We start from the raw sequence: 136996 nt of genomic DNA on the forward strand, positions 1-136996 counted from the left end.
TTTGTCGTCACTGATGATATAATACCTATCTTAAAGACCAATTTGCTGCCTTAATAAAGCAGCCCTCAACAGCCTGCCTTGGTCACTTTGAGCAATAAAGTTTTCTCCAGTTTTATGGGGTTTGAAACCTGAAGCGATAAGACTCAACTCTAGTAGCATTATAAGCTTGACACTGGTAGGACTAGAGATCTCCTTTTCTTCTGCCAGTCTTTTTGTCAATGAAATGAGTTTGACTACTTCTGAATGCAATAGAAGGGATGAAGACATTAATTCTCCTTGACCAGTCAACATTAATTCTACCATAAACACACCATGGAGCCTCTGTCATTGCTCTGAAACATCTGCCCAAAGAAAAGATTGGGTGGGAGGGACCAGTTTCTGGACTGTAATGTTTTATGTTCCTACATATGTGACTATGCTTGTATTGTTACAGTGGTACATGGAGAAGCTAATAAAATAGGAGAACAGAGTTTAGTAGCTGGGGACTCTCAAAAACACTGCAGCTCTTTAGAACTGAGCATCTTGAGTGATTCTTTCCTCCAGGTCCAGTTTTAAATCCATTCTAGGTCAAAAAGGATTGAAATTCTTAGTTGATAATAACAGTTGGCCATGTCATGTGCATGTACTCCATTGGTGCCTCTGTAGCACTTTAATGAACAGTCCTGGCCCAGAGGAATGGCCAAAAAAATTGCTGAACCATGAAGGTCTTCCTCAGGATTCCCATATTCATCAAGAGATTGTACTTCCATCACCAGAAATGAAGTACACTGAAGGCAGACTGGAGGTGTACTGCTGTCTCTGCACCTAAGAATTTGTAAACGAATTGTGTTTTGGCATTCCTTCTCACTTGTGCAAGGTAAAGTGTAGACACAGAGATGGAAATTTAAAGTAACTATACTTTTGTTGGGGGTAAGCTATTGATTTTCACTCCTATGTAAGACAGATACAGCTATTTCAGTTTGCTCACCATCCAGATTGTTAGATGGTATCAGCTGGCCATGTTCCTAAAAGTGCCCCAATGCAACAACTGGCATCAGTCTTGCATGCTGCTTTTCCAGCTATTTTCACTACTCTGTTCAGTGAAAGCACAATAACGAAAGCACAATGTACTGTAATCTTCAGGAGACAGTTGTCAGGGATGCTACTTAGGCGTGACAACTTTTCAATGGCTTTTAACTATGAAATCCAAGTTATTATTGTTGACTTTGTACAAAAACAGAGGAGGTAAGAGCACCATAAAAGAATTCGTTCCTTGGAGAGTATATCTGATTCTCACTTGTAAGCCTTTTAGAGAGTTACGTAGTCGAGGATGTATTCTTGACAAAGACAATGAAGTAATTCCCACTTCTGTGAACCCATGATAAGGATTCAACTCCATAAACTGCAGAATCTTGCTATTTGTATCTCAACTTAACTGATTTAATTATGGTTTACAGTTTCAGTGAATGAAAAGAGAAATATTGGAATAAAATGAAAGATTTTGCATCTTGCTTAATTGTGTATTAAATCTTCATAGACAAAAAAATCTGAAACTCTTTAGGAAGGCTTTAAGACATGTAGAAGTGTGTGGTTTAAAAGAAAGAAATGTATTGGAAATGTATCATCATATGATAGTTTGTGTTGGAAGTGACCCTTAAAGGTCATCTAGTCCAAACCCCTGCTGATAAACAGGGACATCTTCAAATAGATCAGGTTGCTTAGACCCTGTCCAGCCTGATCTTGAATACTTCCAGGGATGGGGCAACTGCTACCTCTCTGGGCAACCTGTTCCAATATTTCACTATCCTCAGGCAAAATATTTCTTCCTTATATCTAGTCTAAACTTAACCTCTTTTAGTTTAAAACCATTAGCCCTTGTCTTATCAGAACAGGCCTTGCTTAAGAGTTTGTCCCCATCTTCCTTATAAGCCCCCTTTATGTACTGAAAAACTGCAAGGTCTATCTGGAGCCTTCTTTAGGCTGAACAACGCCAACTATCTCAGCCTATCTTTGTAGGAGAGGTAAAACAACCCTCTTATCACTTTTGTGGGCCTTTTCTGGTCTCACTCAAACAGATAAGTCCTTTCTGTGCTGAGAACTCCAGAATTCAATGCAGTACTCCAAATGGGGTCTCATGAAAGCATAGCAGAGGGACAGAATCATCTTCCTCGACCTGCTGGCCACTCTTATTTTGATGCAGTCCAGGATACAGTTGGCCTTCTGGCTTATGAGCACACATTGTTGGCTCATGTCCAGCTTTTCTTCCACCAGTATCCTTAAGTCCTTCTTGTCAGGGCTGCTCTCAATCTCTTCATCCTCCAGCCTGTATTGATACTGGAGGTTGTCCTGACCCGGGTGCAAGACCTTGCACTTGACCTTTTTGAATATCATGGGCTCACTTCTCAAGCTTGTCCACGTCCCACTGGATGGCATTCCATCCCTCCAACATGTCAACTGTACTAATCAGCTAGATGTTGTCTGCAAACTTGTTGAGGGTGCACTCAATCCTGTTGTCTATGTCATTGATAAAGATATTAAACAGTTCTCAGTATGGACCCCTGAGGGAAACCACTTCTCACCAATCTCCATTGGGACATTGAGCCACTGACTGCTACATTCTGGGTGTGACCATCCAACCAATTCCTCATCCACTGAACAGTCCACCCGTCAAAACCATATCTCTCCATTTTAGACAGAAGAATGTTGTTGGGGACAATGACAAAGGCTTTACAGAAGTCCAGATAGATTACATCCATTGGTTTTCTTGTGTCCACTGATGTGGTTACCCCATCATACAAAGACACTGGGTTGTTCAGACAGGACTTGCCTTTGGTGAAGCCCCATCCTCCTATCCCATGGGCTTTAGCATAGCTTCTAGAAGGATCCATTCCATGATCTTCCCAGGCACAGAGATGAGGCTGGCAGGTTTGTAGTTCCCAAGGTCATCTTTTAAACCCTTTTTAAAAATGGTTACCATGTTACCCTTCTTCCAGTCACCAGGGACTTCTCCTGACCGCCACGACTTTTCAAATATCATGGAGAGTGGCTTGGCAACCACACTGGCCAATTCTCTTAGGACTCTGAAATGCATTTTGTCAGGTCCCATAGGCTTACATATGTTCATGTTCCTCGGCGGTCATGAACCTGATCTTCCCCTACAGTGGGAGGGGGTTTACCCACCTGTTTCTCTTCTTGTTGTCCGTTGATCCAGGAAGGGTGAGGAGAGTGATTGTCAGTGAAGACCGAGGCAAAAAAATTTATTGAGTACCTCAGCCTTCTCCATTTTCATCCATCAGTTGGGGTATGTTCCCTTTTAACCTTCTTTTTCCGGTTCATGGCTGTAGAAACCCTTCTTGTTGATCTTCACTTCCCTTGCCAAGTTCAGCTCCAGCTGTGTCTTGGCTTTCCTGACCCCAACACTACACAACTGGTCAGCATCCCTATACTCTTCCCAGGTTCTCTGTTGCTTGCACTGCCTGTGTAGTTCCCTCTTGCTCTTCAGTTTGACCAGCAGGTCTCCACTCAGCCACGCTTGTCTCTTCCCTTTCCTCCTTGATTTCCTAAATCTGGGAACTGAGCACTCTTGTGCTTTACGGAAAGCACCCTTAACTATTTGTCAGCTCTGTTCTACTCCTTTGTTCCTGAGGACCATATTCTAGCAAGTCCTGTTGATTGACTCCTTGAAGAGGTGGAAGTTTGCTTTCCTGAAATTTAGTGTCCTGACTATACTCCTCATCTGTCTCATATCCTTCAGGACTTTGAACTCCACCAGTGCGTGATCATTGCAGCCCAGGCTGCCTTTGATCTTGATGTCACTGATAAGCTCACTTGCATTAGTGATCATCAGGTCCAGTATTGCATCCCCTCAGGTAGGGGTGTAATTTCTTTCATCCCATAAAAGTGCTGCTCGTACTCTTGTATCAGGGAGGTAATTTCTGATACCATGATGCTTTGCAAGGTAGGCTCGGTAGTAGAAGATTCTCAAAATCTGGATGTACTAATGTCCTGATGTGCCACAGGCATGGCTTTAAGGAAGCCAAGGAGCAGCAATGGGTGTTAAGCAAGCTGAAAATACACATCTGTAGATATTGGACTAAGCAAAAAAGGTAATAAGAAGACTTTTATTTGTACAAAAATCTTTTGTCTTGTGTTGTTAGAAGGCAATCTTGAAAATGTGAGGTGAGATGTGCAGGAATTGGTGAATGGATAGGATGGATTGGCCAAACATGTGGAGAGGATAGGACAGACTCCATTAACAGTCAAAGGTTCCAGTAAGTCCTTTACTGTCTGTTCACTCCATTGTTTGGTAGCAGCTCTTGACTTTTTAACACCATTCCTCTGCAGGGGATTTCTTGCTCTGTGAAGCAAGTGTCAGTAAATAACAATGGACCTGAATAGTTAATACCCTTGTACTCTGTAATACAGGTGGGATTCTTCTGACCACAAGATGGAGTTAGAGGGGAAGGAAAAGGTCACTCCAATTACTTAGAAGTCCTATATTGCTTGCAGATATTTTATTTCTTCTGAAGATCTTAATTTATTTTTTTTTAACTTGTGTTCCACCAGGCAATAACCAAATAAGCCTTGGTGACTAGTGAACATGTTCAAGCAAACCCAGCACTGGCTTTCATGAATTATTCAGCAGAAAAGTTCAGCAAGAGTCCCAGATCCTGCATTTTTCATGTGTACTTAGTGCCTTTTAAAGGTGGGAATGTGAGAAGTGTTTCCTTTGATTTACTCAAGCTTTTAAGAAACTGTCATATTCTTTACTATGCATTCTCTGTTCTTAATTTCTATCTCTTTTATGCCATTTCACAGCCATTCAATAGTACAATATGCCTACTACCCTTGCTTCTGAAACACTGTCAGCTTTCATGGCAGGACAATAGGTTGAAGAAAAGAGCAAAAGTATAGAGAGTCTGCCAAGGGAAAGGTTGCTTCACTTAACACAGTCAGCAGTCAGCAAGTTCAGAAGGCAAGGGGCAGTTCCACCATTAGCAAGATGTGAAGTGTGCTGGCACAGCCAGAAAGGTTCTCAGTCCCATCAGTGATGAAAGCCACGTGAGGGGATGAGGGTAAGTATGGAGTCTGGAGGATGAGCAGATTTAGTGTCAAAGCAGTAAGAGGTGTAAGCGCTGCAAATCTCATCTCTTTGTGATCTTTATCAGCTGCTGAAGACTACAGCAAGGCTGTGAGGGGTGCTCCATCTTTTGGGAATTGCATGATACAAGAACTGCATGCTTTCAGAGAGAAGCAGAGTTTAATGTGCAGTGCATTCCTGTCTGATCCCATGGTAGAACAGAAATGACTTTGTCTTTCCCTTCTCATCTGAGTGGAATATCTAGTGCTGTACAACGTAATAACTTGAATGATATTCTGATACCGAACATACAAGAGATGGTGTTGAAGATGGATGTGTGTGTTTCTCAGATGAATTAGAAACCATTAGTCGATGTGTGTATGTTTGGGAGGGGTAGATGGGTCCAAATGGGAATAGAAGGTCTGTCAAGAAGCAACTTGTTCAAGAAAGCTCTTGAATAATTAGCTTCTAGGAGTTCATCCCCATCTTTAGTAAAATGATATTTTTTTATTGCCTAACAGGTATGCAGCACCATGAGTACCCTTGAAAACCTTTAATCAGGATGTTCTCAGGCTGCAGAAATCTTTTCAACAGTTCTTTCTACAATAAAGTGGCCCTTCTCTTTCCTTCCTTTCCCGCTTTCCTCAAAAATACTTAGTAGCAGCATGTATAAATCAAAGTTTTTCAAAGAGATGCCTTAATTTAGGCAAAAGTTGTTCCCTCAGTAGGACTTCTTAAAATGAAACATCTTTTGAAAACCAGTTCTATATACTATAGTGGAAGTTCTCATGCCAGCATCTTAAATAAGTGGTGTCTATCCTTTCCTTCCAAGGATGGCCAAAGATCCATGAGGACAAGTACAGTGCCTGCTATGCAGCAGCCTCTGATATTGGGCAGTGGGGGGAGGTGTTTGACCTTTCTGGGCACTTTTGGAAAGTGAGAACAGAATAATACAAGACCAGCTACTTACCAAAGTGCTATGGATTGCATGATCTCCAAAATACCTTGATAAGAGATTTTAAGCTTTCCTATTTCCTCTGTCAGTGGTCAGCCAATTCCAGCTTGAATTTCATGAAACATCTGATTTATAGAAATAAGACAGAAATTTGCTCAGTCAATTGATCCTTCTCAGGAGCACAAAGCTGGACAAGCTATATAGCTGGAATAGCTACAACTTCTATGGAAATCTATGTCAGTTACTAAGCTGACTTGGGCTTCGTAGAGCTACTGGTATTATTCTACCTCCTCTTCTGAATACACTGAGATGTGTGTCAGCCCTTCTCTTTCTCACCTAGTTGGACACCACTGCCTAGGAGGAAATAGGGTGCCCGTGACAGCAGAGAGGGAGAAGTAAAGTAAAAAACCACACAGGGATGTGGCATCTGTGACTGTTTTCCCGGAGGTCTAACTGATAGTGTGAGGGAATAGACACGATATGAATAGATTATTTTTTGTTGTTTGATTTGTTATTGGTTTGGTTTGATTTGATTTGGTTTGGGTTTTTTTTTTGCTTCTTTTAATTTCTACTGACTTGTGTGTGAGGTCCTGCCCATTCTGCAGAACCCAATCTACACATTTCTGAGCAGAAATGAAGGTGAACGAAAGGAAGCCATGACATCATGCATTCACAATAGCACTATTAAATACCAGGCAAACACACAACAGAGAGTGTGCCTTGTAGGCAGAGGTATTCCCTTGAACTGCATCTTCCTGTTACCACGACTATCAGAGCTTTATGATATGGGAATGGAGAAAAAAAACAGACAAAAAGTTGATATTTAAGGGTGCAGTGGAGTGATTTAGATGTTGATAGAGATAGAACTGTTTTTGTGCTTATATGAGGTCTCCAGATTAAATAGAGATGTGACTCAATTCTACCATCTTCCTTGCATGAATAGCATTTGCCTCTTTGTTAATAAGCCAGACATTATATTGTGTGTGTGCTCTGTCTCTCTCTCTTTCTCTCTCTCACTTTTTTCTTTGAAACTAATAATACAACCCCTAGAAGTTCATTAATACTGGCATGTCTCTTTGCTTCACTTTTGTAATGCATGAGAACACAGGCCTTAAATAAAATCTTTGTGAAGCACTTGCTCTTGTCTGAAGATAAAAAGCATGTTCCTGCATTTGCATTACAAAGAAGCCCATATCAGCATCTTCTTTCTCTCGCATCCTTCTTCCTCTGGGCTCCTATCTGATGGAAAAGGCAATTTCCAACTAATCATTCTAAAAGCCTGTCATTTGTGCCTGTAATGAGAGGAAAGAGTTTTTACTGTTGATTTTCGGTGGGCATTAGGCAGTGGGATTTGTTGCCGTCCTGTGGGAGAGTGCAGTATCCAGAAACAGTACTGGGATCTTTGCATTCTCTGTGCTCTGTGTAAGCATTTCTGCTCCACTGGGTAACACTGAATAACCTGGGATTCTTAGGAGATGGAAATGTAACTCAGAATGGGGAGGATTTTACATAGCCTCTTCTTGATACAAAAGCTTGTTTGCAGTCATGCTACTGTAAATCTGGCATCATCCTACTGATGACAGAGGATTTACTTTCTATCACCCAGGAGTAACTGGTCACCTGGGCATGGTTGCTGAGTAGTCTGCTGTAGGTTACCCTGATTGAACAGGAAGGCCAGATAAGTTGACCTTCAGAGATCCCTTCCAACCTCAGTTGTACTGTAAAACGTGTCAGAATTGTCTGGAGCAATTAATCCCCCTTGCAGGAGTCATTTAGTACCATCTCAAATCATATTTGGTAATCAGCCCAGGCTCTAGCTGCCCATTTTTAGAAAAGTGCAGCTTTTGCCTTGATCTTGTGTCAAAACCTTCTCTCTTGTGCCAACACTTGAGTATTCTAATGGTTTCAAAAGCATCTGTAAGACCTCCTAAATATCAGGAAATCATATGTCAGCCTTGTTAGCACAGATGTGCACACACACAAAGTTATAACATCAATATTAGTTTAATTTTGCACTATATCTGTGAGAACCTCTCCTAGGGGATGGTGTTTATAGCCTTGGGAATAACTAAGGCATGCAGAGTAACTGCAGTCCTTCACAAGAGAACTGTCAATGTGAAGAGGGTCTTGACTGGTAGCCTTTCGAACGGAAGACATGCAGAACTCTTTAGGTTTGGGAGAAAGGAGTGAGAAAAGCATACTGCAGCTTACAGTCTTGCTTACCTCTCCAGTACAGCATAACATACACACTGGTACACACACAATGCATTCACCTGATATGTCCTAAGTCTGAGTTACTCCTTAAAACACCGAAGCTACACTCACACTTGTACCTTTGAGGAGACTGCCAAGAGGATCATGTGTACTTTGAGATCTGTGATTTTCAGGATTAGGAAAGATTTTGATCTCCTCAGGGCAGAGGAACACAGTTTAGCTGGGAGCAGGGCTGTCAAGGTCATAGAATTTTCCAGGAAAAGGCAGCACAGTCTGGCTATGTCTGTTTTAGGTCATTCAATTTACCAAAACGGTAGTCCATTAGTTTAGCCCTGCTGGCTGCAGAATCTCTGCAGCACCCAGAGGCTACAGCCGGCAGTAATAAAATTCCCTGAATGCATCTTTCAGGGTGTGCTTGACATGATGCCAGCTCGTCCTTGAAAGGTGCCTATGTGTGGTAATTCATGGCATTGTTCACACTCTTCATATTTAATCATTTCATTATAATTAATATGGTCATTACCACAGTACAAAGGGAAAAGATGATTATTAAAGGTTAATGTCATTGCTGCTCATATGCGTGCCTTGAATTGTTATAATTTTTTTGTAGGTATTTTATTAAACCGATAGGTAACAACACAATTACAATTAATAATGTATGTGCAGCCATATTTATTTGTGCCTCTGTGAGGCCAGAGGCTGCCTACAACAATGAAAGTCAGAGACAGAAAGAGGTATGCTAAATCCACGGTGGATTTGTTTTCCTTTTCATTTTGCCTGCTCATCTGCTTTCTGCTTCTCTCATATTTAGTCTGGCTAGAGGCGAAGCTCCAAAGTCACATGGTCATGATGAAAAACCTGTGATACATTTATGGGTCAAAACATTGCTCAGGTGTAGTGGCAACCCAGCTTAGGGACCAGGAAAATTCCTTTTATGTCTTTTCCCCCTGTTATATCAAGTATAGAGTGAATTTCAGCCAGGATTTCAAAACACTTTATATGAATCCTTCTTCAATCAACAGTAAGCCAAGGGGCTGCTGTATTTTTTCTGCTTGGACAAGATTAACTGTTTCTGAACTGACTCCAAGGGACAATGTCTCAAATAAAGCCTTTCTTCTTTCTCTGTTGTTTCTGGTTGCAGACTGCGCTCCACGCCTGGTGATGCCTGAACCAAGGCTTGCCCTAGAGCAAACCCATTTGATTGGCTGCTAACCCAATCAAATTTTGTGGAGAGTTCCAAAAGATTGGAAATGAGTAAAGATATAAACTTCCTTGAAAAGAGCAGGAAAGAGAGACCTAGAAAACTAGTGGGATGTTTAACTTTTGTTGCCTGGAGAAATACTGGAACATTGATCTATTAGCAAGTCTTTAAGTACTGACAGATGAACAACCAACAATTTTTTGCCATGAACAAGTCATATAAAACTACCTCCTGTGACAGATAACAGGCATTTTAGACAGCAAATAAGTAGATACTGTATATCTTCTGGTTATTGACACTGTCTTCTTCAACAACACTCACAGAACTGAGCCAGAGAATCTTGGCTAAAGAAAACTGCTGCACAAATGGAAGTAATAATTAGTGTGTTACAATTAAACTGAAAAGTTCCTATCTGGCGGGATCCCCCATGTTTTTCTTATATCAGGTATTTCTTATCATTTTCATGAAAGAATTGGATGTTGGAATAGACAATAGCATTACTTGTATTTAATTCCAATCTAGAGAGGGACATGGTGGAAGCACACTGAAAAACAGATTTAGAATTAAAAAAAATGTTGATATTTTGGATTAATGAGAGGAGATAAATAGGATATAACTTAATAAGGACAAGAAAGAAGCAATATGCTTCACTAAAAATTCCTGGCTACACAATAGTGAAATGGCGAACACCTGGCACTGGACTGGAGCAAGAGGAATGGCAAATTCAAAGCAACCCAATGTAGTTTAATGAGGTGAAAATAGCAAATTCAATAACAGTGTATAATCATGAATGTCATGTACAAAGCTATCCTCCCAATGTGCTTGGTTCTAGGCTGCACTACACTGTGTTCATTTTTATCCATGAAGCCTTAGGAGAGAGATATAGCCTGTCTGGGGAAGAACTAGATGGGAGCCAGAGTCATGATCTTAGAGGAAAGGCTCTAGACACTGGATTAGGAACAGAGTATGTCAGTATCTGTCTGGGATTGCACTTGTATTTTGACAGCACTTATATTCTGATCCTAATTTGGAAAGTGGTTTCAAGTAGATGGCTTCTTGATTGCCTGCTGCGTTTTCTATGATTTTAAATGCGTGACAAATTGAATTGTATATATAATATTTCTAGAGTTGGATACCTCTGCATGTGTGTATGCGTGTGTGGGTTTTGTGACCTGTGAAAGTCTTCATGCTACAACACAAAAATCATTGATGACAATTCCATTTATTTTATTATCTCATTTATTTATCTTATATGCATCAGGATAAAACAAACACCTTCAGAAATAAATAATAATAATAAAAACTAAAAGAAAGCAGGAAGAATATGTCTTCCTTTTTGTAATGAGAAAGCTTTTCTCCAGTAAGTTTATGCAAAAAAGAAGAGGAAAGCTTCAGTTTTGACTAACTTATATGTTGTGATAAAAAATAATGTTTTATGCAAAATTACTAAACTTGTATTGCATTGGCAGGTAGAGGATGGCATGAACCTTAACAATAAATGTCTTCGACGGCTGTAGAACGTAATTAAAAAGAAAATTAACAAAAACCCTGCAAGCCAAACTGCAGGAAACAGATTGCTCACAGTTTCCTTGGCAGGAGATTTTAATTTTTTGATTCCGACTGAGAGCACTGAGGAATCATGAAGGACTAGCTACGCTGAGTCCCTTGTTTAGCTGGCTGAGTTGCAGAAAAGGTTAAGAATAGAGACCACGTGACAATTCCGAAATAGTTTTGTTTGAGATTGCCACTCCTGGAGGCATTCCAGGGAGCCCTGTAGCTTTTCATGATCGGCAGAGAGAGGAAAGGAGGAACTCCAGGGTGAACTACAGTGAACAGACACCCTCCCTAAGGTGTTTAATTTAATTAATTGATGTTTGTTGAAATAAAGCCAATTAACCTGGTTTATCTCTTTATCAATCATGCTTCTGCTTCCATTATTCAGCTGGAAAAATGGCATCATGTGTTTTATGGCAGACAGCAGGAACAATTAAAACCAACCTGTGCTGCATTGCCTACAGCAGGTTTTGCAAGGGAAAATGAGAAAAAGATTTTATAGCATAGGACAAATCATTCAGGCTTTTTAACTTTAACTGTTTTCTTCCTCTGAACCCCTTGTCATTCTTTTCCATACAGGTCTGAGGAGGAACTGAGACATCAATCTGTCTTATTTAGGGTCACAGTGAGCTTAATCTAATATGTGGACTCCTTGGTCTCAGACCCTTGTCGTAGATTGTAGGAAACACACTCTGACAGGAGTGACAGGAGCCATCAAAGGATGATGTACTCTGAGATCAGCTGCAGCACTCATCTGCAAAATTCAAAGAACAGATCGATCATGTATATATAAACAAATGCAAGAGTAGTCCACACTACTGATCATGGAACCTAGTGTAAGCTACCCTTCCCTTATACTCCAGCATTTGTAACCTAGAAAACCTCTATCTTTCTTGCGCCTCATCTAAACATTCTGTTGAATGCAGATTCTGGAATAACCTTCGCACTATACAAAAACCCCACTGAGATTATTTAAAGCTAGTTTTACCTTAATATAATATTAGTATTGCTACAGAGGTGTGTCATGTTCCTCTTCATGTGTGCTGGGATTGAAAGGCACCCCGACCTTTTGATTTTGTTTGTGTCTGTGTTTTTTGAGGTTTCAAGGAAGAGTTTTAGAGTCTTCACGTTTTCCAGGGTGCTAATGGCTTAAGAGGAAAGTCAGGGAGTGTTACCTGGAAATGCTGATGGTGGTGGGATGGTTCGGTGCATAGATTTGAAGGAGAGGCGGGAAGAGAGACACACCACATTTTTTCGCCTTTATTTAAAGCAATTGTAACTGTTATTTGACCAAACTTCCTATATTTGTGCATTTAGGATGTATTTTGTTGATTTTGTTATGATTGATCCTGGTAGTAGCTATGTGCTCTGGAAACTTCAGTGTATGAGTGTTACTGTTGATTCCTGATGACTCTGAAATGCTTTCGAAACCAGCACTGTAATACTGCTACCTACAGAGTAACCACTGACTAAATACAGGAACCACTAAATCTTGCTGAAAAAAAATCCTTCTGTTCACAATCTATCACCGAACGTTTGCTTTCTGGTGGTGAATGAAGTCCATGGATATGTATGCCTCTCCAGAATGCTCTTTTTAGCAGACCTTGAACTTCTTAACAATAGGAAACAATAGGAAAGGAAATTTCTTACAGGTAATGTGACCCTTTCATTTTGGGTCACTAAATTCTGGATTTGTCATCTGGTTTGTGTGATATTTTTTTCACTTTGACTGAACACCTTAATCTTTTTGAGAAAAAGGATACTAAGCAAGTAAAAAACTTGCGTGCTGCTACAGTTTTAAATGATTTAAGATTGTTTATGGTTTTTGCTTTCACCACGTCACCATTGTTCAGTGTTTTCGTTCTTATGATAATTTCATGCAAAAAGAGGAAACAGGCAGGATTTTTATGGGTATGATATTTTAAATTTATTTTTACTAGGAATATGTTTATAAGTAGCCAACAACTTGTACTATTTCCATAAAGCATTCATTGCATATTTATTAAAATTGAACATCAATTACTACCTTTTGCAATAAATCACTACTAGCATACCAAATACATAATTGAAATTAAAGATGATCTTCTAGATTTCTGGTGAAAAACTGAGGGCCTTAAAATGTTGCTATAATTTTCTTCAATTTCTCATATTAGTTATAGAAACTTTGTGTTGAAATGACTGTTTCTAAACTTTTGGAGGTTCTTTTTAAAGTTTTTTCTAAAGAAGAATTTTTAAGGGACAAATATTGTGTGTGAATAGCACAAATTCCATGGATGATTAATAACCTTTTACTTAGAGAGCAAATTAAACATACTGACCTCCTTCCTAAGGGAGAATTTCCTTTGTATTTCCTGCTTTCTTTGAATGAAAGGAAGCTTAAAATGAAAAGTCAAGAGTAAATTCCACTGGATAAAGGCATTATGCACATTGTTTACTTTTTGCTATCTGAGCCAAACCCCAGAAGATGTACAACTTATTATTAGTGTCTTCCATGCAGAAGCACAGACCTTGAGACAGAATATCAATAGGTAATGGGTGAACTGGGTTACTGTATGAAATTTCCGTTTAGTTTGCAGAGTGACATAAGAGAAACTATTAGAAAGGAACTACTGTTCTGAAACTAGTATTACATACACAGAACTGTCAGTAAGTAGCCCATGAATGCAATACAGAAGAGGGTATCTCCGATTCATGGCTTCCACTCATGAATCCCAGAGTATGGAGCCAGATACTGCCCAGGAGCACGTTGGACAGTGTCAACTGACTGTACCTATCCACCTGGTAACTTGTGACAGGGTTTTTCAGAGCTAGGGCAATATTTTTCTCTTACTTTTAATGTTGTTGTTTCTACTTGGTTTTCCTCAGTCTTACATCCAGAAACCCAGATATTGATTTTTTGGCAGGTTTTGATGGGACCAGCACAGTCAATCATCTCTCCTGCCCCTTTCCTAAACATTATTCTATGGCTTTTGTCTGTTAAGGAAACCCAAAGGTCAGAATATAACAAAGTAGACAGTGGCCATCTAGATAGCTGGTCAGGATTACCCAGTGAAACACATGCACAAAAGTTTAGCAGCCAATTTGTGTGCAATATCCATGCCCAGGTAAACCCATGCCCTATGTGTGCTCCAGACAGCAGAGAGCACCATCAATGGGAAAAAACTATAGGATCTGGAACAGGTCCTGATGGAAAGTACAAACTGCTGGGGGACAAGGATGGCAATGGCTTGTCACCATATTAACCTCCTGTGCAGGAGAGACTGCCCAGAGGGGGAAACTCACTCATCTGTGGCCCTGTGAAATAGAAAGGATAAAAGATGAGATGGAGCAATAGAAAGGATAAAACAGTGACTGCTGTTGTTTTACTGATACTTTATTCTTTTTAGTCTATAGCCTAAGCACCAAAGCCAAACTGAAACATTATGTTAAACAGTTGTTAATATTGGTAGTGTCTGAATCCCCAAGAAGGCTAGAAAAATACCATGCAAAATCATAAAAGGGAGAATTAGAGATATTTGGAAACTGATATATGGTATAAAACACCCTAAAATATACCACACCCTGTACTACATGATAAGGGTATTGTTAGAAAGACAAATTTCTTGAATGTCTACATTTGTCTCCATATCAGCATCTGTTTCTTTAAGTCTACACAGATCACAAGTGAGGACAAATACACTTTCTGTCCATCTCTGTAATGGTATCTATGACATAGCTATACTTAAGAGCTTTGAGGAGCCTGAGGAGAAGGAGGTTTTGGCCCAAACAAGCTTGTAGTGAGGCTGTGTGGGGTCTACTTCAGATATATAATGTGTCCTCTTAGGAAAGCTATGCAATCTAACACACAAAACTCAATTGTTTCTCAGTAAAATCAGTGAGATCAAGATGCAAATAGGTCTTAGACTCTTTCTTCCTCAGTAGAATTGACTTTTCTTCAAGGACTTTTAGGGAAAGGTCTAGACTGTCTGAGAAATGTGTAGATGCTACCGCATAAGAACTCTGACTGCATTAATGCCATCACCCATGGGCATCTTCACAAAAGGTAACAATTCATGTTCAGAAGGTGTTTTGTTTGTTTTACTTTGTATATGTGTCTAAGAGGAAGGGAAATCATTTTTTGGTGGGCAGGTCTTTCGTGTAAAATCAACAAACTTCAGCAGTAATATGATATATTGAATCTTCCCTTTGTAGGCTGTATCTTAGGGTATGAACCCACCAACGGAACAAGTTGCTGCATGAATCCTTTAGCTCAAATTGTTGAGATCAGTTATTCATGCCTTATTAATAAATCTTGCTGAATATAAGGAGCATTGTATTTCATTCAGTTGTAAGACATAGCTGTGTTTCAGCCACATGAATGTTATCACAACTTTCACAAAATGCACAGAAAGTACCTCAAGTATTTCACTACAAGTTCCTGGGAGAATGTGATGATACATTAGTTTTCAGAAATATAAAAATCAAATGAACATGTACAGTCATCTAGTAAAAGGAACATTTTGTGATTGTCTTGTTTTTTTTTCAAACACTTCACACAGGAAAAAAGATTTATACAGAGCCACAAATCTACTCTGAAGAGATTTTAAATGTAAACTGATTTCACAGATTTCAGAAATTGCAGCAGGAGATTAACAGTGCACAGTACAATGAAGTGATTATATACCTCATAAAAGAGGGAAGTGAACATGGTTGATAGACAGAATGGCAGAATGCGGGAGCTGAAGTATTTGAATAGATTATCTATCCCATCCTCCATCCTGATGTGACTGTGAGATTATCCTTTGTGTGGAGGTGTTTTATCTAAACTCCACTGGGTGATGATGGCGTTTCAACATCCACCTTTAGAAAATCACTGTATTTTTCCACTGGCAAAATATGGAAATTCTCCTCTTATTTCTTTCATTAATATCACCTTCAGAAACCTAATTCTTTTTTTCCTACTGGCAATTATATCTCTATCTCTTACACTTTCTCATGCACACGCTGTTCTTTCTTTCACACCCTGTTCTCCTTCCATTAAATCAAGTATTTCCTATCAAGAATGCTGCTTTGGCTACTTGCTTTTGAATATTGACTTGATAGATTGTGTTTCCATTGAAGTCAGTGTTAAAGTTTCAGCTGACTCTGAAAGAGGAACTGAGACTTCTAAATAAGTTATAATCAGATTGATTTAAAGACCAATTTTCAACAGTGTAGAGCCCCTAGCTGAACCATATTTTCATGAAGAGCACAGTGCTGTACTTTTCTGAGATCTTATATTAATTGTTACATTAGAAACAACTGGATCCTGGGCATTTTGTAAGATACATCCATACCCGAACCACATGAATGAGGTCTGATTTATTCCAAAAGAATATCTGCAAGTTCTTTATAGGAAAGTCTGCCCGCTGACCATATGGATACGTAAATTTGGATTTGTGTTCTGGATGAATCGAAAATGTGACCGAGACAAAATTTTTCAGGAAACATAGCTATTAAAATGTTAACATGTCAGCGTGAATATATTGTCAGAGTGTGAAAAGACACAAATATTTACAGCATTGACAGTGTATATGATATAGAGAATTACCAGAAATTTATTTGACAGTTCAGTTAAGATCTAGGCTTGTTCCTAGTTTCAGAATAGCTTCCTAACTTGACTTTTCTTGCTCTGCCACGTTTCTGTGTTTTGAAGTCCAAAGTAAATTAAAAGAATGTAGCCTTCAAAGAACTACCTGATTATTTTTCCACTCAACATCTCTTTAGTTATCATAAAATAACAACTTTTATGAAATGAGCAGCTTTGAAGTTCTTAAAGTTCTTGAAGGAACAAGTTTCTGCTATGCAGTAGACTATTTCTCATAGAGGTCTATATGAAAACAAATGCTTGAAAACAAATGTAAAGGTTACTTTTAGAATGAATGTTCACAGCTATTAGAACTACTACTGAAGCAATCAAAGAGTGCAACAGGTCAATGAACTCACAGTGAGAATGAGGGAAGATTATCACTGCTTTGTCTTCACATCATCTTCTCAATCATAATTGCATAGCAGCTTCATGCTGTGTTACTAAAAATTTTTGATTTCCATTCTACATGTGAATAACCTTGGATTTTACACCCTGAAGGTAAGTCTGGTAGGCTAACTAGTAGAAAGTCCCAGGAATATAGAAATTCCTGGATTACGAAATCTGGCCTTTGACAAAAATGGTATTTTCTGTGCCTGTGGAAATACTGGTTTAGAGTAATATTGGAAACCTTTATATTTTTGGCTTAGCCAATTTTCATCCATTTTTTTGTGCTTTAATTAAAAAAAGATACCTTATTGTTTTAACAGAAGTGGGTTGTCTCCTTCATGAATACTTACTTCATCTATTTATACCTTTTCTCAGACTCTCAGTCTGTTCTCAGCTTTACTGTTATGTCATTGGATGTCTTCAGGAAAAAAAAAAATGCTGGCCTACTGTAAATCACATTTATTTGTTACTTTGCCTAAATTGTTTTTGACAATGTGGCATGAACTTGTTAAATGCTACGTTTTCTTGAAGGGATATCAGCTAAGATCATGGAAGTGTTAATTTCCTTCTTGAAAGATGAGATTCCCCTGGGTATAATAATAACAGAAATTACTGCAACAGTATTGTGACAGGATGCTGTGGAGATAGGCGGTATGTTGTAAAAAACTAGAAAAATTCATGGACACCAGATCTATAAACAAGATACTGAAAGGGATTGACAGGGTCACATCCTCTATTATCATTAATGTAAGAAACGTGTATATTGGGAAATATAAAGAGAATGGATTAAAGGCAAAACCTAGGCTCTTTTGCTCTCTTAGTTGTCCTCTACGTCCATTATCACAGAGTATTTGGCTGAATGCATCAGAGGACCTGTTCTCAGATTGACTTGCAAAGCTACATGTTAATAAGAACTGTCAATACAGTTACTCCTAAGTCATTGTTAACCCTTGTCTATCATCCATTTTTCACTAAAGAACCAAGATTACACATATATTCCATATTAAAAGAACGAAAAATAGAAATGGATATGTGATGTATTGTCTGTGGGGATATGGATATGTACAATTAACATATGGAAAGTTACAAGTGTAAAGAGAAGCATCCTCCGAATCTTATGTTGAGTACTCTGACCTGGGTGGTTTTTTAGGCTTTTAGGTTTAGGTTTTTTTATTACTTCTCCTCCTACAGGTTTCTTAGTGGCAATTTATCACCATCTCTGAGACCAAGGCGCAGACTTTTTTTTTTCTATCTTGAACTGCAACTTTAGTTACAGATTGGAAATCTGCTTTTAGGAGCTGCCAAAACCTTGATGTTTCTGAAGACAGTGAGTCAGTCATCCCCCTTGGAAGCAATACTCTTATGTAAAACTCTATCCATGTTTTTATTACCCATAGAATTGCCTGTTCCTGCATAATTCAGCAGTATTTGACCGGATGGCCTCCAGCAGCCAAGGCAGCTGTGATGCACCTGTTCAAGCAGTGCTCTGTCGTATGAATCAAAAGATGCTCTGATTTAATTCACATTTTCCTGTTCTATTATTTAATACCATCTTCCCTTTAGCACCATGACATAATTAACCTTTAATCTCCAAAAGTTAAGGAGAAGGATGCTGTTCTCAGCTAAATGCTCAAACTTTCTTTGACCATATATTTTTAATATAGATATATAAAAATAAAATATGACCTGAGTCAAGAAATACTAAAATGAATTTAAATGAATATGAGGAATGAGTTGAGATGTTATGTCTCAATGGGATTGTAGTGGGCAACTGTAGACATTAATATCATCAAAAACATCAGTTCTGGTACCAAGTGAAAGAGTCATGGGTAATGGATTTAAGTAAAGGGGTTACTAAGAAATACTTAATCTAAAATAAAGCAAAATAATTGTGAGCAAAATAAATTAAACATTGATCATGAAAAGACACCAATTAAGATGTACTAATAATACAAAACTTAATTTTCAAGCAATTTATGCACAATTACTCCTGAAGAAATATTTAATTTAATTCTCCTTAATGCCTTAACTCAATCTTCTTTTCTCTTTCATGTTCTGTCTCTCTATTTCTAGTTGTTAGGTAAGAATATGTGAGCTCTTAATTGGCGCAGAGTAAGAATGACAGGTATTAAGGGAATTCATCTATATTTTAGTTCTAAAAGTTAGAAGGGAAATGCTTTACAAGAGGATGACTTGAGGAGTGTGTAGTGTTTTTACAGACTAATTGTTTTAATTAATTGAGTTAATTAGCAGACATTTTCAAAGAGCTTTTAAGACATAGATTGCAATGTAAGCACTGGTTTGATGTTATTGTTATTACTGAATGCTGCTGATGTTTCACTCCAGAATCTGGGCAATACCTTCAGCAGAAGTTCAAGAGAAACCCACAGAAAAAATAAAGTTTCTTACTTCGAGTCCCATTTTTCAAGTAGGACAAATGCAAATGGTCAGCTAGGGGTGCCTGTATGAAATCTGGAGGTGATTCTGTTACAGCTCCATACCTCACCACTGTACATATATTCACAGTATGCACACACACAAAACACATGTATACCATAATTTTATAGGAAACCGGACCCGTAGGTCAGCATAGACACGCAAGCTCAGCACTGATACAAACATAAACAGCCTTGTTGGTCTCATCCTGTTCCCCTGTCTGACTGATCAAGAGAAAGGTACGTGAGTGTGAAATACATATGTGAATATATGTACAATGAATATCCCTGCAACAGCTGGCTTTATGGAGTCCCTGCCCCCCGGATCCCAGGTTCCCCAGTTCCTGGTACCTGGACATATGAACCCTGGAGGTCCACAATCCTGCTTCAGCTGCTGGTGAAGACACATTGCTCGCAGAAACACATATGCATACACAGAGAGGTCATAGAATCATAGAATCACTAGGTTGGAAGGGACCCACTGGGTCATCGAGTCCAACCATTCCTAACACTCCCTAAACCATGTCCCTCAGCACCTCATCCACCCATCTCTTAAACACAGGTCACTGGCAGCTGGCCGGAACCCCCCTCTTCCCTCTTATAGCCATCTCCTCCCACGTTCTCACCCTAAGAGTTGCAAGCATACCTGACTCCCAGGCCACTTCACTGGAAAGCCTGGTGTAACGTTTTCTAGTGCTCACACACCTGCACTCACACACCTGCACTCTCTCCAGCTGCAGGCACTACGCACACATAGGCCTCCGACCCTCAACCCCACTCTGGTTGTTGGCCATGAAGGCTGGCTAAGGTACATCGTGCTAATCAGACACTGTGCATAGTCATAAAAATGTACTGAGCAGCAATCTATGTACGGGCATCCAGACTCTTTTATTCCCTTTTCCTTCTGATCCATCTCTTTCCCCACCTTCAGCATCCCATAAAGAGCCCTGTGCAATCCTGAAATACTCTTTACCTGCATCCCATGTCCCTGAGCAGTGACCCCTTCAGTCTGAAAGGTGCTCCAGAGAGATAGGTACCAAAACTCCTACAGTTTATAAAAAGTATTTTTTTATAAAGTGTGTTGGAGATTGTCTTTAACCATGAGGTTTGTGAATTTTTAAGATGAACCTGAGAACTTTCAACCTAAGCTGAAAGGACTTTCTGAAGGGCATCCAGAGTACTAATCCATATGCAACGTGCCTGAACTCGGCTGGGCATTTCTCATTCTGCATCCAAGCGATTTTTCTTTCATGTTTTTTATGCATCAGTATCAATGCATAAAGAATCTAAATTATGCCCTTGTATTAGAAAACTTTTTCACTTCCAAAGATAGCAGATTGTTCAGATTTCTCAGAAGTATCTACCACATTCTTACACTTCAGCTCAATGGTTGAAGTCTCAGATCATTTATTACCAAAAGCTGTTGTCCTCTGGGAGATTTGTAACCTGTGAGAGAGAAGCTGGGGAATCAGAGGCAGTTTATACTTCGAATGTGTACCTATTGTTTACTTAGTTGTTGCACACAACAAAGAATTCAGATCTTGGAGAATAACAATATATAAGAATTTTATACAGAGAGAATAATTTTATATGTTCCTCTTAGGAAAAAAATCTCTTTTAGTACTACTGTAAAAGTAATTCACAGATAAATTAAATAGTATTTTATGCATATATTTTTACATATATATACATAAATACATATGCACATACGGAGAAGCAGAGAGAGAGGGCTAGAATGATTTTTATTTTTTCCAACAGCAAGAGAATAAGCTTTGATCTGTAACTGTGACTTTCAAAAAAAAAGAAGGAAAAAAAAGGGAAAGGAAGAAAACCCTTCTTCCCCTGTGGGAGGAAGCCTTGTTTGCATATAGCAAAGCAAATCAGAAAGGGCAAAAGAAGCAGCAGACTTTGGGAATCTGCTCTTCCCAGTAGGGGAATTCAAACAGGTAGTGTATGATCTTGTAAACTAAGATTACTTTTTTTTCCTCTGAGGCAGTGTTTTGCACCGTTAATACTTTTATTCCTGTGCATACTCAAGCCTCGCCTATTTACCCTTGGAGCAATAATTATATGAGATGATCCTGTAATTTTAATATTCCATCTGTATTGAAGAAGCTCAATGGAGGTCTTGTAGGGAACTTAATGTTATTCAAAAGAGTTAATCCTGCAGTGCAGCAAATGCCCTACACAGAGAATTTTTAACAGAATTTTTGAAAGTCTAAGTGTCCTAAGCTTTGAAAATCTCCATCCCAATGTCTCTAGTGCTGGGTAGACAACACACATAACACAAACATTGCAGCACATGATTTCCTTGGACAGATATCTGGTGAAGATATCCTCTGTTGACAACTAGAGGTTGGAAATTAAATGGAACAAGAACAGAGACAAAGAAAGACTTTTCAGTCAGTCTCTGGGGATAGGAATAATCTGGACAACTAGTGTTTGCAGTGTAGACATCTGTAGCTGAGCTGGTCATTGTAGTTAATCTCCACTGTCACTTGTGTCCAATGACTGTGAGGAAACTGTAGGGTGACCATCTTTACTGCAGCTGTCTGTATCGCACACGTCAAGTATTACATCATATCCATTCTGTTGTAGTATCAGTCTCTCTTTGTAAAACTCGAATGCTTGATGTTTGGGCAGATATGTGGCATACAGAATCTCAAAATAATAAATAATGAGATAAAACACACAGTACTAAGTAGGGGACATCTAGAGAGTCAAAGAGGGCAATAGACTGAGACTGATTAAAGAAAAGCTTTTTAACGTACAGAATGGAGACCTGCTTGTGTTCCATGTTTAACTTCAGGTTGTGCTGAAGTGTATTTACTTTTGCTTCTTCACTCTCTTTATGTGCAGAGCTTTGTTAAACTTCTTGGCAGCAACAGCCAGGCAAATAGACTGAATAAATAGGCTCCAGAAGTAATTTCTATCTAGATTCACCTAGTTTTGGAAAAACGCTGCCCATAATGATACGGTCTTCAGTCTTGAAGGAGATAAAAAGACAGAAGAAAAAAAGAAAAGCCACAAACCCATGAAAATATTATGGAATTTCTATCAGCTACTCTAAAATACAATCAATATAATCAACAAACTTGACTTCCCAGGCTGATTTGTTCTACGTCTGTTTTAGAAGGAGGAGATGAGGATGAAGTGGTGAAAGGCTAGAAAGGATTCTCTATAAAACAATGCCAGGTGCTTGATTTGAAGATGCATTTTATGAACTGAACATGTGGCAAAACAAACCTTATTATCTCGCAGTGTTTTGGGCTTTGGAATAATTATTTCAGTTTTATCCACATCTCAAAAGTTCACATACTATTTTTTTTCTTTTGACAAGCAGCTCTTTTAAAACATTTTTTTATGTTTTCTTGGTAGTAAGGCATCTGTTTTTCTTCATATTGTAAACAGCCGATGATAAAACATGAGGGGAAGCTTAATTTGAAATATACAGAATTCCTGCAGAAGGGTTTACCTGTTATTATGAAAATACATCCTTATGTTACATACAATGGTCATTTAGGTTATACAGCTTTTGTAGTCATGTTAATCTGAAGTTGCTTGGGGTTCAATTCATTGATGTGTGATTCTGTTTACAAACTGCAAGACAGAAGAGTGAAATTTACTGTTAATTACTAGGTTAAAACAAGTAATATAAATGAAAAGAGAATCTGAAAGGATGCTCTTCAGAGGTCAAAGAGATCACTGAATATTCCTGACATATTCTTTTTAAACTTCTTCCCATTAAAACTACAAATCTCACTTATAACTTGCTTCCTGAGCAAAAGCCTGTACCTATTCTGTCTTATTCTTTCTGTAAGCATAAAAGGAGCTTTAGAGTCTATGGAAATCTTTACAGTGCTGGAAACATACATTCTTAGATATATGGTATAGCTAAAGATTAAGTAATCTGGCTACAGAGATTGATGGAACCAGCAAAGTCCTGGATAAAAATAAAATGGAGGGAATTAAGGAAGTTCTTCAGGGGTAGGGATAGGAACGATGTAGAGCCATGAATAAGTTGAACCATAGCAGGGAAAGCCAGATCAGCTGTCAAGATCTGAGATACTACTGATACTAGAAATGTATATGGATAGTTAATGTTGTATTTATATGAATTGCTGACTTTCACAGTGAAACTACTTCGGAGGAAATTTGCATTACATGGAATTAAAATGAAACCAGCACTGTGTGGAACACCACATCAGTGTGAGCCTCAGTGCGAAACTGAAGGAATAACAGCAAATCATGCTCACAGTTTTAAAAACCTTGATGATAATATTTTCGAAGGAGACATTATTGTAACCACTTTTCACAAAACATTTTTTATAAGAAGATATTGAAAGCAACCTGCTAAAATTAGTTCATGATTAAGCTCAAAATCAAAGAAGGAAGCTCACAAATAATAATGATGTTAATAATTTCACATATTTTTAAAGCACGTATATTTGTTGGAATCAACAATTTTTGCAGGAGGATTGTGGCTTGCTGTTGATAAAGTCCATACAACTAAGGTAATTGTATTTAATTACAAGAAATCACTGGCTCTTTTCCAGTAATATCCTAAAGGCAGGTGAAGTGCATCTCCTTTATATATTCAAGAAATGACTTTTCAGAGGAAACTCGTGCTGCATTTTATAGTTGCTTTTGCACTTGCTCCAAGGAGAAACTAAATAGTTTGCTTATTGCGCACACAACATTTATGCTGTCCACCTGTCTCTGATCACTCAAAGCAGTGGTTTCTGGCTGGATTTAAAACCAGTGTGAAATTCTCCTCATGGGGAGCGTCTGTGTGTAACAGTGTCTCTGTGTGTGGTGTCACTGAGCACTAGTTTCTAGCATGGTCCGATCCCCATTGTGAGTTGGCAGCTTCACCCCTCAGAGTCCAGACTTTCTTTGGGACCTGTCAGAGGCACTAGGGAAGGAAAATTCCCATGGGAATAGGAAAAGAGGTGGAAGTGATGGCAAATGTGAAAGGCAGAATTAGAAAATCAGGCTTCTCTGTTTAACTCTTCTCTTACCTGTGGTAAATAAGCACAAATTACTTAATTTTTCAGTTTCCATGTCTAGAATAATCAATAAAACACTGTCATAGGGAAGGTGCACAGTGAGGCTCCATCTATTATTTTTTCTAAGGGCTGAGATTACACTATTGAGAAGGCAGCCTGTTTTCTCAATTGCCGCTAAGTAGTCACCAGGCAGCTGTGCAGGTGGCTCTTGAGCCCAGAATTTCACAAATTTCAGTATGTCCACAGACACTGGGCAGACCTGCTAACAGTCTTGTGCGGGACCAGTATGGAACACTACTGTTTTTGTCCAGTGCAGGCAATGTGGCAAGGGTCTATGGAAGTAAATGTTCCCTAGCCTTACAGGATCTCAGTGTCTGTGCACAGATGCAGCAGCTTCACACGGAAAGGAAAAGTCCAATGTGGACAATATCTTGACAGTACAAAATCAGCAGCAGTAGCTGCATCACTCACTTTACCAGTAAAATGTGGGGATAACTGCTTTAGTGCCTAATTCCCCATTGGATGGGTATGATCAGGGAAGCTGTCAAAAAACATTTTCTGGAAAACAGTATGGTTGATTTCCTGGACTCCAAGGAATTTGTTTCAACACAGCTGCATTGGGTTTATTTTCTTTTACTTTACTTACTTGGATCCAGATGGAAAAGGACTACTATTGCTGTCTTTAGAAAATATCACTTCTTTGAAATGTCAAGCTTAAAGACAGCATTTTCACAGAGAAACTGCAGAATTCAGGCATACTCAGTACAGGTCCCTGACCAACTCTTTCTTTACTTTTAGACAACAGCAGTTGGGTGAGACAGTCTGAACCACGAATTAGGACAGTGCTAAAGCATGCCTCACAGCCTGAGCTACACAAAAGATTTTCAGTATATTGAATTTCTTAGTTATGAGCAAGGATGGGTTTATCTGGAGTAAAGAGTGCTGAGTGTCTTTGGCACAGAAATGGGGTAGAAAGTCTTTCGGAAATTGCCAAAATCATGATTGTGGACTCTCTTCTCTGCCAGAAAAGCTTTAGCCCTTCTTCCTTTTCAAAACCAGATGTGCACCTCTGTCGCAATCTTTCATGCCACATATGTCTGACATTGGTTTGATTTAGCCTATTTGCCACATCTGGTTTTATTTTTTTATGCCACATCATAGGTTTTATAATCAGCGGTAATAGAGTAATAGGCTCTTGTCTTTAGACAAGGATTTTTAAACTAGAGCCAGAGTGAGGTCTGATTATTACCACCAGGTCAAGTAGTCTGAGCTGATGCCTGAAAGAACTTATGCTTTATGGGAGAGGCTGATGTCATGTAGATCCAATGGCACTGACAGAGAACAACATGAGGTATTATGAAGTGTCTTCTTCAGTCTGAATACACTTTAATACAATCCTGTCCTCCTATGTATTTGATAATCAGAAATTAATTTCACACTTTAATGCTCACTTAGTTCTGAACTTAGTGTCTCTCTCTACAATGAAAAGAAGTAATCAAATAGGAAAAAGGCACTTCTTAACACCCCCTGAGATGGACCTATTTGTCACCTCCTCACACTATGATCTTCTGAGGCAATAAAGGAATAACTCCAGAGACCAATAGTGTGATGATATGAGCTTATGATAAAGCATACGTGCCATAACTACAAAATAACACAGTAATCTGGAATTTGGTATTATCTAAACAACAAGAGAGAATTAATTTAATTTGATTTTGTGTTGTTTACCATACTGCTTCCAAGTACTCCAGCACAAACTATGGCTTTTTCTTTGTTCTTTAGTCTTCTGACTAGGGATATTGAAGATTATAAGACCAGATATTTAACTACTTGTTTGTTTTTGGTTTTGTTTTTTTTTTCCTGGGGGACGAGGTTTCCTTTCAGTGATTTTCATTTTAAATGCCAGTGGCCAAAAGATGTCTTTTTCTAATTCAGTGGAGGAAAAACAACAGAACACAGCTGGCATATGCAAAGGCTTTGGAGCACATAGTGAATAATTCCTGCTACTCTTAAAGTTTGAAGCCCATGCAGCAGGTCAAAATAGGACATTAGACCACACTAAAATTCTTTCTGAAGAAAAGAGTGCCACAGCTGTCTTACAGCAGAAAGCGAAAAAAGGAATATTACATCTGTCATTTTCAAAATCCGTGAGAGCAAGGATGTTTATATTGAATCTAGGAACTACTGGACACATGTGCAACTCTACTTAGTCAGACCTACATCTTTTTTAAATCACCATCCCATATGCAGCAGCTGATGCACGCCAGAAGAGTGTCAATGTGGCTCACTTCTTCCTGGTATATACCCAGCTGAGAGCCAACAAACTGCAACTTAAGCATGTTTTGAGTTGAAGGTTATATGTAGGCTATGAATGTTCAATAAACCCCAAATGATTTGGTTCAGTAATTATATCTCTTTGCTTTTTGAATCTTTCTTTATCCTTTCAAACATCTTGCAGCACAATGTTCTACAGATTTATTTTGAAATATAAGGAATGTTCCTTCTTTTTTTTTTTTATTAACTCACATGTTTTGGGTATTTTATCAGGTGGACCCATTCCTATTGCTATATAAATTATTGAAAAATTATTCCTTAATTCAGCACTCTCATCATTGTTGTGGAGTTACTAGTAGAAACATTTGCAGACATCTGGATTTGTAAGTCTCAAAGATGGCAAAGTATTCTGCTTTAAGTGCCTTCTGTGCATCTTACTGGATCACAGTGGTTGTACATGCTACACAAGTACACAGACCAGACTTAGGCTCAGAAGCACCTCACATTAGGCATTCAGTGAAGATCAGTTGTTCCGAGCAGGGAGGGAGGGAATTCCTGGAGCTGTCATAAACAATCACCTTACAAAAGTGTTGAAAAGCTGGTGATGTACCATCATCTCAAGGGCAGAATTAGAACAGGCACACAACTATCGATAGACAATGGAAATCATGTACAAACAATGATTTTACACCTACAATCTATGGGCAGTTACCTCATTCACATTCCCTATTGTTACAGCCTCAGAAGACGTTTGCAGTCATTTGCCTCAATACCTGGTTTAAAGTCACAAGATATTCCTCAAAACCATTTTAAACCTGGAAATTTACAGGCCCCAAAATAAGCCAGCAGTTCTCCATTTTGGGAATCCAAATGCCAAATGCAGTCTAAGTTGAACAGACCTCACTCAGAACTTGAAGCTATAAGAGGGTATGAAGGATTAATCCAATCTCGAGATGTTTACAAGGGCGTTCTTTTACTTTAGCTCAGTAATTTCAGTGCTAATATTTCTGTCATCATTTGCCATGTGAACTCAAAGCCTCAATTCACTCTGAGTCCCTTGTAATCGTGTAGAAATAAATTAGGAATGGTTCCATTCTGGGGACTCAAGAAGTGTATAACACCTCTTCAGATTGGGCTTTGAGACCTTTGGACAGTATGCCTGGGAATCAGAGCTGTTTGAAATACCACACTCATCTCAGGGAAACTTCTCCCTCTTAGTAGCAAGAAATGATCAAGTGACAGAAATATAGAGCCCTGCTCTTGTGTCAATGGTATTTCAGTATGTTGTAAAGTCCAGTTTTCTGGCTAACTGCAAACAAGGTGCTGGATCCCTGTCCCCTGCATTCTTTCAACTGTAGTGTCTGATACAACCTGTTTCTGTTTTGCAAAAATTAACACAAAAAATTGTTACCATACATTCCAAAGGAGGATTACTCTGATCCAGGCAAAAAGTCGGTGACTGTGAAGAATTTTCAACAAAAATGGATATTTTTTTCCTCCTCCTCTACTGAAAAGTTACTCCCAACACGATCTGTAGGACAAGCTTTCCAGTAAGTACTCTCTATAAGCGTTGCCTCTGCCCTTATTTCTAGATACTCTCTATGTTACCTGCTAGTTCCTACAGGTAACAAAACCCTTATCCTGTTGACTTTTAAATGGCTTTTTCCATTCATGTGCAATGAGGACAGGGCTCAAGGCGCCTGTTTTTGCTGACAGTCCATTATGTGCTTGGAAGCCATTGTATCTGCTCTACAGACCATACAGAGCCATGAAACTATAAGGGAAGGCAAGAATAAGCAGCATAAATTCTGCATATCTTTGCATGCTAGCAGCTAACACCATTCTATGAACAATCATTTCCACAGCAGCATCAGCATATTTCCCAGGGGAGACCTGCAAAATGTGAAAGACTTCCCACTCATCCTGTTATCAATGCCCCAGTATTGATTCTTTCATCAGTGCTTCTCTTCTGAGCTATTTCAGATGCAGCACAAAATTGAATCATACTCTTCAGCTCTATTTCTTCGACAAAAGAACCTGTTTCAGACTGGAGAATTTAGACTTATGGAGGGTGAAAGAAAGTGAAAAGAAGGAGCTCTGCTGTTTGTTAAGGCTCGTGTTTATTTCCATAAATTAAAACAATCTTCTAAACACTCCCTGTATTCCAACTTGGGTCTTGATTTGCTAATGGCATTATTAGGGGCTCAGAGCATCCTAGAAAGAGAACAAACCTATTCCATGAAAGGGATATGATTGAAAACCTCTCTTCAGGAATGGTAAAGGATAGTAAAGTTTGTAACCACTGTTCTGTAAGCTGTGAAAGCAGCTCTTCTCTCTGACTTAGGGGCTGTAAAGCAGACATTATGGTCTTTTAAATTACAGTCAGTTCTGTGAGCATTCATAATGTGTATAGTAGCAAGAATGGAGGAGAGTGAACTGTTTCTCTGCTATTGCAGTGATTCCCTTATGCCTTAAAACATTAGACTGAATTCTGTATAGAGCCTCAGTGTTATAGTTTTTAAGGTATCTCAAGCATTTTAAGACTCACTATTTATGACATAGAGGATTAAGTCTTTATTACTTTTAGAGCATTAAATACATATGCTCACTTCTTCCAGCTCAAAACCTGCCCGTTTTTCAGGCTCCATTTTATTAAGATGGCACAACGCACCAAGTGATCTTGGGTAAGTTTTCAGTAGATCACATGTCCTTTCTTACTACTGTTCTTAGCCAAACCTAATTTTCCATTTCTGAGTACATCACTTATCCTGCTCAAAGAGTTTTAAGCCCTATTCTGAGCTTATGCCTCTCTCTATGGCCCCTTTGGCTCAGACCTGGCAATTAACCAGATCACTGCTGAGGATGCAGAAGCTTGCTAACGTGATCTTCAGCCCTCAGCAGAAATTCCTGGGCCAGGAGAAAGGACGACTTTTCATTTGCTGGAATAACAAACTGTATGTGAAAGTTTTGCAGAGGAGACAGCACTGCAAGTGATTCATGGGGCAATACTAATTGCACTGGCTACTCCCTGATAAGTTACACCCTTGGTGAGTTGTTAGCCCATAAATCACTGTGGGGAGGTCATTTATTGGATGTAATTGGTTAGGCCTTCCTATTTTTGCAGTCTCCAACTTCTTTTTCTTTTTTTTTGGTTTTTTTTTTTCAAATGAATCTTACTAATGGGAATAACCACAGTCTCGTATCTTCTCTCATTCCCTGCTCCAGATTATGCATCTCCTTGTCTCTTGCCCTAGATATTTCCACTTCACATATTCTAATCAAGTGGTAGCTTCTAGTAAGTGAGCGCTTCAGTTACATCTTTCACCCACGGTCTACAAAGCCATTTACAACAATACAGGAGTTTAAGCTCCAAATGCTTTTGCCTTCCTCGTTTTTTTAGGTGAAGAAGATAAGACATACAATTAAGGAACTTGTCCAAACTCAGAATGTTTGCGTTATTTTACACCACAGTCAGTGATGTGCCTGTAACTCGTACAGACTGGACTACCGTACAGCTGCTTTGGATGCTGATTATCACAGGTCTGTACCAGAATAAACTTTATAGTTTTTTAAAGGTCACCCTGTAGTTATTTGCCTACTCATTGTATTTGTTTATGTAGTGCCCAGAGACTAGAGAGGAAAAGCTAAATCGTGGGTGAGATTTCACAGCAGGACCTAAAGGCAAACGCGATACACTTGATGCAGTTTGAGAGCCTCCTCTGATCCAGGAGGTGCTCTTCCTGGGCTCTTTATATAGGCTGAGAACAGAGACCAAGCATACCCACAGACACTGCAAATTCTTCTCCCAGGTTCTTGGTGGCCTGCTTGCTGATGTTAGAGGCCATCATGACCAGACCTGCTCTGCTCTTCTCCTTCAGGTACTATGGGTCTGTGTTCTGGGCAGTGAGGGCAGTGCCTTGCCACCTTTACTGTCCCCCTCACTGAGAAGCCTGCTCTTCGGAGGCATTAGAGGGATGGAACACCTCTCTTATGAAGAAAGGCTGAGGGAGTTGGGGTTGTTCAGCCTGAAGAAGAGAAGGCTCCAGGGAGATTTTATTGTGACCTTTCAATACTTAAGGGAGGCCTGTAAGAAAGATTGGGACAAACTTTTTAGCAGGGTCTGTCACAAGGGAACAAGGGATAGTGGTTTTAAACTAGAAGAGAGTAGATTTAGATATAAGAAAGAATTTTTTTTATATACTGAGTGGTGAGACACTGAAACAGGTTGCCCAGATGGGTGGCAGATTCTCCATCCCTGGAAACATTCAAGGTCAGCTTGGATGGGGCTCTGAGCAACCTGATGTAGTTGAAGATGTCCCTGCACACTCCGGGGGGTAGGGGTGGAGGGGTGTGAACTAGATCATCTTAAAGGGTCCTTTCTAACCCAAACTATTCTATGATTCTCTGACTGATTTTGATTCTCTTGCTGCTCCTTGGCAGATAATGTTATGAGTTGGTTCCAGCCAGTTACTGAATGGATGCACTAGGAGAAACCTCCCTTAGACCACTGGAGATGAAGTAATAGAGATTTTCTAATATGGAAAAAGCCCATGGAGTGGAGACAAGTCATAGGTTATATGGCTACCGATAAGCTATTTTCAGATCATTTCATGTCTTTCTAGTCTTCACTAGCTAAGTTTAAAGAATATCAAATAAATCTTGCAAGATCATGAGCAAAAACTCAGAAGGCACAGTGACACATCATTACAGGAGCTCAGCAGAGATCCTGGGAAGCTGGGAATCCTAAATCTGTAGCTACAGGATTTCACTGAGCCATTGATAAATGGTTTTGTCTGTGTCAAAGCAAGACTGTCTACCTGAAGACCCCTGATTTTCTGTACTTCAAATGATGCACTGTGTAACCACAATGACCTGATTCAAAACTGGCACAGCTCGGGTAATCGTGCAGATACATTTTTCTATTTATGACTATTCCAAATGGAAAAATGAGCAAAACTGTAGCAAGAGTCTGACAATATTTTTTTTGTGTGTTACAAGGACCGAGAGAAGATTTTGTTTTCTTAGTTGTTTTTAAATGGAAGCTTCAATTCTGTAAATAATATAGGACCCCCAAAGCCAACCACTGTGTGGTCTACCACTAACTTTCTGCTAAAATAACTTTGTGTTTGCCAAGAATTTCACCTTTTCTGAGGGAAAAATATAAGCATTGCTTCCCAACACATACTACATGTATGATAAGTTTGCATGTGAAATCTTTTCTATGCTTATGGATGGGTACCATATGGATAGGGTATTTATGTATGTAATAATACATTTGCACAAAAAATGTGTGTGTAGCTAAATGTGTGCAAAGGTTTAACTTAATTAGGATACTTTGAATACCAGTTTATTACTGGTAACCCTTTGTGTCATTATGATAATTCACAAGAGGACAGCACAACTATCACTCTATCTATGTTTCTGCTTTAACATTTAAAAACAACAAATAGAATTTCAAATCTGTTTTTTTTAAAAAAAAACAAGGAAATTAAGCTATTAATTCCATTAATTAAAGGTAATACTTCACTTCATTAGGAAGGCAAAGATACTTAGTATGAGATAAAAATCACTCATAAAAATAAAAGATACATACGTCTAGAGAAAACATTGACATTTAATAACAAAATGAAAAGCAAGGGACAAAAATGAATGTTTAAATATAAACTGAAAGAAAACTAAAAGGAATAGGATAGTTGGCCAAATATGAGCCAGCAGCGTGCCTAAGTAGCCAAGAAGGCCAATGGCATCTTGGACTGTATCAGAAACAGTGTGACCAGCAGTATGAGGGAAGTGATTGTGCGCCTGTACTCAGTGATTGTGAGGCCACACCTTGAATATGGCATTCAGTTTTGGGACTCTCATTATAAGAAAGACATTGAGGTACCGGAGCATGTCCGGAGAAGGGCAACGAAGCTGGTGAAGGGGCTGGAGAACAAGCCTTATGAGGGGCAGCTGACAGAACTGGGGCTGTTTAACCTGGAGAAAAGGAAGCTGAGAGGAGACCTTATCACTGTCTACAAATACCTGAAAGGAGGTTGTATCAAGGCAGGTGTTGGTCTCTCCGCCAAAGTGATAGGATGAGAGGAAATGGCCTCAAGTTAGACACTAGGAAATATTTCTTCACCAAAAGGGTTATCGGGCACTGAAACAGGCTACCCGAGCAGGTGGTTGAATTAACATCCCTGGAGGTATTTAATGAATGTTTAAAAATGAATGTTTAAATATAAACTGAAAGAAAACTAAAAGGAATAGGATAGTTGGCCAAATATGAGCCAGCAGCGTGCCTAAGTAGCCAAGAAGGCCAATGGCATCTTGGACTGTATCAGAAACAGTGTGACCAGCAGTATGAGGGAAGTGATTGTGCGCCTGTACTCAGTGATTGTGAGGCCACACCTTGAATATGGCATTCAGTTTTGGGACTCTCATTATAAGAAAGACATTGAGGTACCGGAGCATGTCCGGAGAAGGGCAACGAAGCTGGTGAAGGGGCTGGAGAACAAGCCTTATGAGGGGCAGCTGACAGAACTGGGGCTGTTTAACCTGGAGAAAAGGAAGCTGAGAGGAGACCTTATCACTGTCTACAAATACCTGAAAGGAGGTTGTATCAAGGCAGGTGTTGGTCTCTCCGCCAAAGTGATAGGATGAGAGGAAATGGCCTCAAGTTAGACACTAGGAAATATTTCTTCACCAAAAGGGTTATCGGGCACTGAAACAGGCTACCCGAGCAGGTGGTTGAATTAACATCCCTGGAGGTATTTAAAAGAATGACAGATGAAGCGCTCAGGGATATGGTTTAGTAGTGGACAGGTATGGTTGGACTTGATGATCTCAGAGGTCTTTTCCAATCAAGCAATTCTATGATTCTATGAAGAATAAGCACTATGAATGACCTCAGAGTTATATCTTTGCTCCTGAAACATTCTCGTGCTACCTTCCCTGCAACATTGTGGGGTTAGAAACAGCTTCGACAAGAATGAGCTCTCTTCTGTTGACTTGCTGCTGTCAAAGAGCTTTAGAAAATTGTCATGAAACATTATTTAGAAAAACCAAACCAAACAAACCCAAGGTAATAATCCAGCTTCTGTACAGACTAGTAATAGACAAAGTGAAAAGACACTATAAAACAGCTTGTCTTGACCACATCTGATGCGAGTCCAAACAAATATTGGCTATACTGGGGGCCAGATCTTAAATGTCAGGACAATATTGCTTTCCCTTTGACTTTTAACCACCAATCTTGATTTGAAACTTCCCCAATTTACAGATGGAGTCCTGAAGCCATCTTGAACCATGGTCTTTCAAACTTATTCCACCACAATGGCAAAGGGCACTCGTAGGCCTCTATGTGTTGAAAACTTTGGGAGCACATAATTAACTGTGCATCTAGGGGATCTTTTAGCTTTGATTTGCAATGGCCTACTGCATCCAATATATCACCGAATTTAAAGTTACCACTGCTGACAGTAAGGGATACTGGGAGCAGGTTTCATAGATGTGCCTGTTTATCTCCTGGTTTGACAATAAAAGCTCCAGATAGAAGGTAGAGAATATCATGTTGACTCTCTGGGAGCTTATATGAATGTAGTTCATGGTGTCAGTATCACTCCTAAACAAATATTCTTGTTTCATAGAAAAAATTTAGTTTCATCATTGAGTGAAATTGTGGAAAGCTCTACAGGGTATAATCTTCTCCTCATGATTAATAAATGTGGGGAAATTATTCAGAGCAACAAGAAGATCCTAATGAAGCCACATTCAAACTGCAGCTCTTTCTTCAGGGAACAGTCAAGAAAGCTCCTATCCTGCTGAATGTCTCTAAGATACCGTCAAGAGTATTTGATAGTAAAATTCACATCAAGGAGTTCAGAATCAAGGAAAATTTCTTTGGGCCACAGAAGAGTTCATCTTATAATGCATTCATGTAACATATATTCTTTTCACCATTTAGCACATGAGGAAAATATAATATGTTGATTTAATAAAATGGACTATGAGAAGAAGTTCCTGTTCATGACAGCTTTATAAATTTTGGAAATAAACACATACATCAATTTCTACCCAAGCGTACACCGCGAATTCTGTTCACTATTGACACACCTTTAATAGCTTACAATGAGTAACACTACATTCTAAATTGCTTTCTAATCTTATTGAAATGGCCTGATACAAACTGCACCCTAATTGCTGAATTAGTGTTCTTTGCTGAACTAATATCCTTGCTAAATGGGCACGTGGCATGGCAGGAGAGGGTTTTTTATCAGGTTATTACAATGAGGGATTATATGGTTTCAATGTAATTGAATTTTAACGAGGACGTCTCTTAAGCAAATACATCTCTATAAATGATGCAACACTGATGCTATGCTGAGAAACTGAAGGTGACAATTCAGTGGAGCCAGCTGGACGTAGAGGAGTCTTAAAGGCTTTAATTAAAAGTAGGGAGAAAAATTTCTTTTTTAGCATTATTATTAGTCCTGTCTCCTTCCCTGCCCTAGCCACGGAGTCTGATGGACCTGAAGGAGATTCCTGCTTTCATTTCCAGTTATCTCAGAACTGTTGGATGGGAATCTCTGCTTTGAAAGTCCATCTTGATTGCCATTCATTCTTGTTTAGGGGTAATTAGTAACAAATGCAACAATGAAAGCCCTTCACATCCAGCAGTCTTGATGTGCTACAGCAGATAATGAGAAACATAGAATACGTTGCATAAGCCTTGTCCTTATGTAATTAGACTTAGTTTTCTGCCAGAAAATGCAGGCTGAATTCTAATGGTGGGTTTCAGGTTCTAAATCTTTCATGGTGGAGCAGTAAGGGTTATTTTTGTGGTTGGTAGTACAAGAAGTCTGACTTTCAGCAAAGACACAATTTCCCACTAAGCACCGAGGCGGTGGGAAATTCCTGTGTCTGTAACACTATGGAAAAGAAAAATATCTGCCTCACAGTACTATCTGATCAAGAATAAAATAAACCTCTCTCAGCTGTGCTGATTATTGAGAAGAGGGAGGAAGACACATGTGATGTTACACAACATCTGTGGTGGGAAGTCAAAAAGACAAGACAAATCCTGACATTTACCCTTCACTCCCAGCAAGGTAAACCCTAAAAGGCTGGGTTTATGATAGCATTAGTTAGCCACTTGATACTTGCAGTAGATAGATAGTAGATAAGACTGATGTGGGACTCATTTCTGACAAGAAGAAACATTTCTGACATATTGTGAAATGTAATTTGATAACGCAAATGCAAAGATAGTTTGGGAAGTTCAAAAACTTGCAAGATGAAAAGTAACTGATGCATTAGGTGAGATGCTAATGTTTGTCAACAGGGATTGCAGCTCTTTCCACTTATGAATACAGAAGCAAACCAAGCAATCCCCCAGAAAAGGAAATGCCTCTTCAGTTATTGTGTTTTAATTGCTGGTAAATGCCAGCTCCAATAATGGCATCTCTGTGTACCTGTGCAATCACAGTGCACTGGAACGAGCTAATGACTGCATAGCAGAAGGCTGGCCTGAAGCCATTGCAGGTGTACACCTTAATGAGGATCTCATGTGGAGAGAGGTGCACTGAACAAAAGACTTCTGAGACTGCTGAAGCTGTTGGAGTGGAGACCGTGGCCCTTTTAACCCAAAGGAGGATGCACACATATTAAGGGTGTTTGCTTGGCAACTGCCTACCTCACTTGTACACAGACATAAAACTGGCTGTAATGCCATGATATGCTCAGTTGCAGAAATATGTCTGTTAATGTAATGAACATATTAGACACTGCTCATTGCCTCCTTGAAAAGCAATCCAGGCCCAGCTCTCACTGAACCACAGTGAATTCAACATCAGAGTGCTGATATGGAAGAAAATGTGCTGATAGTAGCTGGTTTTATGTTTACATTTTCTATTACTAGACTAAATGCTTGCTGAGAAGAAAGGATTACCCCTGTCCTGCCTTGTCCTTAACCTTAAGGTTCTGGAGACTCCTTAAAGAATAGCTGTGGAGCACAATGATTAGAGAACTCATGGGGAAGAAATAGGAATATGCCCAGAATTGTTCCAGTGATCTGACTGTCTCAGGGTGACTTCAAACATGAAGATGTTTTGAGATATTTCAAACCCCATATCATTAAATTAAAGATGATCCCATATCCCATGGCAGAACCACTTACTGGCAAAGACACAAGGAAGTCTGCATACTTTCTGTGCTTGTGGTGGGTCATGCATCCTGGGGAAAGTCCTTGCACCTCTTACTGTCCCTCTTTTCTTCCTGTGCTACAGTTCAGGCATAGGCTGAGGTTCAAGCTCTCTGCCTATGTGACCAAGATGCACATGACACTATGATCAGGGTTAGAATTCTGTTCTTTCAGAGTGCTTTTTCACATGCCTCTTTCTAAAAATGAAAGGTGTTTCTATATCTTCCCAGTCAATTTGTCATTCTGGTAATATGAGAGGTGGTAAAATCTCTCAAGGTTCTTATGAGCCTTCTAAGGCTCCATCTTCACTTCTTGTTTTGCTTCATATAGTCTTTCTTGGTCCACTCCCCAGCTGTGTTAATCCTCATCTGCTCCTAATATTTGATATAGTGTGTGTTGCATGCTTTAGCAAAGTTTTTTCCAGGTTTCTGGGAGGATCAGTACCTTTCTTTCTTAAACCTCCTTATAGAATTAGACATGTGGAACAAAGGCAAACATGGTATGTGTGATCTGACTTGAAACCGATTCTGTTTAGGTTTCCTGTCTCTGGTGACTGCTGACCCCTAAAAATGAACACTGAACAAATGCATAAGCAAGCGGCAAAAAAAGAACTCAGCACAAGGTGCTGAGTTTTTCCCTGGAACAGTGTTTCAAATCCAGACAATGTTTTCAAAAAGCGACATCGTTAACATCTGAGGGATTTTTGGTGGAGTGAATTGAAATTACATTTTCCAGTGTCTATATGGTATCATCTGTAAGGACCCTACTATATGGCAATATTTGAGCCTGAGACCTGCACTGTGAATCACTGCTACCAAGCATTGTTTCAGCACAATATCCTTTCTTTTCACCAACTGTAGAGTGTTAGTTTCTAGTGACATAGTGACTAAATCTGGCACCAAAAATTTCATCAGAGAAGCAAAAGTTTGAATATACATGGAGACTGAAGTAACCTCTTAACTCTGAGAGCTCTTTCCAAGAGGAGGAATTAGACACGCTGATTCAAAGCTCTGTTGGAAAAGTTTGTACTTCACTTAATTTGTTGGTATATTGAACTGACACTCTGAAAATAGAGATGCAAAAACCAGTTAATAAAAACACAACAATGTCCTGTAGAGCCATTAAGCCTATAAACTCATTCCACAAAGCATACACATCTCTCACCTTCCTTGCTGTTCTGCAGAAATGCAATTGCATCAAACATTGTCTGTATTCTGTAGCTGTGGAAATGAGCTTCGTTCTCTTTTGACAATGTGATTACACACACATTTACTCTGGGTGTGATTTTGGAGTCCTGTTCCAGTTCAGTTGACTTGGTTAAACTGCTGTACTGCAGGGAGAGAGTGGAGTGAGCAGCTGAACTGTACAGCTCTGTATAGCCTTGTTTTTTTCTCAGTGAACTCAGTCTGTGGGACTCTACCCTTGTAGGCAGAGAGGAGTGCTAATCAATAGCAGAATCTTCACTGCACTTGACAGCATAAGCTGCACTTTGACCTCTTCTTGCCTGTCTAAATAAGGGAAGACAAATTCACTAGCTGATAATTCATTTTAATCTGTTGTATACGTCTGGGGCATATACGTACTAGTGAAGAAATAAAGATGGCAAAAATCTTTACTCACTGTTTCAGCCTCTTCAGGTAGGTCTAATCCTACTGGTATTTCACACTTAACACCTTGCAACTGACCTAGTCTAGTTTGAGGATTTTTTGGTTTGTTTTGTTTGTTTTAGTTTCATTTTATAATCTTTACTTCAACTTGTGCTTATCAGAAGATGAACCTAAACCTTCAGTGCTGCAGTCAGCCTTCACTTGAGATGTTGACTTAACAAGGAAAGTATACAACATAAGATTTTTAAGGTGCCTTTTGCACAAGGTTACAGCATTTATGGTATGAAAAACACCTATCACATCTGAAAGACCCTGATTTCAGATTATTTTTAAAAAAAAGGAACGTGAGAGCCTGAGGTTTTAGAATGGAATGATGTTTATTTCAAGTTTTTCTAAAAGGCTTGGTTGGGTTCAGGGTGATATTAAGTTTCAGCTCAAGGTCAGAACTGAAAAGCTTTGGTTAGTTCCAAATATTGCATTTATAATAGATAACTTCAGCTGGGCTCTAGTATGCTTAACACAAATCTGTCTGCATTTTAGTTAGCTAGTGAAGTACTGCTGAGACAAGTGCTGCAAATATCTAGTTATAGGCAGACTGGGACTAATATTTGTGAAGATCACCAGAGAGTGTGCATTTAAATAGGCTTTACATGCCTGACTCTCTCAGCCTGTCTGTGTATGGGAGATGTTCTAGACCTTTGATCATCTTCATGACTCTCCTCTGGACTCACTCCAACAGTTCCATGTCTTTCCTGTGTTGAGGACTCCAGAACTGAACATAGCACTCCAGGAGAGGTCTCACAAGAGCAGAGCAGAGGGGCAGAATCACCTCCCTTGACCTCCTGGTTGCACTTCTTTTGATACAGTCCAGGATACAGTCGGCTTTCTGGGCTGCAAGTGCATAGTGTTAGGTCATGTTTAGCTTCTCATCCATCAGCGACCCCACGGACTTCTTTTCAGGGCTGCTCTCACTACTCAGCTCAGCCTGCAATTGTGCTTGGAACTGCCCTAACCTAGGAGCAAGAGCTTGCACTTGGCCCTGTTGAACTTTAGGGGGTTAGCACAGGCCCACTTCTCAAGCTTGTCAGGGTCCCTCTGGATGACATCCCTTCCCTCCAGCATGTCAATCGTGCCACATAATTTGGTGTCATCGGCAAACTTGCTTTTATTCAAGATTATCTAAATGGGATTTGTTTTAGGACCTATGCTTGATACTAAAAGGCTTACTATTCTCTCCAGTTAGTATAGAATATCTGGTTGTATTCTTCAGACAGTATCCCAGTTCTTTACAGTTATAAGCTCCACAATGTGTTGTAAAATGAGCATATTCCATGCTGTATTCCATCTTCGCCCAGAAACTTCTGTTGTTGACTCAGTAAGGTTTGAAACGGAGGACTTCACTGTTATTGATAACTTCCTTCTCCTTATTACACAGGTATGCTTTTCCTGCAACATCATCAGTTTGGGGCGGAAGGAGAGAAGTGGTGCTGGCATAATCCATTGTCTGGGCTCAGAATGGATCCTGATCCTTTCCAAGGAAAGCCGATAGTATCTTTGCTCCGTAAGGGCCTCTTGTCATTAGGCTGAGTTGTCTGCATGGAAAGGAAAGAAAGGGAAGATGGTCTTTGTCTTAAATCATAGTCAGGAGCACAGTGAGCAGTTAAAGATAGCATATGATTTTAATATCCCCCGCAAGTAAGTCCTTGCAAGTTGAAAAACAGAATGAGTCTGTGTGATACAGAAACAGCAGAAGACTGCAGAAACAGTCTTTTGCTCAGCCCAGCTTGACTAGTGGGCAAAACACAAAGCCAGGTCTATTTACAGAATTGTTTCTTTGTTATTTCACTCTTCTCAATATTTACACACACTGAAAGCCCCTGGGACTGCGCAGTGATAGGGTTGGTAGGGGATAATCTTTCCTCTATGGCCCTTCACATCTGTGAAGGAGGTGCTGAGTTTTTCCTTTTTCTTTCCAGGAGCAGGGGAAGAGGACAAGTGAGATGTGGAATTGGTTTTGTTACTGAAGGATAATCTATTCTTTGCCTCCCTCTAGACCTGCTAGTTCTCAATCCATCCTGAGTCCAGAGATGATAACAGAGAGGTTTCACATGCAAATATGTCAATTTATTTCAACAATATCAAACCACTGAGGGCTGAAAGAGAAGCCACTGTAACACAGACAATTAACATTGTTCCAAAACAACTCTGCCCCTCAAATTCAGAAGAGGAAGTCTTATCAGAGACCATTCAACTCTCCAATTGTTGGACTTGTGTTCCCCATCTTCTTTATGCATCTCATTGTTCTTAAATCTTCCTTTGCAGCAAAATCACTGACATGCTTGCCATAGGGAGATGTGGTATAAAAAGGCATGCAGACTCCAGAAACAAATGCTTTACTTTGAAGCGTGTTCTTTGTGAACCAAATGTAACCCTTTTCTCCACTCATATATAAACAGAAACAAATGAATGTATTAAAATGTTCTATCTAATAGATAATAATAATAAAATGTTTGGATCCTTTCCTAAAAATAATTTCTTTCCCTAATCGGCTTGCAAATATAAGTTAGGAAACTAAAGGACCTGTTTTATACAACTCAGTTTGACACCCTCAGGCAAGTTGAGATGAAATGATAATTTTTTATGATGCAGTGAAAACAGTGCCTCTCACTCAATTCTGGAAGCAGATTGGTATGTGTGTGTTACACCCAAGCTAGATATTTCTGCCTGCTGGTGTGAAAGTGTTTCTAGGTCTAAGATGGCTTGAATCAAATGTGTGGGGAGGATTTGGGCTCAGCACTTCCATGTCAGTGGTTAGCAGGGCTAGATCAGGCCTATATACATCCCATCCTCCTAACTCACCTGAAGATGAACTGCTCATGAAGGGGTAGGAATGGGAGAGGCTCAAAAAAAGAGCTCCTGGGGACCATCCTTTATACAATACTGCAACGCAAGCCCTAAAGCAACCAGTACTTTATACTCTCAGAAGGATTTTTATTTGTGTTTTTCAAGAAGCTTAGTGCATGTGGGAAAAAATGCTCACCTATTATAAACTTCAGTTACTCTCCCATTATAAACTCTACAGTTAAGGAAGACACAAAGAAGGATATGGCCTTTACCGTGGCACTGAAGCAAACCCAGGCAGTAGTAAGTAAAGTACAATGGCAACCTTCTGTAGGTTATCTCTTTAGGGTCTGACATCAATATCTGTGTGTATTCATTCTGTCTGTGCCTTGAACATGTCTTTGTGGATGTACCTTGATGAAGTCTGCAGCCACCCTCTGGGAGGTTTGGTTAACGTGCAACAATAAATACATAAGTGGACCCAGGTGGATTTCAGCTGTGGCCTTTTCTTAATGCATTTTAAAGCAAATATAAAGCTTTCAAAGCCTGGAGTTAAGCACTCTGGGACTTCTTTCTCAGCAACTGCCATATGTAAGCATTTAAACTTCTCAGTCAAATTGGAGATTGTCTCTGGGGTGTGAGTGATAGAGAACTGTAGAAAGGGGGGAAAACACTATATGCTGACTTTCTTTCCTCCTAGTCATCCCTACCAGAGTCCAAGTAGCTATAGAAACCAGAAAGCTGCCTAGTTATGTCAGATCTTGGCAAGATGGAGTATGGCTCATGATTTTTAAAAAGGCATCTAGTAAACAGGAATGAATACTAACAGTGGGCAAACTCTCACCTTTATTCCAGAAATAACCTTACTGTCATTAGTAAATGTCCTATTTCCTCCTGCCTGTAGAATTTTTTCTAGGAGAGGGAAAATAGTTGAGTGACCAGTCTTAACAGTTTCCAATCATCCAGAATGGTTGTGTTTTCCTTTATTACAAATATTTATTTACATGTTTCCAGATATTAAAAGTTTTGTGTTGAATGTCCTCTTTCTATGCAGATCACAGAGTACCTATTATCCATATACAAAAAATCTCCAGCCTGATAAGTAGTTGGTAGATATTCCTCATATAAGTAAATCCTGTTTCTGAAAAATCTAAAACCTGTTTAACTCAGAAACTTTTTCAAATCCAAACTTTCATGTCATTTCCCTTTTCTTGGCCTGGGGTCTGCAAAATGTCGTAAGATTCTCTATATATTTGTAAAGGAAATAGTAGCTGTTTGCTTATGTTACATTAAGACTCAAGCAAACTTAACTGAGTGCTTGACAGCTTCCTTTACTTCTGGAGGATATCTTCTGTCATAGTTAGTGTTGATTGTGGAATTTCTACAAACTCATTATTCTAAATTAAAAAATGGGGTTGTTTAAAAAAATAAATAAAAAAAAGAATAATCAGTGCCAGTTAATTAACAGGAAATGGAGAAGCATGTGCTTCCTGCCACAATTAATTAGTCTGCTGCCTATTTCCTAGCTCACATAACCCTGTATTCTAATTATATGGAGATATTTTCTGCCATGAAGCATTAGCATCCAACCACTAAGGTACATATGCAGTTCTACTGATTTAATTTGCTGGATCAGGCGTCAGAAACAAAGATGGTAAAGATCTATTAAATTATCCTGTCCCATAGTCCTGGCTTGAATTGTTTTTCTTTCCTTTCAGAATTCTGTCTGGCACCTGCTCTTAACTTATTAAGGAAGGAGAAAGAGAACATTTCACTGTTTCTGAGGGGAGAAGCATATCTTAATTCGTGGGCCACAACCTTGTGATTTGCAATTCATGGGCAGTTGAGCAGCACTGAAAACACTTCAATAATGCTACAACAAAGAAAATAAAATATCCTAGATAGAATTTAGGAGAGGCGAAACTTTCCAAGTGTGAGAGATGAACCGTGGTAGTATTTTAGCCAGACACATTGCAAAATAAAAAAATATTTCTATTCTTTTTGAGCTAAACATATGATATTAGGAAAAAAAACCTTTATTTCTGGTTCATACCTGAGAAAGGTGACAAACATAGCTATGGAGAATATTCTAGAGACTGATATTGTTTTTGGTTTGTTAGGTTGGTGTCCTTTTCACTTGCACAATTTGCTTCTTATTGTGCAAAGAGATTAGGAGATGAGGCAAACCTTGAGTCCCAAGGCATTAGCTGGTCAAGTGTGCCCTGAGGAACCACTGGACAGAAAAACTTCCTGGATCTCCTTTTGGAGAGGTGAGGCTCCCAGCTTTCAGTCTCACTTCAAAGCAATCTGTATTCTGCTGTCTTTTTCTCTCTTTACCTCCCTTCTTGATCTGCAATCAGTTTACACTGAGTACTTCTACAAGTCAATATGTGAAGCAATCAACTTGCAGGCAGCCAAAATCAGTCAATTTGTCTATTAAAATTATATACCTTAAAGGACTTATGGAGTGACATGCTTTAATTTTTGAAGGTATGGTTACGAAAGTTGTACCAATACCTTTCTCTTAGTGAGAACTTTGTCACCTCTTTGCATATCCTTGTGGAGTTTGGAGGCTGCAGACAGCAGGGCTGAATTCCGTGGATGAGTAGAGACGGGTAAGCACACAGCCTGGTGGGATAAGCAGAGAGCATCAGAAGCCTGGGAGATTTATGAATATCATCCTAATTGTGCATTCATGCCGCAGCATCACCCTTGTGGGTAAGGCTCAGAGGAAGAAGGATGCACAGACTGATTTAAACGAAATGAACTAGTGTACTCATTAGTTACATTTCATTCTGCCCCTGTAGCATATCAGTAGCAGGTTACTGTGAAAGAGCAAAAGTGCATTGTGCACCCAGGCATGACAGCAGGCTATGGATGCTTGGTGCCACTGAACTTCTCAAGGAATCCAGGTCTCCAAGCTTATACCAGTGCAGGATCTCTCAATTTATAAGTTTTACAAGTGAAACAGACAGATACCCTTTCTGTGAGGGCAGAGGGGAAACATCAAGGACAATAGCTTATGAACGTGATTTATACTTCCAGAATGACCCAACTGAGAAACATGTCTGACTGTAAACCACAAAACGTCCTTTTAGCTTCCATTAAAGTTATCTAGCTGTGCAATATATCTTAGACCCATGAGAGGCTTAAGAGTTGATACTCAACATATAACTTCTGTTTGGAAGTACTTACTAGATGTAAGCTGTGTGTTTACTGAAATGGGATATCAGATGTGATAGGAGCATTTTTTCTCATTTTCCAAGAACACTGGCCTCTCTTCAGAACTGCCTATAATGTCATGTTCTCCCTTAGCACACATCTTGCCAGGACTGAAATTTTAATTCTCTAAATAGATATGTCACCATATCACTACATAAAGGATCTTTACTCTTGTCAAGGATTTGAAAATGTTTGATGTGAGTTTTCAGTTTTGTTCAATATAGTTCTTAAAAGGCTGCCTAGTCAGGATGTGAAGATTATGGCCAGAGACATAGAAAACCAAACCCAGGTTTTTGAAAAGCCATAGTTGTTTGATTTTTTTGAGTATGTTTTTTTCCCACTTTCCATGGCATATCACTTATCACACCAAAGCATTTAATCATGTGAAGAATCACAGAATCATAGAATGGTTTGGGCCCTGGAAGACCTGAAAGATCATCTAGTTCCAATACCCTTGCCATGGGCAGGAACATCTTTAACTATATCAGGTTCCTCAGAGCCTCACCCAACCCGGTCTTGAAGACCTCCAGGGATGGGAGGCTTCTGGTTTTTCACTGGAAATAAATTCCAACTCTCTTAGCCTGTCCTCTATGGGAGGTGTTCCGGCCCCCTGATCACCTTCGTGGTTTTCCTCTGGGCTTGCTTTAGCAGATCCATGTCCTTCCTGCACTGAGGACTCCAAAGAAGTTTCATCCAGTTAGGTAAAGCAGTTTTCTTAATGTGGCGTTTAGTTTTGATGCTTCCCTCTGTTTCCCAGTTGTAAAATGAGGATAGTAGAAATCTTTTCTGTGTCTTTCTCAGTGAACTTATAAGTTATACAGGTGAACTAATGGCTATATGTCTTTGCTGCAGAAGGTCACTGAGCTAACAATAGTTGTAGATAGTTGTTATTCATTAAGCTACAAACTAGAGGAAAAACAACAGCAGAGGTTGGGCGCCAGAAGGATAGCATGTTGTCCTGTCCCTCTCTGTTTTCTCTGTTTCTTAAGGAACTGATATCTGGAGGCATGTGCTTAAATGGGGTTTCCTACTTTTCAAAAATAAGTAAGCAAATGAAATGTGGTTTGCTGATCATGGCTGTAGAAGAGGAAAATCTGAAGTTGGAGCTGGTGTGTTAGCTCAAGAAGCTCAAAGCAAAATCCATTTTGATTTATTTTTAAGATCTCAAAGTCCTTTACTCAGTATTATGATTGTAAGGAAGGTGGTGAATAGTTATTAGTCTTAGGGTATTGGGGACTGATCACAATAAAAAGAAAATTAAACCAAATTTAAGGCTGTCAAATCTAAATAAGCTAAATGAAAGTTAGAAAGAATTAAGTTTTGCTTCTTGGTAAAGGTTGGATTATGCTAGCTTTCTCCCCTCCTTTCATTTCACATTTCCGTTAATCCTTACAGCTGAGCCTTGGCTACAGGGCTTAGTAACCATCCTTTAAGCTGACATCATTATTATTTATCAGATAAACAAGCCACAACATGTTTGGGGAAGCAGAGAGGAATTATCTGTGTAAATGTAGGACTCAATAGCAAACTTATTTCTGAAAAAGTGAACACATTTTTCCTACCTGACAAACTGTGGGGTAGGGTGGGACTAGAATAAAAATGCAGCCCCTGTAGGTCTCCTGTTCTCAGCCCTCCATTTGTTACCGAGAGTTTTCTTAGACACTTTCTCATTGATGACACATTTGATCCCTTGAATGTCTGTAATGAGGAACTTCTGGTCATTTATTGGTAGAGTATAATCAGCTACCATCTTAATTCTGACTGTTAAGAGTCTTTACCCCGTACCTGAACTGATCTGTACCTTTCTTTTCTTTTTCTTTTCTATTTTTCTGTCCTGTTAACTTCTGAAACTGAAATAACTTACTTCCTTCATCCACTGCTTTTTTTTAAAGATATTAGACTCTGATCTTATTCCCTGTTGGCTTATTTTTAACTCTTTCACTTGCTCCTTGTATGACTTATGCTCTGTCTTTGGTCTTTATTTCTTTCCAGTCGCAATCTTTTTCCTAACTTTAGAAGAGAATATAAAGGTGTTAAGTTCTGAAGGCTCAGTTGCCTTGTGCCTGTATAGATTGGCATTTTTCACCTCCCTGCTTTTCTGGGTGTTCTTTTTTTTTTGTGCATCTGAGAATATTCTAGGAGAATACAGCCGTTAGCCCTCATCTGCTGTCAGCTATGTCAAGAAAACAAAGTTGAGGAGTGAATGAATATAAAACCACTTGAAGCCTCTGAGGTTGCCTTTAGTTTTATTCTGAAGGTTTTTAAAAGAGGAGAAGTAAAGCAGAAGTCTCAAGGGTAGACCAGAAAGACAGTTTTAAATCAGAAGGAAATACAGACTTAGAGTGATGTGATATTCTGTTAAAGTTCCCAGCAGTGGCTGATGGTTTTCTTGGAGAAAGTTGACTGGATGATGAGAGATTTGACTAAAGCGTTGATATATTGATCTGTTTTGTTCATAATATTTCTGAAGTGCTTAGGGGAATTGCATCTAATATCTTTAGTCCTTCGGTGATGATTCAAGTAAAGTAAAAGTCCTGAAATAAGTAAAATCTACTTAGTGCCACTGTGGGCTAAGAATCAGCCGAATATTTGTGTACAACCACAGTATAATGTTGCCTGTTTTAACAGTGTAATTATCACCTAAATTAGGTCGGTATGAATTAATGGAAGTGAAATAAGTGAAATAAAACATATAGAGGCATCGATCTGTTTAGACAAGAACAGTAGGAGCAGCAATCATTGTTTTGGGGATCACATTACTGGAAAGGAAACCGAGATACTTTATATTCAGAAGAATTGCTTTGGATTTTTGCTAATGTGTCATGCTACTTCATGGTGAAAAGCATGTGCAAGCACTTGTGGAATCGTAAGCAGAGAATTGGTTAGGGATGGTGGTGCTCTTTTGGCATGGATTGGATTTCTGATTTTGGGGTAGCAGAGGTCTAGTATGCAACCTCAGAACACTGACCGAGCTGAACAGTTGGCTCACCTGATTTTAAACAGGTAAGTAAATTTGACGGATACATCAATTTAAGAGGTCATCCGTTCCCATATCTCCCACATTTTCTGTTATTTCTTCCGCAGCTCAACTAATGGGGACTGTCCTCAACTTCTCCCATGCAAACCCATATGAATTCAACAGAACTGTCTAGCTGTGTGGTCTGTAATAACTTCAGTGTGCTTTGGAAGGTTTACAGGCACCGAGTTCAGCTGACAGGGAATGACATTCAGCCATGCTGATATGTGTTTTTACAGCCCTGTATAGACAGCGTGCAAAGACTATATGCTGGGAATGATCCCTCAGATGCTGTACAGGCTGAGCAAGACTTGGGCTCCATATGTAAAAGAGCTACTCAGTGTGGGCCACCAATGTGTCAGGGACTGTTCCCACAGATTACTAATAAGCAGTGTAACTGTATTCTGCCTGGAAAGATCGGATGGATTGTGGAATTCTTGCTGTGGATCCACCCTTACGTGTTATAAACTCAGGCTATTTTCCAGGGAACAATTTCTATTTAGTACAGCATTTAAACAAATGTTTTCCCATGTTCACATGTTAGACTCCTACTACATCCCTGGGCTCAATAATGAGACTCAATTATTAATAATTCCCCACCTGTAACAAAGTTGATTTAGTGAGGGTTGTCTCTCTAACACATGTACATCACAATGGAAATGATGGAAGCAGGACCTCTGGGCATAGTTCTTCTCGGCTTTTGAACTCTTAGAATTGCTTTCAGAATAGAGTATTAGTCTTGAACGTCACCTCTTTTCTAACCCTCTCCTCCTTTTCTTTCTATTTCATCTTGTTTAGTTCTTAAGCTTTGGAATAGGCTGCTAGGACTAACTAGAAACATGTCAACACGTAATTTACCTGCCATGCAGAGCTTTTTCATGTGTACTTGGAAGAATTTCACTAGCCAGGAACAGCCGCTTCCACTGGAACAGTGTAACACTAATCAAATGTTACTCTGTGAAGGGGAAAACAGCAACTGATATAAATAGAGCAACATTAAAGATCAGTGGTGTTAGATCAATTATTTTGATCCACTGGCACTATTTTGCTTGTTGTTCTGCTGAACCCTTCTATTTTTGTAGATTTTAGAGATGGAAACGATTTTTTTAAATCACCCAGGCTATCCTTAGTTGCTAGATTAAGATTATTCCCTGTAATATTCTTAAATCCTGCCCACTCATGTTTGAAGAGATTCAGACTGCCAGAGAACTGAAACACAGCCATATATTTCAGCAATAATTACAGGAATATCTGAGCACAAAATTTTATTCACACGTATGTTTTGTTAGATCTCTGGTGCCTTCATATGAGGAGCCTGTCATAACGGTTAAATAAAGCTGTTCCATCTATGATAGGAATGATCAAGGACTCATTCAATTTGCAGCTTCCCTGCTGACAGTGGAAATGCATGAGTCAGCTGATGACCCGTTCAGCAGTTTTCTATGGAAAGGTTGTTTTCTGCTGGAAACTGCCACTATGTGAGTGAGTTTGTTGCAGTGAAATTTCCTGAACAAATGAATGCTTTACTGGAACTGGCACTAGGGAGACATGAAAGATGAAAAATCAAAAGGAAGAAGGGACAAGGGAGCAGGAGAAGGAAGACAAGAAACAGCACCGCTGTGCATAGATCTTGTTTCAAATTCTGCACTATCTCAAAGATTAGAACTATTTGTGCCTGTTGTTTTGATTCAGCCCTATATCTAAAATTAACTTTGAAGTGGTTTTCAAAGACATAAGATATAAGAAGGTCTTAGTCACTTGAAATAATCTGGAAATAAAGTCACAATGCTTATAATTTTTTTTACCAAACATATGTTTGTAGACATAGCCAAACACATGCATCAGAGACTGGAACAAGGTTCCATACTTCTTCACTAGAACCACTGAGGAGACAGTAGTTTTCAAAATGTCAATAGTGACTTAAATAATATAATTAGAATACACTCTGTTCTAAACGATAAAAAAAGCTACTTAAATACTGTTAATATCTCGTTCACATACACTTGAATTTACATTGAGGACTATGCCATATACCCTTCGTCCGATCAGATGCAATGATTTTTTTAGGATGTAAGATGAAATTGGCAGCATAACAGGTAGTATGATTAGTGGAAGAAAATGGCTTTTTTCTTCAAGGCTTCATACTCTGTCACCAAAGTCTATTACAGCTTCATTTTATAGCTCACTTTCAGCTGCATTTTGCATCCCTCCATCCAGACACAACTAGAACTGCAACTGTATTGTCACTTGTTGGTATCACCATTACAGCAGTGTTAGGAGAAAATCCATCACACTGCTACTATATGTGCAGATATGGTATCTAGCCGTATATCAAAGGACTAAAATGCAGCTCATGCTATTTGAACTTTGCTTAAGGATGTTAACGTGTTTTTAATACTGAGCAACTTGCCTTGTTATTCAGATTCAGTCTCGATAGTTTAATTATACAGTAGCAAATATGTTTAAGGGGGAAAAATATAAAGCCCTTGAATATTTAATTTCTCTACAAGTGTTGTGATTAGAATCATAGAATGGTTTGGGTTGGAAGTGACCTTAAAGATCATCTAATTCTACCCCGCTGCCATGGGCAGGGACATCTCCCACTAGATCAGGCTGCTCAAGGCTGCTGGCCTTGACCACTTCCAGGGATGTGGCATCCACAACTTTCCTGGGCAACTTGTTCCTGTGCCTCACCACTCTCACAGTGAAGAAATTCTTCCTTATATCTAGTCTAAATCTGCCTCTCTCCAGTTTTACCCATTCCCCTGGTACTATCACTACATGTCTTTGTAAAAAGTCCCTCCCCAGCTTTCTTGTACACCTCCTTCAGGTACTGGAAGGTCACTACAAGGTCTCCTTGGAGCCTTCTCTCATCCAGGCTGAAAAAGCTCAATTCTCTTGGCCTGTCGTCATAGCAGAAGTGCTCCAGCCCTCTGATCCTCTTTGTAGCTCTCCTTTGGACCCGTTCCAACAGCTCCATATCCTTTTTATATTGAGGATTCCAGAAACAGGATACAGTACTTCAGTTGGGGTCTCACAATAGCTGAAGAGAGGGGCAGAATCACTTCCCTTGACCTGCTGGCCACGCTTCTTTTGATGCAGCCCAGGATACGGTTGTGGCTGTGAATGCACATTGCCAGCTCATGCCAATCTTCTCATCAATCAACACCAAGTCCTTCTTTGCAGAGCTGCTCTCAATCACATCATCCTCCATCCAGTGTTGAAACCATGGATTGCCCTGAGCCAGGTGTAGGACCTTGTCCTTGGCCTTGATGAACCTCATGAGATTCACAGAGGCTCAATTCTCCAGCTTGTCTCTGGATGACATCCTGTCCTTCCGTTGTGATAACTGACCAGCCAGCTTAGAGTCATCTGCAAACTTGCTGAGGGTGCACTCGATCTCACTCTTTATACCATTGACGAAGATACTAAACAGCACCAGTCCCAATGTGAATGCCTGAGGGATGCTGCTCATAATGGGTCTCCATCTGGACATCGATCCGTTGATTGCTACTCTCTGAATACACCCATCCAACCAAGTCCTTATCCACTGAACGGTCCACCCATCAAATCCACATCTCTTCAATTTATAGAGAAGGATGTTGTGGGGGAACATGTCAAGGGCTTTACAGAAGTACAGATAGATTACATCCATTGCTTTTCCCTTGTCAACTGTTGTGGTCATCCCATCATAGGAAGTCTTTAGGTTGGTCAGAAAAGACTTGCCCTTTGTGAAGCAATGCTGGCTGCCACTAACCACCTACCCATCGTCCATGTGCTTTAGCATAGCTTCTAGGAGGATCTGTTCCATGATCTTCCCAGGCACAGGTGAGGCTGACAGGTTGGTAGTTCCCAGAGTCATCTTTTCTACCCTTTATAGAAATGAGGGCAATGTTACCCTCCTTCCAGTCACCAGAGACTTCTCCTGCCTGCCATGACTTTTCAAATATCTGGAGAGTGGCTTGGCAGCCGTATCAGCCAATTCCCTCAGGACTCTGGGATGCATCTCATCAGGTCCCATAGACTTATATATGTTCAGGTTCCTCAGGTGGTCACGAACATGATCATCCCCTACAGTGGGAGGGACTTTACTCCCCTGGCCCCACCTTGTTTTCTTAGGTTATTTTTCTCTCTTAAGGAACCTCCATTAGTCACATTAAGAAATAATCTTCCAAGGTAGTTACTGGTTCAAGAGGATGGTAATACCACATGGTAGTTTACTGCACAGGGTCAGCAGTTCAAATCCACCCCAGCTTATTGTCTAAGCACATTAAAGAAAATGGAGCTTGTCCTCTCTGCCAGCTAACTCATAAAATATGCATCCATTTCACCATAGCTGCTAATTGTCTCCCTTGGTTGTCAAATTGAGAAGAGAGGCCAAAAGGGGAAGAAGGCTGTAATAAATGAACTACTCCCCCTTGGAAGTAACAATCCCATTAATGTATGTTAATTAGGAATTACGTGTTTGCAGGAAAGTGAAAGCCTGAACAATCGTTGCCTTTACGTAAACAGTCAATATTGGTCTCTTGTTTTATCCGACTAGTTTGCCTATAGGAATACTATGTTAAATAAATCTACATTTTTCTAAGGATAAGAACTATTTAATGAGAATAACAGTAAGTTTGCAGATGACACCAAGTTGTGCAGGAGTGTCGATCTTCTTGAGGAAAGAAAGGCTTTACAGAGGGATCTGGACAGACTAGATTGATGGTCTGAGGCCAGCTCTATGAGGTTCAACAAAGCTAAGTGCTGGGTCTGGCAGCTGGGCCACAACAACCCCGTGCAGCGCTACAAGTCTGGGGATAAATGGCTGGAAAGGTACCTAGTGGAAAAGGACCTGGCGTCATTGGTTAATAGCTGGTTGAATATGAGCCAGCAGTATACACAGGTGTCCAAAGCAGGCAATAACATCCTGGCTTTTATCAGGAATAGTGTGGCTAACAGGACTAGGAAAGGTCCTGTTAGGAATCCTCATCATCCCACCGTATTCAGAGGTAATGAGGCCACACCTTGAATACTGCGTTCAGTTTTGGTCCCCTCATTACAAGAAAGACATTGAGGTGCTAGTGCATGTCCAAAGAAAAGAAATGAAGCTGGTGAAGGGTCTGGAGCACAAGTCTTTGCCCAGGGAGGCGGTCGAGTCGCCTTCCCTGGAGGTGTTTAAGGAACGGGTGGATGAAGTGCTTAGGGACATGGTTTAGGGAGTGTTAGGAATGGTTGGACTCGATGATCCAATGGGTCCTTTCCAACCTTGTGATTCTGTGATTCTGTGATTCTTATGAGGATGAACTGAAGTTGTTCAGGCTGCAGAAAAGGTGCCTGAGGGGAGACCTTATCACTGTCAACAACTACCTGAAAGGAGGTTCCAATCAGGTGGGTGTTGGTCTCTTCTCCCAACTAACAAATGATAGGACAAGAGGAAGTGACCTCAAGATGCACTAAGGGAGGTTTGGAATGGACATTAGGAAAAATTTCTTCACCAAAACGGTTGTCAAGCTTTGGAATTGGCTGCCCAGGGAACTGGTTGAGTCAACATACTTGGAGGTGATGATGCTGTAGATGTGGTGCTTAAGGACATGGTTTAGTGGTGAAGTTGTAGTGCTAGGTTAATGTTTGGAGTTGATAAATTCAAAGGTCTTTTCCAACCTAAACAATTCTATGATTCTATAATGAAAACCAAGGAGCACTCAGCCTTAACCCAACTTCTTTGTTTCAGTACTGATTTATGTATTATAACCCTCACAAACCATCATTTCTTCCAGATTGGCAGTCCTCAGAGAGGTGTTTTAATGGGTTTAAGCTGATGTCAGATCCTATTTGATTTCTCTATCTTTGTCTCATATACTCTTTCTCTTTCTTTGCTGTATCTCTCTGCTCATCTGCCTCTCTGTTCCTTCAATCTGTGAGACTAAGTGAGATGGTTTGAAGCACATGCATCAAATACAAATTCTTGGCCTGCATCACCACTGAGGGTTAAAACCATTGAATACCTACTAAGAAGTCTTTACTGAACATTTTCCTCACAGGGTAGATGGGTTATCCTATTAATATGCCATACAGACTAGGAATTTTTTCCTACAACAGGACCTTTGCATTCATTTCCATAATCAAGTAGATACAGGCACTGGTTTAGAAGGCAGAGACTTTAGTTCCCTATGTAACTCTTAATCTAAGCAAAACTGAGCTGACACTGAGATTTCTCAGCTTTCAGTCACCAGCAGATTTCAATGGCTTGGCACCTGGGTGAACAATGAGAAGAATGAAAAAGGATTGTGGGCACTGGAGGCAGTCCAGGTCCTAGCCTACTGCAGTATGAAACAGCCCAGGTGCAGCCATCTCTTTGGCAGTCACTTTGCAGATAGAAACAGCTTTTCTTTTAAACGATGAAGAAAATCAGGGAAATGGGAGTTGGGGTTCCTAATTTCTTCTGCGAGTTTTGCCATTACCTTGAATAACTTGGGGCAGATCACTTTTGTACCTTTTTTGGTCTGTCTAATTGATGTACATCTATACACATTATACAGAGCTTTCAAATGAGTTTAGTGATAGGCAAGCAAAAAATTAGAGATGTCATATTGCTAAGCAAAAGGAGAACTTTATCAGGTGTAGACTGACTATATGTGCTGTGTCCTGTCCTTGATATCTTGTAGCTGTTACATAGGTTTTCTTTGTCTTAAATGTAAAGAAAGAACAAATAATGTCAGAGATTAGAAAAGCTTCTGTCTGTAGCAAAGAAACATTCTTGGTTATTTCCTCTTCACACATCAGGACTTCACGGGCTACACCCAGATGCAGAGGGACAAGGATGGTTCGACTCAGAGTAGTTTGCATCCTGGTAGTCTGTGAATTTACCTTTATGAGAAAAAATAGGAGAAGGACATGGGGAACTGAGACGAACCAGAACTATATTTAATCAAAGCAAGGAATGAGTTACAGAAATCAAAATTTCATGTAAAACATCTGTAACCTGTTTTGAATTGACATTTTTAAGGATGACTTTCAGAATAAAACTATTACAATAATGTTTGGGGAAACTGGAGGTTTGGAAAGTAGTGAGAATTCAGGCTTTAAGAATGGTGAGGAAAATGTCCAGAATGTACAGTTCTCAGCATGTCCCATTCCTGACCTCCTTTGCAGTGAAGGAAAGGGTCTTCAGTGGGTATATATCCCACCAGTCCCAAAACATCCTGCCCTGAAGTATATTTATTCTTATTAGCTTTATTCTTATTAAAGGAAGTGGTTTCTCCGGTAAAAAAAAAAAAAAGAAAAAAAAAAGAAAAAAAACAAAGAAGAAAAACATAATTCTTTGCAGTTTATCCCAGGGGAAATATCAGGTGCCACTTAGTGTTCCATCTTTATTTAAATAGTTGAGGCAAAATAATCAGCTTCTTAATTTAAATATGAAATGGCAAATCTGTGCTTGCTGAAAGAAGCAGCAAGCTCTGGCACTACTGTTTGAATTCATAATAATGCTTCACCTTATGTTATTTGGCTCTCAGCCACTCATCAGGACCTCCTATGCTGCAATCTGGTGCTATTCTTGCCAGAAAAAGCGGTTTTCTCCACAGACTCTTAGATGTAAATTGAAGAGAGGAACTTAAAAACTCTTTGAATAACATTAGGTTTGAAGAGACATCTCTAATTCTTGCCAGGCATCATCAGCAAGGTGGGTGGAAACACCTCTTTATGATTTTTTTTTTCCAGTTCAAGTTGAGCGAAAGAAAAAGCTGCCCTCAGTCCTCCCTTCCCAACCTAGAAGTGAGCAGCACAGAAAGTGAAACTTAATGAGGCTGCCACACTCTCTGCCAGCTGGCAGAAGACCCAGGAGCAGACTTATGCAATTAGTGAGATTTCTTCTGACTCATCTCCTCGACTCTCCTGTATGCGGCACCTGGTTTTGCATATTAATGCAGCCACACATCTACTCCAGGGTCTTCTGCTGAACTGGGTAGGCTGAGTTGTCCTGATTTATTTACTTGCAGAGAAGTCTCCATGTCTCTGGCAAAAGTCAGTCATTGAAAAGTTAGTTTTTCCTCTGTTGGAACTAGTGGTACTTACTACTACTTGGTGTATTTTCTTTGTGTGTTCAAATGGTTGAGCAGATGTTGAGCCCCAAAGGACTGTGAGCTCCAAAAGGACAGCAGGAAAATCTCCATAACCTTTATGGTCTTGTGGCAAGAGGAAACTTAAGCCCTTGTGATGGAGAGCATGGAGCTGTCTCCAGCTGTCTCCAGGTTCACTGTTAAATGTTAACACCATGGCTGAATAAGTCTATTGTCAACCTAAGACTGTAAATATATAATATGTAAATATCTGAGAAAACAATGATGCAAACCCGCCTAGTCTGTATAATTCACAGCACTAGATGAATCCCTAGTGTGTTGTCAATGATTTAGACCGTTTTAAGAAGTAGGTCCTACTTAATGGTGTTACTTCGAGGTATGCCAGCTGGGGATTTTGCCAGAAGATTGGAGGCAAAGTTTAAAACCAGTAGGATTTGGGTACATTTCCAATCTATACCTGTGAATCAAATCTCTGTGCTGCATAGTTAGTCGGATTACTGTGTGCATACAAAAACTTGGCAGCTACATGCCCTGTTGCAGTTGCTGAAACACTAGAAAATGCACATATCAGAGAAACTCTATCACTCAAAGCCATTCACAGTGTGCTGGTGATGGAGGACTTATAGTTTACAGGTATGATGGCTATGCAAGTTAATAGATTAGCAAATAAAATGATTTCCTGAACATATTGCTGTGAGTTAGGGAGTATGCCTGAAAAGTTCTAGTTTATTTTAATCCAATTTCTCTTCATTAGAATAAACACTTTTTCTACAATTTGCAATGATTGGCACTATACTGTGGGGTTTTTTTTGGATCCTATGTTCTTTGTGTCATTTGCACAAGTGTGTTGCCTGAGGCTAAGTTATCTTGCCTGAAAATGATTTTTAAAGGATGAGAAATAAGGAAGAAATAATGCAAAAAAAGCCTTGAATAGCTGAGTAAGTCAGGGAGAGAAAAACGAAAGGATGCTCAAGAAACTGCTTGCTTATATTTGACAACGTGTCCATTATCCAGGTACTACTCAAACAACAGCAAACAAAGAAAGGACCAGAAGAAAATGTTGTCCACATTCAGCCAAACAAAGACCTATTTACAAGAATGAGGTTTTTTTGCAGGGCACTGCCAAATGGTTTGCTGATTCAAAATGAATTAAGTGATTCCAGTTGTCAGGACTTCTGAATCTCACTTGAAAACTGAAGGACCCATTTAGAGTCCTCCTAGAGAAGAGCCCTCCTTGCCCCGAGTATCTAAATTTTCTTCCAATCCATGTCCAGCCCTTTAGCCATAAAACAAAAGGAACAGATGGGGATGTTATAAACCACATGTGTTCAAGGCTTTAGCTTTTTGAGAAGTGTCTGTTCGTGTATGAGTATGTGAGGTATCTTCCAGGGAGGTCTTGATCCCTTGAAAAGGAGAGAATCTGCCTATAAGCCACATTTTTAATTTAGGTAATATTATCCAGACACTTTGGGAAGTAAGAGGAACAACAACAGTCACAGCAATAGAGCTGCATGGCTATATGAAAAATCACTTTGTGAGCAATTGAACACATCAGGAGAGGGCTGCAAAAAAAAAAAAAAAAAAAAAATCCACTGATTTTTTTTGAAGGTTTTTTTCAAGTTACTATGAGACTGGTCTTGATTCATCCAGAACCAGTTCTGATGGGTTGGGATTTCCTTTGAATTTTTTTTTTTGGTTTTCATTTCCTTTGTTTTTTGGACTGATTGTTGAAGCTTAGTCTCTCTATATTGCTGTGAACAGCTCCATCTGCATAAAATGTGTTGTTATTAAATTATTTATACATCTGTACTAACTGCATACACCGTTCAAGTCCTTCTTTCGTAACTTCCACTTTAAGTAACCTCTAGGCAGCGCCTGCAAAAAACAGCTACCCAACTGGAAGAAATGTATTTGGCTTCATCTCTCATCTCTTATCAAAGCAGTAAGAATTTAAAGGCCATCCTATTACTGTTTTCAAGGTCCAGTAGACATTTAGCAAGAATAAGGATCATTTTTTTTTAAAAAAAAAACAATCTAGTTCTCCACCTGATTGCTCTTTGTGCCTGATTTGTGCACACAGCATAATAACGTTATTAAAGGTAATCAGTACTGCCATCGCTATTCAGGCAAAGAAAGCCTACTGCACTATTGAACAGCTCTTCACAATCGAATCATGTGAAATAATGTAGCTTGTAGAGCATCCCTGTGGTATTAAATACAATGGGGAAAAGCTCAGCCTGAAACTGTGTTAGGAGCTGACAGAATACACAGCTAATAATTATAATGGATGGTACATATAGCCATTGGCAACACTTGCACGAGAAGCCAGTGTCTTGTGTCAGGACCTAGTTTTCCAGTAGCTGGATAATTGGTATTGTATGAGCCTGATATGTGACAATAAAGGTATTGGTTGAAAATACAAGAGTGAGATGAGATAGCGACGTTAAACCTCTTAGGAAAGAAGGAATTAATGTGGAAAACCCATAAGTAATGTAATTGATAATACTTCTCATTTGGTGCTTTCTGTCTACATTGAGAACACTAGAATGCCCAACATTGGCAATGTAGGAAAATAACACTAACAGAATAGGTCAACACATGCCCACATTTGAAGTTTTGCAAGAATATTATTCTTCAAATTGTCCCAGTTTTAATAGCATATTTAATTTCAGAAACAAATCCAGGAAATTGTAGAGAAAAAAAAAAATCTTCTTGTTTCTCTGAAGATTTCAGTTTGTTCTGTATTTTGATCAAAAAAAGCAATTTTATATTTAAGAAATGTTTTGGTAAAAAGGAATTGTAATTGATTATTACCTGTATTGTATATAAACCAGGGGACAGAAAATAGTAAACTAAATGGGAATATGTTGTTTGTCCAAATTCAGTTTTGTCATCTGTCTTGTTCAGCTTGTGATAAAGAGTTTAGCTTTAGCTCTATGATACAGGCTCTGGCAGTTCAGTAAATCTTACATCTAGATAACAATACACAGCCTTTTTTATTTACTGGTATAATCAAAGCAATGAGCACTAAGGGTGGTATTTAGGCCTCTTTAATCTATATATGTTTAATACAGCAAAGACATTGTGGAACTGCCGAATTCGATGGTTCTAAAATTTGTTTTAAACCAAAAAAATTTCACATGATCATAATTGTAAGAAGATGTTTAAATTGGTACAAAATGGGAGAAAGAACATATCGCTAAGACCAGCCTCACTCAGTAAGGTAGTACAGTCGACCATTTACTTTTAGCTTAAGTGTGCTAGTCAAGTAGCCAACAGGGTACGCTTTCTCTGTCATCACAAATGTCAGCTTTAAGCAAAGTTTTCTGAACTTGGGTGTTGCAATCTTCCCTGGTTCTGAAGGGCTGCTATAGCCAAACTCACTCACCCAATCTCCTTTCTTGCTAAGATTTTTCCACACCACTCTTTGCTTTAGGTCCTTCAGTTTAACATGCTGTTAATAAAGGTGGAGATTTCTCCTGTGCCCATTTTCATTTGAACGTATTCAGGTTCTTAATAGGATACATGCTATGCCATACTGTAACAGGGAACTGCTCCTCTGCAAGTCTTACCCCCAAGGCCCACTGAACTCAGTGGGGATATTTCTACTGCATTTGGTGTGCTTAGGATGAACACTAGTGACTGCCAAGTACCTTGAACCTCTAATGAACTGCCGAGTACCTTGAACCTGAGTCAGTAATGAGCCTGACTACATGGCATCCCTGGGAGATGGATATCACTACCTCTGTTACTGATAAGGAAATAGAAGTCTGGAGAGCTTATGTGAATTGCCTGTGATCATAAAATAACCCTGTTGAAATGATGAGGAGCCAATACCTGTCTGCAGTCCTGTCTTATCTTGAAGGCCAGTCTGACCCCTTGGTATCACAATGGCAGCTATTAACTTGTTCCCAGATCTTCACAAAGTGAAATAACAGCACCTATAACTGCTACCCATGTATCTATACATGACTTTGCAATGATCCTGCTGCACCCATACCGCGTGTTCATCAGATCAGTCTAGAGGAGCAGCTGTCTGAGTGCCTGGGGACCTCTCATCCATCTCTGGTCTCCCAGCTGTGGTGGGATTGAGGCAGGACAAGAAGGGTGGCTTAGCTGGGTCAAAATGCAGTGTTTTGGCAGCTGACACGGTGAACTCTGCTGTAGTTACGCTGTAGTGTTAACTGTACACAGCAGAGGGCATTAGCGTTGTTAGTACTGCAGAGTTTATCTATGGTAACTGAGGTTCAACTATACACCCTAGGAGAGCAAATTCATGAATAACACAATAGTTGGTTGATTGTTCCTACATACAGTATCTCTATTGTAAATTGCAAGATCAGATAAAAGTACCTCTCCCCAGGGAGGGACAGGTCTGTGTGAAAGGTTTGCTAATATGAGTTATTGGCTTGACAAAATGTTTGTTTATTGTAGATAAACATGGCCAGACTATGCAGGTGCTTCCAGAACAATCTAGAAACTCTCTTTAAAGTGGCAGGGCACAAATTCAAACTACTTCACGGTCAGTGTGTTTTCTATGTATCAGAAATCCTGCCTCATAAGTCTGGATTCTTTTATATGCCCTCCCTGTACAAGCATTGAAGTCAAGTAAAGAGCAGTTAATGCACTGGTCCCAGCACCTGCAGTGCTAGAATAGCTTAAAAGGAAAAAAAAACCCAACAAGATTAAATGACTGAAAAAGAGTACTCTTCCACTACACTGTTCCTAACAAGCTGCAGTATCCCTGCATGAAGCAAATCAATATGCCCATCATACAGAGAAACAAGCTTAATAGTACTGTTAAAAGAAGGATAAAAGAGTCCTGCATTTCTTACAGTTTGCAATTATTCAATAAGACACTTAATCAGGGAAGTGTCTTTGCAAGCAGAAAGGCTGCACAATATCATTTCAGTCTGTGCCATATTTGCTACTTAGCTGCATCTGACCATTTAGGACACCAAAGTTGGCAGGACTTTCTGAATTTTACTTCAGCCCCTTCACCCACAATAGTTTCTCCTTTGTGCTCAGGTAACCCAACACTGCCAACTAGTCTTGATGGCCACACTGTTTCTGGTACAGGTCAAATGTTATTGGTCTTCTTGGCCACCTGGGCACACTGCTGACTCATACCCACCTGTCTGCCAACCAACACCCCCAGGTCCTTCTCTGCCAGGCAGCTTTCCAGCCACTCTTCCTCAAGCCTGTCACACTGTACAGGATTGTTGTGTCCCAAGTGCAGGACTCTGCACTTGATCTTGTTGAACTCATACTTTTGGAATCGGCCCATTGATCCAGTATGTTCAGATACTTCTGTTGACCCTCCCTACCCTCAGGCATATCACTTCCTCTCAGCTTAGCATCATCCTCGGATTTACTAAGGGTACATTCAATCCCTTCATCCAGATCATTGAGAAAGTTATTGAACAGAACTGGACCCAGTACTGAGCCCTGGGGGACACCACTTGTGACGGGCCTCCAGCTGGATTTAACTCCATTCACCACAATTCTTTGAGCCTGGCCATCCATCCATTTTTTTCCCAGGAGAGGTTATGCCTGTCCAAGCCAATGGCAGCCAGTTTCTCAAGCAAAATATTGTGGGAAATGGTGTCAAAATCTTTACTAAAGTCTAGGTACACTGTTTCCAGAGCCTTTCCCTCATCCATTAAACATGTAACCTTTTAATAGAAGGAGATCGGATTGGTTTGGCAGGATCTGCCTTTTATAAGCCCACGCTGACTGGGCCTGATCACCTGGTTGTCTTGTGTGTGCTGTGTGATAGCTCTCAAGATGGCACCTGCTCCATGACCTTCCCCGGCACCAAGGTTAGACTGACAGGCCTGTAGTTCCCAGATCCTCCCTCCATCCGTTCTTGTAAATGGGTGTAACATTTGCCAACCTCCAGTCAAGTGGAACTTCCCCAGTCAGACAGGACTGCTGGTAGATGATGGAAAGGGGTTTGGCGATCACCTCTGCCAGCTCTCTTAATACCCTTGGGTGGTTCCCAAAAGGCCTCATAGACTTGTGAGTGTCTAATTGGCCCAACAGGTCTCTAAATGTTTCCTCTTGGATTGTTGAAGTTTTGTTCTGTTTCCCCCTCCTTGCCTTCTGGCGCAGGAGGCGGAGTAGCCAGAGAACATCTTACCTTACTATTAAAGTCTGAGGCAAAGAAGACATTAAGCATCTCAGCCGTATCCTCACCATTTGCCACTACTGTTCGCCCTGCATCCAGTAAAGGATAGATTCTCCTTGAGTCTTTCTTTGTTGTTAATATATTTGTAGAAAGATTTTTATTATCTTTCACCAAATTGGCCAATTTAATTCTAGTTGGCCTTCAGCCTTTCTGATTTTTTCTCTGCATGACCTCACTGAATTCATCCTTGTGGTCCTCGTGAGGTGCCTGCCCCTCTTTCGAAAGCTCATATACTTATCTCTTTTTTCCAAGATCAACCCAAAGCTCTCTGCACAGCCAAACTGATTTTCTTCCCTGCTGGCTCATTTTTCAGCACATGGGGGTGGTAGGGCAGGAGAGAAATTCTGGGGAAAGAGGGATGTAGGTACCAAAAATGAATTGGCCTCATGCAGAATGTCTGTGGCGGTACAGATTTTCAAAGTCAGAGTCCAGGAGGTTACTTTCAAGACTACAGTTGTTCCCACTGAATCTGTTTGTGCATCATTCTTTAGGGAGCCACTGTTCCTCTTGGTATGCTGGAAGGGGAGTTTTCCTGAAGAGACCTGATTTCAAATCCTGAATGCTCTTTGGGGAAGCCACTGTTTGGGTCCTTGGTTGTCTGTCATTTCTCTTTCCTCTCATCAACCGTGGTATCATCACCCCCTCTTGTTCCCTCCTCCTGCTTGCCAAAATCCCTGTCATTAACACTTTAGTTTATCAAAGTAGTAAAGCCCAAGGAATTGCTCCTGAGCCCTCAGAAATGGGTTTAAGCTCTCTCTCCACTATTTTGCTTGCTATAGTATGGTTTAGCAACCATTTTGTGTATTTGCCTCCAAAATAAAGGATCTGAAGAAGAGTGGAGGTGGATCTATCCATCAAAGATCAGAAAGAACAAGCTGAAATGTGAACATATTAGGAAACAGGAGTTTTAGAGACAATCACAAGGTAGTATTCTAGGAGACTGAAGTCATGTGCCCGGTGGGAACAATCTGAACTTATTTGTTCAAGTTCAAACTATTCCGTTTGGACATAAACTGTCTCCAATGGCAAGAACACTGACTGATTATCTGGCATAAATCTGCATAATTTGTCAGTATACATAATGTAGTTAATTTACTTCAGGCTAAAACTTTAAAAGTATTCACATTAACACATTTTACAAAGAACAGAAGAAGGGCACTAAGATGATATGTGAATATCTCTTCCATGGCTCCAGGTTCCTGTGCCACTGGGTAGAAACGTGGAGCTGTGGATGTGGGGAAGTATTTAACATACACCCAAGGCATCTACTGCTGATTTGGAGTTCCCAGGCAGAGTTCTGCTACGGCACGCAGCCTTTTAAATTCTGGGTTGCATGTGAGTGCAGACAGGGTTTTAGCAAGAGAATTAACAGAGCTAGAGTGCCTCTGTCTACAGTCCTGCCTTGTGGCTCTCATCTTTTTGTGAGCTACTTCCAAAATTATTAGCAACTCCTCTTACGCTAGTACCATTATAATGCTTGAAAGGCAGTAACACCTGTAGCTTCTACTGTTTTTTAGAACAGTTGGGTTCATTTCCAGTGATGGCTGTGTCTCTTTTGTCTCACTGTGAAAAGGCTTCTGTTAGTACTGCAAATTATGATGCTTGATTATAGATAGAACTATCTTCATGTTACATATTGAAGAGTGAATTCATATTTCCCTCTTCCTGGGGTGAAGATAAGGTGTCGAAAGTCTTGGATTTTTCTAACTTCAGCTGGCTGACCCAAGGTCGAACTAAACAGAGAATCCCCTAAGTATGCTAGCTAATAGCACCTTAGAGGAGGATGAAGGCGAATATGGATGAAGACTTCTTGAAAATCCACTTGTCACTTTTCATAGTATTCATCGTAATGTATTGATACCTTCTGAAGGCTGAGTCTGTGGTCACAGGAAGAGTGAGAACAATGGAAAATATATTTCATGTATACAGTATGAGACTAATATCTTTTGCCTAGCTCTGATTTCGGGACAAGCCCTGTTGGTGAAATGTTGGGCTCATTCAAGATTATCCAGTATTTCAATCAGTTATATGGAAGCTGTGGCTTGCACACACTTTTGATAGTTTCTCAGTTTCTGACAGAATTTTGTGTATACTCATCTCGTGTACCTGAAATGTATTTTAGATTTTGATTTTAAATTGAATCTCTATGCATTCTTACCCATTTATGATTACAAAGTCTTATGAAAGCATGAGTGAGAAAAATGCTGTCTTTAGATTAGCAATAGTCATATCTGTTAGCAAGAACAGAGAATCCCTTGTAATAGTTATGGATTAAGAAGACTAAAATAACTCAGATGTTCATGATAAGAGCAGAGACAAAAACCCCATGTCTGTCTGCCCACAGAAATTTTCCCTTTTCTATCAGGGATAAACCAAGATTTCTCCTGTAGAGTTTTTTGAAGAGAGGAGGAGAATAATAGAAATAAAATAAAAGATGAAGCGGGAAAAGGAGCATGGAAGTAAAGATATGTACGTATATGAATGTATGTATGAATACATATACACACATACCTGTGCACAGTTAACACCGAAGAACCCCTATTTTGTACTTGAAGTTTTGCCTGAGCACAGGGTATTCCAAACTTTTGGTTCTTGCTCTGCTTGATGTTAGTCCTTGGATCTTTTTAATAAAATGGCACAAGTTTATTTTCCAAAAGGTTCAATATTGGACCTAAGTAGTGGGAAGCAAAAACCAAACCCCAAACCTTTTTCTTCCTGAAGTTTACATTTTGACTAAATAATTCCAGGGAGGGAAAAAAACATTGCTGGAAAAAATGTTCAAACATACTGTAGTTCCAACAGCTTTTCTCAGTTCTTCTCTCGAACCTTAGTACATAGTTGATATTCTTCTACAATATGAAGTGATTGGGAATTTTATTTGCAACATCTTTCACATGTATTGTGTTTCTTACTGATTTCTCGTGATCCCAAATATTTCCATAGGTGACACATTGAAACTCAAGACATTTATTAATTCTCATATAGCTGTGATGCTGACAATACACAGTGTCTAAGAAGAGTAAGGTTTCACATTTTCTGTTGCAAAGAATACGCTATACTTTGTAATTCATATTAATTTGGCATTTATTGAAAGAAAATCAGGGCTAAACAAACTATCTAGATCCTCATTTTAAATTGATCAGTAAAGTTATGGCATTAGGATCCGTAATCAACAATTTCGTGTTTACTCCACAGGACCATATTTGACAGAAACAAAGTTCCAACTTCAGTGTGAAGGAAATTGTATTATTATAATGAAGATATGGATAGCCACTATGGCAGAAGTGTCATGTAACCTATTTTTTCTGGTTCAGAAAAGCTAATTTGGCAGTTGAATTAGATTTGTCTTAAACAATAGCCAAGTGGAGCACAAAATCGTAGGGAGAAAGAAAGGCTTGAAAAGCTGCATAGAGCATAGACAGGACCACTGATTATCATACCAGACTAGAATGATGAAGACTGGAAATTGAAGGACTGTGCTGTGATAATCCTCCTCTGCCCTGTAAGGCATATGTTTCTTCCCTCTAGAACCATGGCTATGTTTTCATTTTTGTGTTGTTTTCTTGTTTGTTTGGTTTGCATTATTGTTTTTTGTAGACTATTATCCCACCATGGGTGGTTTTTTGTGGGAGAGCTTAGGAGATATTGACTGCATTCCTGGCATTCTCGGAGCTTTCAGTGTGACATTTAGAATGTGATTTTGTATCTCCAGTTTCTGAACTGAAATTTCTACAACTCATTAGGATGTTAGGAAGACAAAATACATCTAATATAATAGCTTTGAGATACTCAAATATATGTGTAATGATGGCCATGCAAGTGACTACTAGAGAGAAGCAGAAAGATCTCAGCTACCTTGGTTCACCCCTTCCTTGAAATTTAATTCAACTGGCAATTCATCTGACTGAATTTTTGAGTTTCATTACATCATGATGCAATAAGGTAAGAGTGGATCTCTTGCACTTTTTCCTCACGGATGTTCCTGCCTGATAAATCCATCTGCCATTCATGACTGTCTTATCTGTTTCAACAACTGCTAACACAGTCACCTTGTTTCAAGCAGTGCAAAATATAACATTTCTACCTCTTTTTAATGTATTTTTTTTTTGAGAGGGAGGAGAAATTTGCATTTTTATATCCTCTTCTTTCAACCCTTTGATTTGAGATCAAGATTACTTGTTAGGTACAGCCTGGCTTGTACTGTCAAATACCTCTGGTCTAGGATTAAATCCAACAAAGTCACATAATGAGAGGGGGTGGGGGGCAACCTAAAGCCTTAAATAATTTAAACTCATTATTCTACTAATCCTTCCATTCTCCTAGGCTCCCTGGAGCTGTATTAGGAGGTAATTGAAAACAATTTAATACACTGAAAAGACATTTGAGACTAATGTAGTCAGCCCTTGATAACTCTCTCTCTACTTCTTTACTGGCTGTTTAGTAATAAAGAAGAGCTCACTTAGAGGGAAAGAAAAAGAAAAAAAAGCCCCTAACATAGTAAACCAAAATGAAATCACCTAGAGATGATAATGTGTTTTTATTGTAAATAAGTACTATGAAGAAATTCACAGTGTCTTCAATATTGTGAGAATTTGATGATTATTCAGAAAAACACATATAGGGTGGTATCTCTGGTGCTTGATGCAGGGCATTGCACAGGATGCCCCAGGGATCCAGTCTCCAGCTCTGTTGCTTGCATGCATGCAGCCATCTGTGATACCTCTGAGAGTCTATGTCTAATTTGCCTACTGTGGAAAGTGTTGTCTCTACCTCTTTACTTAATGAAGTTTAAATTAATTATTGCTTTTAAACCACTCTGAGATCTTTGGATAAAGTTTCTTTTGAAGTTGAAAGTATTCTTATTGCTCAAAAATCCTATAGTGGGAAAGGTATTTGTCAATTCTGGTAGGTAGTGCTTTGGTACAGGATTGAGCTGTGTATAAAAAGCACTTGCTTGTATTAAGGAAGTATAAAACGTCAGTTTCCCAAGGGGAATTTAGGCAGGAATTATTTTAGCTTTTACTTCCAGTTAATAACATATTTGACACTTGGCAGGCTGGTTTTGGGCATGGGTGGTCTTTAAGCCATCATTGGACATCGTAGTGTATGAGAACTATGATTTTCTGCTTGCAGTCAATTTATGATTCAAAGAGACAGCTTTATCCTACCTATAAATTTATCCCCATGATTGTACTGCCTCTGCCAGTCTACAAACAGTCTGATGCAAGACATTTGAGCTTGTTTTGAAAGCAATGTTTTCAGTCAATAAACCTTTCCTTATTTTTTGTCAAATTTTGAGCCCAGCCACTGGACAGAACAAGGAATCAGAGGTAGATTAGGGAGGTTTTCACTTCTAGATCATACCAGAGAATCAGAGAATGACCTGACTTGGAAGGGACCCACAAAGATCATCGAGTCCAACTCCTATCCCTGCATAGGACAACCCCCAAATTTATACCATGTGTCTGACTGCATTGCCCAAATGTTTCCTGAACAGTCAGGCTTGGCACCACGACTATTTCTCTGTGGAGCCTGTTCCAGTGCTCCACTACCCTCTGTGAGAACCTTTTCCTAATATCCAGCCTAAGCCTCTCTTAGCACATTTTCCTGCCATTTCCTCAGGTCTTGTCATTGGTCAGCAGAGAGAAGACATCAGCACCTGCTTCTCTTCTTTCCGTTGTGAGGAAGCAGTAAACTGCTATGAGGTCCCCTCTCAGTCTCCTGTTCTCCAGGCTGAACAGATCAAGTGACTTCAACCGCTCCTTATATGGCTTCCTCTCTAGACCCTTCACCAACTTTGTGGCCCTCCTTTGGATACTCTCCAGTAGCCTGATCTTCTTTCTGGGCTGCAACAACCAAAACTGTGCAATGATACTCCAGATGGGGCTGCACCATTGTGGAGTAAAGCAGGACCATCACCTCCCTTGACTGGATTTTAAACCTTGCCTTGGAGAGTAGCACTCAAAAAATTGTTGCTGTGAAAAGACAGATAAGTGACTTAAATGAAATGGAATACACTGTCTTTGCCTCAGTCCTGGGACATCACCATGTCTGTGACGTGTAGGCTGTCTTAGCAAACCTGCAAATATAGGAAGATTTTTCCGGCGTAGACCTCCCTTCCATCCCAAATTGATGTGCGAGAGCAGACAAGTGGCCAGCTTGTTCGTCAGACCAGCAAAGAACAGGGAGTAATTTATCTCCTTATACATTTCCTTGTCATGGTCACTAAGACTGATGGATTTAATACCTTGCTATTTAGGGTTGCCTAAGGTAAATCAGCTGAGTTATACACAGTGAGAGGCCTGGAGATTTATTTACATTGGGTCCTCCTTGTGTCTCTTATGATCCGCAGTTGTTAATGTGTTAAAATATTACTACATATTAGAGCAAGAATATTGTGAGCACTCACAGTGGTTGGAAATCTCCTTGAAATTAGATGAAACTCCTAAAGTATGACTTAGATTTTGGTGAAAACATGGGCTTCTTAGGGTGCAGAAATACAGAGGAAAGAGAAGTGAAATTATCTTGTGCAAATAATTCTTGAAACCAGAGTGGCTCCCATTTCAATCTGGAGCTGATCAATTCGCTTCCCCTATATCCCATTGCAGAAGCTTAGAAATATGGAGCAGACGACACACCCTGGCCATCACTGCTTTCCTGCCTTCATCTCCATGCATACTGATTCCCACTTGGTTTACTTCTACTGTACCCACATTGTGCCAGCAAGGGAAGGAAAATGAAAACCTGACAAACTTCGCTCTGCCCTGTCCCTTGCACTGTTGCTTCTCACTGTGAGGAGAGGACAGGTACATACTCACTCTGTGTCAATTAGATGGGTCTATAGGAGAAAGATAAACAAAATTTACATATAATTCGTCAACCATCAGAAAACAGAACGCCATAGTTGATTTTCATTCACTTTCCTCAAAGGTGAATTTCCTTGTATGCTCACAGTCATTAGACAGCTTACCTGAAAATTCTTTGGTGCATTTGGAACTTCATTCATGTAATTTGCCGTTGTAAGAAAGGTTAAACAGTACAGTATTTGCCAGCATCTCACAGCTGCAGCCAGTTCTGCATAACACCTCTGAAGCAATCACAGCAATTTCTTTCACAGAAAAGTATTTAAATGTTATTTATTTTGAAATGTAATTAAGTAGCTCTTAGACAAGAAATATCTTAGTCTCTGCAATTCATTGGCTTTCCGTAAGCTCTCCATCTCCTAATAAAACTATCCACAAAAACAATTAAGGAACTCTCATTTTGTAAGTGAAGACTCTCGCATAATATGACATTTTCATTCTTGTTTCAATTTCAATAGCATTAACAAGTTTATGTCACATGAGGACCTACCCTCTACATTGTAATGCTGATTAAGGCTGATCATATTTCTCTACTGCAATTTCAACAACCGTAAAAATAAAATAATGTAAGATAATAATAATAGTATTGACTTACATACCTTAGAGGAATTTTAAAGGGATTAGTAATGTTTTTCATGTGTTCTAAAATTGATGCTCCAAGAGCTATTAGGAAGCTACCTTCCTGACTGCTTGACGTATTTTTCAGACAGTAGCAGTGCAGCTGCGTTAAGCCATTGAGTAAGCAATCCCATATAAAACATCTAAATAACAGAATTTACCAGAAATACCTTCAAAAGCCCCTCTCCTTTTTGTGGTGCACTGAAAAGTGGATATCTATTTTATGTGTCTAAATATGTCATTCATCAGTCTGGACTTCCAGCTGTAATGTACTGCTGCAGAGCTGAGAGACACCAGCCTTACTGTTGTTATGCACAGAAACAGTACTGCTGAGCCCCTAACAGGTATTTCTCTCCAGAAAATGGTTGGTCTAAGTCAGCTCTTTCTTATATCTGTGTGAATCCGTAGTAGCATTATGAAAATAAAGAAAGATTGCTGCTTTGCATCAGTGTGACTGAGATATGGCCCAGATTCTTAAATAAGCTCTGCTGAGTTTAGATAATAATTCGGATATCTGGGTTCATGGCTAGTGAGGAACTGCTCTGTTATGATAAAGAGGATGGCAGGGATATGAATGTGTTTTACAATTTTTATTCTAGCTGTTCTGAGTTGAAGCAGCATCAGTTTAAGAAACAGTTCATTGTTGAAAAATAGACTATTTAGTAACACTTCCCCCTGACAACTTTTGGCTAAAAATCAAGTAGCTCATATCTGCTCTAGGAATCTATTAACCTCAGTCACTCTAACTTTGACTTGGGCTAGCAGACCAAGGACAGAGACCTGTAATTGCCTAATAACTTTTTCTCAGTGTCTTGTTTCTTCCTCGCACTAAGCTGGCGCCTGACCCCAAGGAAAGAAAAAGCCTATGTATATACACATATATAAAACCTTTTACAGTGAATGTCCATGATTTTTTTTCACCTTTTCATTGATTTTGTTAGATGTACTCCAGAGATGACTGTCAAACTCTTAAAGTGATATATTTCTATCCTGGAGAACTGTGCTATTTGTAGCATTTCTTTCACAGGAGGAAGGTAGCCAGAAGCCTCTGTTTCGCAGGCCTTGTACTTTTAGAGATGTGAGGTATTCTGTAGGGGACTTAGTACAATGTATGTGGTCTCTGATAATGGATGTTTTGGCAAGCTGTGTGAGATGCTTTACTTGTTCGGTTAAAGATTCCTGCTTTAACAATAAACTCTTCTTTTATAGATCTCACACTGGGAGATGCTCATGAAAATAATTTGCAAAATTATGAGGTAGTGCTGGGAGTAGCTGTAACCTTCTGCTCACTTCCATGTCTCATGGGGAACACAGTACGAGTCAAGTCCATATACTACATTACCTTCCAACCAGTTTCTGAATGTGCTTTTGGGACCTGAGTAGTATCTGTGAGAAGCTGAAACCTGCCTGCATTGGAAGTGGCTTTTTTTATTGCCACCTCCATCAGTATAGCTGAGCAGAATGTTCCTTTTGGTTTGTTTAGGAGCTGAAACTAGGAGTATCTTGTTACTTTGGGTTTCTGCTTGTGGAGAATCTTATCTCTTGCCTTCAGGACTGGTCTCTCCGAAACAGAGGTGTTTAACTGCCCAGGCATATTGCAAAACTCTGCAAGGATTTTTGAGACTGATGAGGTCTGAAAATGGTACTTTTGTCTTTTGAAGTATATATGTAACAGGCAGGTTTTGGTTGTTCGGAAGAATGCATCGAAATTCATAAGCAAGTAGGGAAATGAAGACATAATGGGTCAAAAGGTATGTGTGAACAAGTTTATCAGTGAAACTTGAACACATTCCATGTTTTGAATGTTCCTTGAACTTTGCAGATCACAGATGTTCTTTTTTTTCCCAGTAACTTTTTTTAAAACATATGAATTGAATTTGATAGAGGTAGTAATTAAAAGATATCATTTATTTATAGGGTTAAAAGGAATTTTTAGACTAAAATTTAGAAATTTTAGATTATTGGTCTAGTAAACACAACTTTTCTGAAGACTGATTTCTCTCTCCAAAATCTTAAAGAATATTGTTATTTGCTCTTTGGTTGCTGGTAAACTACAATTACAATTTTTTGAGGGCTTTGTAGAATCTACCATTGACATCAATCGGTTTAATCTTTTCCTTTTAATAGAGAGATTGCATGTGCTGCTTAGAATTTCTTTGTGGTGTTAGAAACACAAAAATAAATGTTTACTAGACTTTATTGTGGTAGCATTGTGCAGATTTCAAGTCTAAAGATAAAAAAGGCACATCCCAGTAATATCATTGTATGTGGTAAGAATCATATCATTCAACTTTTTTTTTCTTAGGGAAGTTAAATTAGGAGTAATTAAAGCATAAATGATGAAAAGTAAAATTTAAATTGATGAATATGCTGTCTGTTTTAAAACCTGAACCAAGTATGTTATTGCTATTTTAAATAAAAGCATCATAGGGATAAAATTCTATCCTACTGAAGAGCATGTGGTTTAGTACTTCAAGAAAGCATTGTGCTTTGGCAACAGGAATGTATAAGATGAGCTTTGTTGATAGCTTTTATAGAGTAATGATTTAAATACAGAGCATCCCAGTTAATCCCTCCTGTATGGAGGCTTTATTCCAGATAAAGAGATCTCCTCTACCCCAAGAGTTTTCTATTTTTTATTTATCTTCTGGTTCCAAGCTCATAAGAAGCAAATGATAGCCTCTGATGTAAAGCACCAGTTAACAATTGTAGATTTCATTTACTAATCTCCAGTCAAATGGGACCTCCACAGTTAGCCAGATCTACTGATAAATGATTGAAAGCGCCTTGGTGAGCACTTCCACTAGTTCCTTCAGTAGTCTTGAGTGGATCCCATCTGGAACGATGGATTTCTGTGTGTCTAAGTGGAGTAGAAAGTCTGTAACCCTTCACTCTTGGATCATGGGGGCTCCATTCTGCTCCCTGTCCATGTATTCCAGCTCAGGAGGCTCTGTACCCAGAGAACAACTAATTTTACTATTAAAGACTGAAGCAAGGAAGGCATTAAGTACCTCAATCTTTTCCTTGTCCTTTGTCATTATATTTCTGTTCACATTTAATAAAGGCTGAAGATTGTCTTTGGCTCTTCCTTTGCTGCTGATTTATCTATAGAAACTTTTTTTAAATTGTCTTTAACCTCGGTAGCTAGGTTAAGTTCTAGCTGGCCTTTGACACTTCTAGTTTTCTCTCTGCATAACCTCACAATGTCTTTGTAGTCCTGAGCTGCCTACCCCTTTCTTCCAAAGGTCATAAACTGTCTTTTTTTTCCTGAGTTCCAGTCAGAGCTGTCTGTTCAGCCAGGCTGGCGGTCTGCCCCACAATCTTGCCTTCTGGCACATGGAAACAGTCTGCTCTTGCACACTTAAGACTTCCTCCTTGAAGAATGTTCAGGCTTCTTGGACTCCTTCACCCTTCAGGGATGCCTTCCATGGGACTCTGTGGATCATTCTCCTAAACAGATCAAGGTCCACCCTCAGTAAGTCCAAGGTGGCAGTAAATATCTGGATGAGGAAACTGAGTGCACACTCAGTAAGTTTGCAGGTAACAGCAAATTGTGTGGGAGTGTTGATCTGCTTGGGGGAAGGAAGACATTACAGAAGGATCTGGAGAGGCTCGAACAATGGCCAAGGCATTGTTCAACAAGGTTCAACAAGGCTAAGTGTTGAGTCCTGCACTTGGGCCACAATAACCTTATGGAATGCTACTGGCTTCAGGATGAACGGCTTGAAAGCTCCCTGGCAGAAAAGGGACTGGACCATTGGTTGATAGCTGGCTGAATATGAGCCAGCAGTGTGTCCAGGTTATCAAGAAGGCCAACAGCATCCCGGCTTGTATTAGAAATGGATGACCAGCAGGGGTAGAGAAGTGACTGATGCCCTGTATTCAACGCTGGTGAGGCCACACTTTGAATACAATGTTCAATTTTGGTCTCTTCAATAAAGAAAGACATTAAGATGCTGGAGCACATGTAAAAAAGGGAAATTAATCTGGTGAAGGCTCTAGAGTACAACTCTTATGAGGAGAGGCTGAGGAAACTGGGATTGTTCAATTGGGAGAAGAAAAATCTGAGGGGGGACCTTGTTGTTCTTTAAAATAACCTGAAAAGAGCTTCTAGAAAGGTGAGTGTTGGTCCCTTCTCCCAAGTAACAAGTGATAGGACTAAAGGAAATGGCCAGGTTGTGTCAGGGCAGGTGTAGACTAGATATTAGGCAATATACCTTCCCTGAAAGGTTTGTCAACCATTGGGACAACCTTTCCAGGGAAGTGCTTTCCAGGTATTTGAAAGATGTGTAGATATGGTGCTTAGGGACATGATTTAGTGGCAGTATTAGGTTTACAATTTGACTTGATGATTTTAATGGTCTTTTCCAACCTAAATAATTCTGTAATTCTGTGATTTAAAGCAGAGAAAATCTGAAATGATGATGTTTACAGCTAAGGTTGGCTGCAAAATAAGAACAAAATTCTGCCTTCACAAGTGTCCATCCTCTTTATATTTATCATACAACTGTGTAAATGAATATGATGACAATGTATTCTCCAAGTATATCTGCCTTTCTTGAGATTATATGTCAGATGTTATTGTGTGCAATTAGTGAAATGTCCCATTGAGTTCTCTGGCAGAGCTACTTCTGGCTTTAGTGGCATTCATCTGTCAGTAGAGATCAATAGACCCTGTTTCCGATATCATATTTTAATATTTTTGGATGAAAGCCTGCAGATTAATACATTAAGAGACTTATGATGGACAGTATCCAAGCTCAGAGCTGTGAATGAAGTACCAATGCACGACAAATGTTATCGCAGTAGTATGTGTCCTCTAACTTTGTATTATGTGTTGATTCTGACTTTGAACTGCAAAAGAGTATGTGTATGGGGACCTTGTTTGTGTAGTTCTTTACATGTTTAGCTTCAAAGTACCGTGCACAGACAGATGAAAATGAAGACAACTTTCTTGGGTTTCTTAATACTCTCTCCCTGTATTTAATGTACTGTTAAATCCCACTGTCTATAATGTTGAGATATTTGGTGCAACAGAACTAGTTCAGTGGATTGAAAGAACTGTTTCTAAAGTCCTTGTATTTATATAATATGAAGTTTAGGGGTTACAGGTGAGACTAAAATTAGTCTTGTGCGTGGACTGAACATCCTCACTATGTCAAAAGTTTGGAGCTGTTTGGATTCACTGTCCCTATCGGATTTGGGGCACTTCTGGTATAGGTCTGGAACAGACTTTCTGGTAAAGTTTCTTCTGAAATAATCTAGTTTATTTGCACCAAATAAGCTCTATAAATGCAATCTGTGCATGGTGGATGTGCACACTGAGAAAAGTCACCAAAATTCCCTGAAATATAATACTAATATTAATGTAGATGCAGCCTGTTATTGCTTTGCTTGCCTACGTGGAATTTAAACTGACATTAGGAAATGATAAGTGCACACCAATGTGAGTCTTTTAATTAATTCTCTGTAGATGCGAAAGAGCCAGAGGGATACTTGTGATAATAACTGTTTGTAACAGCTAAGGTGGTTCTGATCTCTACTGATAACACAGAAGGAAATAGCTATATTAGTTTTCACTAGTTCAGTGAGCCATTTAGTCCTCTGTTCAGCTGTGTTCCAAATAAAATAATAATTAAGAAATAAAAGTAAGTTGTTACTACAGGTTTAATTAAAGTTCTGAGCTAATTTCACAGTGCAGCTTTGGGTCTTGATAACAACAGATCTAGAGCCTAATTACTGTCGTACCAGGTGGCCTGCTTTACATCTATTTGCTTCCCTTGAGTCTGACAAGAGCCTGACTTCAAAAGTCAACTGTTTCCAGTAGAAAACAATTTTATTATAGAAAAGGAAAGGACAGAAATTGAGACTTTCTCTATGGGTATATGCTAATCCAGCTCTATGACTTAATCAAGCTCTGAAGCTCCCTTACAGAAATTTGGAATGAAGATGTTAAACATATGACTTCTTATATCAATATCATTTTAAACTCATCTATTCCCAACTTGTACACAAGGTTTATGGTAGAGGATCTGAGCAGATAGCTCAGAAAGAGGTAGTAATTATGAGCAGTATATAAATGAGGACAGTAAGAAGACAGATGATAAGTGGTGTTAAATTCAGTATGGGTTCAAAAATTCCTGCTCATATTTGCTAATCAGGACATAATTCAAATACTCTTGACTGAAAACATAAAATGAAGGATGTCAGAAACACACAAATTAGGTTCAGCATCATCTGTACCACTTTTTTTTTTTCTGGTAGACAAGTAGGACGGATTTGTCTCCTGCTTGAATGTGTGGAAAGGTTTATTAATTCACACTTCCATATGGGGTTGTGGAGTTATTCTGAAAAAGGATCTGGACCTATGGGAAAGGGTGTTAAAGCAGAGGAGGAAGATTTAGCATTGATCAATAGCAGCTGAAAGCACGAGGATTTGTAAATGTTTAAGGCACTGGAATGCTGAACTTGTATAAGGAATATTTTTTTAGTCATTCAGAGTAAGCGTGTCAGGAATGATGCATAGTAGTGCTGGACACAAAGCATGGTTATATCAAAAGAAAAAAATCCATTCTTTTAAAGGGTTTTGGATCAAGTACAAGTCACTATGTCACTGGACTTGCACCATAAGCTTTTGGAATAACTGATTAATTATTAGACCTAAAATGGGTATATTGCATGAAAAAAAAATCTCTCTACTTCAGTGACATCTCTTAATATTTTTGTTGATGGAAAATCAGGGAAATAATCTTTTTTCTCTCCTTTTTTGGTTGTGCTATTAGCTGAACTTTATCTTCATTAGCTACTCAGTGTTCTGCTTAAGGCGAATATAATTATGAACAACTTTTAGCTTGGAATATGGTGAATTTGGGCAACAAACCTGATCTTCATTTTCAGTTAATGTTTTTAAGGGTAGATCTTTAATAATGTACTCTGAAAGAGGGTTTGGAAAAAAGACTGATATTCAAATTTTCTGTAATATGATAGCTGCCACCAAAATGTGAGTATTTAATTTGTTTTTACATTATGGCCAACTGGTAAACAATTATTCCTGAAGACGCTTATTCTGAGGGCAGACTATGTTTATACCACTTGAAAATCAATGACATCAAATTGAGTTCCTGTTAGGCTGTCTGAACACAAACATCTTTGTAATAAACTTCCTTCTCTTCTTCCCAACCACATCCTTTCAGATCAAACACATACTTTAAAACTATTTCTTTTGTAGCTTAGAGGAAGAAAACAGCACATATGCTAAAAATGTAGTGGGAAAAATAGTTGAATAATTAGGCAAAGAAAAGCTGCTCTTAGCACTTTCCAAAGTTTATTATTCATTGTGTTATTCAAAACAGAAAAAAACACAAACAACACAGCATTGTATAGGAGCATATGTGTGCATAAAATATGCTCATACGCAGGTGGAAAAGCTTGGATTCACTGGAATAAGCCCAGTTTCAATCAAGCTCCCTGGGACAAGGCTGAGGCCAGGGTGGGACCCCCTCCTGTGGGTGAGGGGTAAGGCTATGGATCAATGAGAACGTGGCTGGGACAGGGCAGGGGCAGCTCTCTCCCAGCGGATGGACAGCCCCCATGAGCCCTGCCAACTGTGCTGTCTAAGGAGATCGCCCAAAGGACACTGGAAGCATCAGCTCAGTGTTGGCTCCAAGCCCAGGCAGACACACATCCAGGATGGGAAGGGGGATTGTGCTCAGGACTCTGACACCTCCCAGTAGTGATATATTCTCTATTCATGCTAACTTATCTTCTGAGTGGCCTATTTGGTTTTTTTTAAGTTTTTTTTTTGTTTTTTTGGTTTTTTTAATATTGTTATGGGTTTGTAGAAGAGAAAACTCAGCAGCCTGTGAAGCAAGCTAAAAAAAATATAGCAAATTAAAATGAAGACTAAACAGAAGATCTTAAGGCCAAAAGAAGTGAGGAGGGTGACAAAACAGTTTATTGTACCTTTTAGTACAGTATGGACACAGTGACAAACTTAGAAAGCATTCATTGGTCTCTGTGACATCGTGGCGAGCCTCCAGCTTTTAGGTGAGGTTACATCTTCAGCACTGAGGTCATTTGCAGTGACAAAAGCTCTTTTTAGCCTGAGAGGTGAAGACACCTCTTTCTGCTAGTCTTCTTGCCCTGTAGTTAGGGTTTTGAAAAATACACCCTCTACAGTGCTGAAAAGGGGGGGACAGGACCCTACGTCCCTGAACTGCCTCACTACAGGTGAGCCACCTGAAATATGACGGTTGCTGGTGTCAATGGCTAAAAGTACAGGAGTGGCTGTTCAAGCAGGGTGCACAGCACAAGGTGCTGGGTAGGGCATCAGAAATGCCTGTGTTCCCAATGTAACTCTGGGTTTCCTAGGAGCTCTTCAGCAGGTAACTTGGCAACCTTCTTGTTCATATCTTTCACATTGCTTGTAGTGGCTTATTAATGGGTTAACACTCGTACTGTTGTTTGAAAAAGTGTTGTATTACTTTATTGTCATTGTCTATTGTTATAGGCAATTCACCAAATCATTTTTTTGATAGCTTTTCCTTTCATGTTCCATCACGTCTTTATTCCTTTATCTGAATAGAAAGTAATTAAAGTAAACAGATTCCTCTTGGACATATCTGCACAATAAGACTGAATTAATAAATATTGCATTGGTAATGACCCTCCTTAGTAATAAAGTAGCTGACTTGGCTGAAATGTTGAAAGAAATCAAAATGCAAAGAGAAATACGAGTTAATACGCTCACTAGCAGGCAATGAATAGAAACACTATTTGTTTGAAATTAAGACAAACCCCTGCCTAAAATGAAGCTGGACACTTCCTTCAAGATGTGAAATTTCAGCTTAGCAGTGGTACAAAAGCTAGCTAAAACCACTTACGCCTAATACAAAAATCAGAATTAAAAATTTGCACTGTTTTTTATGTGACTTTTTTTTTTTTTTTTTTTGTCCTGTTTGTAGAATGCAGCCACTAAGGCAGGCATGGTAACTAGAGAAGGTCAGAAAGGAGCTTATACCAATATTTAGATTATCTACAGGAATGTTGCAATGCTTTCCTTTAATATTACATGGCAACTCACTCATCTACATGAAGAGCCATGTTCTGATGAAAGCTGAATAGAAAGGGAGGAGAACTAAGATTAGAAGTAATCCCTTGTGGAAACTGAACAGTAAAAATAAATTAAAAAATCCTACCAAAGAGAGAATAGTGTTCTTTTCTTGGACCAACTCCATGAAAACAGCTGGAGCAGTCAAACATTAACTTAGTGGTGATATCTTCAGACTATTTTATAGTGAAAGGTTCTCTAAGACTTCCAAGCTGTCATCAGATACCAGTTGAGAGAATAATTCTCTTAAACAACACTAAGTCCTTTTCAATGGGAAACATGCCATTGTTATATTATCAGAACCATCTTGGTGTGTAATATATCACAGACCATAGTATTAAGGAAATATAAGGAAATACAATATTTCCAGATAGCCTGTGGAGCTCTACACTGCTATGGACATGATGTGAAGTGGCTGAGAACAAAAATGTGCCTATTTATATACAAGGCATACACGATCCTAAATGTACCAGTGGCATTTGATGGCTTTAATCCTCATACAGAAACAAGTAGTTTTATCCTTCTGCTTTCAAGTTTATCATTCACCAGCATGGAAACTTCCTACCTCTTACAAAGCTATAAAAAAATAAAATCGTGCTTATATTTTTCTTCTTGGAAGATTATTCTGACAGATTTGCTCTAAATTTGTTGGCTGTATTTGCATTTAGTTCATTCTTCATTCTGACTCTTTTGCTCCCTTTGCCTTGCAGAAACATTCCATGCTTTATATTTTTTGAAAATATTCCTTATAGGTCATACTCTTATTTGTCATCAGCAATGCTGAACTGCTCTGAACTAGTGTAAGACTGTGGTGAGAGGACATCAGGGTCCACATTATGGACTTATGTGTACATGAGAACACCTTTGAGATATGGTGAAGTTCTGATGACTTTAGAAATAATTGCTCATTTCACCTACAAGGGCTGTTTTCTTAACTTAAATTCATGTTGGACCAAATGGGTGCATGATTCCAGTGTAGGCATTTATGCAGGCATGGTGCTTGATCTGGGATGTGTTGTGATATAAAAATTTTCTTACCAGGAAAAAAATCAACTGAACAATGCAAACTTTTGCAGTAAGTTTAATTTTGTTAATGAAGCCTTAATCTATGTGCACCAAAGATAATATCTTCATACATAACCACTCAAGCACCAAGTTATAGAAAGTAACCTCTTGAAAAAAATGTACTTATGCTAATTTATACTAGGCTATACTGTACATCTCTTCTGATATCTGCAAGCAATTTTTGAAGACTGTTTATTTTAACAGATCTGTTTTCAAGGATGTGGAGATCTTAGGACATACATACTAAGTTAAGATATATCACCTTTTAATGTATGAGCAAATAAATGAACATGTCATGTAAAGAGACAATATATTTAAAGAAATGTAGGGAATGTAGATATGAAGTTTCACAAGAGAAGGCTATTATCAGAATATAGGTACTTACTGATTCTCATTGGAACAGAAATAAGTCCTTCCTAAAGTTTCTTCAGCTGATGCCATGGAGAAACTGCAGTGGAACTGGAAATGAATGGCAGCAAATTTCCTTCAATTACTCATTCAGCCCCTATATCCCTTGGCTCTCAGGAGGCAATTGTGGAATCCTGTCATTCAAGGTGGCTTTGTGATTCAGCAAACTGGCTAACACTGCTGGATGCCATAAACTTACCATCAAAGGCAGTTTTTCTACTGAAGATTACATTCAAATGCTTGATGAGGACTTAACGGTACCTACTGGTTTATTAAATACATCATGCTGTATAATTGCATAGCTGTGAATTCTCTTAAGCAAGGGAGGAAAAAATAAAGTTGTCCCTACCTCCCCATTGCCAATTATAACTTGTATATTTAAGTAAATCTGGCATGTTTTATATTAACTCAAGAGCATGGGAGATGAAAATGGAATTGTCACATTCTTCCCCGGGACGTATACAAAAGATCCTAAGTGTATAGACTACAGAAGTCTTGTCTTCTGGACAGCAAGATCTACAGGTGGTTAGAGGAAAGGCAGTCAGAACACAGAGCTTTGACTTTTAACTCTGTTGTTCATAATTTTATCACCTTGTAAAAGTCAATTCTGGTACCCAATATCAACTCTATTATGCAAACTGGGACAAAAGGACATTGAGTCACTTTGGAGGTTGAGTCACAGTCAAAGATGAAATATAAAACCAAACTTTGTAATTTTGATCATTAGAAAATCACAATAGGATTTTTCTTGCAAGAGTAGATGTAGTAGCCTGGTCGTCTTAGTCCAGTTCAAACACAGACCATTACATTTGGTCTACCAAAAAACTTCTCTGTGTCTGTCTGACAATCTTTGTCACTTTCTGAGCCCTAAAATGACTGGGATGAATTTCACTTCTGGGAAGGAAGAAATTCTTCAGTACAGTATGTACAATGTGGAAGACAATAGTAGCATATTTAGAGACAATTGACTAAATTTATAATTAACAAGGCTATGAAGCAATGTATTTATTGGCAACTAATGTGACAGGCAAAACATTTTTATAAGAGGTTGAAAACTTTCTTCTCCCTGTAGTGAGGCATAGAAAAGCTAATGAGCTTCATAGCTGCTGGAGTCTCCATCTGCTTTAAATTTATTCCATGTCAGTCAGGTACAAGACTTTTTCTCTCCTGTAACTGCAAGTAATAGCAATGATGACTACAACATACTCTGAAGTACACAGACAAGAATGAATCTGAGTAGATAAAATACTCACCAGGTGATCCTTGATGTTTGCAGAAGATATGAAGGGTAATTTTTAACTGAGATGAAAGTAAGCATCTGAAAAAATGTTTCTGGTAAAACAGCAGTCCTGTCTGTCATGACTGAAAGTCCCTTCCTCATGGGAAGTTGGAGAAGAGAATGTCACGTATTATATAATTGGAAAGCTAGTCATGAAACTGGGTATTGAAAGTTGAGAACAAAACTGTGGAGAAGGAAACTATGGTATTGCTTGTAACATACTGCTTATTTGCTATTGTTGACTTTGACCTAGTGAGGCAAAGGATATTCCCATAGCTTCTCTGTTGGTCGCCCCAGGAGATGTACTCAGAAAGGTGACCAGGTAATGTTTCACAGGGAACACAATCAGAAGCCACAAGAAGTTTCTAAATCTGCTTTCTAGACAAATTGAAAAAGCTGTTGCCTTTGGTTGTTACCACTCTGGGCTCAATGAGAGCAAAAGACTCTGTCTGGACTTCCCAAAATTATCTGTTGTTACTTTCTTGGGAGCAATGCCAGAATGGATACTTTTTGCATTGTATTTTACCTTCTCTCTCTCTCTCCTTTCATTATTTGCCTTCCTCATTTTGGACACACTAAATTATTCTGGAAGTTCAGAGTGGAGGAGAGTGAGAGAGGAGGGAAGAAAGGGAGAAATGTGCTCTCCTGAGCTACTTATGAAACTCCTGTGTGACTGCCAATATACCCATATCATGAGGTATATAGCTGAGACAAGTCTTCTTACTGATTAACCAAAATTTTCCAGACACATCGTTTTTGATTCAGTAGATCTGTTTTTACAGCACCAACAGGTACTCATGTTCATTTTCTTCCTGCTCACAAAGTGAACAAATGAAAAGTGAGTGGTACATCACCCATTGCAGCTGATAATGGGTGAAGACAGGCCTAATATTCTTTTGATAAATTGTTCAATATCTTTAATTCTGGAAGATTATGTTTGTTCAACACCTAAGTGGAAAAAGGCAAACCATCCAGGTTTGTAAAATTGAATGGTATGAATGATTACTTTCTAAGATGCCCTACTCAAGACCTTCAAGAGTAGCTGTCAGCTGTGAGGGTGTTATTCAGTCTCTCTCGTCCATTGGTATCTTAGCTTAACTGCTTATGTTTCACTCTAGGGCAACTAGAGAATAGTGTTTATGTGACACAAACAGCTTCCATTTAGGACTTATTTCACATAAGTTGCACCTTTGCTAAAACTAGATTTGGAGATGCTGGTATTATCTGGTACTATATGTTTAGTAGGCTGTAGGAACAAGAAATCCAAGATTTTCAGCAAAAATAAGGTAAAATAAATTTAGGCAAAACTCAATTTAAATATAATTAGTTGTCATTAATTTTACAATGAGTTAGAAGTGTTATGTGCAGGGTGTCTGAAATTCTTGTCCACTTGCCCTAATAATTTGCCGGAAAGATCTGCATTGAATATTCAATATAATGAAAATAAATGATTCATGTTAGGATTTGGAGTTTTTTTGTGTGAAATACAGTATGTAGTGATGTTTGACAGCACTTGAAAAAGTCCTCTACTGTGATGCCTCTGTCACACTCAAGGTAGTGTTCTGTGACAATATTAACGATGGCAAGCAATGTTAAGATACTAAAGAACCAGAGCTCATATGTGAGATTTCTTGCAGTGACTTTGATTCTTCTGTTGATATAAATTTTATTGAGAAAGTCAATGAGGTTACTCTGAGTTATAATAGCACTATTTCCTTGGAGTTATATACTCTAGAGTTATATATTTCTTCATCCATAACTGTAGGTAGAGAAGTTAGCACAAAAAATTGGGTTCTACTATAGCTCCCTGCATTCTGTTCAACATTTGTTTTCCCGTTACGATTTGCAGGCAACTGACAATATTGCAAAAAGGCTACATGAACTTATACAATCAACAAATTCTTTCTTTCAAAACTTCAAATATAAGCCAAACTGTGTATCTAACAATAAAGAATGGATTCCATTCTATAGCATCTGCTTTTGCCATGATATTTTTCTTTTGCTGACAGGCTATTTAGACATGTTACCTTTTTCATAAAGCTTTGCCAACTTGGTGGTGAATTTGAGCTGGTTCCAGGTGACAGAAAACATTTTACTCCCAGCACAGGGACATCTCTGTACAAAAACAAGACCTTGAGGGTAAAGAAAGACTAACTCAGGGAAGGTCCTAATCTCCTTGTTATGATATTTTAGAGTTTCAAGTAATCATAGAGGATAAGATATGAGCATGGAGAAATAAAATAGTTAAAGCTATAAGGCACAAAGGATAGTAAAACCACTGTAAATGTATTTTCTTCACTTAATAACAGTCTCCCTCTCCCATCCTCATGACTGAAAGATTACAACTTGCACTTTCATATAGTTCTATACAGTTTCCAATTGTGCAGCATGGACCTGTTACTGCAATGAAGCTGTGAGAGACGATTGAAACTCCATTGATTTAATAAAGACAATGAATGGAATCTCTACTTTGAGTGTGGTCCCTAGACTACTCAAGCAAGTGAGCAAATTCTTGATAATGTCTAGGGACACAGCATCTCCTATCAAGATCACAGAAGTTATTTTCAAGACAATAGGAAGGTAGAGAATAAGAAAAAGTAAAACATTAAACATCAGAAATGCTTTAGTAGACCGTAGATAATAGCCACGTAAGGTATTGATTCAGGATGTGAGAAACAGTCTCTCTAAAGTGCTCTAATGATGCCAAATGCAAGAGCAATCCCCCCTTATCTTATCAGTAAGATGACAGACTGCATGTGACACCAACCAAACATCACTAAATCAGCAAGAGAACAGACTTCAAAATGATTGCTCCCAGATGTTTTTTTTCTGGAGTTTTCCTATCCAGAGACCAACTTCACCTCTGTTTAGTTTTAAGAAGGATGTGGCTATTGTGCGAAGTGATAGCACTCCAGTTTAGAGTACAGCTCATCTTCTGCCTGTTTTCTACAGCCACGTTTTAAACATTGTCACTCTTTTTCATTGCATTTTATCAGCAGTCTTTAAGAAAACAACATGTACTTATAGTTTCTAATGGGTCCCAAAGGAAGCTTTAAAAGAGGAAATCAAATCTCGAAAAATAAAATAAAATCTAGGGTAATATTTAGTCACTGCATGCACAAATGTTGTTTGACTATTCTGCTTAGTCCAGAGGACATTTGTGGAAGCCTTTTTCTATGTCTTTGTAATATAGGTAGATGTGAGCTTTAGTTTTAAACAGATACATATGAGTTTTCTTTCTTTATCTCTGCAAAAATTTGTCCTTCTGAGGGCACCAGAAAGTCAGATTATTGTGTGGAAGGGAAAAAACCTGAAAGACAAAAGGAGGGCATGAAAGTGATTTGCTCACTGTGCTATCCATATTTTTCATTGGAAAGGTGTTTAGGGCATGCATATGAGTATGTGAATTAGTTACTAATAATACTTGGGCCGGGCACCCAAGGTTCCAGCTACAGTGCCTGTGTAAAGCTGCAATAAACTGGTGGCCAGATGATCAGTCTTAGACCGATATCAGTGCAGGGTGCAGCAGCCTCAGAACTGTTTCAGATCATAGCACTGCACATCACAGCACCCTGGACGTCACAGCACCCCATGCTACCCACGACCTGAAAGCAGCCACCTTTTGTACTTGCCCCCTTTCCCGTCTACCTTTGTCTGTCTGTCATTCCTACTGAGTCCACTCCTTACCTTAGACTGTCTTCAGCTTTGCTTACCACATTTCTTTCCTTTTCTCTTAAGTTACGATTCCATCCTTCCCTCTCTCTGCCTTCTTCCTTCCTAGTGCCATCCTTCTCTCTCTGCACAGACTTAGTCCTGAAAGGTCTGATTACCTGTAAACTTGGAAAATGTTCTTCCATTGATCACATGCAATTAAACTCCACACATGACACTACCTGTGGTATGTAAGTGGTTTGGATAACTGATCTGATACTCTAAATTTTAAAAAGTATAAGAATGACTTATTACACTAATATTAATATTTTGTTGCATTCCATAATATTGCTTTAGTGAGAGATGGAAATTATGTGCCTAACGATTGCATGAGTATCGTTCTTCCAGTAATGGTAAAGGCTGAGGTAGAGAATGCTGAATGTTTAAAAGGAAAAAAGACAACTTTTTAGGATAAGCACCTTAGGAAAAAAAAAAAAGATGATTAATTTTCAGTTTACCTTTTCTTTAATGTAACAAACTTCCATTTGAGGTTTAATTGGATCTGTTTTAGTCTGTAACAAAAAGTTAATGGAAGATAAAAAGACAGCAAGAAAAAATATTCAAAGTGAATAATTTAAGATCACATCTATAATTAATGGCATTTGGAAAGTTTTTTTTAGTGCTCTAATCGTATCTCAAAAATTGCTAATTAGAGTGCTTTGCTACAAAGCAGAGTGTGCAGGTGTTGAACAGCTGCTTCTGTTCTTTTTTAAGAAATGTTGTGGTAACCGGTTCTCCTGGCACCATGCACACATTTAATAATTTTTTCCCAATTTACCATGTATTTGACAGCTGAAGAGCATGCATATCATTATTACCTTGTTAAAATAGGTTTGATCAAGAACGCAGAACAAAATCAGATATTTTTAGTACAGAAACTTAAGCTTGTAATGACCGGTGGGGCATCCTACAACGGCCATTGAGACTATAACTAATAGACTTGAAACTGAAAAAAAGGAAGATTCAGTCTTCCTGGCCTTGAAACAGCGAAGTATCCAAATTCATCTACTTGAAATTAATGTTATCTAAAAGTACTTCTGACAGTTCAGCAGAGCTAATCCTTTGCTTACTGTTTGGACTGTACTGAAGCATTGTTATTTTTTGTCTGGGCAGGTTTTTGTTGGTCAGCTCCCCATTTATCTTGGAAATTTGTGACAACTGACATCACAGCTCCTTCTCACCTATTATTCTCCAAAATCAATACAATTCAGAAAGAAATGAGCTGTGCATTCAGGTCTTCCTGTGTACACATTAGTACATGTGTTACTGCTCTGCCACAATGAAACAGCAAATACTGAGATGACGCCTAACGCAGAGATGACTCAAAAGCCTCCTGACAGACATCTCTGCATTACTGAAACAGGAGAGAGTTCTATGGGGCCACAGTGTCCAGAAAGTAAGTGTGAGAGTACTGCCAAATAAACAAATAAATACTACTGAAGATCTGCAGGATTTGTTTTGGTCAATTGTTATGATACTATAGTTTGTTTTATTGAGGTTCATCATTTAGAAGAATGAAACAAATAGTTCTATAAGCATGTATTATTAATAAATGTTACGGTTTCCTTTAAGGGTAGTTAATCTGTCTGAGAGCAGAGCTGCTTTCTGTTACATTCTGCACTTATATTTTAGGATACTTTCTCGGAAAACCTGCAGTCTGAAATACTAATCTTGCAGAATCTAACACATAGGCTTCAACTTAAGGCAGGTCCAACTTTTCAAGAGATTCAGCAGTACCTACCTAGTTCCTCTTTTCCCAAACAATTGGTAGACTTACTGCTGTCTACAAATTAACTCTTTTTCTATGCTGTTCTCATTTCTACCCATTAGCATTCAACTCTATTTCTCTGTCTTCTGCAGCTAGATGAGTTATTCCCTGAGAACAATGCATTTCACAATGAAATTTGCCCTTTTTGCATTTGTAATTTCTCCATGAACACATCACAATTTGCATTAATTAGTTTATTATTTGAAATTGTTTGAATAGTTTGTTCCAACCCATTTCACTCATGTAGCTAATATTAATTTGAGTGTTTCATCCCAGTGGTTTGCCATTCAGACTGTGTCCTATTGTATCACGTGGTGATTGTTTTTGCTCCTGCTCAGAATGAAAAAACTAGAGACAATTAAAAAGAAACATAGTTCACAGAAAGTTCTCAGAAAAAAAAGTCTAGTTCTATTCTCTTAATATTTTCCAGAACTATTTCTGTGAGAATAAGTGTCTTTTTTTTTTTGTGCTTTCTGTTAAAGGAAACTGAGTAAAATAAATTGGGATTTTATTTTATCCAATAATAAAGCACTTTTAAGTTTTGGGCATTTTTTCATGAATATACATTATTTGCAATACAAATATTTTTCACTAGTCCAAGTTATGAATGCTACAAAAAGCTTCTGATTTCCCATAAATTATGATTCACCAATAAAAACAATATTTTGCCAGTATTAAATAAAATTCTGATGGAATTAGAATATTCCTCTACTTCTACTCATCTGAGGAAAGAAAATTACACCATTGGGAAAAATGGATGTATGTACATAAGAAGAAGTAAAATAAGGCTTCAGAATTCAAAAGCATGATCACGAACCCTTTCTTTCTGCTCTGTGTAGAGTTCTGATCTCTTGCTCTAAACTTTTAGTAATCTTTGGGCTGCAATCACCTTATTTATTTTTGCTAAAATAGATAGGACAGGCTGAGAGAGTTAGGGCTGTTCAGCCTGGAGAAGAGAAGGATATGAGGAGACATTATAGTGGCCTTCCAGTACTTAAAGGATGCCTGTAGGAAAGATAAGGACAGACTTTTAGCAAGGCCTGTTGTGACAGGACAAGGAAAAATGGTTTAAAACTAAAGGAGGGTAGATTTAGACTCGGTGTAAGAAGACAATTTTTACAATGAGGGTGGTGAAACACTGGGAGAGATTGCCCAACCCTGGAAACATTCAAGTTTGGGTTGGATGGGGCTCTATCTTGCACAGTATTAAAAGAAGCATGGCCAACATGAAGAGAGAGTTGATTTTGCCTCTCTACTCATCCCTCGTGAGACCCCATCTGGAGTTCTGGAATCCTGAGTGTAAGAAGTGTAGGGAACTGTTGGAGTGGGTCCAGAGGAGGGCCATAAAGATGATCAGAGGAATGGATCACCACCGCTATGAGGACAGGCTGAGAGAGTTGGGGTTGTTCAGCCTGGAGAAGAGAAGGCTCCAAGGACACCTTATAGCAGGCTTCTAGTACTATTAGGAAGAAATTCTTCATGATGCCCCATCCCTGGAGGTGTTCAAGGCCAGGTAGGATGGGGCCTTGGGCACCCTGGTCTAGTGGGATGTATCCCTGCCCATGGCAGGCGGGTTGGAACTGGATGATCTTTAAGGAATAAGAAGGATTTAATTATTACTCTGAAATCATAGAACCCTAAGTATTCTATGATTCTATACTTCTATGATTCTATGATTTCAGAGTAATAATGAAATCCTTCTTATTCTAATATTAATAATGATGGGTGCTGAAAACCAGCAAGGAGTACTTTATTTTAAAAAAGGAAAATAATGAGGAAAGAAGATCATTAGCCATGGATTTAATTATATAATTTTTAACAAATCTTGGAAAAATGGGAACTTTCCAGTATATTAACATATATGCATTATAATTGTAATTACTTAAAAGGTTCAGCATTTTGCCTAGGAAACCAAAAAGTGACTGCTCATGGCAAAAACATAGAAAGACAGTGATGGGACACAAATGGCCATCAATATGCTTTTATAGAAGATAAATCCTGTAAAGCAAATATATCCTCTTTGAATCTCCAATATGTTTGGTGAAGGCATCTCTCTGATAAGGCATTTTTGAGACAGGTGATATACCAGCATAATGTTTAGATGAGAAAATTACCACTAAAGAAAATCAAGAGAGTCCACAAAAGAAGGATAGTGACTGAGTAAGAGTAACTGTAAGAATTCAAGTCATAGCCCCATGGGTTCATTTCTGGGCAGATGCCGCCGCCGATTATTCTTTGCCCAGTCTAATCCAGGAGGACTACACCTGTAAATACCACAGCTGTGAAAATTCTGATGACATGGAATTAGTAAATGAATAATAATTATAAATTGTACATAGGGCATAGTGGCTGCTCTGGATCACTTACAGCAGGTTACTTCAACTCAAATGTTTTTGTGTAGTCATATTACAAGTTTATGTTTCCAGGAGTGCAGAAAGTGTGACAGTCTTGGAAAACCTGGACTTCATCCTTGAAATCTTTAACTAAACAGTGCCAGAGTGGTGAAACAACTGAACATCAATGCGTAATCTGGCAGCTCAGTAAAAATTCTGAAGGATCAGTGGTTAAATAGCATATATGAACAAATGAGTACTATTTTTGCAGTTGTCATGGCATGAAAAGGAACTTGCATGTTTCCTTCTAGTTATTTCAATTGCTTAAGTGAGAGTTATATCTGCTGTTATAAGTCACGAACCTCTGGCACTAATGATACGCTTTTGTTTTAAGTTCTAACAGTCTATTCTAACAGATAAAGGTTTCAAGAGGATTCAGGAAAGAATAATAGGAAAATATTTCTTTTCCAGGGAGAAATGAAGAAAATGTAGTCTGTTTAGGATGTCAAAGAGAAAATTAAGAGGTGGCAGTGGGAAGAGATGGCTTATTGTAGGTGGTATTTCTGTCAGAAAGATAAATCCACAAGATTCAGGAGCTGGAAGATAGACTAAGGTAAATTCAAAGACAATAATCAGTGGAACAACTTTTCTCAAGTTATGATGGACTGTCACTGACAGCTTGCAAATCAAGTCTCAATATCTTTATAAAATATATCTTAATGCTCAAAATAAGATAAAAGTCCCAGGAAGAAATCATTTATGTGAGATTTTTGGTTTACTGTGTAAAGGAGAGGAGAGAAGGGCCTCATACTTAAAATGAAACTTTTCTTGGTAGCTTTCCTATGCTATCAATATCTATAAGTCTTTCAAATCCTCTTGAGATGTATATACAAAAGACACTATGACTTATCAGGTGGAATTCAAAGTTAATTTAAGAGCAAAATAAATATAACTTTAATAAATTGCAAATAGAAGCAAACCAAAGCTATTGACTTCTACGTATGCCAATTCTCTTTCTCAGAGTTGAGACAAAAACTGTACTTTTGTTTAAAACAGGTACTGATAAAATAAGTGGAAAATTTTCTCAGAAATTTATAGATATAGTCATGTCTTTAAGTACCTTACTGCCATAGCACCATGTTAAGCAAGTTTTTCTGGAGCATTAGCAAGTCAAAGTACCTGAGTGACAATAGCCACAATCTGAATAATTTTATCAATAAACACAATATTGGCTGAGAATTGTGGACTGTGTGGAAGTCTTTTCTTGTCAGTAGTGAGGCTGGCAACATTGCCCCACAAAATGCATTCTGCCTTTATGGTGGATATTTCTCTACTGAAATGCCACAGTGGTATATGTTTTGTATCTAGAAGAAACTGCAATTACTTCTGCTAAAAGTAATGGCCCAAGATTGCATACTGCTTGATTCATACATTTTGCTCCTGGTTTGGAGTTTAGCATTTTAGCAGCCCTCTGAAATTGCAAGTTCCATTTGTTGGAAAGGTTGATAGAAAGCAAGTCTAGTGGCCAAGCAATGGTGTTCTTTGGGATGACTGGAAAATACCTAGGATCATTCTTCTAGATCTGTTTTTTGATAACTTGAAGGAGAAACCTGTCCATCATCAGAAAAAGAGAGTGAGCAAGACTAGCTGTGCTGGCAGACACCGGGACTGCTTTCTTCATCTTCATTTCTCAGACCTGTCAGGAAGAGCTGTGAATATGCTCTTTAAGAAGTGGGATGGAGGAGGGAAAGAAGAGCATGGAGGAAAGTGGTTATTACCATTTAGCAGAACTTCCTAGAATACCATTGTGTATGTCACTGATTATCTCTGTAAGTAATGCACCATGAGGGATGGCATGAAATCTGGCTAGGAAATCATCTCAGTTTTACCATTAATCTATGGCATTGTCTTACCTTTTGGGGATGTAGAAATAGAGCGGAAGTCATGCGTACAGCTGTGATAGTCTTTTCATTGCTCCCTTAATTAAAAGAAACCTCCCCACCTCTCTGGGCCACAGCCCTGAGGAGAGATTGGGTTTGGATGAGAAGCATGTTCTAGTCTTTCATTCTTTTCAATATCCAACATTTGTTTTCCCTCCATTTGTCAATCATCATGAAAAATCTTGATTTTTTTTCCTCTTAGTATGCCAGAAACAAATATAAAGACAGAAAGCTCCAGACAGTTTTAATGTGGGGGAATGCAATGTTGATGTAAAGCTGCAGCAAATGCATGCCTTAATTAGATATTAATGAATAAACAGACATATATAAGTGAACAGCTCTGAGGGTGTGAAAGGAAACAGAAAGATGGGGCAGTAAAAAGGCTTTGATATCACCTGGTAAAAGTACATTTAAACAGTTCTCTGAGTGCTGAGGTTTCTCATATCCAGCCTGATTTTTCCGTCACTGAGTAGCAGCAAGTAATTTTTCTTCTTGTTGACATGAGTGGAACTGAACTGCATACTCTTCTTCCTTTATCCATGCTTTGAATTTCATCAGTTCTCCAACTCCAAGGGAGAGTCTGCAAACCTGTAGTGGTAGAGATCTAAGAGGCAAAATTTTTGGCAAATCTTAGCTTTCAGAATTATGGGGAAAGCTAGGGGGGCAGCTGGAGAAAAGCGAAGGTGATCTGGACTTGGAAGGAACAGGAGAAGAGTATGAGCAGAAATGAGGGAGAAAAAAATTATTTCAGCCACTGGGATCAGAAATTATCTTTGGGTATACTGGTAAATAAGTTTGCAGAATGGCTAATCAAAAACAGCATAGCACCCAAGATTAAAAACTTGTGAAGTAGGGTTAGGGATGCAATGATAAAGAAACCCAAATACTACTAGATAAAAACACTAGAGAAACAAACATCATGGTAGTAAGAGCTATGATAGGTTTAAACACTTGCTGTGCTGCTTGTTGAGATGAATACATATATAATTCAGTGTATATAAATCTCTTTGGATATATTTTTGGGAAGTAGTTTAATATATAAAATCAGAGCATTTTTTTTTTGTCCTCAGTGAGGCATCAAAAATCTTATTTATGGATTAGAAGGAGCTCTAGGCTCTGCAGTATTCCCAACAAAAGGCCTTTTCTCTCCTGGGGATCACACAGTCAATGAAGATCACAGGTCTGGCATGTGTTATATCTCCAAATTCCCATAACAACATTTTCCAAGGCAGTGGGAGCAGTCTAGGAAGAAAGCTTCAGTGGAGGCTGGGGGATGTAGCTGAAGGCACGAAGCTATTCTTCACAGAGAACTGAGGGTCAGAAGCTCAGTTTTGGGAGGTTTTGTTTTCATTTATTTTGTATGTGAAATAGGAAGCAATGTGTGCATCCTTCATGGTCTGCAACACTGGACCTTACTACTGATAAAGGGATCCAAAGACTGAAGTCCAGCCATAGATGGGGATTGCAGGCAGAAATATCTGCTGATCCTATACTTCTAGGTACATACCCCGAGGAAGTAAGAGTATTCTTTGTTTATTAATTTTATTGGAAATATATTTGGATTAACTTCTGTGAAAATATGTTCTAATGTAGCCTCTAAGTACTTGGACTGATAGGTAGACAGGCAAGCCAGACTGTCTTTCTATTTTTCTGCCTGCTTGCCTGCCTATCTACTTGTCTATCTGCCTTTCAATCTATTTATCTACGTTTTTTAGTTTCCCAATGGTACAGACAACCTGTCCCTTCTGCTAAATGGGGACCCCCCCTTCCCAACAGACTGTCAGTTTGAAGCCAGTATAATTCTAGCATGATGAAGGAGTTCTATTCCTCATAATCAAATAACATTTTTGGGTTTCTTTCAGTGCACGATGGTCTAGATGCCCTCTGTGAAATCCATTGTGTCCAACATACTTAACCCTTTCACTGAATTAGCACCTATCCATTGGACTAGTACCTCTTTTTGGAGAAGGACATAGCTCTGCATATTCTGAGGCCAACTTTTAGTCTCAGACTAAGGTGGCTTCCTAGGTCTTGTGCCTGGAAAGGACATGACCAGCAGATATAATACAGAACATTTACACCTAGTATTGGTCTCAAAGAAGCCATGAGGGCTAGGGTGAATCAAGAACTGGCTGGTAAACCAGAGCTACAGCCCTCTGTTGCCTGACACTCTGACACTGACACACACCCGGCTTGGTCATGATGCAAAGGTCCATGTCCTGAACCTCACAAATACTGGTTGGCTGCAGGACTTTGGCTCAGTGTGGAAACTTAAAGGCTGTGTCAGATGGTGGGAGGGCTGAGGGCACGTGGAAGGTATTCACTCCCAGGCATAAACTGGAACTCCTGAAGATCTCGAGGCATGTGGGTTTTACGTGTTTTTTACTGAAGTAAAACTAACTAGTGGAATGTATGAACTTGGACATAAATGTCACAACACTTGTCTTATAATGCCTAACCTTTTTCGCATGTAACATCCTAAGAACTATTAATGAGTCACAAAAATTTTATTACAGACTGCATTGCTGCATTACCATATTCTTCTTTGTAAACACTACTTCCATTTTGAAAAAGCATCTTTTAGTTCTATTCGTCACTTAGAATGTTTGCCATTAGTTTGCTATTAAGAGAGTGTCAAACCTTGACAATTCATGAAAGTGACATGGCAAAAAGGCACAGATTCCAACGTATTGGCTACTGCTAAGGGTGATGAGTCATCCACTTCCATTAATCCTATAGATTCCATTAGTATCACTCATTTTTCAGCAGAGTGGGGAATAAAAAAATCTAATCTGTACAGATGAATATTAGGTAACATGTAATAAAAAGGCACTATTTAAAATAAGATTTCTCATCTCCTTTCATCCCCAGGCCCTGCATCAAATGTGTAGGCAAGAAACCAAGAGATAAATATCAAACTAATTGATTGCCATATTATTTCTCCTCCTCCCTTCTCTCCAGAATTTGCACAGCTATTCCATGTCTAATGCTAAGAACGTACCTCTGTTATCGTCTTATGGGAGAAGCAGAGTGAGTATTGTAAAACTAATGCATTTTGCCTGTAGGGGAAATTAAATCTATAATGATTTAAAGAATCTGCCAGAGAAAAAGAACAAACTGGGATCCTTCTAGGAACCTCATCTTCAGCCAGGAGCATTTGTGTTCTATTTAAAAATGCAGAAAGAGCATTGACATCTAGTGTTTGTTCCAGCATTTTACTAAAGGGATTTAATGGTCCACAATTCAATTTGAAGTGAAAGTATCCCCCAAATGACTCTTCATAAAGTCTTTTGGAGACCAAAGTCGATATCTATGGGCCTTTGGAGATGCAGCAATTGATTACCTGTCCAAGTCAATGAGCATTAAAACCCTAAGAGATTCAGAAGCACATTTCAGAGTTACAAAACCTCACCTCCGATATCACTGATACACATTGACTGGTCCATGGTGAAGTTCAGTATATAAATAAAACATCTTGTTCTGAGACCTAATTGAAGTTTTGTAACATTCAGTAAACTCTAAGTCAACACCTTTTGCTGTAGTGCTGGTATGCCTGGATTTGTACCTGCCGTGCATGTCTCAGCATATGACAGGCATAAAATATATCAGATTTTGAAGCCAGTTATTCCTTTCTTGGCTAACACTGTCATCCTTTGGCCCCTTGACTTATAGAATAACATCACCTTGTTCTCAAAACTTGTTTCAACCTGAAGAGCTCTGACAGCAACATACAAGAATCACTTCATCCCCTCTAAAATCAATTCAACTGAGCAATTACTTTGTGACTCTCCGAGAGACAGCAGCTGTTTAAAAGGGAAGCAATGGTTCATCACTGAAAAGGAGAAAGAACAGAGTGCCCAAACGTAGATGCATATGACAAATAGAAACTGGGACTCAGTAGGGAAGGGAGTTGATTCCATCTTTTGGAAAGTAAAACCACTTCTCTGAGGAAATTGCTAACTTTATGAATTTAAGTTCTAGGTTTTACATTTTATGTGAGACATATAATTTATGAACACTAAGTCAGAGGATTGTTGCACTAACTTAGGTAATTAGTAGGTAATTTCCTGGGAATCCAATATCATGTCTTTCGTTTGTTTTTTTTTCGCTGACTTTCATGGCTGTGTCCTGGTGATTGAACAAGATTCCAAAAGAGGGGAATTCAAAAGATCTTCTAATTTTGAGCCTTAATTCAGGGTCTGCTATACCTAACCTGAACATATCTACTGTCCCTGAGAGGCATTCGACTAAGTACTGGCTATTAAAATTTCTTAGGGCATGGAGATTCCACAGTCCTGGATGACAATACTTTAAAGTACCACTGATTTCCAAGTAACATTTCTCTATCATGCTCCATTTTAGAATTTCATGTATGTAATACGCATGAACCACGTGGCACATGCTAATGAATGTCAGGCATACAGAGTGTCCTGGCCATAAAGCATGTGAGCTATACTGTTGTTCAAAGCGCACTTTAAAAGTCCCATGCTTCAGAGAAGTATCAGGCTTTCTTAACAATACTGAGCCATATCCAGCTGCTTCTTGTTTCTACTTAGCTCTTACCAATAAGTATATAACCAGAAACCACTCTCTTTTTTTTTGACAGAGATCTAGCTAAAACTTTTGTTTGCTCCTACATGAAGAGTAACAGTATGAGGAAATAAGTATTACAGAAGCTAACTTCAATATAAGGACAGCAAATATTTTGTTTTAGTGGGGGAAAAAATCCAGGTAACTTTAAAGAGCACCAATGTGTGAGACTGGAAATTGTATAAAGTGTGTAGCTGAGATCCTGCTCATCTTTTAAAAAAAGACAACAAGGACAGTCATGTCTATGGGCTAGCAAGCCTCCAAAGCTTTGTAGAACACAATGCAGGTTGTTTCCTGGCACAGAAAATACTAGCAAGGATTTACCAGGGGCAGACTGTGCATTCTACAATGGAATGACCAATGTGGATGAAGGGATAGAAGTTTGTGTTGGCAAACATGTGCCATTTAGTACAGCTTTCTGCACACTGTTCCATAGCATCCTGGTAGCCAAATGGAAAAGCTATCGACTGGAGGGTGGACTACAAGTTGGCAGATGCGATACAATTTAGAAATGCACATGAAAGGACCAAAAAAAAAAAAAAAATCTGACATCCTATCTTTTTAGGAAGTGGTTAATAACACCTGCCTTTTGCTTTCAGTCTAACATGGTAGAGAAATGTTGTGAATTTAAAGAAAACTAAGGGCTTTGCTTTGTTAGAAAAATAATTATTAGTACAAGAGCCAGTTAAAAGAACATATGTTGATTTTATTCTTCACATATGCAATATCCCTGTGAGGTTTTTTACATTTCTTGTGTTCAAAGAGAGCTGTTCAAGGCCAGGTTGGATGGGGCCTTCAGCAGCCTGGTCTAGTGGGAGGTGTCCCTGCCCACAGTAGTGGGGGTTAGAACTAGATGATCTTCAAGGTCCCTCCCAACACGTACCATTCTATGATTCTACAGTTCTAGGATTTTTTTTTTTTTTAGTTAGTTATTAATGAGGTAATCAACAAATGTTTTATAAGTGGACCTACACTGTGCCTCAAGATACTAAATAGTAGCAACAATCCAGCTTAACAGAAATTGTTCTTTTATGAAGAAATAAACAGAGACAAAAGAACTTTTTCTTACTTTAATTAAATGCTCAGATTTTTAAAATATTGAAAAACAGAGGTCATGAAAAGAAAATGCGGTGTTTCAGAAATATATTTGGAGTTAATTTTTGTTCTTCAGTAATTATCGTTCCTTATCTTTCCCAGAAGGTTAGTGCATAGCTGTGTTCCAGCGCGAGTTCTACCTGGAGGCTGCAGGAACTGAGCCAGTCTTTCCCTGCTGATTTTTCCATTTTTTTAAACCAATAAAACGTCAACAGTCTGATCCATTTTCACATAGTCCATTCCCTCATGTCTGATACACTGAGTAGTTAACGGATTTAGTTAAAATACATATTAAACCTTAAATATAGTCATAATCTCACTTATTTATCTGGATTGTTCTTATGCCTAAAAGAAATAGAAATACAATTAAATATATTGTTAAGTAAGGTGTTTACTCTGCCACAAAGTTTTAAGCTGCCATTTCAGTTATTAAAAAGTTTGGGAATTCCAGTGTCCCATAAATACTTAAAATTAAGGTAAACACAAAGATCTGTTTTGATCTGCTGGAATTTTACTGATTTGACAATAACTGCAGACTTCTGCTATTTAAAGAAAGAGGTCAACTGTCTCCAAATTCTTTGAATGTTCATAATTTCTTCTTAAGGCCCACAGAGAAGAATACTTTTTGCTTTAGTTTTGACAGTTAATAGCATGGAGAAACTTGTGATGTGTTTTTAAGTTTAAAAAGAATTGAAAAAATACATTTACTTATTTAATGTTTTGATACGGAACAAGGAAGGTTTGTTGTCAAATCAGGCCCTCAGCCTTATAATATGATGACATTTTATCATATTTAGATTTAGAGAGGCAATTTTTTTTTTAATATATAACTGTTTGCGCACCATGGAGAAATAGCAGTTGGCAGTGAAAATGAAATGAGGTTTGCTTTGGGAAATGTTTCAAGCCCAGATTCTCACATCTGAACTGAAGCCTCAAACAGTTCAAGGAACATCTGTTGAGAAACAAAAACTTTAACTCTGACCACCAAGGGAAAGGTGTTTCATTTCGTTTGTCCAGGAAACAAACATAATTACATATCATTACATTTATGGGTTACTGGCCAAACTTTTGTCTTGGGAAGGACCTAGAGAAAGCAAGATTAAGTGATTTCCCAGGGCAAAAGAAAAGTATAGATATAAGGTGTAACATAGCATTGAAGCTTCATCAGGATGAGGTTAGCTGATCAGAGAAATTCACGCAACGCTCTTTCCCGAAACTAAATGAAGAAAGTCAATGAAGGTAAAGTTAGTAGATAATTTTTGATCTCTTGAGATAGAAAGGACTCAATAAAGAGTCATATTTTCCAGACAGACTTTATTGATCCTCATCCCAGGAAACAAACAAACAAACAAACAAACAAACAAATAAGAGGAATGATAAAGCCAAATGTCCCTGGTGTGTGACAGCTGTGTAACTGAATGCTCCAAGCCAAATTCTCGTTCTTTACTTTGGACAAAATATGAAGATTTTGACTGTTTAGGATTTCTGGAAGCTTGCTACTGAAGTGGTATAGCAGCAGTGACAAGACGATGTATTTCTTCAGTGACGAAAGGCTGAGTAGGTGCCCCTTAGATATCTTCTAATTTTGTGGTCTTACAGACACTGTTGCTCCTTCACAGCAAGTCTGCACATATAGAGTAGATCTAATGAAACGTTGAGCAGTCAGCTCAAATTATGTTCTTTTCCGGCAAGTTTTTTGGGTTTGAGAAATCCCGCACTAAAATATGGTTTGCCAGGTTGACGTGGACACCAGACTTGGTGCCTCGAAGGCTAAGCAGAAATAAAATGAAGAAAGCACCAGACTTGATGCAGGACTGCAACCCTAAAATGCAATATTCTCTCTTAAGCCACTGTGCAAGCAGCAGAAATGGCTCTTCCTCCTGCCAAGCATTTAAAAAGTTCTGAATCTTCATACAAGAATTAATCATGAACTGAGGAGAAGGACTTGGCAGGGTCAAGGGGTCATTAGTGTATTTAGTCAATTATATCTTTGCTACTGCTACCAGTAGAAGAGAAAGAGCTGGAACCACTTGTGATTTTTTTGAAAAACTGCTTTTACTTAATTTTGCTTCTTTAAAAGAAACACACCCTAGCTATTTCTGTGTATTTCATGAAACTCTATTTTTTGTCTCCTCCAGCCCTCCCAGAAATAAAGAACTCTTATTTGTCTTCATTTTATTCATCTAAGACATCCAAAGTCTAAGGAATTTGATCAATGTTGCAGAAGGAGTTTTGTGATAGATCCAACAGTTAAATCCAGCATCCATATCCTAGACTATGCTGTTTCCCTGTAAGCAGCTATTCCTTAGTGAATGTATTAAGAGACAGAGCTCTGTTTAGGAGCTGTAAAGCTTCATAAAACAACATTCATTGCCAATTTCAACTACTGAATTACGGAGGCTGAGTTCCATCTGCTTTTTTAATTCCAGCTATTCCAAACTCTAGGAAATTAAATGAAAACCTATATTCACAATTACATCCACTGATAGTGAGAGATATTTCTACAAAAAAGATTCAGTTCATTCTACGTCTTGGGCAGGGAATTTATCTATGTGGCAGAGGGCTTACTCTTCCCTGCAGACTCTGTCTACTACTGTCATAAAGGTCTGACACACAATATCAGAGCAGGAATGAGTTGAACTTCCTCTCCCTGATCTCCTAACATATTCCATGTCAGGAAGGTTAATTAAAACTGCTGTGGTCTGACTGAGGTCAATACGCAATAGCTTCTCTGGTTAATGCTACAGACACCTGATTAAAAAAAGATATCGGAGGGTTAGTAAACCACATCTACTAAGGTTACAGTTTACTTCTGTGAGAATAAAAAAAAAAAAGGAATAAAACTGAGCTTCTGTAAACTGCAAGTCTGTGACAATGTTTCAATATTTTGAAAAGCTTTGTGTACCTCCCAGCTGAACTGTGAGGTGACTAGTGGGGAGCTGAGATAAGGTTTGTTTGTGCAGTAGCTCAATCCTCTGAGTATTGAGATCTTGCTCAAAGAAGCACACAGATATCCAACTCCTTAATAAAAGAGAGTGTCCATGATGGTGTGGTGAAGCTGTAGCAAAATGAGAAAGCAGGAAAAGTCCAGGTAATGCAAAGCAAAAATGGAAGTCTGACCCCCCCCTCCCCCCCCTTAGTCTTTGTAACTCTATGTAGAAGATTCAGTTAGTGAGGATTCAAGAGTTTTCAGGCAACAGGAATTCGTAGGAAGGAACACTTAGTGGAATTTCCATCTCCGTTCTCCTGACACATCCCAGAAGAGACAGACCCTTTCAGAACCGCAACAGAGTGGGTCTCCACTTGTGAATTTGTCAGCTCTGAGACAAAACATGTTGTGGTAGCTAATCATCCTGTGTCCAGTGCTCTAGAGCCATAGGAGAAGAATGGTGCTCGACTTTTCCCTGCAAAGTGTGCCTAGCTCTTATTGACCCGAGTAAGTGAATGAGATGTTAAGAGTTTTATAAAAGCCAAAAATATTTTGCTATGATGACAACTTCTGAAATAAGAAAAAGTTAAATATCCTCTCAAGTATGTCGGAAGAGTTTGCATGTCTCTAAGTAGTGTTAAGGAATGACTTTTACTGAATTTTCTCTCTTCTAAGTATGCTTTCTCTTTCATGCTGTTTCTTTCTCCAGAGGGATCAATGCAGACTTTTAACAAGGTGAACTTTGAAATAGAAACCACAAAATTATTTTCTACAGAACTTAACAAAGAAAAAAAAAGAAACTAACATGAACAGGGAAATGTCAAGTCACAGTTGCCTAAAGCCTTAGGGGTTTGACAGTTCAGTCTAGTTTGCATATGAAAAAAATTCGTATACATATGGTTAAGAACCACATACTATTTAAGACAAGAAGAATGTTGACACACAGTTATATGCATGCCAAGTAAATACTTGGTTGCATATCCAGTTGGATTCAAAGCCAAGTCGTAAATATTTCTTAGCACAGTTACAGATTCAGAATAGAACGCGACTTACAGGTCTAGTAACTTTATTCTACCTCTGTTCCCACAACTTACTGATTATTTGAAAATCTGGATATGTTCATACAATATCCTTTTCACTGAGAAGTCTGAATGTTTTATAGTAGCAGATCAGGCCATACCAGTCTTGGTCAGTTCATCCTTCTTAACCTTCCCTCACATCTGCTGAAATCGCCTTCAGTTAGCCTCTTCTATTCTTTCACAGTCCAGCTAAATACTTTTTTTCTCCTTCTGCTTGTCAGCTCCTCTGTTTGGGATTATTCTGATCTCATCACTACTCAGACCCTGATCCTTTACAGCCATGAATATAGGATTTATATCATAAAACATGTTTTTAATCTTTCTGGACCCTCCTTCATGAGGCTAGGTCTGGATGTTGAATCATTCACTGTAAATTAAATCTATTAAAGCTGGGTGTTGGTGTTCTATCAGGTCACCAGCTGCTGCCCAGAAAGGAACTTCTCCTAGACTGCTGGTTTTGAAGACTTAGGGAGGGCCATGGCTTACTGTAGTACATTATATTCTAACACACTTTTTTTCCTAGTTCTTTCTCTGCCTTTGGACACTAGGTATTTCTTTACATAGAAATAAAATCAGATTTTGGCTCCTCTCTGCTGTCTGCTTCACAAAAACTTGTCTGGCAATCCAATCTGTCCTCTACATGATCATCATCATAGGTACTCAAATTTGCATTTAGGCCTGCAAAAAATGAAAACGTGAAGTTTATTTATTTATTTTTTTAAGTCATTATTTTTGACCTGGTATTCACTTTTAATATGTTTATATACATAGGAAACATGTCTTTCTGGTGAAAACTCAGGTACTAGTGTGCTATCAAATTCCGGTTTTGTAGGTATGCCAAATTTAATTGGAAAATATCAATTACTTGATCAAGCTGCAGAAGAGCCTACTAATAGCCAAGTGACCTGAGTTCAACTTTTGGCTTGGAAACAGATTTGCTTTTTTGGTTGTTGTGGTTTGAGCTAAATTAGAGTCAGTTTTGTGACTCTAACTCACTCTTGCCTAAGTAACTTTATTTTCTGAAAGTTAACTGCATGATTTTCAGACAGTTTCTCTCTAGAAGTGATAACACAAGTCATCGGAATGCAGAAAGGCCAATGCTTATCCTTATTCCTATAGTAACCAAGGCCATCCTTGAGGTGGTGAAAAAGGGCACATATGCAAGCATGGGAGGAGAGGACAGGTGACCCTGAACTGTCCAACAGAATATACCATCCCATATTCATCATATTTGGTATAAAATGGAGAGATTATGAGGGCTTCATCCCACTTCTGCAATGGATGATCTCCAGTAAGGATGATCTCCTTACCTCCAGTAAGGTCCTCATCTGTCTGTTGGTCCTGATCCTGGATCTGTGAGTTCCTGAATCCAGTTCCTGAGTCTGGCTCCCTCTTAGCCATGGACTCACTTTTTCATGTCTGCTCTATGGTATTTGTGGTGATGTATAGTCATCGAAGGGTGGGTGCATGATCTCAGACATTTGTATATATTTTAGTTATTGTTGTTGTTATTATCGTCATCATCATCATCATTATTATTATTTCATTAAAACCATAGTTTTAATTCCCAACACACAAGGGTTTTTTCCTCTCATTTTCTTTCCCTTTGTGGAAGAGAACTGGAAGCCAACTGCACAGTTTTAGCTGCCAAAATTAGTTGGGTCGGCGATAAACTGTGACAGTGCTCTTGAGTGACTTCCTTACTTTAATCTGTCAACTTCCACCCTTTCTCGAGAAGCTTTTTTATTGCCAGAGGTTCACCACCTTCCCAGGACATTGTAAGTAAAACACACTATTGAAAAAGAATTTTTGAGATATTTCTGTAAGAAGGAACTAATTAATTAGGCAGGTAGTGATAATTTTCACACACAAGCAATGGCATACTGACACTTGTAGCAGTCTCATTGCCTGTAACCTACTGTAGCTCATAAAAAAGATCAAATTCACACAGTGGGATACGGAGATTCTGTGCTTCTTTATCCTGCTCATTTCTGAGTCATCTTCCCCATCACAGCTTGATTTAGAAGAAAAATTGACACATGTGATGGCTGGCTTGGGTAAAGGTAAGCTAATCACTGACTGTTTTCAGATTATAAAGGCTGCTTCATTGTTAGAAATTTCATCCCTAGTATGAAGATTGGAAGCCAAGATGATTTAATTACAGGTGGGACACAGAAATGTTAATGAAAGAAAACCACAGTCTTAGGGAGCAAGGAACAAATTATGAAGGTTTTTTTATTTATTTCCAGTGGAATGTGAGGTCATTGTTAACAGCAAGATGGCTCTCAGAGATAGCTGCCTGCAGGAATAGATTGGGGGTTTATCAGGCTGCCAAGCTGCAGCGTTGGGGATTTTTGAAGTGAGAAGAATGTGTGATATGCTTGTCCAAATGCTGAGTGAGAAAGCAAGCCCTTGGTGAATAAAGCCTGTGCCATTTTTAGTGAAATACATCTAGCTCTGCTTAGAAGCTGGAACTTTAGTTTTTGTCTAGGAAAACTGTTCTCCCGTCCTTTTCTTTTGATGAGGCCTAAGGCAAAAGCATCTAAAAATAGTGGAGTAAGATGAGGGAAAAAGGGAAAATAACACCTTCCAATATGTCTCAGTTTTCTGTCTTCTTTAAGACAGGGCTGCTTTCTTGCACTGTATTAAGCACATTGTTAGTACAAATCAAACACTACAATTTTTTGTTATTAATACTATAAAGATCCATTAAGAAACAATCTTTCTTGATCTCATGTATAAATATTGTTGCAAGCAAATGCTACTGCATGTATATGTATACATGTATTGTTATTATTCTTGTGCTGATTTACAGTGTTTATTACACAGCAAAGCTAACAACCAAGTATTATATGTATGGTGTATTATATTTACAGGTAGTAAACTCTCTACTCAGAGATGAGAAAGTTCTTCTTGTCTCAATCTTGACTGCAAAAAGCTCTGCTCAATCAGCATCCCTGGTTTTATGGTGGTATTCCACAGCCCAGTAGCGATCTCTGTATACAGCAACCTGACCTGCTCCACCACATCCTCAAAGTGCTATAGTGCTATCAAACTGATGGCTGTTACTTAGTTTCTTAAAAAATATAAAAAGGTTCCCTGGAAATTATTGTGAGTTATGCTGGCAGCATTTTCTAATCACTGTCTAATCCCAGGTGAGACTGATCTTTCCAAGGCATATTCTTTACCCCACATTGTGTTCAGGAGCTGTTCTGCTGTTGATGGTAGGGATGCTCAGCAGACACCTCTAAATACTCAATTTAAAAAGACAGCATTACACAGTGATTGCACCCTGAGTTCTCTTCCAAGTTTCTTATGCCAGCTGTGGCCTTCTCCATTTTACCTCTGCTTTGCTGTTTTTAATTGGTCTGTCTTTGTAAAACACAGTCAATACAACAAATGAATAACGTCTTGTCTTGATCTAAGTATTTATTTTGCATTTGATTGCTTTTTGCTTCATATTTTGGTCGTCAGTAAGTAAGCATGATTTCTGGGTTTATCTTTATATCTTTTTATTGTGAAAGAGCTGTGTCACTCTCATAAATAATTTCCCCTCCTTTAAGAAATGGGAATGAATGAAGGTGTTACTGAACCTGATACTGTGAATACACAGGAGTGTGTGCACATGTATGAAAAAAAGTGAATGTTTATTGCACTAGTAGATCTGAACCAGCAAGCTTTAAACCTGTTTCACAAAGTAATTTAACATCAAGGAATAGAGAGAGAGAGAAAGAGAAAGATACGTTTTTTAAGATGCAAAGCTTAATATTCTGCAAGCGTGCACCTGTAAATACATCTGTGCATGGAACTGCTCAGAAGACAACTTCAGACTACACAAGCTGTGCTCACATTTTACTCAGGAAGAGAGGAAATCTTTATTACTCTTTCAACACTTGAACTTAATGCTATCATCGTCCATCTGAATCAGTATCAGTACTAAGGCCTTAATTTTAAAGTATTTTAGAACATTGTTTTTTAAATGTGGTGGCTTCTGGTCGCATTTACATAGTATTCACAATATCTATATTGCAGGAAAAAAAGACAAAAAAATTTCCAAAAAGACAGACTGCTCAACACGTCACTTCAACAACTAGGAAATGAGAAAATTTATGTTCTCTCCATGACTGTAGTAGCTACCCCTTGAACCATCTCTGTCCAATGAACACTGAGCTGCCACATCTCTCATACTAATACATCTTTTACCTCAAGGTTCCAGGCTGAAACTCTTATTCTGGCAAATGTGAAGCACTAGTCCAAATTGAGAGGTAGGAATAGAACAAATCTGAAAGCTCGTGAGAGCTTACTAGCGTATTTTAACCTCTATTTTGGAATCCTTATTGGCTGAAATTATTAATCTGTAAACTAGTCAGCACAGAAAAATTCAGAACACAGTCAAAGTAAATTAGTGTCCAAAATCTGGAAATTTCATTCTTGATACATTAATAATTTTTGATGTCCTTTTTTTATCTCTCATTGTAATTCAGTGCATCCACTCTAAAATTCAGATTAAAAGCAAATTCTAAAAATATTTTCTTTCAGAAATTGTCAGACGACCTTATTGACTCTTCATTTTGATAACATTCGAGTGACTAGTTCCACTTCAACGTTTAAACTTTTGTAATTTTAGGTGTGTCTATGTTCCATGAAGGGAAGATATGTTTGGTTTCTTATGCTTACAGCAGTAGTTGATATCCCTTTAGTTGAAATCCCTTTAGAAGCCCCTTTTTTATCTTTCACATCCTTCATCAGGTTAAATTCTAAGTGGGCTTTGGCTTTCCTCAGCTGATGATTATGATTATGCCCCTGTACTTGGTACTGGTGAGGCAGCACCTCAAATACTGTGTTCTGTTTCAGGTATTCATTGCAAGAAGGACATGGAGTTGCTGGAGCGGGTCCAGAGAAAGGCAATCAGGGAACTGGGATTGTTTGCCCTGGAGAAGAGGCAGCCAAGGAGAGACCTTATATCTCTACAACTAACTGAAATGCCGTTGTAGCAAGATGGAAATTGGTTTCTTCTCCCAGGTGACTAGCTATAGGATGAGAGGAATGGCCTTAAGTTGCATCAGGGAAGTTCAGACTGCATATTAGAAAAAATTCTGTACTGAAAGAGTGGTGAAGCACCGAAACAGGCTGCCTGGGGGAGTGGTAGAGCCGCCATCCCTAGAGGTGTTCAGAAAACATGTAGACATGGCAATTTGCAACTTGTTTTAGTAGGCACGGAGGATTCTTTAACAAACACTTGAGTCAATGCCTTTTCACACAGGGAATCAGTTCAGTGGGGTTTTGGATTAAAAAAATGTATTGACATGTGATGGCTGCCATCTTTCTCAATGGCTGTTGTTCTTTGCAGAGATATTATCCCTGATACAGAATTTCCTGCAGAAGTCAAACTGAAAGTCAAGATGGAACCTTTGTGAGAAAACATCAGGAATTACAAACATACAAAGGGAAGTAGAAACAGGCATGAAGCCAGGCAAGAAAGAGTATGGAAACACCACAAAACCTATTTATTCAAATGGCCAAAGACAATAAAAAAAATAATAATCAGAATATACAATCAATGGGCTATTATTTTTTCCCTCTAGAAATGTTGCAGGTATTTTAATTTTTCCCCCTTTCAAACTGATGAAATTATAATTAATTTTGTGTTTCTGATTCTGGACATTCTGAAGAGAAGAAATAAGTCAGAAATGAGAATAGCAAGAAAAAAAACAGAGAGAGATAAATAATTTTTTTCATTTTTATGAAGGGAAATCTTTGAAAAAAAGTGAAGTTAGTAATTCTAGAGATATTAGAAAGTATATTTAAGTCATTTCTGCTAATATATTTTTTCTTACGTTGTTGTTCCCTCCTCCCCTTTTCTTTTTTTTTTTTAATATTATAAATAATATCTTTAACATGATAAATAGATTTGGACATGTTTATAAAACCACTTCTGCCATGGGGTTTTATTCCTCCTCTGAAATTTGTAGGGGATCTTGTGTCCAGAAGAAAAAATAGCATTCAGTAGTGGAATTATCTAAATTGCCCTTATTAGAGACCCTGGAATAACACTGACATACTCTTACCTCACTGGGCCACCACACAGTATGAATGACTGTTTTGTGGCATATAACTGCTGCCTTAGCCAATGCTAATGTGTATAGAGACCTCTGTGCACCAGTCAGAACCTGGCAGCATCAAAACTTTCATAGAGGTGATGATTAAGAAAGAAATTTGATTTTGGGCTAGATAACTGTTCTGGATACAAAGAAATGCCTTCAACCACCATCCATGCCTTAGTCCATTGCTGTTCCCTAGATACTCCTTCTCTGCACATTTCAAACTGTCTGAAATGAGCAGCCTGTTAATTAAGTTGTGGAAGCCTGGTCATTGGTTCCAGCTTGTGTGAACAAACAGTGTATTGAAATGTATGATATTCATCTGCGGATTATGGAGATCTTCCCTGTAACTCAATTTCCCCCTTCAGCCATTATAACAATCAAAGTGATGTGCCTGCTTTCTGTGAGATCTTATTGTTACTCTGCTGAGTCTGTGGTCATAGATCTAATACTGACATCCCAAACCAGTGCAATCTCCTGCGATCACCTATTTCCCAATAATCTCTGGATGATAGTGCAGTTGTTTTTGTTTCCAAGAGCTGTGCTGTTTTATTTCCTCCCTTCCATTTTGTGACGTATTCTTGGCTAAAGGCAATATCTCTAACCAGGAGATGATTGGATATTTGCCAGTTGTTTGTCTGCAGAATTGTCTCTTCCTTGCTTAATGAATTCAGTGGCACATTTCTCATATGGCATTATTTCCTCCACAAATACAGTGGTTTATGCATGTGTCTGAGAATTGTGTTTTGCTTGATTTATTAACTAAGCACAAAGTTTTTGTCCTCTTACCGCTATCTTCATTCAGACAAGTCTTGGCACGTTTCAGTAATTCAAACTACATATCATTTAGGTCTGTTTTCTTTTGAGCCTTGTTTTTTTCACATAATTACTTATGCAATAACTATTTCTAGGTTTTCAGCACTCATTTTACTGACATAGTTTATTCTTTATGTGGTTTTATATCCTAGGTAGTCTCCCAAGTGTAGTTTCTCAGCTGTGTGCATCTAGTTTGTTCTTAAGTAATTACAGGAGACTTTCATGAAAGGAATGAAAATATAAAGATATGAGTGGCATCTGAAAAATGTGAGTAGAATATACCTGTAAGAGTGGTGGAGAATCCAGACAAACATCTGTGTGTGGATACCAATTGTCAAATCTTACTTGATGCTACGAATTCTTGGCTCTGCATCACAACAAGAGACTGGACTAGAGGCTTCCCTGAGATTTGTTGTAAGCCTTATTCTTAATTATCTGCTAAAACATAAAAAACCCCACATTGTTCTGTTCCTGTCCCCCAAAAAGATGGTTTCACAGCTTATTTTCCTAATAGGCATTAGGAAAACACATTTTTATATTGGTTCTTAGATTCATTATTGTTACTTTTTCGTTCCCCAAACTTCCCATTTCTGTCTCTTGCAAAGAGAACAAAACAATTAAAGAACCAATTAATGATATTCACAGCCAGCCGAATCCCAGAGTCTGTTTCCCACAGCTCACTTGATATGTCAGTAATGATGTTAGTTTTAGGTTTTGTTTGTTAATATCGATAAAGCACTTCAAGAATCCTGTGCAATGAATGACAGATACAATATCTGAAGGCAGATATAAAACATCTTGTGCCTTAGCAATGTGATCATGGCTTGAGTTCTGAGCCTAGCTTATTCCAACAAAGTTCAAAGTACTCATGGCCAGCTATTGATTTAGGCTTGTTTTTCTCATCAAGAGAATACCAGAGAAATATCATTTAATATGTGCTGGTCTTGCTGACTCAGTGAACCCACAGTTACTGTGAACACTGGTGACTGAGGAAAGTTAGCGATTCCAAAAGAGTAATGAACCATCAGACAATGATTTTGTGCATATATATATATATATATATGCGCTATACATCTATTTTATCTACAGTAACAACACACTTACTTGAGATAGTGAAACAACTCTTCTCAGCCCAGCTGTTGATTTGAACCTGTATGCCACTAAACACTATTCATATATTAATCTTACCTTTTAGAGGGATGTTTTGTATGCATTTGTAAATTTCACTATCTGTCAGATATTTTTCAAACATGAAACCTGTTTCCCCAAGGAATATAAAGAATACGTCCAACAGAAAGTACCCAAAAGCCATGGAAAAGAAAAGCTAAATGCATATGCTCAGAGAAAAAGACCTTAGCTGGTGAGTTCCTGAAATGACTTCCCTTTCGCTGAAATTGTCTCTAAGTAGAACTTGGTGGCTGCCAATAGCTGTTCGTCTTTGAGAGGCAGAATGAATGAGGTGCTGCACTGGAGTGATGCAGATAGTACCAAGCCTGCTGTATCCCCATTTAAATGCCTGCTTACAAGCATCTGTGTAAATAGAAATAAAGTATGTAGCTTTTATCACCTGAGTGTGTGGACAAAGTTGATAATACTTGCAATTAATGAAAACCATTTTTCCAGGATTTTCTAGGGACAGGCCAAACCATTAATTGTGCCTAAAGACCTCTCACACAATGTAACAGGCAAAATAAAAAATGGAATGATCAAAAAAAGAAGCTGCTAGAAAAGAATTTCCTCAGGTGGTTAAGCTAATGAATACCAGGATTTTCATATAGACTGTTAGCTTCTTTTGGTGTTAGTACCTGAAATTCTTAAGTCTGATTCTTGCAGTTCCACTCATTTCTCTCACCTATTGGGGTTTTTTGGCTTGACTTACTACATTTCAAAATGACAGTAGTATTTACTTACCTTACAGACTCACTGTGAACCTTAATTATACATCTCCTGAGCAGCTTGGAGAGAGCTGGGCAAAAGCTGCTGTCGAGGTAACAGCAATTTTCTGGGACTGAACAGTGTTGAGCAGTGTGGAATATTTCATATCTCACCTCTTACCTGCTGCTGTGTCAGACAAAGGGATAAAATATTAGCTTGGTAGATTAAAGAGGAAGTTAGTAAAACTGGACATATTCTCAGACATTTTTTCTTGAAAAAACAGGAACTTAGCAAAACTCATGTAGAGAGGTTGAAGTTATACATGCATTTGGCTAAAGCTGGAAATTTAAAGCACCATTAAAAGAAAATTAAAGAGTCTATTAAAAAACTGGCAGGAACATTTCCCTTCCTTCTTGTCACAACTGAAGTATTTTCCCTTGTAAATGCCAACCTGTTTTATTTCAACAATTTAAAAAGCATGCTTTCTCTTTTCAGTTTGAAAAAAAACATTTTTCATTTTAACATTGCCTTCCATGAATATGGGTCGAAACTATCAGTTGAATGCATGTATGACCTGCAAATGGGTGTCATACCTTTGTAAATTCAGAGTATGAGAGAAGCCTCACCTTAATGTATATATATCCTTTTCAGCTGGTGGAAGTAAGCAGCCTCACAGGGGGCTGACCATTTGTTCATTCCCTAGTGAACCAAAGATAATCAGCAGCTGGAAAGAAGCTAAAGCAGTGGTTACATGACCATGCTGATCTATTGCAGCTCCGAAATCAGCTACCTGCCTGTTTCCATCCTTGTCACTGGTGCTACATGTTTTTGTCACCTCTTCTCTTGTACCTCCATCACCATTGTGCAACCCTGTGGTGATCAGAATGGGGAACAGCACCTCTTACCTCATTTTTCATTTGTAGGTTTGACTTTCATCTGAATCTATTACTCAATGTGGTTTTCCATGGCTGGATGAAGGGGAGAGGTGAGTAGCAGTCGTATCCTTCTTTTCAGCAATAGTCTGGTCCGAAATTGGTCTAAACTGTCAGTATACTGTAATGTAAAATGCTTTTTTATTAAGTTTCACAGCAAGGACATTCAGGGACAAAGGAGGGAGTTTAATGAGAGCAGAAGGCCACAGTGGGTTTGGGATATAAAATGAAGTATGTGTCTATAAACTTCGTCTGTTTATTATTTGTTTCTGTGTTTTGTTTTGTTTTCCTTTTGCCTAAATGTGACTTATATTAAGAATATCTTCAAGGTGACTTACGAATAGCAAGGTAACCTCCTCTTAGCATGTGTCGATTCATAAATAACATGCTGTCCCCCTATAAGCTCTGCAAGACAACTCAGGATTTAGTAAGACAGTTTCTGCATGGAGAAGACTCTTCTCTAATACTTTACATTGACCACAGGTGGCACATAGCACAACAGTGGAAAAAGTACATTTTTGCTGAGCATCTCCAACAAATATATAATGCCTGGATTAAAAATAGAATCATTAAGTTATTAAGATTAATACATATTTATAATATGTATGGAGGAAAGGACAGGCATCTTGGGTGGACTACAGGGACGAAGTGAGATCGTGCAGGGAAAAAATCAGGAGGGCCAAGGCCCAACTAGAATTAAAACTCGCTAAGTCTGTGAAAGACAACAAAAAGTCTTTCTACAAGTACATTAACAGGAAAAGGAGGACGAGGAAGAATATCCAGTCTCTAGTGGATGCAGAAGGAATAACAGTGACAGGGGATAAGGACAAGGCTGAGGTACTTAATGCCTTCTTTGCCTCAGTCTTTAATAGCAAAGAAAGTTGTTCCTTCTGTTTACAAATCCAAGAGTTAGAGGGGCAGATTGAGGCTCCCGTGATCCAAGAGGAGGCGGTTAGAGACTTGCTTGCCCAGCTAGACGTCCACAAGTCTATGGGGCCGGATGGGATCCACCCAAGAGTATTGAAGGAGCTGGCGGATGTCCTTTCCAAACCCCTATCCATCATCTTCCAGAGGTCCTGGCTGACTGGGGAAGTTCCACTAGACTGGAGGCTGGCTGATGTTGTGCCCATATACAAGAAGGGTTGCAGAGAGGATCCGGGGAACTACAGGCCTGTCAGTCTCACCTCAGTGCCAGGGAAAGTCATGGAACAGGTAATCTTGAGTGCTATCATGAAGCACACGCAAGAGAACCGGGTGATCAGGCCCAGTCAACATGGGTTTACAAAAGGCAGATCTTGCCAAACTAACCTGATCACCTTCTATGACAAAATCACTCAACTACTGGATGGGGGAAAGGCTGTGGATGTAGTCTTCTTGGACTTCAGTAAAGCCTTTGACACAGTTTCTCACAGCATTCTGCTTCAGAAACTGTCAGCCTCTGGCCTGGACAGGCGCACACTCTCCTGGATTGAAAACTGGTTGGATGGCCGGGCCCAGAGAGTGGTGGTCAATGGAGTTAACTCCAGCTGGAGGCCAGTCACAAGTGGAGTTCCTCAGGGCTCAGTACTGGGTCCAGCTCTGTTCAATGTCTTTATCAATGACCTGGATGAAGGCATTGAGTGCACCCTCAGCAAGTTTGCAGATGACACTAAGCTGGGTGGAAGCGTGGATCTGCTGGAGGGTAGGGAGGCTCTGCAAAGGGATCTGAACAGGCTGGACTGCTGGGCCGAGACCAATGGGATGAGGTTTAACAAGACCAAATGCCGGGTCCTGCACTTGGGGCACAACAACCCTATGCAGCGCTACAGACTGGGGGAAGAATGGCTGGAGAGCTGCACAGAAGAGAAGGACCTGGGGGTGCTGGTTGACAGCCGACTGAACATGAGCCAGCAGTGTGCCCAGGTGGCCAAGAAGGCCAATGGCATCTTGGCTTGTATCAGAAATGGGGTCACCAGCAGATCCAGGGAGGTTATTCTCCCTCTGTACTCGGCACTGGTGAGACCGCACCTCGAATACTGTGTTCAGTTCTGGGCCCCTCACCACAAGAAGGATGTTGAGGCTCTGGAGCGTGTCCAGAGAAGAGCAACAAAGCTGGTGAGGGGGCTGGAGAACAAGTCTTATGAGGAGCGGCTGAGAGAGCTGGGGTTGTTTAGCCTTGAGAAGAGGAGGCTGAGGGGAGACCTTATTACTCTCTACAACTACCTGAAAGGAGGTTGTGGAGAGGAGGGAGCTGGGCTCTTCTCCCAAGTGACAGGGGACAGGACTAGAGGGAATGGCCTGAAGCTCCGTCAGGGGAGGTTCAGGTTGGATATCAGAAAAAAATTCTTCACAGTAAGAGTCATTGGGTACTGGAACAGGCTGCCCAGGGAGGTGGTCGAGTCGCCTTCCCTGGAGGTGTTTAAGGAACGGGTGGATGAAGTACTTAGGGACATGGTTTAGGGAGTGTTAGGAACGGTTGGACTCGATGATCCAATGGGTCCTTTCCAACCTTGTGATTCTGTGATTCTGTGATTCTGTGATAATAATATACTTGTATATAATAGCTTTATAGCATTATGCATTTCAACAGTTAATATTCTTTTAAAAGCAAATAGATAAATGGGCTTCCAAATAGGTTAAAGAATACAAAAAAATGGCACATTTTAGCTGAGTATAGTGTTCCAGGTTTAAAGCAAAACAAAATATTTCAGAAATAAGAAGTGCCATGGTCAGTTCTTCCAGCTCAATTGTCAAAGTATATGACCGTGAGGAAAACAACCAAAATTATAATGATCCTGGATAACCATCTGAGTTCTTTTTGCCTAATTATGTTCTACTCAGGCCAGACCTGCAGTCTTTTCACAGTCTTACAAAGTCACATTAATAATGGAGAAAATAATAGGAAGCCCCACCTTGTGTCTTACAACATTGTAGCTGGGAAGACCTAAATTCATAGGTTCTTTTGATTTAACCTTCAAGGCTTACTGAGTAACTGAGATTGAAACTTTAGTTTTGTTAGCTGCAGACTTTTTGATCCTGCTGTGATGGAAGAGTTTGTCCTAGGGCAAGAAACAGATGTAGAAAGATGTAGAAGCTGATTTAATAAAATTTAATGGAGATATCAGGGTTAATCAAAAGAAGACAGAAAATATAGACAAAATCAAAGTCACTTTCTAGTAGTTAGACAATGAAAAATTTCAAAACTTCTCTTACCAAAGTAGAACACCTTCACTTTTCTGCAAAAGAGAAATCGGGTTCCAAATATTGAGAGAGCCAAATATTTCTCTAACAATATAATGCTACTATGAAAAGTCAGTTCATGCTGTGAAAATTAAGTGGTTTGAAATGTTTGTAGTTTAGAATTAGATTTTCAAAGGACCTGAAGCTTAACTAAGCCTTCAGTTCACACTACTTTTGATAGGAGAATGGCATTTTGAGGTGGAATACATCAAGTTTCTTTAGTAGCTACAGGCTAAGAGGCGCTTTGTGTGTGTGGTCTGTCCTTCATGGTAAGGGCCAGTACACAGAAGCACTTCCCATTGAGAAACATTCCCAGCACTCCGCTCTGGGAGTCACTGTGGCTTAGAGATCTGATTGTCTTGTACAGTAGCTTGTTCTTTTGGGGTTCCAGGTTGCAGTGGGGGTTAAACAAGAAATATTTCACATCATTTGGAGGATGCAGAGTATTTTATTCTCTCCTTCCATATAGGCAAGGTGGAAAGGTGCCCTACGCATGGAGTAAAACAAACTCTCCTTCCATCTACTACCTACCCACTCCTCTTAGCTTCGTTCCCAAGATGGTGTGTTTGCTACACCAACCCACAACTGTCTCAAATACCAGAAAGCCATTCAGATCACCTTCATGTACCTGCAGTGTCCTAAATGCAAGAAAAATGGGAAAGCATACAAAAATGACTTCTAGATGCCCTCCTCATCTCTTCTTATTGCCTAAGAGACAATGTAAGAGTAAAGCACAATGTAGCACCAGTAACTCAGGTAATTCTTTCTATAAATCTTAGGCACATGAATAAGATTACATTTTGCATTCTTTGTATAATAATACTGAAGTTAGTAATATGATAGAAATCAGGTTTGTTGAGATGTGTCAGTTTACAAGACTGGCTCCAGAAAGCAAAAATATGGATAGGCATGGATATTCTTGACTGTAAGTGACCAGAAACTCTGGATTAATACTAATTAAAATAACTTCTGCCCTAGAAATCAGCTAGCCAGGTGTCACTACTAACAGCGAATGGAGAACTCTCGAAGAGATTATAGAGAAATAATATCTGAGAAAGAAAGAAATTTTGAAACAAAACAGCTATATGGTCTTTGCAAAGAAAGCGTTTTCTGGCAGATGCAATCTCTCTGGTTTCACTAGGGAATGAATAATTGGTGTAATAAAAATAATCTGTTTGCTGCTTAGAGAGATTTAATGAGTTAATAAAGACAAGAAAAGCAAACCATCAAAGCCTAGACTGCTGCTGGGGTTGTCTCCTGCACACCTCCTGGCAAAGCCACAGCCTGCTAGGAGCAGCGGAGCACCCTAGTAAGAGGCTTTTGTTAGTGAGCATGAAATCAGGCTTTGCACGATAATATTGCTCTCTTTTTGTCCAATTATAATCAGTAAAATCACCAAGGGTGTGGATATTTGAAGACAGACCTGATATTTGGACTTATTCAGGGAGAAAATTATTCACTACTTACCCTTCCATTCCTGTCTTGTCCAGTTTGTTCTTTACTGGCAGTGATGTATGTGATAGGAGGGCGGGACTCAGAGCCCGTGAATGATATTTTTGGAATGTTCCTCCTGTATTAACTTCTGAACAGCCTCATTCTTGTGAAGAGCCTTACTCAATCTTGCTCTGGTGGTACAGACAACAAGCATGAATTGTTGTCTTTTCTAGTGTAGTACATTTTGTTCGAGCTTCTTAAGGAGCTCTGCAAAGCTTAGGAAGTTGTACAACTATAAATATGACCCTTCTAAAGCCTGAGAAAGCTAAGAGAAAAAAAAAAAAAAAAAAGCCAATATAATTGGAGATATCTACCGGTTTTGATTACAGTGATTTTTGTGTACCAAACAGACAGAAGAGCTGAAGGTCAGTTACTCTTCTCTACTTCAGGATTACTGGGAAACCTCAGCACATGTCCAATTCTGCATGTTGTAGTCTCTGCATGCCCAGCCTGTGTTGCACACAAGCTGGTTGTTCTGAGATGCGAAGTCCTTAATCATCTCAACAGGATTCAAGAATGCTCAGGCTGCTACACAAACACATGAATGAGTCATTTGTAGCCACTTGAAGGTAGTACCTTGGAGTTCCTTGCTCTTGCTTTTGTGGTTGAGTTTTCTTGAAGAGAGAGGTCGAGAGCTTATTGAGTCAACAGAATAAGCTGGAAATATGTAGTGATGTAGATTTCTGCAAGTTTTGTTCTAGTCAAACTGTTGGAAAACTGATAGTGAGACAGAAGTTGATCTCAAATCCAAGATGCGGGGCCTGATAAGGGTGATTTGGTGTGGGTCACTACAATGTCCTGTTAAATGGAAAAAATTTCTAGGGCTGCTGCGACATCCGTGTTTGGTTCAGCAGAGCTATTCATTCTTTCAGTCTCTTGGGCTCTGTTCTGGCTTCCCATTCCTACTTCTTCCTGAAAAATCAATTTTTCTCAAGCTATTCTCTTGACGAGTGATTTATTTGAGTGATGTCATTTCATTTTCATACCTACATGACTGAGTTTTGAATATGTTTTATGGGTAATTATCATTATCCTCTACCCTATATGTACTGAAAGATCCTAATATTCTGGTAGTTTTTATTGATGCACCACCTTTGAGCATTGTAATTGTCCTTTTACTGTCCTGGTCACCATATAAGCTTTTAAATCAATCAAACAAACAAAACTAAAAAAACTCAACTATCCTTGATCTAGTCCTTGGGGTTTTATTATTCAAGAACATGTTTGAAGAGATTAAAATAAGAATTACGCTTTGTTTAGGGAGTCAAGGAGAAATTACCATCCACAGCTAATGCTTTTCTGAGATTTGGATCTCATTGTGCCCATGGATATCATGTGCTTTGATACTCACCGTTCCTACTAAGTTGTAGAGTCTGAGTGCATGTGCTCAAGTGACTCTATAGATGAAGTTTCATGTTAGCCTGGACTCAGTTTGGCTAGGATTTCTTTCTTTTGCTTTTTAACATTTATTTATTTATTTGCTCGTTTTCCTTATCCATAAATGTTCAAAATCAGTTATTATTGATTAATATCAAATGTGAAAACAAATTTTAATTTCTTGATTGGAGAAATGCAATTGCTGTATGTGATTTAACGTTTACTAAATGGTGTTAAACCACTGGTATTATGAAGAGGTGAAGTGGAAGTCAAACTCAGTGCTGCAGAACAACGTTGTCTTAGGGCATTATTGTTCTACCTGGAATAAATTGGCCTCTCCATATGGCCAAAATGCCCACTGAGACTGAGATAATTTGTAAGGAGCTAACTGAAAATTTCTTGTTCTGCCTTCAGACTATGCTGGTATTGCCAGAACTATTTGCTTTCACCTACCATATAACTGAGTTTATCAAGTTCAGGTAAAAAGTCACGCAGTCATTTTTTCTGTGTCATGGCCACACAATATTTGACATATCTAAGTCTCTGCTGTCTAAGGGAGAGTACTGAAAGTAATCAGCTGAGCATTTTGCAGAAAGAGAAGATTCATACAATCTGATGATTTGATTCTAACTGGGTTCTCTCTCTTTCTTTGCCTGTTTGATACATACTGGGTTACCTGTTGGGGTATGTATCTTATCTCTGGAGTTAGCTACTAGCAATTAGCCTTTCCCTGGCTGAGATCACTGGCCTTTGAAATGGAGGGATGCAATTCACAGAGCAGGGGAAAAATTAGTTTGCTGACAGCCATTTTTCGTTCTGATAACCACAGATCAGACAGAGGTGCCTCAGTCCAATTGCAAGCTAATTTGCTTCAGGCCTTATAGCTTGCTGAGTTTTTCAAATATTGAAGAAAAGTGAAGAATACAACTCTGTTAGTCTCCAAGAGCATGAAGTTATTTGGATTGTTAGCATTGCTACCGCTGTGTGCTGTGTTAGTGATGTAGATACAGATGCACATTCATGACTTATGCCATGTATTCTCATTACAATCATCTTCATCTCTTACAGCATTCCACTCTTGGGAATTTCTGTATGTGTGTGGAAGATTAAAACACCTCTTACTTGATATAAGGTGCTTTGAAGACCTGTGCCAGGAGATACTTCTGGTCTACTGCCAAGAGTAAGTGCTTCCCCATGATCAGAGCTTCCCCATCCAACAGATCTATGTCGCTCCTTGCCAAAGAATGGTGAGGGTACAAAGAATTTACATGGGCTCAAAGGAAGATAAGAGATTAAATTGGCAGAGCTATTAATTGGTGGTAGCTAAATAAAATAGAAAATGCACAATAAATCCATGGGCAATTATTAGAGTAGAAAGCATCCTACTTGCTTGTTCTGGTTTCACTGTTCCTAGGTTTCCACAAGTAACCACTGTTCAAGACAGAAGACTGGAATAAATGTGCTCTGAAGCCAGCATTCAGTCAGTACATTCCTTCTAGCTCCCACCCACCATGCCCTGTCCTCCTTAATAGCTCAGTTTTGCCATATACATTTTAGGGTTCTGTAACTTTTCCAGCATAGGAATTTGCCAAGCCTACCACTTCATTTAGCTTTTCTGGTAAAATGTAATGTTTAATTCCAGCTGTTGCAAGCACTGTACAAGGAGAGCCCTGAATGTCCTTGAGGATGCTCCATATCAATACTACATCACACTTTGTTTAGTTGAAGGAACTTTCTTTTCCTTTCTACTCTAATTTTAAGCATTCTTATCAACATACCATGGTCTGGGTTTTTAACCAGGAATTCAGAGTTTTGTCTTCAGCCATTTTTTTTGTTGCTTGTGGGAATTCTCTAAAAAATTAATGACGTTACTTCAGAAGTTGAACACTAAACACGATTACTTTCCCTACAGTTATGACTTCTGAATTTTGACTTGAATCAGTAATCTGTATGATTTTAAATGCTTTTGAGGAAAAAAAAAATGTAAATTATTCTGTCATCAAAACAAAAAATAGATTTGATCAGTTTTGGCACTTGTAAAACATTGATCTTCATTCACATAGCAAAACACACTAATAGAGATGCAGTGGCTGGACATTTGTATTCTAGACAGATTTTGTACAGGAGTGTAGGATTACATATGTTGCACATTAAGATTGAGGCACATCAGCAGGTTACAAGAACCTCATGGTTAGTATAATCAAGGGTCTTAAGAATCAGGTACTAGTTCAACCCGCAGAAGTGACTGAGTAGGCTTGATGTTATAGTGATGTAGTCTGACGGTTTTGTTATTCACAACAAATATTTTTTTTACTGAATATGACTATTTTATATCACAGCAGCTCTCAGCATTGGACAGATGGCAGAATGATATTTCTGTCCTGGCTTGGAACGTAGAGCCATTACTTTGGTGAATATTTGGACCAGGCAAGTAATCACATTGATCTCAGTAGCTCTTCAAAGTGAAAGGTTGTATAGATCAGTACTTAAACTCATAAGGCCCTTAGTGTGCTGCTCATATCCTCTGTACTCAAAGGTACATCACCTTTGCATGTGCCCTATTGGGTCCATCAAAGTAGTGAGTTAAAGCAAATACAGCTGAAGCCAAAGGGCTAGAAGAGAGAAAACAGAGGAGAAAAGCATTTGAAGTCATGGGAGTAGGTAAGTTCTACCTCCTGAAGAGTTCATGCTATTTTTATGAGTTGTAGACTCACAGAATCATAGAATCATTGGGTTGGAAAGGACCCACTGGATCATCAAGTCCAACCATTCCCAACACTCCCTAAACTATGTCCCTCAGCACCTTGTCCACCCATCCCTTAAACACCTCCAGGGAAGGTGACTCAACCACCTCCCTGGGCAGCCTCTGCCAGTGTCCAATGACCCTTTCCATGAAAAATTTTTTGCTGATGTCCAGCCTGAACCTTCCCTGGCAGAGCTTGAGGCCATTCCCTCTTGTCCTGTCCCCTGTCACTTGGGAGAAGAGCCCAGCTCCCTCCTCTCCAGGTAGTTGTAGAGAGCAATAAGGTCTCCCCTCAGCCTCCTCTTCTCCAGGCTAAACAACCCCAGCTCTCTCAGCCGCTCCTTGTAAGACTTGTTCTCCAGCCCCCTCACCAGCTTCGTTGTTCTTCTCTGGACACGCTCCAGAGCCTCAACATCCTTCTTGTGGTAAGGGGCCCAGAACTGAACACGGTACTCAAGGTGCGGTCTCACCAGTGCCGAGTACCGAGGGAGAACAACCTCCCTGGACCTGCTGGTCACACCGTTTCTCGCTTCTTTTAAAGGGTTCAAGGTCTCTAGACCCCTTTGCAGCACACTGACTGGTATGTTGTGCATGTTCTGAGAAATCAGTCTGTAGCTGTACAGTGACTCTCCTGACATCTCCAGACTGGGTCTTCACACTCGTCTTATGCACATGTCCATATCTGCTGTCTTTGATTTTCATATGGAAAATATATATGTATTTTCAGTTTTGCTACCTACACAGTCTTTCTTTATAAAAGCTTGTTCCTTAGCCTTGTTTTGGGGTTCAGAGGCTCCTTAAATATATCCCAGGTGAAATGCATCTTCCAGCATTTAGGGACAGTATAAGGAAAAGGGGAAAGTGCAGCTTAGATTCGAAGAAGAAGGATTTGTGGTAACCTGAGTTGTTAACAATTGTCATATACTGTTTTCTTTCTTATATATATAATTTACGCATAAAATGAACATTCCAGTTTTGACTTACAAGGGAAAAGAAAAATCTATACATGAGATGGCAAAAAGAAAGAAGAGAAGAACAAAAACTAAAATAATAAATTACAGATGTGGATGGACTTTGTAAAACTCTTTATATTTGCTGCTAGAAAGAAGAAATCATTGCCCAGAACTTATAAATAGCAGGTAGTGAGGATCACATCTGCTTTACATTCTAATTAAAATTTCAAACAAGCAGTTGAGATTCATGTTCTCTGTAACCAACTGGCTATGGTGTTTCAAGAGTTCTCTGATGCGATGAAAGATATAAGGATCTAAGGGAGCTCATCTGAGTTACACCACCACCAGCCTATCCTTTCAGTCAGTCTTTGGTATTACCAATTATTTGTGCAGAGTTACCATGTTAAGATCCTAATTTTAATAGCAGCTGAGTAGGAATTACTGATTACAAGAGAGAACTATCATCCCAGAGAGTTTACGATTTGAATGCACAAACAGAAAAAATGATGAGAGGAAGTGAGCAGAAGGATTTAAAATGAGCCAAGGCGATGATATTTTCTATGACAGTCAAAGAGATATGAAAGGAATTGGGAGTTTTTAAACTCATGGTCCTATGCCTTAGGTATAAGACAGCACAACACATGTTGGTGCACAGTGTTTGCTCGTGATACTGTTACTCTTGTGAAAGTGTTTTCAGAACAAGTGATAACTTGAAAGACAACAGAGAACACACCAGGAATGCTCCCTGGCTGCCCCTGAGAAGCTTCAGAATTACATCCATCGTGCACATGTATGAACTGTTTTTCTTAGTGCTGATTTTTATTCTTGCCTGGGAAGGTCTAGATTGAAGCAAGGAAATTTACCGAGCCTATGCAATAATGCAGATAAACAACAAGGATTATCCTCCACAAAAAAAATAATAGGTTAAGATAATTTCTGCAAGAGTACTAAAAAAAGTAAGCCATGTTAAACAAAACTTTAAACTTTTTCGGCAAGTTTACAAATCAGTTTAATGAAAACAACTTTGTTGATACACTGGATTTTTTTGATTTCTCTAAGGAATTTAGTACCACATGGCATCTTGGGGAGATGGGAATACATATACATATACATATACATATACATATACATATACATATACATATAAATATACATATACATGGGAAGAACAGGGCACATTTTAGTTGGATTAAAAAAATTCTCACTAGTAGAACTGAAAATGCAATAGTTAATGCAATAGTTCTCATGAAATCTTAGATTGTAGACTTCAGTCAAACGGTCCCAAAATTCACAGCTTTCTGTAGTAGTGAATATAAGAGAGGAAATACTGAAAAAACTTTTAGCATTGGAAGGCACTTTGATTTCTTATGACAAATACCTCTTTACATCAATAAATTGGTGAACACAGTACATGTGTATGGTATGGATGGATGGATATATAGCTAAAAGAATGATATAAATAGATGGATAATGCTGCACGTACTGGGATAAAATGTAGACTACAAAACTATCTCAGGAAAATCTAGGGATTTTCTCATACAGTGGTCTGGACTTCTGCCCTTTTTATCAGCTTATCAAAAATGAAACACAAAAAGGAGATATCTCAATTGAAGGCCACATCTTCTTTAAAGTAAGTGTGCTAATTTCAGTAAAAGCAACTGAAAATCTTCCCCATGTGGGCCAGGAGTTTGGCATGAATCCTGCAAGCAGTGGGTAGAGGGCAATTGCCAGCAAACTTTGCAGCTCCGCAGAAAGATGAAATGAAATGTAGTTTAAGCATTTAAGAAATACATTACTCTCCTTATATTTTATGCTCAAATAGGGTGCTGGCATTTATGAAGAATCACAGCTAAAAGTCTTTCCAGCACAATCAGTGTGAAGTTGTTGTGCCTTTTAGTTACATTTCTTTCATTCTTTCCTTCTTTTTCCTCACAAGAGACTAAATTTATTACTAGCCTGGTTTTTTATGAGTTCCATCTTTTCCTACAAAACCAAGATAATAGTACATACCATGATTTTAATATAAATTTTTTCTGCAAGTGTGGAGTTATCACTCTTTGGTAAGGCTTTCAGTTTTTACTTTAATGATGTGTCTCATTTTTTCAGAGGTAAAGAAAAATCAGTCCTAATTTTATCCAGGCATGCTGGACCTGCAGATGAAAAATATGAGTTTTGGCCAGACTTGAGAATTCCTCCTCCAAAATTGTAATATTATATATTCTTTGTCACATTCAAATTTCAGAAAAAAATGTCATCCTTCTGCATTGAGTTAGCAACTTAAAAACATTTGAATAGGTTCATCTTTAGTTAGCATCATTTTTTCTACTGCATGTCTAAAACTCTACTTTCCTTTGAATGTAAATCACTGACTTTTAGTGTTTTCAGGAAATTCAATCCTGGTAAATGTATCAAAGAATCACAGAGTTGGACCGGTCTTCTGGAGGTCATCTTGTCCAACCCCTTTGCTCAAGCAGGGACACCCAGGGCCAGTTGACCCGGACCAAATCCAGATAGCTCTTGAATATCTCCAAGGATGGAGACTCCACCACCTCCCAGGGCAATCTGTGCCTGTGCTTGATGACCCTCACAGTGAAAGTGTTTTTCCTGATTTTCAGAGGGAACCTCCTCGGGTTTAAGTTGTGCCTATTACCTCTGGTCTTGCACTGCGCACCACTGAGGCTCTGTCTTCTTTGCACTTTTCCTTCAGGTATTTATATACGTTGATAACATCACTCCATGAGCCTTGTCTTCTCCAGGCTGGGCAGTCTCAGCTCTCTCAGCCTCTCCTCATAGGGGAGATGCTCCAGTCACTTTATCTTTGTCAACTTTTGCTGGAGTGCAGTTTGGACCACCCTGCCACTAGACTTGGCTCTTTCTGCTACGCACTGTCTTTTAGCATTACCTTATAGAAACAATAATTATCCCAAGAGTGCCTATACAGGACCCATGAATGTACGGGCATCATGGTAGGTGATAAAAATAAGTAAAGGTTTCTCCAGAAGTGGCAGTGCTGTACAGTCGGGATATGAGCCGCTCTGTGGTACTGTACCTGGCTATTCAAGATAGCTCTGTGAGACAGATGTCTTTCGTGATGTGGACATAGCTTGAATGGAAAAAAGTAGTCCTCAGGGATGTTAAATCAGAGCACAACATTTCAGCAGATGGCATATTTATTTCCTTTTTTTATTGCCAGGCTCTGGGCCACATAGGAGTAGAAAAACTCAGGTATTCCCTGTGCTGCTACTAAAGCTCCATCATCAGGGAGGCCCTCCACGGCAGCATAAGTGAAGGTCAGATTTTCGTGTTGTTTCAGCTCTGGGGCAAGATCGTAGCTATCATAGTTACATACCTGTGCCACTAAATTTTCTGTGGCAAAGCAGCAGTATTTGGAGGTCCTACATAAACACAGGCAATAGAATGTTGAAAGAAACTTGCAGAAGTTAAAGTGTATATTAAAATGTAAATAACAAGAGAGAATAGTTTGTGTAGGATTAGGCTGAAAAATATATATGAGGATTATAAAACTTGATGTAATGAAACATGACAGGGTGGGGCCCTAGGGCTGAAATAAACTAGATTCTGCTCTTTAAACTACATTATGCAAGAATGAAGAGATAACAAATGGGAAAAGTAATGCAGTAATAAAAATGTTTTGGAACTAAGACGGGGCGAACCAACCCAGACTTTTACCCCACATGAATCTCCTGCCAATATCTTTGAATACAAGTTTTATCTTGGCCTTGCTTATTTCAAGGCTGTTTAAATCACAGAATCACAGAATCACAAGGTTGGAAAGGACCCATTGGATCATCGAGTCCAACCATTCCTAACACTCCCTAAACCATGTCCCTCAGCACTTCATCCACCCGTTCCTTAAACACCTCCAGGGAAGGTGACTCAACCACCTCCCTGGGCAGCCTGTTCCAGTACCCAATGACTCTTACTGTGAAGATTTTTTTTCTGATATCCAACCTGAACCTCCCCTGACGGAGCTTCAGGCCATTCCCTCTTGTCCTGTCCCCTGTCACTTGGGAGAAGAGCCCAGCTCCCTCCTCCCCACAACCTCCTTTCAGGTAGTTGTAGAGAGTAATAAGGTCTCCCCTCAGCCTCCTCTTCTCAAGGCTAAACAACCCCAGCTCTCTCAGCCGCTCCTTGTAAGACTTGTTCTCCAGGCCCCTCACCAGCTTTGTTGCTCTTCTCTGGACACGCTTCAGAGCCTCAACATCCTTCTTGTGGTGAGGGGTCCAGAACTGAACACAGTATTCAAGGTGTGGTCTCACCAGTGCTGAGTACAGAGGGAGAATAACCTCCCTGGACCTGCTGGTGACCCCATTTCTGATACAAGCCAAGATGCCGTTGGCCTTCTTGGCCACCTGGGCACACTGCTGGCTCATGTTCAGTCGGCTGTCAACCAGCACCCCCAGGTCCTTCTCTTCCATGCAGCTCTCCAGCCATTCTTCCCCCAGTCTGTAGCGCTGCATAGGGTTGTTGTGCCCCAAGTGCAGGACCCGGCATTTGGCCTTGTTAAACCTCATCCCATTGGTCTCGGCCCAGCAGTCCAGCCTGTTCAGATCCCTTTGCAGAGCCTCCCTACCCTCCAGCAGATCGACACTTCCTCCCAGCTTAGTGTCATCTGCAAACTTGCTGAGGGTGCACTCAATGCCTTCATCCAGGTCATTGATAAAGACATTGAACAGAGCTGGACCCAGTACTGAGCCCTGAGGAACTCCATTTGTGACTGGCCTCCAGCTGGAGTTAACTCCATTGACCACCACTCTCTGGGCCCGGCCATCCAACCAGTTTTCAACCCAGGAGAGTGTACGCCTGTCCAGGCCAGAGGCTGACAGTTTCTGAAGCAGAATGCTGTGAGAAACTGTGTCAAAGGCTTTACTGAAGTCCAAGAAGACTACATCCACAGCCTTTCCCACATCCAGTAGTCGAGTGATTTTGTCATAGAAGGTGATCAGGGTAGTTTGGCAAGATCTGCCTTTTGTAAACCCATGTTGACTGGGCCTGATCACCCGGTTCTCTTGCATGTGCTTCATGATAGCACTCAAGATTACCTGTTCCATGACTTTCCCTGGCACTGAGGTGAGACTGACAGGCCTGTAGTTCCCCGGATCCTCTCTGCAACCCTTCTTGTATATGGGCACAACTTCAGCCAGCCTCCAGTCTAGTGGAACTTCCCCAGTCAGCCAGGACCTCTGGAAGATGATGGATAGGGGTTTGGAAAGGACATCCGCCAGCTCCTTCAATACTCTTGGGTGGATCCCATCCGGCCCCATAGACTTGTGGGCATCTAGCTGGGCAAGCAAGTCTCTAACCGCCTCCTCTTGGATCATGGGAGCCTCAATCTGCCCCTCTAACTCTTGGATTTGTAAACAGAAAGAACAACTTTCTTTGCTATTAAAGACTGAGGCAAAGAATGTTGAAGGGTTTATGATATCTCTGTTTTCTTTGAATTGAGTGCAATATGTAAATAACCTCAGCAAAGAAGAAATAATCATTAGCTAAAGCACATATAGAGAATTTGTATTGCAATATGATCTGAGTGCTTCCATTCCCCTCAAGTCCCATTGCAACCTACCCGCAGGTGTTTACCCTCATACACAGTCATTCAGACTTGTTCCTACTTAGACGGTTCAAGGGTAGACACAGAAGCAGCCTGATGGTAAGGAAGGAAACGCAGGAGTCTGCCCTGACGTGGAATAGGGACATGTGCCTTACTGACCAGGGCTTACCGCAACCAACAAGAAGGGTCTCATCCCTCCTCCTCAGTGCTCCATTTTGCACTTATGCTTTTGTGACCACAGATGTGTTTCATTTATGAAATATATGCTGATAAGTATGGTTGTGTTTATTATAAAGCCAAAATTTTCTGCCATGGGAAGGGCTTAAATGCTGATCTGGCCCACTGCACGGTAATGAGATGCATCAATCATTTTCAATAACCCTCTGGAATCAAATACACATATCTATGCATGCACAGACAAAGTTAGTGTGTTTATATGCTCATGAAAGAAGTACAGGACATTCCATTTTATAGTCTGGGAAACTGAGTCAAAAGACATCAGCAGCCTGATTCTGTTGCCATGGAAGTCAACAGCAAAAAATCCCTTTTATGATCACAGAAAATGAAATGTTGAATGCGATTTGATACATCTCAGTAGAAATGCCAAATCTGTTGGCACTCAAACTTTTACAATTAAGCCCATATTTTCTTTCTTTCTCTTTTAAACAGCAAAGTTCTATCATGATCAGTACTTTTTTGTTCCACTTCTGTGATGCTTCAAGAGAAACTGATTCTTATCTGTAGTGAATTCATATAGGTTTGCAGTGTTGTTTACGGGAAGAAAGGAGATAGAAATAGGCTTTTTTACTGGACAGGGTTTACACTGGAGGAAGAAACTGGGTTGCTTTACTATATGCAGGCATATTTGATAGGTATTGCTGGTGGTAGAATTTTTAAACTTCTAAAATCCTGTATGGTGTGTTGGATAGGTGTTCAGCTACTAATATTTACAAGAGGCCAGACAGCACTCTGTGGAAAAAAAACCTGTGCCTTCCTTGGATTAGCAGTACTGATTTTTAATGTCTTGAAATCACACATTATCCATAAATCATAGGTATAATTAAGGGACTCAGAAGTTGTCACTCTGCTGTATCTCTGCATCAACAAGTTGTCTTCTGAACATAAAAGGATGATGCTGCTTCAGAGCAGATTAAACCTTTCGCTCTTTCTCCTCTTTGTTCTGAGTATGGCATTGGTACCACACAACCAGCTGTTTGAACAGAGAGGATTAACCATCTCCTGGGTCCAATTATACAGCCCAGCTGTCTGCTGTAGTTGCAGAGCTGCCAAGGAGCCCAGCCAGGGACACGTGTGGCAGGGTCCTGCTGTGATGAATGTCTGTGTTTTGAGTAGGGGCTCCTGGCAGTTCCCAAGTCGTGGATTTGTGTAGCTCAGAGCATTGGCTGGTCTGCTCTCATGGTGATTTTTGGTTGCTGAGGCTCGTGCTTAATCACTGCACTCTGGCCACCTGTGCGAGTGAGCCACAGATCCCGATGTGGCAAGGTCATGTTGTCCTTCACTGGGTGTGTGGATCAGCCTTGTTATGGGTCAAGACATGTGCATGTGAACACTGATAACTGGGGCTCTACCATGATCCAGGGGATTTCTCAGGCTCTGGATCTTTAATCTCTGCTCCTAACTTTGAGATCTAATAGGCTTTTAACACCAGCGGTCTGAGCTCCAGCTTGTATGTGATGACTGACCCGTCACACTTCCTTTGTCAGTGGTAAAAACGTGGCTGTGATAAAGAAAGAGCAATTACAGTCAAAGCTATAGTCTCTATTTGTATTAGCAAAATTCACCTGCTCTTCCTATCGGTACAAGGCATTAAAACACAGTTATACATAAAATCTGAAAGAATGTTTACTAGACTAACCACTAGTAAATATACAAGGAATAAATTTTGAGCTATCTGGGGAGCGAGCCCTGTGTGACAAAAAGATGGATACAAGGTGGACAGTTCTGGATGTTTTCTTCCTGGAGGGAATATCCCAAATCCACGAAGAGAGTGTGGATGAAAAATCAAGGGGAGGAAATGAACAATGATTTCCTTTCTCCCTGTCTCTCCAGCTGAGAACACCAGGGCCATGGATCATAAGTTCTCTCAAAAATCAAAGTATTTTAATTCTGTTGGGTGCAGATGGACATTTTTAAATTAAACATTTGTTCTTTTATTTTTATTTTGAGTTTTGAGGGAGGGGCATGAGGAGAAGGGCATGGGAAATGTGCACTGATAAATGTCTATTTAATTGCAGAAAGAAGTCCTTGAAAATTAAAAGGCAGTCTTGAAAGTGATTGATTTTAGCAAAATTACCTTGTTCCTTTGGAAATTGTTCCCAGCTAAATTTCATATTGTATCACAATAAGGTGAAGCATGATTACAGTACAAGTTTGCAAATAATACCTTCAACAGCAACCACAGCTGTAACAGTGAATCCTAATACATTTTAAAAATGACACTAAACTTTACGCCTATTTGTAACTATGAGAGAAAAAGCTGAAACATAATAAGAGGCTGCTTCCAAAACTACTTACAGTGAGGTGCTTCTATAGCTTCCACAGACGCCTGATAGGCGGAAGATTTGGGTCTGATTTAGTCCTTCTCAGCTTCTTAATTATGGCAAAGATTAGAAAAATCAATTTAAATAAGAAATTAGGAGTCATCTGCATTTGAAGCACAGAGGAGTGGTTTTGAATGTGCAAAAGCCTTGCTGACCCAGATCTCAATTTTTTTCACTACTTTCCCTGTGCATACTAGTAACATGATATTCATGTTTGGTTTTTGGCGTGTTTGAAAACTGGAAAACTCTGGTTCTATCTTGTGATCTAAAACATAATGGAGATGTTTTTGCAGTCATTTCTCTAAACACTATGAGAAAGGATAAGAAATGCCCCACTTTAGGGGCACTATATGTGTCAGTGCCCGTAAAATAGGATGATTATTTTTCAACCAGAAAAGAGAATTGCTGGGGAAAATAGCATTCTTTATACAGAAAGTGCATCAGAGGATTTTAAAGAGGTTTTTTCTCAGTTTCCCCGCATTTATAAGTTAAGAGTATGGATATCACCAAATATTTAAATCAACTGTTGACCAAAAGTTTTTGATATATAGGTCAGGAGTGACTGTTATTTCTTCAGACGTGAAATCTTTTATATATATAGTGATGAAAGCAGGGTTACTTAAGAAGAAAAGGCAAAGAGGAAGAAAAAAAGAGATGAAGGTGAAACAAAATGCATATGACCAACCTTCATTATATTGTCCCTTCATTACTTGAATAATGAATTATGAATACTTCATTTGATGCATTTAGCCCACTCTCCTATTTTTAATTTGTGAGTCAGTGGCAAAATAGTCTCAGATTTCACATTATTCACACATAACCTAAACTCACAGTATTAAAGTTGTGCTAGAAGCTCCTAAATTTCTGAATCTTTTTGCTTTTATAAAGTCCACAACCGGCATATGCATCTAGAGTGAAGAAGAGAATTTTTTCTTAATGTGCTGGGCATCCAAGCAATTAAATTCACTTAGGGTCATTTCACACACAACCACTGGCCTATGGAATGTGATTGAGGAAGTACTTTCAGAAAAAATGCTTGCCCATGATTTTGTTAGTTACCTATGAACTGTGATAGTTAGACAGCAACTGGACTTTCTATGACCTATTTCCTCAACCGTTTCATTACGTATATATAATCGTGATAATGTAAAAATATTTCCAGCTGTTATAAAAACATTCTCCTTGACTTGAAAACTGAATTTGTATGGAAAATAGATTCATCCCTCAGCCAAGCTCTGGTCCAGAAGAAGTAACGAGTCATGCCAGTGACACAGATGGAGCTGGACAAATTCAGAATGTGAATGGATCATGTTTCTTAAATTAGTACAGTTTAGTTCTTGTATCATATGAATAGGCACATGGATCAGAATAGATTTATTACATCTCACATCTGTGATTCTGACCCAACAATTTTTAAAAAAATAGAATAAAATAATATCAATTGAAATTGTTATGTAGAGTTCCCAGTTACTTGCCTGGAGTATGATTGTCACATTATTGTTTCACTTTCATCCTCATAAGGTGTTTTGCTGTATGTTGGATGAGTACCAGGTACATAATGCTTATCTGAAAATGTCACATTTGAAAAAAAAAATGGACTTAGTGTTCAACATGATTGGACTCTTTTCCTGCACAGTTTCTAAGTGAATCAAATATCATCGTAGAAACCTTCTTACATCAGTTATACTTCTTCTGGGTTACAGAAGAAACCAGAAGCTCTCACTGATATCTGTGAAGAATAGGGTGTTTCCATACTTCATTGTCACTGGCCATGCTGACAATGCTGACAGCTTAGTCTATCAAGATCTGAGTAGGTAAAGTACCCAGATATACCTGTTAAGTCCCAAAGAAGGCAACAGAATACAAATGTATGCCTTGAGTTTTGTGTGGATTTGTGTGCTCTGCTGAGCTGCACATTTGCTAGACAAATGGAATTCCTATCACACTTGTGCTTGTGTTGTCCTTTGTAGGATTCCAGTCAAGTATCTATTGTTTATGTTTTAAAATCACCATGATATTATGAAAAGAAAATAATAAGAGAGAGTAATAAACATAAATAAAACCTTAAATTTTCCTTGAGGTAGCTCAATTTAAATGCAGTGGAGCTACATGAAGCTTAGTTTGGCCTATTATTTCCTATTAGATTCTCTGGCAGAACTAGAATGTCATAAAAACACTTAAAAACTGAAAAGAACACAATTACTATATGCCAGTTCTGTGTTCTAAAGACAATTGGGCCGATCACGCTGAGTTGATTCTGTAACTAAGCACAATAAAACCAAAAGAGCTACATTGAAGACTTAGCAGTTAATTTACTACGTAGAAGTAAAAAGCGGCCAGACTCCTAAGTCTTCCTCAAATTTACTACCAAACAAAAATAAGATGCACCGTATAGTACTGCACTGAACTGAAAGTGCAAGAACTCTATCAGGTTGGCAAAGGCTTGCAGAGGACATGTGTGTTGAACAGGCATTTAAGGGTAGATGCCTGCAGAAATGTTCTCTGTTCACACAAATTTTCTGCATGTGTGTTTTTGTTTATAACACATGTACCTATATGCGTGTATGCAAGTGTTTATATAGGTGTATATTTTGAGTTCTTTGTCTTTGAGTATTTTATACCTTGCTGACTTACTCCAATGATTCTGCTCTGAAAGCAGAATCAGGGTTGGAAGAACCCAATTTATTACAACGCCCTCTGATTTCTGTGCAATTTCTTGTGCCTGTGAATAGAGTCATCAGAACAAAAGTCTGCCTGAATCCATAACACACATTGCTGCTGACTGCAGCAAAAAAAAAACAGCCCTTGAGTAACTGCCAGCAAGACTAAGCACAGGATGATCTTCCTGTCCATACCTACGGGTGACTGGGAGAGATATTAAAAGGTTTTTGTATCAAATGTCTTCATTTAATTAAAACCAGGTGGGGAGAGGAAACGGTCTAACTAAAAAAGTAGTTGCATCCCTCATGCTTCCAATAAGCCCAGCTGCTCACACAGACAAGCACATATTCCAGACCAATTTTTCATTAACAAAATTTTCCATTCCAGTTACACTACTGTAGAGGTTTCCACTTTCAGGCCCCTCGCTGTGTTGCAGAATTTATTATTAGTTACTATTCATCTGTCCTCAATTCAGTGACTGGATCTGTCTGTTGCTGCTTTAGGGGGCAGAGATTCCAGCCAAGCTTACTGAGGGAAAACAGAACCATTGAGTGAAGTGCTTTTCCTGTGGGCTGCCAACCTCACCCTGACATTATGCAGGTTTGGAATAATTTTCAATCAACAAAAAAAGGGCCATTGCAGGTGAAGCCTGAGACGAACAGAACACAAAGACACTCTGTCCTTATCCTCAGCTGAGCCGATCCTGAAAGTTCCTCAAAGATACAGGTGACTTCAAAATACCACTTCATCAGAATTCCTGCTAACACCTTTCATAATTTTTCCTCTCACAGTGCAAAGAGCTGAGGAGGTGCCAACAGGAATATTAAGCTCTCAGAAAGGCAAGGGGGAACAGTCCTAGCAATCACTACTTCCTGGCATGGAAAAGCAAGCTACTGCTGGTTACACTGAGAAAGAAGGAAAAATGAGAGTCATGGGTCAGTATTGTATCTCCATAGACACTGTTTCTGGCTGAGTGTCATTCACAGTGAATAAGACAGCTCCTTCCTTGGGCAGGTAAATTCTGTCCCGCTTGTAAGGCTTGAACAAGCCTAGGTCCATCTGTCTGCTGCTTCTGCTATAAGGATTGTACTTTGTGGAAATAAAAAGGTCTGTGCTGAGGTGCAAATAATGACAGAAGTGTGAAGCACAGCTGTTATTAGGAGGAAGTTTCTGTGTGTTCTGCCTGGGTTTGGGAACGAGGGTCATCTCTCCTCCCTTTCACCTCTCCTTGCTGCTGAGCTGTGCAAAACAGCTCATGTGAAACAGTACGGCTTCCAAGGCAGCCAGCTGGAAAACTGGGTGGCAATATGTAATAGGAGCCAGTTGCTGGTGATATATGCTGGATAAGGTCCTCTTGAACAGTCTGGCTGATCTGGCAGTGCCCATGCACAGTGTGGAAATGTGTGCCTGCTTGAACTGCCTCTATCTGTTTGTTTTGTGATTCAGAAATGCAAAGATCTGGCATTGATAACAGCAGAATTGTACCCCTAGTTTACACCTGGGTAAAAGCAAAAGAGATAGATGGATGAGTAAAACTATATTCATATCGCTAAAGAAGATGATTCGGTTAATAAAAGGCAAACACAAGTTTTATGGTTTTGAGTGCCTTAAAAAAATGCCTAGTCAAATGTTTATGTGGTAAACACTATGCTCTTTCCAGGTACTTGCCAAAAGCAGAGATTTGGACTAAATATAAAAGGCAAAATTAATCAGGGGTAACCTGCCAGCCTGAGAAATCAGGTAATGTATATAATTAGTCTGCAGATTTTTGGCTCGCTAAAAGCCATCAGAACCAGACAAGGACATCCATTTGAGGACATTAATAAATTTTGGCATGTCAGCCACAAATCCATGATCACGTCCAAGCTGATCCATGCTGGCTCACACTTCACTGTTAATCTACCCTACTATTTATTTATTGGGTTATAAAACAACTTAAAATCTTGTATCACTTGTATTCCCACATCCTGAAAAACTTCACTTCTGGTTCTCTCAGCTGGAAATGATATTTAGCAAAGCCAGGAAACGTTCAAAGAAGGACAACAGGAATGACTGGCAGGAAGGTATGGCTGCACTAATGGAAAACTCTAGCACTTGAGCCTGGAAAAAGTGAAGACAAGCCTCTAGAATAAGTCCTCATCATATCTGACAACATGTACCCATGTCTCAGTTCTACTGAAAGCCTACATGTATAAAGAAACTTCCAACAAAGTTGGAAAAAAAGCACAGCCTGAAATGCCTTGTCATGAGGAACTGAGAAGAAAAACCCAGGGAAAAGCTCTGGTATGTGGGAGGTAGATGTGAGAGTAATTCTCTGCTCTTTTGAGCCAAGGGAAAGCTGTGTACCTGCCACTCTGCAAACCCAGAGATTTCTGAGATTATCCTCTGATGAGTAGATGTTTTCTTTAAATAGCAGGTTGCAAATTAAGAGTTATCAGAAAACTTTAACAAAATCTCTGATAAAGTTTGTTTCTTAACCCTTAAATTGTCAACTTGGAGCAATTAATGGAGTGATAGAAAAGGGAAGGTTTGACACAATAAATTTACCTATGGTTAATGAACTCATGTGGAAATGTAAAAGTGGAAGAGAGTGTGCTTGTGATGTGGGAGACAGTGGGTAAATTTTGAGCTCAGAGGCATCTCCAGAGATTCCTTCCAACCCCTACTATTCTGTTTATAGCTGTTTTCTCTGTCCCGTGCTAAATTTCAAGATGCTTTACATTGTTTGCTGTTCTGAATTATGATAAATAAAACATATGGGTGTGGAAAAAGAATCAGCAAAAACTCGTGTTTTTTTCCTCTCCTTCTTCTCACAATAGATTAATCTAAAAAAGAAAATCAGTTAATCAAAAAAAGAAATATTCAGCTATGTAATTCACAAAATCTCACATAATTTGACAAATTTATTCTCACTGCCTGTTTTAGAACTTTAAATGTTTCAGAAGGGACCTATTCTGGCAAACAAGAATTAATATTTTGCTACGAAAAATGTTACATCGAAAACTGTCTGACTGATATGCTACAATGGAGGAGAGGCTAAAACTGCACTTTTTGAAGGGAAGCATTTCATATTCTTGCTGACAAAAGCACAGCAGTCACTTTCACAGCAAGAGAAGGCATCTATAGGTAAATAAGTGCAATTTTGTGTCTTTCAATAAAGCAATGTGAACAGCGTTGGCAGCAAACATCATCCCTGGTTTCTAAAGCAGAATTTCTTGTGGCAAACAAGTTGATGTCCTGTTCTGTTAATGTATCTTCTTTGTCTTCTTAATCATTTTCTACATCAGCCATTGCTATACATCTTTGTATTGAACTATAATAATCATGGACTTAATCACAATATAGATACTGCTGACTCTTCTCGATGTGTTGCATAAAGTCTGTGGTGACTGAAAAAGGGTAACTTTGTGCCCATTTTTAAAAAGGGTAGAAAAGATGACCCTGAGAACTACTGACCATTCAGACTCATCTCTGTGCCTGGAAAGATCATGGAACAGATCCTCCTAGCAGCTATGCTAAAGCACATGGAGGGCAGGGAGGTGATTAATGGAAGCCAGCATGGCTTCACCAGGGGCAAATCCTGCATGACCAACATAGTGGCTTTCTACGATGGGGTAACTGCAGCAGTGGACATGGATTATCCAATGGATGTGATCTATCTGGACTTCTGTAAAGCCATGGTCCCCCACTACATCCTTCTCTATAAATTGGAGAGATGTGGATTTGATGGGTGGACGGTACAGTGGATAAGAAGCTGGCTGGAAGCTCGTACAAGTTTGCAGATGACACCAAGCTGAGTGGTGTAGCGGCCACACTGGAAGGATGAGATGTCATCTAGTGTGACCAGGAGAACTGTGAGAACTTCATTAGTTTCAACAAGGCAAAGTGCAAGGTCCTACACCTGGGTCCTGGACCTCATCCAGAATACTGTGTCCAGTTCTGGAATCCTCAAGGTAAGAAAGATAAGGAGCTGTTGGAACGGGTCCAGAGGAGGGCTACAAAGATGATCAGAGGGCTGGAGCATCTCCAGTACGAGGACAGGCTGAGAGAGTTGGGGTTATTCAACCTGGAGAAGAGAAGGCTCTGAGGAGATCTTACAGCGACCTTCCAGTACCTGAGGGGGCCTACAGGAAAGCTGGAGAGGGGCTGTTCATAAAGGCTTGTGGGGATAAGATGAGGGAGAATGGGTATAAACTGGAGAGGGGCAGATTTAGACTGGACATTAGGAAGAATTTCTTCACCGTGAGAGTGGTGCGACACTGGAACATATTGCCCAAGGAAGTTGTGGATACCCCATCCCTGCAGGTGTTTGAGGCCAGTTTGGATGGGGCCTTGGGCAGCCTGATCTAATGGGATGTCCCTGCCCATGGCAGGGGTGTTGGAACTGGATGATCTTTAATGTTCTTTCCAACCCAAACTGTTATATGATTCTATGATAATAATATCTATCACTTTCTTTTGTCAAAACATCACCTAGCCTTTAAAAAAATTCCATGGACACTTTCCCTGTCTAATGAAGATCCATACAAATCTTTTGTAGTGTCAACACAATGCTTTGCATTTACAAAGAAATACAAACTAGGCTAAATTTTTTTCTTGTACTCTTTCTACTCTGCCACATATTGTTTGCTCGCTTGTGTGCCTGTGGGTGAGAATGCCTTCATTTTTCTATTTTTGCCATCTGACCATCTCATGGACCACTTTCCAATGTCCATGCCTCACAGACCACCACGGGTTTATAATCCAGAAGAGTCACTGACGTGTAACACCACAGTGTTGTTATTCTTAACCACCATAGACTCTACATTCTGTATTCTGGGTTGGAAAGGACCTTAAAGATCATCCGGTTCCAATCCCTCTGACATGGGCAGGGACACCTTCCCCTAGATCAAACCCCATCCAGCCTGGGGCATCCCCCTCCAGGGATGGGGCATCCACAGCTTCCCTGGGCAACCTGCGTCAGTGTCTCACCACTCTTAGGGTGAAGAAATTCTTTCACTTTCCTCAGGTTCTTTTTCATAAAAGTAAATCACCTAAGTCCAAGGTCTCTTTCCAGTGCTATTCCACTGAGTTTTGGAGAATTTTACTGGTGTAAATGATATCATAAGACTGGTCCTAGTTGCAACTCTGTTGAAATAGTTGAAGACTTGCCATTAAATAATGTGTACTGTCCAAAGTCTGACTTCTGTCAATAAAATCTGTTTTTCTAAATCTGTTTCCTTGATTTTTCTCTCCCATGTTCAAACATGAACATCAACAGTAGAAAAATACTTTGTCAAAGGAACACCTTCTTAAAGTACAATCGTAGTATATTGGTAAGAACAGAAGGACCAAACTCTCTAAACAGGCTCTGCAGATGTCTTTGGCATTTTTCTACCACATTCCCCAACAGTAAACTTTCTTCAGATTATTTTCTGTACATTTTAAATGTAAGAGCTGGGATGGGGAAATTCAGTTTGCAACAGGTGTACGTTGAGGAAGTTCCAGGACAGTCATAGCTAGCATTTGAAACAAAAAGAATCTTAGATAGAGAATCAGGCAAGAAGTGGAAAATAAAAATCTATACTCACTGCATTTAACATCAGTTGTTAAATTATCAGTTGCAGCTGAAATTATCCTCAAGAGTACATTAAAAAACTTGGCACATTGAATTACAAATACATAATTCATGTCATTCTTGTAAGCGGGCCTCACTGTAATAATATAATTGTTAATTCTCCTGAGTCTCATCACAGTTCCAGTTTATTGAAAATATCTCACTGTCTACAAGCATAAGTAGATGATATTTCTATGTAAATATTTATTCCGAGATGTATGTGTTTCATAGTGACAAAGACAGAATTTACTGAATTTGCTAATGAAATGGTTTGCCCTTTCCACTGAAATAAAAGTCCTGGGAGAAGGACCTTCTTTACTTGGTATACCTGTCCAATATTGCAGTTGTTAACAACAAAGTTTAAATTGCTGCCTCCCACTTCTTACTCAAAAAGAAACACTCATTCAACACAATATATGTAAAATACTCTGCAGACATATGGTGTTGAGGTAGATATTAGTAAAAGCTTTTTAAAATATGTATCACAAGTG

General features: G+C 39.2%; 1 long non-coding RNA gene across 2 annotated transcripts; it reads left to right on the forward strand.

Moving 5' to 3' along the window:
* The first annotated feature begins 65224 nt into the window (after positions 1-65224).
* LOC128851735 (uncharacterized) lies at positions 65225-117587 on the forward strand. 2 transcript variants are annotated; one of them, XR_008449145.1, is made up of 4 exons: positions 108793-108882; positions 109441-109510; positions 110321-110382; positions 117488-117587. It is a non-coding gene; the product is annotated as an uncharacterized LOC128851735 (long non-coding RNA). The 2 variants fall into 2 exon arrangements; XR_008449146.1 differs by lacking the exons at positions 108793-108882; positions 109441-109510 and adding an exon at positions 65225-65320.
* Positions 117588-136996: the final 19409 nt, after the last annotated feature.

The sequence above is a fragment of the Cuculus canorus genome, chromosome 3 (genome assembly GCF_017976375.1).
Source record: "Cuculus canorus isolate bCucCan1 chromosome 3, bCucCan1.pri, whole genome shotgun sequence".
Lineage (NCBI taxonomy): Eukaryota > Metazoa > Chordata > Aves > Cuculiformes > Cuculidae > Cuculus > Cuculus canorus.